The 141065-nt window shown below is 49.3% G+C and overlaps 2 protein-coding genes and 1 long non-coding RNA gene across 3 annotated transcripts; 1 reads left to right on the forward strand and 2 right to left on the reverse strand.

Annotated features, from left to right (window-relative positions):
• Positions 1–19519: 19519 nt before the first annotated feature.
• IGFBP2 (insulin like growth factor binding protein 2) lies at positions 19520–88575 on the forward strand. The gene is made up of 4 exons (XM_064514759.1): positions 19520–20000; positions 79450–79673; positions 81910–82050; positions 87089–88575. Exons 1-4 carry the CDS (start codon positions 19598–19600, stop codon positions 87254–87256), a joined length of 936 nt encoding a protein of 311 aa, XP_064370829.1. The 5' UTR covers positions 19520–19597; the 3' UTR covers positions 87257–88575.
• LOC112980502 (uncharacterized) lies at positions 52493–59470 on the reverse strand. The gene is made up of 2 exons (XR_003258446.2): positions 59344–59470; positions 52493–56811 (listed from the first exon to the last, which is right to left on the reverse strand). It is a non-coding gene; the product is annotated as an uncharacterized LOC112980502 (long non-coding RNA).
• Positions 88576–93923: 5348 nt separating the features above from the next.
• On the reverse strand, positions 93924–120485 carry IGFBP5 (insulin like growth factor binding protein 5). Its single transcript, XM_064514760.1, has 4 exons — positions 119192–120485; positions 99762–99988; positions 99451–99570; positions 93924–99001 (listed from the first exon to the last, which is right to left on the reverse strand). Exons 1-4 carry the CDS (start codon positions 119520–119522, stop codon positions 98870–98872), a joined length of 810 nt encoding a protein of 269 aa, XP_064370830.1. The 5' UTR covers positions 119523–120485; the 3' UTR covers positions 93924–98869.
• Positions 120486–141065: the final 20580 nt, after the last annotated feature.

Below are 141065 nucleotides of genomic sequence, written 5' to 3' on the forward strand. Positions count from 1 at the left end.
TGTCATATCAATTCTCTATGTGCATACTTACTGTCTTAACTGAGTTGCCCTGGACTTGGCTCTTTGACAGGCTGAATAGATCGAGTCATGCTTTCAGATTTGAAGTTACATCTCTGAACCTGGCCCTGCCCTTCCCGCAGCCTTCATCTTTTGTTCTCGATCATTTTCTTTCCCATACACTCCAGCCCCAGTTCCAAGTCTCATCTCCATGGGTAAAGAGCAGACTCCTCCTTCCCCATTCCTGGCTGGACTGAAACTTGTGCTGACTCCTCTAGGCATAAATGGATGAAGTTTCCAGAGCCATCAGTGTGGAAATTTTTGCAATGATCAGACTGCACAAGGACATTTATGGAAAGACAGACAAGCAGATATGGCCATCTTTAAGGCTTGCTAATAGATAAAAGCATGATCAGGTAGTTCATCTGAACCAATTATTGTCTTCCTAATGCTACCTTCAGCCCTTAAACGTGGAGGTAGGCAGCGGACATTCCTGGAAAGCAGTAAGTCACTTCATCTGTGTCAGTAACATCACAGCTTTCCAAGCTCTGGCCTTCTGAAAGCTTTCACTGAGCCCACAGAAGTGGCAATCCCCTTTTCCAGTTTCTCCTTCCTCACTCCCTTACACAAAGGTAAGGATCCTGAAGTCTCCTTGAGCTGAGGAGAGAAGGGACTTTTGGGGGGACCACAGGGGAAGACTTGCCTCAAGGACTTCTCCTTGGATAGGGTGTGTATGCCACAGAGCCAGCTGTGCCAGAGAAGGTGGTTTGGGATCTGGTCTGGAGCAACAGGAAAGTGAGTAAGTGACAAGTTCATATTCATTGCTTTTTCTGAGTAATTTGCACTTCTAAAGTAGATTTGGCAAGGCATCAGCTTCAAACTTGGCATCAAGAGGAACAATCTGAAACAATTTACCTATCCCTGCTTTAAAAACTCTCAGGTCTATCAGTTTATTGTCATCCTGGAAAGTACTGTGACATTTCTCTTATTGCTGAATCCATTGTTCCTATTAAAGAGTGTCACTCATGATGGCTTTTGACATAGATGGATATAAATCAAATGCATTCCTTTCATTGATGCAATTAGTGTGCAGAGGGTGTGGGGAAATTGTTAAGCTGTTGAATACTGCAAATTAAGGCTTTCAAGAACAACAACAAATCCTTGTCTGTAATGAAAAGAGCAAAGACCTGTCATCTTGTTTAGTTACCTAGTTAGAGGATACAGGTTCCTTTTATCATCTGGTCCAAAAAGAGCATGACAGGATGAGAGTACTAGATCCAGTAGCTCCTACTGAATGAAACCAAAATGAACTGTTTCTTTTGATATGCTTCTAAATTTCTCATAGGAATTGTTTATCTATGATGAAAAGTTTTTTCGGGTTTTTCTTTTTTTTGGTGAAACAGCATTTCAACAGGGCATATCTCTCTCTGAGGATTTCTTTCCAGATTTTTTCATGGCAAACTGAAAAAAACCCCTTGAGCTTAGGTTCTTTAGAAAAAAAAATATGGGCCTTTGCTGAAAGCCTTGGAGGTTCGGTTTCTTCATCCGAAACCTGAAAAAAGATAGTAAAATGAGGTCAACAATAATGAGCTTTTTTTAGCAGGGAAAACCAACATTTTAACAATTTTTCTTCCTGACCAGCTTGGCTAATTGTTCATTAAAGCACTGTTAAAAGCCTTGTAGAGGAAGAAACCCTCCATACTTAAGTGGCACTGAAGCCAGCTGTCTGGAAGGTCCCACTCAAATAGCCTGGCCATGGTGCCACAGCCTCACCAGCCCAAGCTGGCCAGCCTGACTTCTTTAATTGCCAGCTGCTATGATGGAGTCTTGGGGTTCTGGCCCTGGTGGAGATAGTCCCACTTGAATGGAGGTGAGGAGCCCATGCACAAGCCCATGCAGAGCCCAGTTTTTTCACACCTCCTAGGGAAAGGAGGTGAAGAGGGTCATCCTGAGAGATGAGCAGAGAAGCTGGTATGTGCATGTGGAGCAGGGACTGGACTCTTGTCTACATCTGCTCTGTACATCTTTCCCCAGAAAGCATCAAAGGTCATCACCATGCCTGCTTCTCAGGCCTTGGTTTCCCCTGGGCACGTGGGCTTGAGTTCACCACTGCTGGCTCTTCTTTCAGGCTCTCCCTGACCTGTGGAGTGAACTATCTCAGTTCATGGTGTGAACTCACTGAGAGGACCCAAACAAATCTCACAAGAAGCACTATAAGCCTTTCCCCCTTTCAGACCTTTAGGACAAAGCTCCATTTGGGCCAACAACCATCTTTAAATAATTAGACTTGTGTCAAAAGCCAGGTTTGTCCCTTTATTGGGCAGAATGGCCTGATCTGTCTGCCTTTAGGGTCTTGCACTAAAGCTTTGCAAGTGTTGGATGTGGCTGGCAGAGCCACTGTTGAGCAAGGCCTCACTGCTGCGATGATGCTTTGGGTTATCAGTGAAGAAGCGAGAAAGTCAGATACCTGCACACAGGTGCATTTGTGTGTAATTCCCCCTTTCTGCAAAGACTACAAGCCAGTTCACCCTGCTGGAGCCAGGTTTTCTCCATTGTGTTCAGACGGATGGAAAGGGTAAAAGGGGTGCCCAGGCTGCAGCAAGCCAGGGATGGAGGCCAGCCATCCCATGCACAGGACTCAAGGGCTTTAATCTCCAGACCACAGTGCTCAGCTCCTTCTCAAAAAGGACAAAGCTGTTCAGTAAAACTGGAACTGGGAGGCTTGCGGGCTGAAATGAGTCCAAAAGACATATTAACAGGCATGAGAGGCCTGTGATGAAATAGCTAAGGTATTAATGCAGCCAGAAGCTGGTAATGAATACAAGAAATGCCCACGTTTACCCAAGAGGTCCCAAAGGTCTCTTGTCCAGAACATTGTGATCCTTAAAGGAAGCTTTAAAAGAAGTTAAACCGCAGGGGTAGGGCTCCAGGAACAAAGTCTGGTCTCTCAGCTGCTCTGACCTTTGGCCAATGAGACTCTATTTGGGAGTTTTGCACTGCTTAAAAAGCACAGATATTATCCTCTGAGGATTAACACCCACGGACCACTCAGAGCGCAACCAGATCTGTGTGCCCTATCGTCCCAATGGATGTCATGAGTCTTCCACTGTGTTGTAAGGCTGATGTGCTGGTACCGAAGCATAATTCCCTTTTTTCAGATGAGGCCATGTTGGCTTATCCAATGGCATGGGAATCCTGAATGCTCAGGTATTACCTGGCTACTTGTCACACAGAAGCAATGTACAAAATGCTTCCCTGTGCTTTCCCATCTCTGCCTATCTCTCAGCTGTTGGAGGAGATTCATGGTGTGCAGGGCACAGGCTAATGCAGGCTAAAATACCATCATCATGATTTGACCTTTGTTTCCTCTCCTCAGTGGCTTGTCCCATTGATTATTTCTTCAGTGCATGCAGGGCCTTGAGATGGTCCATAACTGCTGAGCAGAGCTGGACTGCAAGGAGAAGATGGGAGGTGCAGAGAGAAGAAGAGGGTAAAAGACGGAGTGCTGGAAGCTGGTGAGAGCAGCTGGTTGGGAGGGCTGATCATCCCTGGTGCTGGCTGCCGTATAATATAGTGGCAGTAAGAAAACTAAAGCAGGTTTGATGGCTCTTCCTCTAAAATTAATTCCAAACCAGATCTTTTCTTTTCATCTTCTCCTGTCGTGGTAGTTTTTTGGGACAAGGGATGGGCACCTATTGGCTTCAGGGCCTCTCAGGATCAGCAGTGGGGGCTTTCTGGTCAATGCCCCACACTACCATGGGGCTGTGCTAACATGGTTTCTAACCTAAAGAGTTGCAGTGGGGGAAGGTCCAAAGCTGAGTGTATTTCAGATGGTTGGAGAGACAGCAAAATCCTTAGTCATATTGACTCTGCTCTACAGTACCCATTTAGCCTGTTTGTTTTGGGTAGCAAACACAGCTTTAGGAGTCATTCACTGCAGTCTCATGCCTTTTTCACTCATACTAGGGAGACAGTCCCGCCCATTGGTATGGGCAGGTACTACCTGTCCCCAGGGTGGCACCCCACATTGCATAACTTCTGTCTGTGTCGTCTTTAGCCTCTCCATCCCTGAGAAGTTGTTCTTTTTTTGTAGGTGTTTTTTCACATTCAGGGTGCCCCATTGAGGAAGGCTGTTGAGTAGAGATCTTGTAGTACAGTGCTGGGCCCCTTGGTGTGAAAGCACCACCACACTGTTGTTATTTAGTGCACCTGATGTGATAATCCTTACAGCCATTCTTTGCTTCGATCATTTACAAGCCCTGATTTTAGTCCAAAACAAGCTTCCTTGAAATAAAAGCCTTCCTGTAGAAGCCAAAAGTATTTTAAGTTGGCCTGGATGGGCCCAAACACAAGGTGGGGAGAGGGTTGGTAGGCTGCGGCATTCTAATAATGAAAAGAAAAATGTGAAAGGAAGGATTAAATCTGGTGTTTTATATGTATTTATTGAGTCAGTTTATAAGGTGCCTTTTGCAAAATACCTTGAGTACTGCATGAAAAGCCACAAAGCAAAATATTTTAAAAAATCTGGACATGAAGTCAATGTGTCCCAGTGTACAGCCAGGCAGCGGAGGAGAACCTGGCACCAAGAGAAACTCTCTAAGCGCCAGGCCTGGCACTGGCAGAAGGAGATCCGCGTCTGTAGGGCAAGATGAGCATGAAGGAAGGGATCTTTTCCCTATGGACCAGCAGACACTGGCAAAAGGGATCCGCTCTGTGGGCAGCCCCAAATGGGACCTGTTCCCTCCAGCCCCAAAGTGTGGAAGGAAAGGGGTGGCCACGGCTGAACAGAGGGCAGCTCAGAGCCCCACACAAAGGACAGGAGGGCTGGTTTGGCCATTGGATCACCTCCATGCGAGAGTCCTTGAGTGTGGACCTCACTGGAGCTGGGGTGACTCTGGAGCTGACCTCCCTTCAGCGCGAGGTGCCGACCGTAGGAAAGGGGTGGCTCTAGTCCTGAGGACAGGAGCGTGGTGAGGACAAGGAGCCTGGTGGAGGGGAACTGTCACTGCCATTGCACTGCGCGTGCTGCTGTCTCTGGGCCTGTTTCAGAGAGAGGCCAATTAGCAGCCCATTACAGTAATTTTACCTGGCCAGTAGAGCACAGATGTTTGTGGCAAGGTCTCTGTTACAGGATTTTCTCGCTCACGGTTTAAGGTCAACATGAGTGTTGACTCTGGCATGCCGCAGTGCTGACAGCGTGTTCCTGTTGGATGTGCCGAGCTTCCCCTCCCAGTGCGAGGCAGCTGCGTGGCTTTGCCCAGCCCTGCGAAGGGGCTGCCATCTTCCATTCCTGAGGTGGTTGCATATCAGAAACCTTTGGGAATGCTTGGGACACCTATGGGATGAGAAGCACTATAAAAAAAGTGATTAATAATTGAGAGTACTTTGCAGTCACAGGTAGCTGGGGTAAACCCTTGAATTGCTGACTGCTTTTGGACAGGCACATGACAAAAATACTCTGTTGAGGATTTAACTGAATTAAAGAGCTGATAGAGACCTGAGAACAAACTTGCAGGATCTTTATTACGCATCTTTCTCAACTTTTTAAAGTTCACAAGAGGGATAAAGAACTGAAAATGTGTAGGGAAGAAAAATGACCGTGTGGAGCACTTTAAACAATGCAATATTCATTTCTTTAGCATCTGTAGCATAGTTAATTTCCTGATGCAGCATTTCTCCTGCAGATAGTTTACTATAAGAGAAGGAACACCATGCCCAGGAGGACAGTGGTAAATCTGCTAGACACAAGGACTTTTCTTCAGGGGAGAAAACGTACAAGATGAGGATTTGCTGCAGAAAATACTGCTCACCAAAATGCTGGGCTAAACCTATTTGAAGAGATTACTTATCTTAGAAATCTAATTTCTGCAGTACCTGCTGTGGCTCAACTTGGAGGAGATGAATGGGATCAACAAAACATTTTAAACGGGATGGGCTTCATTGCTTCCTTCCCTATGATCAACCACTCCCCTCTCTTGCAATGAGAACAAAATACTTTAAACAAGAAAACTAGGTTGTAAAACCACAGTTTTTGGCAGTTAGGCCCTAGATAGGACTTCAGTCTGTTTTTTAACTCTTGTTTTTGTCAACCAACTGAAGCTCAAGTCAGCAAGGGAGCCATTTGGTTGGTTAGGACTTTCCTAAAAATAGTAAGGCTCTAGGCAATCTCTGCCTGGGAAAAGGGGATCAGATAGGCCCCCTTGAGAATGGTCAAGGGGCTTTTAGGTTGGCTTCCCAGTGAGACAGAGTTCACAGTGGAGAGTCAGAGATAGTCTAAATATGATCCATTTCGTTGATGTAGGGTGTGTCCATCTACTTGTTAATCTATCTGTCCCAGTCTTGGAAGCAAGGTAACAATGCAAGTCACGAAGCACAGTCCTCCAGTTCAGGTCCTGAACCTGAACTACGGGCCAACATGTGCCCAGTGATCTCACTGTGAAAAATACCAGCATCACCCACCTCTCTGTTGCATGATTTTCACGTATTATTTAGAGACTGTCCTTGCCTTGAGGACTTTACAAGCTAAGAGCAGAGCTGAATTACAGCGTGGCCTTTCAGAGGTATGTGTGCGCGCAAAACAGAGAGATACTTGTGCCAGAGATATTAGAATAGGGGGTGATATTTGGTACTGCTGTATGGCATTGCTGGATGAGCTGGTTTGCGTGCAGGAGGGTTTGGCCTTGAACTTTCTCCTGCAGTTTAAGCTAATACCCCCTACCCCATAGGCCTGAAAACATATTCCTCCCACTTGTTTTAAAAATACATTTGTTGTGTCTAATGTCTCTGGCCAAGGCGATGCTACAGACTTTTGCCCGCAGAGCTATGTGGGTCAGGGGTGGGGGGTGATGTGATTCGTGAGTGGCTTTAGCTGGGCTGACTGAAGTCCCCAGTGGAGTTATGCTAGCAGAGCCGTACTTTTCTTGGGACAGTTTTTTGTGGTCCCAGGGGAAGGTGGCATTACTGTCCCAGTGTGCAGTGCAGCCCTGCTAGACTATCTGGGCTCACACTAGGAAGATTTTGGCAGCTACAGGCTAGTTGTGACATGCACACTGCTAGTTCAAGAATAGGTTTGAAAGCAGGCTGAGCTACACAGAGCTGTGACCTGCTCAGGTGCAAAGGACCTGATCGAGAGCTCAAACTCTGCCCAGGACCAGAGCGGTGTCTCTGATCTACTCGGAGCGTGTGAACCAAGTCTTGGGTCTTGGCTGTCAGGCTCCAGGGTTCATGCTGAGCGTGCGTTTGTGTATCAGTAGTGTGGCTAGCAGGTGAGTCCCGTTTCGGCAACCAGCTCAGGTAGGGTAGATGCAATGATCCCACGGATTAGGTGCAAAACAGGACATGTAGAGAAGCGATGTGCTTGGGGGGTTGTCCCCCCGTTCTCCCTGAGCCAGATGCAGTGGTTACAGCTAGCCTGCCTGGTCCCCAACCTGACCATCTAGCATCTCAGCACCCTTGCCCAGGTGTGCCCTGTGGTTCTCCATCGGGATCACACCCATGCATGCACAAGACCTCTTTCACCCCTACCATCAGGGTTCACAGAGGAGAACTGCAGCCATTACCATGCTGTCAGGTACTGAAGATGAGTCATAGAGCACAACCCAGAGTCAGTCTAGACACAGGGGAAGTCCAGCTGCCTGCAAAACCCCATCTCATCAGATTCCCAGCTAAGGGGCAGTGTCCCAGCGGGCTTGGGTAATCTGGAAGGGCTCCAGCAGAGGATTTGCCAGGTTGATTTCCCAAAGTTCTTCCCAGTTCAGACCAATGTGGTGAACTGGTTTAGCAAACACTTCACGGCCTGCTGTGCTTTTGCCCTTCTTTGAGTAATTACTATGTTTATTGGCAAAATGGCAATATGTATATGATGATTGCCTTTCTACCCCGTGTGAGAGGTGAGTGTTGTGCTAGAACGGGAGCATCTACTTGCTTTTAAGGGAGAAAAGTGTGTATGGGGGACAACTGTGGCAATTCTGCAAGCAGCAGTGGTGTTGGGTTATAGGAGGCCGCATGGTCGGGTCCTATGTGCCACACCAAGATGGGTTTTCCAGTGAATTCCTAGCAGCAGGGAATCTGCAAGGTGTCTTGGGAAATAGAAAGGCTCTACCTGTCTGAACAGGTGAAGCAGAAGAATGGATGTTGCAGCACCATATGGATCATGCCGAGCTTGCCATCAAGCTGCTCCAGGTGCTTACCACCACCACTGGTTTTACTGTGAATAGCGTGACTAGAAAGGCTAATGTTTTCCTACAGGACCATAATTTAAATCTCATGGGAGCTCTTGTGCAGGGTGCTGTTATTTGTAACAGGAATTATTGGTAGCTGTCATGCTGCTCGGTGGTAGGAACGGCTGGGCCCTGCCCTGTTGTGTCCCCTGAAATTAAGAGATGCAGAAGCTGCTTCCTAGGTGATCTGTGTTTTTGCTGTGCTGAGTAGGGCTGGCCCACAGAAAGCTACCGGACTGGGGGTTGTTTTAGCAGTGGCTGAGTGGCTGGAGGAGTTTGAAAGCTGCACATCTTCCCGTAGTGCCAGACGCCTTCACATCTCCTCCATGGGGCCAGGCAGTCCCGCTCAGTAGAAGAACTGCAGCCCCCTCCTGACATGCACCCTCTCTCTCTTGTAGACACGTGCCTAAGGCATCCTCGTGGTTTGCAATCTTATTGGAAAAACTCGTGCAGGGCGTCCGGTGGCCTTCTCCGTTTGCCTCTCCCAGAACAGGCCTGTCTTCAGAGCCCAGTGCAGCACAGGACGGACACCCAGGCAAGGCCAAACACTAGGTGAAGGGCAGATCTTGCCAAGAGTTGCTATCTCTCTGTCTCTCTCTGTCTCTCTCTGTCTCTCTCTGTCTCTCTCTGTCTCTCTCTGTCTCTCTCTGTCTCTCTCTGTCTCTCTCTGTCTCTCTCTGTCTCTCTCTGTCTCTCTCTCTCTATGCGGCGCTGTGCCAAGCCACAGAGATATGCCCTTAGCTCAGCAGCACTGCTCCAGTCAAACCCTCAGTGGCCGGGAACTTGGGTGGCCCTGTGCTGGTGCTGGGCTTCCTATTCTTGCTCATATGGCACCGCTGTTAATCTGGTATGAGCAATCCCCTGCTTGCCAGTTCAGGCCCAGTGCTGGGAGGCTCATTTGTCTTTGCTCCTTTGTGCTGTTTGCATGGAGCCTCTCTCTGCCCAGCTCACGTGCAGCACTAGAAAGCAGTGTTAAACTCCTTCAGGGAGACAGACACCTGAATCTTGAGAACCGGAGCTAGAAAAAGCTTGTTTCATTGAGATGCTGGGCAATTCAGAGAGGTACAAGTGGCAAGAGTAGGATCTTTTTTCTTTTTTTTAACTCTCCCTCCCTATCATTTTGTACAACCATTCCTGTTTCTAGCTCTTCCATACTTACATGTGCAGATTTTTCCCCTGGATCTATTAATTCGTATCTTCATAAAATTCCCCATGTCCTCCCCTTGCAGTTACCAGTGCATGCAGCCCTGTGGAAATGTGGCACCAGACTGTGAAAGAGCCAGCTTAAAACCAGATGCTCTGGGTATTGGACTGGGCTCGCCAAGCTCCTGGCATCCGGCAGAGGGCAAGCGAGCTAAGAGAGGAATCCTGTCCCTGCAATCCCTCTTGCATTGCTTTTATCAGCCCCAGAACAACAAATCCAGCAAACTGCCCAGGAAAGATCCTTTGGGATCATTTTGGGCTCTCATCAGATGAGATCACCTTATCCAGCCTTTTTTCCCCTCTCCACCTGGCTGCATTTTGCCATTTCTCCTGCCCAGTAACACCATCATTTGTTCTAGTGTGGCTAGATAGAAAAAGTATTTTATGGGAGGCTTTCATTTCCTCTGTCTGTCTCCTGCTTTTTCAGAAGACATCTCCCTTTTTCTTGTTTCACTTAAATGGAGCACAGGCTCTTGGAGCTTGGAAGCCAATTCCTTGGAAAAGTTGCTGTTTCCCAAGCCTGCCTGATATAAGCAAGGAGTAGTTCTGCCCAAGGTGTGCATAAACATTGCTGAAATTTTGCCTGCTGCTGTTGTAAAGCTCTAGTGCATCTGCACATTACCCATTACTGTTCTGGCTGACAGGTATACAGTCACATACTGTAGGACAGGTGACTTTTCACAGCCAGGTTCCTTTCTTTCTGGGGATGTACATTGTCCACCTACCTTAGACTGTGAGAAAGGAAACCCATCTCAACTAGTGTTTAGCTAATTTAGGCCCTCATCTGGCTGTGGGAATATATCAGATTTAAGGAGTGAATTAAAAAAGAAAGTTTGAAGTGAAGCAGGTATTTCTGTCTTTTTTGGGGTGCTCTGTATTTGTTCCCAGGACAAATTAATGTGTGCATATCATCAAAGTGCTTCAGCTCTCAAAAGTCACTGTGGAAAAATAGCACAAGTTGTTACACAGTTTGCTTCCTTTAAAGGGTCAGAATTGGGCTGTGCTTGCTGTAGGCTGGAAGAGTCGAAAATGCTGGTGGAAATCATGTAGTCAGTTGCCACCAAATGCCTGTAGGGTTTGAGTTCCTGGTTCTCTCGGGCTCTTCTGAAAAATCCTGGTGTCTGGAATGAAGGTAGGTAGGTTTTACTAGAGCTCACAGCTGTTCTGGTAGGTAAAATAGCGAGTAACTCATTTATTGCCTAGAATAAGGGCTATGTTTACTCTTGACTCCATGGCTGCTGCCCCTACCCCTGTGCAGCCAGCACCAGCAGCGCCTGCAGGGACAGAGAGACCACAGGAGAGGTGGGCGCAGGAGGAGGAGGAGGATGGAGCCAGCGTGAACTGATTAGCAGGTTCTGGCTGGGTGAGTAGCCCAAAAGCCGGGGTCTTGCACAGAGTTTGGGGAGGCAGATTTGGACCCTCTGTTTTTGTGCTGCTGGGTGAAGGGAGAGAACTTGCATTTGTGGATGGCTCATTAGAAAATGACTCTTTTTAGTGGAACGTGTTTCATTTGGAGTCTATGAGAGACAATAAACAGGAAGTCTCGCAATGACATTTTTATAGAGTTGCTTTGCAGAGTGGGGCTGCACTTAACATCCAAATTTAGTTTATTTGAGGGGGAGTGGCCTTCTTTTGAATGTCCACTCACTTTCAAAGCAACGTGACAGAACTTGGCTTATTAGTAGCCCTAATGTCCAGGCAAAATTGCATTCTGGATTGTTTCTGTTATCTCCCTAAAAGCTCTTTGCTCTTTCACTGGGCTGCATCATTGCTCTTCCTTCGAGACCTAAGCTATAGTGTTTTTGTGAAGGGCCAAGTAGCAAGCTGTATTCTGCAGCAGAGGTGACTTCATTTTAGGATTGAATTAGCTTTGTACATTGAGCCAGTAAAACTTCTTCAGGAATAAACACATAGCTGTAAACCTGAAATCACGCTTTACTGCTGAGTGAGACACCAGAATTTTTAATAAAAGGATAAAAACCTTTCTGGTTAATAACTAGCACATGATAGTAAGTGATGAGGAGGGGCTGAAAGCTGGGTTTCTTGAGCCTGGAGAAGAGAAGGCAAGAGCTAATTGCTGCATTTGACTCTATAGGGAGGGTTTTGAGAAGAAGGAGCTGGTCTGCTCAGAGGTGCACCACAAAAGGGCGAGAAACAACAGGCACAAGTTGCTGCAAGAGAAATCCTGACTAGATAAAAAGGAAAAAAGTTTACAGTGAGAGTGGGTAAGCCCAGAGAGGTTTTGGGATCTCCATCCTTAGAGGTATTCAACACTGGCCTGGACAAGGCCCTAAGCAACCTTCTCCAGCTCCACAGAGGACCTCTGGAGGTCTCCAACCCAATCCCCTGCTTTACACAGCATCTGGCTCTGGTGGGAAGCCCCAGGGTGCTGGTGTGCGGGTTCATGCCCCTCTCTTGGCATGAAGGGAGCATACAGCCCTGGGCAGTGGAACTCGTCTTTGTTATTTCTGTGACACATTTGCTTTGGCAGGGGACCATGTCAGCAAGAAAGGGGAGAGCTTGTGAGCCCGATTCCTGGCGTGTGACAGGAATCAGAAAGGTCCAGAGGCGCCTGCTGGAAACAGCAGTGGTGCTTGGCCAGAAGGTCCTGAAAGAGGTCTTGCCTGTGGGCTGCATGTGATCGCGTGTGTGTGCAGGCCAGCGCGTCCAGACACACTAACGAGAGACAGAGCTTGGCTTCATGGGAGCACCCTGCAGGGGAAACCCTCTGGCTGGGCTCCTGGGCGGTCTCAGCAGAGCTGCACCGGTACAGGAGAGATTACCGCATTACCTTCAAGTGAGATCATCCAGATCACCTCCTCCCACACCTGCTGTGACAGGCAGGGTGCTTTAAGGCATATGGTTAAATATTCTGAGTTGAGGCCTTGTGGTTTTCTGGTGTGCTCTTAGTTAAGTACTGTTATCAACTGAGTGGCTGTAATGCTCACCTGAGGATGTTTGACCTGAGCCAGTAACAGAAAAGGACAGTTATATAGAGCTTTGGGACCTTAATCTTTCTTCCGTGCTGCTGCTGAGGAGCGCGAGTGTGTCTGGAGGCCACAAAGCAGAGTTGGTGTCACCCCAAGATGTCCTATAAGTGGTATCTGCCTTTATCGCTGAGCAGGGACGGGACAGGGCTTGCCTGCATCCTGGGGAGCAATGGGATGAGGGCCCGTTTCTGCGGGATGCTGTGTCCCCCCACTCCCAGCTCACCATCCCCCATCCTTTGACCTCACCTCGAGAAATGGCTCAGCCCTGGGGAGCTGCAGCTGGCACAGGACCAGGGAAACGTGGCTAGGGAAATTCTTGTCTGCTGAGTCGGTAGGGGTCAAAGGCAGCATAGCCATGTGCGCTCCCTAGTTCCTATTTCTCTACAGCCAGGAGACTGCGGAGGCCTGGGGTTTTCTTTGTGTTCCTTCCTGTACCTTCCAATACTTCTCCTTCCTTTGGAGAGCTCTGTGCTCTAGGTAAAGGTCTGAACGGTCTGACTTGTGCCCTGCCAATACAGGACTGTTCCCTGTATTTTTTTCCAGTGCTTGTTTTATTTGTCCCGCGAGACAAATAAAGTTACTTCCCCTAGGAGGCTTCAACACAGGCAGCTAGATCCCAGCAGCTGGAGTCTTTTCTTGATACGTAGTCGCACTGTGCTTTCCTTTGCCTTCATCCTGTTCCATCGAAGCACTTTCCATGGGCTCGTGTAAGCAATTCCTTTTCCTCCTGGGGCTGCAGCCCCATTCCACTCTCTTCCTGCATGCAATGTTGTTACTCAAAGCAGTATCACAGCATGGTGCCTAGGAAAGGGCTGCTTTCTCTCCTGAGTAGATTCTCCAAAGTTGTTATTACTTTTCCAACAGCAAATACGAATCAAGTGGAAATGCTGGCTGATGCTGCTAATAAAATTCTTGAGCATCGACTTGTGCTTTGAAATGTTTTCATCCTGTTGCCCTGCTCAAGGGGTACCAGACACCGAGGGAAAGCCTGTCAATGTACATGTTAAAGGGAGCCTTGGGTTCTTGTATTTGTCAAGGGGATCCAGCCTGTTTTCTATTCCTACTGTGTCATGGGGTTGGGAGGCTGTTCCAGCCCTCTTCTAGGAGCTGGATCCTCTAGTGTCTGAGTTTGCTGAAACAGGGATTTCAAATCTAACTTTTACCTGGACAATTCCCATGGAAACCAAGGAGCAGGTGGGAGACTCAATAGGCAGGAGGTGTAAGTGACTTGGTGGCTCTTGCTCCCAGGCCGGTAAGTTTGTGGGAGCACTCATAACACTGAGAGGAAATCAGTGCAGTGTTCAGCTGAGTGGCCTGAAGGTGGAAGGTCTCCAAGGCTAGAAGAGCAGGTCCTCAGATGGGAAGATAGGGCTGTTTGCCACCAAGCCTGGTGAGTATTAATCCCTATTCCCTCTAGGTTAATGTTGGGACTTTGTGATGTCTAGGAAGGTATTAAAGTCTTTGGGTCTTTCCAAAGAAGTCCCCTTCTGCTGATATCCTGAGGACTGCATTTGGTAAACTGTAGAAAAGAAGCTGTGGGTAGGACCAGGTCCTTTAGCCAACCAATGCCCACTTCAAAAAGAGATTTGATTGAAGTAGAATATCCTTGCAGAGATGCACCACAGCCTTAGACTGAGACAAAGGCTCTTCCTTCCCTCCCTCAGCTACATCTCCTCCGTCCTCACCTAGGCTCTCTTCCAACAGGAATAAGTCCTCATACGTGTTGAAATCAAGGCTATTCTTCACACAAATCCTCTTTGTTTTCTTTTTATCCTCCCTATAAACTGAGTCAGTGTGCCCAGCTGGCCCAGGTCAATATTTAAAACCCATTTTGCATCACCTTCTTCTCGCCAGCTGCTTGGTTTCAAGCCACTTTTTACATCTGTGACTCAAGAAGGCATCTCTGAGGCACATGTAGGAGCGAGCAAGAAGTTTGGCTAGGGAGGAGTCCAAATCCACACGCTTCTGCTCTGTATGGCAACACAAGGCCAGACATACTTCCAGCGCTCACCCTGCCTCCTCTGCACCCTCGCTGGAGAGGATGGATGACTGTAGTCTGGCACCACTTGGTAGTTTGCTCCCTCCTGCCCTCCCATGTGCCGCAGTTGAGCAGATGAAGCTTGCAGCAAAGTAACAGCTTACTTCTGGACTATTCTTTTATTTTCTTACAGCCTTAAAACAAGACTGCCTTGGGGAGCTGCTAGCACTATGGTGAAAGTGGCTCAACTGCATCTCGCAATGCTCTTTCTCCTTTCCCTCCCTCCTCCCTGCAATTCCCTGTTCTGCTCACGCCCATGTACTGGATTTGGTGGATGAAGCTGCTGGACTGTGGGTGCTCCCAGTAGATTAAGATTTACATCCTCCTTGCTCGCGGGGCTGCTGTGTGGTCAGAGGGATGGGGCGGCATGGGCTGGAGCAGCAGGGAGCTGAGGGCCTAAGGAGCGCGGGGGGAGACAGGGAACAGTTTCCTGAGCATAAGCGTAGCAAACGGGAGCTGGACTTGTGGGTGAGGTGGGTTTTCCTTCCATGAGCACACAAGGGAGGGATTTGCTCTGGCCCCCTGAGCCCCGGGAGCATGCTTGGTTTCAGACTGTTGCTGAGGGTAAAAACGTGATGCTGGCAATGGCTGGGCATCACCCGAGCCTGCAAACGCGTCCTGCTCCCCGCGTTCGCAGCCTGTGCCTCCTTCCTCCCGTGCACTCTAGCTGCGGATGGAGAGCACTTAGCACACACATGTAGCAGTCACTTTATGTGAATTGGCCCCTTTTTGTGTCTCAGGAGCTCCGCAATTGCATTTCAAGGCTATTCTGTTCCTTTTGGGGGGAAGGCCTGAGAGCTGGGATTGGGGCAGTGCTCCTTCTGCCTCCGCTACTGACTCACTCCTAACCCTGGGCGTGACCCTCCGATGCACCGCAGGGAGAGACCGGGGTGATGGGGAAGTGACCCCTCGCTGTCCTGCGCTGATGCTCCTCACTTCGGGTCAGCAGCAATTGCCAGGTCACAGCCCCTCTGCAAACCTCTCCCCTTTACTCATGGCCATGGTTTGCCAAATCAAACTCACTTTCTCCCTGGAGAAAGGGAGACGTTCACTGTTAAATGCTCACTTTGGGCCCAAATACATCCTTGCAGCCCTCTTTCTTGTAACCTTCCCATCCTCATTACCTGCCACTCACCCTGGTAGCTCTGGAACATGGGAGGTTTTTTGTAGCACTCCCTGTAAAGCACTTTGTGTCTCTTGAACAGGAGGCCCATAAAAATAATAAGAGGAGGGTTTTTTGTTTGTTTTTTACCCACAAAGCTAAAAATGAAGGAAAGAAAAATGCAGGAGGACACATTGTTTTCCTGTCCCCCCTCCCAGACCTGTAAAATATTTCTTTAATCATTGGGAGCAAGAAGATCTCTGTGCTGGGCCTCCACTTTTTGTTTGCGAGTTTATTTTTCTTAATTCATCCTTGACAAAGGACAGAGCCATAAAAGAATCGACCAGCACGTCTGTGGGAAAAAACTGCCCTGAAAAGGGTCTGAGGAATACTGTAGCATTTACAAACAATTCCAAGGGCTAATGCCTCTGTGAGATGCAGCTTCAGTTATAACTTGTCTTTCTAGGAACAAGCCTACATCTGTTTGGCAATGCCATATTTTGTAGGGTAAAATAAACCCTTGAGAACAAACAGGCCAACTTATACAGAAGGGTAAATGCCTGGGAACAGAGCTCACTTGTTAATCCTAAAACTGTCAGCAAAGACCCACTGGAGAAATTATAGCTGGCCACGGGCACTCAAGCTGTTTTCTCTCTGCCTCCCCGCCTCCCCCCATCAGCAGAACAGCTGTAAAATCTTCTTTATTGTTCTTTCAGAGTTGAAGAGTTTTACAAAGAGGTCTCCCAGTTTCGGTCTGCGCGGCTGGGTGAATGCACAGCAGCAGTAGGGGCACAGGGAACATCTGATCTATTGTATTTGCAGACATATTATTATTTCAGTCGGAGACAAAGCGAATGACAGCGATAAAAGAAGGAGAACAGCCCAAGCACCTACTAAAGAGGCATATGAACAGGAAATCCTGGCTCATTCCCACATCTGAGCTGTATACTGTTTCTTTCCCTCCAGAATCATTATGCTTAACGTCCTCCTGCAATTCAGGCAGCTGAGCCGACACAGCCCCTTCCCTCCCCCTCCTCTTCTCCCTTCCCTCCTCTCACCAGACTTAAAGCCCTCTCTGTGGAAAAAATGATTTGTGCACAAGCAACCTAAACAATGGTGCTTATAAGGAATTTGCCCCTGCCAGGAGTTATTAATGGCGCACTAGTAAAAGCCCCCAGCAAAACGGGCTGTTGCAAGCATCAAGTGCGTGTTGAAAAATCAGTTTTAAATCATCCCTTGGGGAATGACCTATTGGCCACCAAAAAAATGCAGGATTGGTTCACTTTATAATTAAGTTCAGGCCATCTCTTATGCTTACACACACAAAAAAACCCAGATGTCAACTTGGTACGAGTCAAAGTGCTAGGCTGTTTCTAAAGTACCAGCAGCGTACAGACCACTAGGGCATAACATTTGCCACTGGAAGAAAACCTGCTTTGAATACTTGGAATATTTAACTGACTGCAACAGATAATTAGCCAAACCCTCTTAGGCCTCCAAATATAGATTCATTAGTCATATGAAAATATCTCATTGGAACCAAATGTGAGTCATTAGTGAAGTCAATGGCAGATCATAAAAAAGGTACCAAGAGCCTCCCCCCGCCGCCCCCCCGCCCCCCCAATGCCTGGGAAGTCGTGAGTGTGCAGTGAAAATAATTTGCTCCATTTTCTATTGAACATCTGCTTGCAAATCTGTGTTAAAGGGAGATTTTGGAGGGGCTGCCTATGTGTTGTGCATCCCATTTTCCCACTCTGTGATGTATAGAAATAACAAATGGAAAGTCTGTGCTGGGCTTTTTTTGTTTTTGTTTTCTTAAAGAGAGTTTCTTGAGTCACTCAGGCTAAAATTTTGGTTCTGCAATGCAAAAGGGGATTTTGTAGTATGAAGTGGAATAAAAATATCTTTGTTGTTTCTAATTTCAGGGGAACATTGTTTTTGGCTTGGAGTTTCGGAGTCCCCTTCACTCTGAAGCAATTCTTCAACCAGATGTAATGGGGACCCCAAAATTAACCGGATTACTCCAGAAATAAAACCGGGAAGGCTAAGAACATTGTCCAGCTTGAGTGAGATGCAAACAAAAGCAAATAAACAGTTGTGCATTTTAAAAAGCAAAACAGATCAGCAGTTCTTTCATGATGAGGTATCAGCAGTGTCATGGGTAGCCAGAAGAAGGGATCTTGCTTGATCAAACTCATGTAAAAAATAATGCACAGAGTTATTATTTGGGGAGCTGGGTAATTAGTCCCTGGTATTACCCCAGGGACCAGGATGGGAATGCTTGCTTGGTCCCAGGACACACCATGTGCATTTTCTAGGGTATGCTGCATGCCGCAGACCGTCATCCCACCCTAGACTCACTGATCCCACAAACAAACATGCTGTTATATAACTCCATGGCCATGAGTAATCCTATGCTGAAAGTTGTTGTGCTGCATAAGAGTCATAAACAGCAGTATTTTGCATTGACTGATTTCTTAATTTGAAAAAGAAGAAAAAAAAAAACCCTACAGCAGAAAGCTGTAACTAAGCACCACAGAGCCAGTGCTCCCGTGGCTGGGGGCGCTCAAACTTTCCCGGTGTCCGACCTGAACCATCTAATCCCACAACAATATTAACAGAGATTTCCAGTTTCATTAGTTCAGTTGCATTTCCCTGGCTTTGTTATTATTATTATTTTACTAATGAAAAAAAAAATCACTTGCCTCAACCTAATATCCTCAGTGCTTAAAAAGCTCTGGGGAAACTGCGACATTCAGGCACTAGGGAGGGTGTGAGGACACGATAGGGTTTAAGATGCAGATTTCACCCCAAATCCCGAACCCGGGAGAGGTCTCCCTCTGCTTCCTCGGCTGCACCTGGTTTATAAATGCCCCAGGAGGCAACGGGGAGTAGGACGTGGCATCAGGGCTGCCGCCATGCCTGGGGTTCACCCCTGTGGGGCTCCCGGCACAGGGGCAGCATCTGTGGGGCCAGCCGCTGCCGTGCTTGGGGTTCGCCCCTGTGGGGTCTGGCTGGGACGGGGGCGGCCCCGCGGGCCCCCAACCCCTTCCCAGCTCTGCCAGGAGCCTCCGTGGGGATGCGGCTCCCCCGAGCCCTCCAGGGCTGGCCCCGACGCTGCTGTGGGGCAGGCCCTGACCCTCTGTGGGCTGGAAACATCTCCCCTGTGGGGCAGACCCCCATCGCCCCTGCTGGGGAGGCCCAGACCCGCTGTGGGGCAGGTCCTGACCCCTATGGGACAACCCCCAATTCCCCCTGTGGGGCAGGCCCCAGCCCCTGTGTGCTGCACCTCCTCCGCCCTGTGGGGCAGGCCCCAATCCCCTCTATGGGGCAGGCCCACACCCTGTCTGGCAGGCACCAATCTCCCTGTGGGGCAGGCCCAGACTCCTGATGGGTCAGGCCCACATGTATGGGGCAGGCCTCAATTGCCCTGTGGGGCAAGCCCAGACCCTCTGTGGGGCAAACTGCAATCACCCAGTGGGTCAGACCCACACCCTGTGGGGCAGGCCCAGATTCCCAACGGGTCAGGCCCACGCGCTGTGGGGCAGGCCCTGATCCCCCACCGGGTCCAGCTCGCACGCTGTGGGGCAGGCCCAATCCCCCAACAGGGCTGGCCCGCACCCGCTGGGGCAGGCTCAGATTCTCAGTGGGTCAGGCCCACGTGCTGTGGGGCAGGCCCCAATCCCCCAGTGGGTCCAGCCTGGAAGCCCCAATCCCCCAGTGGGTCTGGCCCGCATGCTGTGGGGCAGGCCCCAGCCGCTGGGGCAGGCCCAGATTCCCAACGGGTCGGGCCCGCGCGCGGTGGGGCGGGCGCCCCCCCGCCGTGGGGCGGCGCTGCGGGTGCCCCGCGGGGCGGGGGGGCGCGGCGGGCGCGGGGCGGGCGGCTCTAGGACCCGGCGGGCGCTGCGCCGCGCCCGGCCCCGCGCCGCGCCGCGCCGCGCCGCTCCGCGCCGAGCCGCGCCGAGCCGCGCCGAGCCGCGCCGCGCCGCGCCGCCGGGGGGCCGAGCGGCGTGTCCACCTGCCGGCCCCGCCGCCCGTCAGTCCCGCCATGGCGCTCGGCGGGGTCGGTCGCGGCGGCGCGGCGCGGGCCGCCTGGCCGCGGCTGCTGGTGGCGGCGGCGGCGGCGGCGCTGGCGCTGGCGGGGCCGGCGCTGCCCGAGGTGCTGTTCCGCTGCCCGCCCTGCACGGCGGAGCGCCTGGCCGCCTGCCCCCCGGCCGCCCGACCGCCCTGCCCCGAGCTGGTGCGGGAGCCGGGCTGCGGCTGCTGCCCGGTGTGCGCCCGCCTCGAGGCCGAGGCGTGCGGCGTCTACACGCCGCGCTGCGCCGCCGGCTTGCGCTGCTACCCCGACCCCGGCGCCGAGCTGCCGCTGCAAGCGCTGGTGCAGGGGCAGGGCACCTGCGCCCGTCGCCGCGACACGGCCGAGTACGGCGCCAGCGCCGAGCGCCCCGCAGGTGAGCGAGCAGCGCCGAGCACCGCGGCCGGGCAGCGCGCCCCGGCACCTTCCGGGGACGAGGGGTGCCCGAGGGGGTCCTTGCCGGGGCCGGGGGCCGCTCGGGTGCGCTGTGCTGCCGGGGGTCCGCGAGGGCGGGGGGAGAGCGGGTCCGGGGGAGACCCCGTGGGGCAGCAGAGGGGGCTCGCTGGGGAGGGCAGGGGAGCGGGGGCACAACTCTGGGGCAGGGGTGTGGGGCGAAGGGGGTATTTTGGGCGCCGCTATCCCGTAAGCAAGGGAAGGGGGAGAGAAGGGTGTTTAGAGAGTAGAGGTTGGGGGTAAGGGGTGTTTGGGGGTGCAGCTCTGGCTGGGGTAGTGGGGAGGTTTCCTTGGTGGGGGGGCCGGATCCCCAGGAGTGGGGAGTATCGAGGGGGGGGATTCACAGGGGCCAACTTATGGGGAGCGTGTGAGGGCGAGGGGCCCCCGGGGGGGGTGGCGGGGACCACCCAGGGGGCAAGGTGGAGGTTGGGGTCCCCTGGGGAAGCAAACCCCATGGGGGAAGATAAGGGTGAAATTTGGGGGGGATGCTGGCGGGGGGAGTCTCTGGGAGAGCAGAGGGCAGTGGAGGTGCTGGCGTGGGGTTTGGGGGGGTAAGGAGACCTTGAAGGGTGAAGGATGCCCCATGGATACGGGAGAGGGCACCGCGGGAGGACCATTTGCTGCCTGGTGGGAAGGGATGGCTGGGGCCCTGTGGGGGGGGTCCCTTGCCGTGCTTCCCACCTGCGGGCCGTGGGAGCTGGGTGCCGGTCTTGGCTAGCTTGTTTGGGGGTCCCGACCCCGCTCTGCAGCCCTCCCTGGTGGGTGCCGGGCAGAAGGAGCATCCCCCAGCGCACGGCCCCAGGAACGCTCACAGGCTTCTGACCTGTTGCTGTGCTTAACGTGGGAGGAAGCTCTCCGGGGGATGCCGACAGAGCAGAGCTTGGTTTTATTAATACCTCGTCTCCCCTGGGATTGGTCACAAACTGTCTCCCCTTCCGTGGGATGTTTAAAGCCGCCAGATCAGGTCTGGGAGTGGGAACCAGCACTTTCTCCTCTGAAATCGCCCCTCCTTGACTTCTGCCTCGTGGCTGGTTTCGCTCCCCTGGCTCAGTTGGGGGCTCCGACCTTGTTTGCATAACTAGTTCAGCAGCACGGGTTTGAATTCCTGCCTTCCCCCCGTGTTGAGGCTTTATTTAAAAGCGCTCTGAAACGGGCGATTCCTTTTGCCTTGGATCGCGGGAACCATCGGCGCGTTCCCGGCTACCTGGGCGCTGCTCCGGTTGGAGCAGGGAGAGAGGCGAGAAACATCGCCGCACGGAAAGCTTGGCACGCTGCAGCCCGCTGCTTCCATGCGCCCTGGCTGTGACCAGTGCCGTCCCGCTGCTGTGCCCCCTCCTTTGCCCCGCCGCGAAGGGCTGCGGAAAGACGGGCGTCTGGAGAACACGTTGATGTGAAATCTTGCTTGACTACAGAATATGAGCGTTGAGGGAGGGAATTTTACACTCTCCGGGAGAAGCCAAGGGCATTTAGATTTAAGGAATCTGGGGCTGACTTCCAGGCTCGGGCTTTTAGAAGTGCGGTGGTGGGAAACATTGCAGTGATGGGCTAAGATGGGCTTTTTTTTTTACTTACAGCTGCTTTCCTAGTTTTATGGACTTACTTCAGATTTTTCAAGTTACTTCACTGGGTCTTTTGCTTGATTTTTATTATCTTTATTCCTTTACAATGCATATGATTTATTTGAATATATCTCCGTGTAATACACACACATAGACACACATATAAATAATATTTTAAGAACACTTTAATGTATGTGGTGCTCTGTAATGTCCGTAGGGGGTGAATAATAAAAATACTGGCACATCTTAAACCAGCGTGATGTGAAACATGCAGCTGGAATATTCGCAGTTGAGCATGTCTTGGCAAAGCAGCTTGGACATCCAGAGAAGGCTTTGCTCTCTTCGGATTACAAAACTTCTAACAGGTTGTTGCAGCCATTAAAAAAAAACAAAACCAAAACCAAAAACAAACTAAAACCCAAATCTGTCAGCTTCACTTGATGCTCTTCTATTCAGATCACTATCGTAGCTTCCATCTGCAGCATGTCTACAAAATATATATTGAGGGAGAGTTTTCTTTTCATTTAAAGCAGTGACGGGAAAAGCAGTCTGGCACCCAAAGAGCAGGGACTGGAATTCCCTTTCAAATGCTGATGTCAAGCTAGTTTCAAGAGTGCCCTGAGAGCAGGTTTTTGCCTGCAAAAGGCAGGTGTTGAGCCTTTTCTTCTTCTTCTTCTTCTTCTTTTTTTTTTAAAATGTGCTTAAAGGTATTTGCCCTTTTTCCCCTTTCCAGCTTGAAAAGGCTCCTTTGGCTCATTTGGGACTGGAATGCAGAGCTCGTGCTATTCCTAAATTAAGAGGTTGGCAAGTTTTTTTGTCCCTGATGAGAGGCAGAAGGATTGCCCAAATGAAACAAGGAATAAAACTCTGCAAATTCTCCTGCTGTGGCTCCGGCATTGTTTAGTCTTCCACTTAGGTCTGTAAAGCCAATCCTGAAATGGTTGTAGGCGGAAAGTAACATAAACCACCATGCAGCTAGGAAGCAGGGGATGTTGCTCATTGCACAAGAGGCTTTGGGTATTTTGAAGACGTTGGGAATGTTGGAACGAAATAGCAGCAGTCTGTGGAAATCAGGCTGAGAACTTCTCCCCCCCGGGGGAGCTGCATGTCGCAGCGGTCCCGAGTGCAGGAACTCCCACTGATGGTGGGAGTGAGACGGAGGCTCGGCACCTCCAGGGATCAGGGCCTCCGAAATAGTTTCGATGTCACTGGACCACATGGTTTTACAGTTTATTTCAGGTCATCGTGTAAGAAACTTTACGTACTGCTTCCCGAACCTGCCTGAGCTCGGGACAGAGGGCTGTTATTGTGTGCGCCAGGCTCTCGGAGGGTTCGTGCCAGTCTCGAGCGTGTTTATTCTTTCAGCACCTCCGCGAGATCTATGCTTGCTTTTAAAGATAGACTAATTTGATTTGCCCAAGGTCAGCCAGGACACATGGAGCAGAGCAAAGACTCCTGCTGTTAGCAGCTCATGGGAAATGAGCTGGGGGGTCCAGTCTGTTTCCCAGTCCTAAATAGCCTCCTTCCCCCCAAGCGGGTCTGGGGTGGCCCAGGGCTGAAGGAGTCCCAGCAGGGATGACTCGCAGGCAAATGAGAGGCATTTTAGGCACCACTGAGGTCTCCGAGTAGAGGTACAATCTCAGCTGGAGAGTGGGGGTGCTGGCTCCTGCTTTGGCCATCGTGACTTGAAATGGGGGGCTTGCATGGTCTTGTCCGTCTCTCAGCTGCACCTTCCCTCTCCCTTGCTTCTGCTGGATTTGGCTCTCACCGTGTGTCGGAGTGAGCTGGTTCAGGAGCTAGCCCTGCAGAAAAGCAGCACCAGGAAACAAGCCAACCATTTTCTGCCTGATCAGTGACCTGAACTGGCTGAAGGTTCAGCCGAGTGCCAGCACTGCTGCAAGGCAGAAGATGGCAGCTTGTCCCAGGAGGTGGAGCAGGGCATTCCCGGTGGAGACTGCAGTAAATATACTATGGAGTTGCACAGAGCAGGGACCCACATTTTAACCTGACCTGGTAACATATGTGATGTCACAAATTGCCTTGCCTGAGTTATGAAACTAGCTAAAGAAATGTTTTCTCCCTAATGGAGACAGAGTCCTAAGAAACTAGTTCTGCTCTGAAACACCAGTTCTGCTCAAGCAGCTTCCAAAGCTGACCAGTTAAGTTTTTTATTTTCCCTTTGTCAGTGTAGTTCAGTTAGGTTTGCAGCACTGTTGTATTTTGCTGTTGGGTTATCTGTACTTTGTGATGCTAATTGAGTGGAAGCACTCTCTGAGCCCACCAGGGGCTATTGAGTTCTGCTTCAGAATCTCACCTTTATATTGAAACAAATGCCTCTTTTAGTCCAAGCTACTGCAAAGAAATCCGTCCGACTGGAAAGAGAGCTGTGTAGAGACTGTAGCAGCAGGCGAACTTGAAGGGCTGGTGTTGCCTCCTTTACCTGGTCAGGGACTCCGTTTTGAACTCCCACGATACAAAAGCAGTGTCAAAATAGTTAATTGTTAAAAACACAGCTCATTTTAACATCCAACTAAAATCCTTATTTGGGTAGCCCCAAATGCCACACATCCTTCCTTATGGGTCAAATGTCAAAACCTCCAATTCCCCTTGGCGGGCATCTGCTAAAAGACAGTTTAATGTATTGCTCCAAAACACAGAAGACTCTGAGGTTAGAGGTAGCATAATATAAGTGGAATTTTAACAGTGACTTGAAAACCATGCCAGTAATGCTATGGCTGCATTTTTCACATCCACTGAATTACCAGGAAGACCTCTGGTTTTCTCCTGCTTTTATAAAGAAATGAAGCATCCATCATGATCTGCATGTGCATGTGTGGATCTGTCCTTCTGCCCCCACAACTTTGGGCAAACCCTGCCGGTCTGTTTGACTGGACCTAACACAGGAGTGGAGGTCTTGAAGGTGCTGTGCTGCTAAGCAGTGGGTGACGGTAGAGCAGAGCCAGGCTACCAGTGTCGTTCCCCCCTGCCGTGCTAGACACCTTTCGAGGCAGAACCACATGAGATGGAGAGCTTGGATGTCACTAGACACCAGAGAAGCCAACCACAAGAAGCAAATCCACACGAGTGTTGTTATATCTGCTGCCACTAAAGTGTCCGGCTAAACTGCAACTGCTGCAGAGCTTCTTGTCGTGGAAGAATTATGAGTGAAGTGCAATTAATAACAGCTCCAAGGACGATATGTGAATGAAAAGGCATTCAGCTGATCTGTCTTTGCTGCTTCTGGGGCTTTGCCAGAGGTTTCCAAGCTCTTTTGGGGTACCTGTGTCCAGTCAAGAACAGGCCCTGGGCTGGCTGTGATCTTTAAGATAATAAATAACACCTTGTGGAGCAGCTTCTTGAAAAGAATATCAACTTCCCACATCCCGCCAGAGTTTGCTATGGTGCAGGGGTGCAATATATTTTGGAGGGCAGGGGAAGTCTGGGAAAATTTCAAGGCTCTGGCCCAAAGGAGAAATGTTGTGTTTTCATGCTGTCCCTTGGCAAATGACCTGTTTCCTCTTTGCCCTTTGCAGTTGTTTCCTTTCCTCTGGGTTTCAGGCTCATACTCGCTGAGCATGGTATTTGTCAAGGGAACAGCAAGAAGCGCCATCTGTGAGAAAGTCCATGTCGTTTGTTTTATCCACATCCAGGAATTGAGCCGAGATAAACAATTCAGGAGGCAAAACAGTGAAAACTGGAATGTGCGAGGTGTGTTTGCTTATGGCGCTGTGCTAGACCTGGCTGCAGTGTTAGCCCGGGCTCACTTGTCTGACCGACGGGTTGGTGCAGTGTCATCACAAGCACAACTGGATCTGTACAGATGGTGTTTCATCCCCACCATCAGCAGTAGCCCTGTACCTGTTTTTCATAGTCCTGTATTCGTCACTGAGGAGCTAGACAGAAGAGTAGTCTCTCTGGTGGGTTGCATGTGTTTCTGTTTAGATTGGGCAATTACAGCTTTCTGGACTTGGTCACATCTGAATCCCCTGCTGGGGCTCTGATTCTTTCGGGGAAAGTCTTTCGCATTAGGCAGACAGAATAAGCAGGCAGCCAAGGTAAAGCGCAAACATGCTTCAAAGCTTTTCTGTTAAATGAGGAGGGCCAAGCTTGGTGGTATACCTAGTTTCCAGATGTGAAAATTCCTGGTTTATTGCCTTGAATCAAGGGGAAATATGTAACTTTGGTGCAGTGGCTGCTTAGCAAACCCCTTCCTATCACAAAGATGCAAAGCCGTTGTCTGTGTGCACAGTGCTGTTTGCTTCCCCCAGTCTTCATAGCCGGCTTTTCCTTGGGGAGACGCTGCCTGAAACACTGCATGTGTACGGGCTTTTGAGGGTGTCCTTTAACAACCCACATTGAATACATGCTCTGCTTCTCATCATGTCATTGCTGACTGTTAGCATCTGCCAGAAGAGGCATGTTCGTCCTCAGTGGAAGAGTGAGGCTTTACCAGATTGCATGAGTCTTGCAGAGAAAGCTGCGTTAGTGCCTGATGTCTGTCTGGGGCGGGCTGTGTTACGTGTCCCTCTGCTGCGTGCCATGCAATAACACGCTGTTTTGTGTGTGCCAAGTGTGCTGATGTGATCTGGAGGCTAAATGCAGTGTGTGTTCCTGGTATGGACTTGGGAAAGGAGGAGAAATCCTTGCTGTGGGGACCATGCTGCTGTGCAGATTACGCGAGGAATATTTGTGACTCTTGCATCCCTGCTGAGCTGATTTCAGGCTAATTGCTATGAAAAGGGGGTGGCTGTGCCCCTCTCCCTGCCTGGCTTTGTGCCTGTCCTCATGCCCCCTCACGCAGGTGCTGGTCTTTGCCTGGCCCCAAGGTGAGCCATGCCAGCGAGTTAACCTAACAAAATCTTTGCTTTTTTTGGAAGGATGAGTTTTCTGCTGGTTTAGCTCCCTGAATCAGCTCAGCATGGGATCGGCTGAGTATGCGATGCAAGGGATGTGCAGGAGTGCAAGGTCGGGAGCGGGGTGCAGAGAAGGGGGAGCAGGGCCACCCTTGGGTGACATAGCTCAGTGTTGGGGTTGGATGGCTGTGAGCAGGGCCAAGCCAGGCCCTTGCTTCTCTTGTTGAAAAGCCGTGACCATCCTGCTGGAGCTATTCCCTCGGGCGCGAGGCAGCTGCGAGCTCGCCGAGAGCACAGGCGAGGTGGCAGCCTGCCGACAGCTCTTGCTGCAGGGGCAGTGTGCACCTCGTGGTGTCCCCGCCTGGGACACCATGTTGTTTCTCCTGTCAGGCGGGAGGGTTTCGACCCCACCTTTCCTTGCTTTCCCATGGTGAACCTTGGTCCCATGGTGAACCTCAGTCCCTGACCAAGGACTTGCTGGGTTGAGGGATGGAATAACAACGGCAGGTGCTGTTTTGTGGGTCTAGCCCTGCTTTTTTCCTCCAGCCAGAAGAAGAGATTGCAAATCCGGTCCTATTTGTGAGTATTTCCATGGTGACCCAAACTCTCTTCAGCAGACTGAATCTCTCAGAGACGTCTTTGCCCACCTTTAGTTGTCGCTGCCAGCAAGCTGGGAAGTGTTTCCCATTCAAGAACTGGCCAAGTGTGACCTTGTTAAACATGCGAGTTGACATTTAATTACAGGCTGAAGTGATGTGGTGGTTATCCTGGGCAAAGACCTGAGAGGAGGTTAGTTAACAGTTGTTGGAGCTCAGCTGCAGCTCTGTGTTCGACAGCTTGGGCCCCGCTCTTGCAATGGCATTATTCATTGAATTGCATTTAGTGTTTTGCCCCATCCACAGTTTAGCTGGATTCCAGTGGGAAGATCAAATCTCTTTCTACATTAGCTTATGATGGAAATAACTGTTTTAGAAAGGAAAGGGTCAGCAGTCATGTGGCTTTCTTATGGGATTGAATGCTGGGAAACATCAGGTCACCTTTATAAGTCTTAAACTATCTTTTGACATTGCAGCTTTTGTTCTGAAGAAAGCTGCACTGTGCCTCTTGGTTGGTAAGGGAACAAGTTCGTTGCCTGCTGCTCTCTCTAGTCAAAGATCCCATTAATTCTGCCGGCCATGAGGAACACTTTCCTGGTATTTCATTCTGGAGTGTAATTGAGAGTGACACAAAGCACTGGTGGGAATTGGACCATGCTGAAATCTGTGCTTTTTCTTGCAGTTTTCTGCAGATGAAACAGCTCAGGTGGGATGAGGGGATTTCAAGAGCTCTGCCCTCAAAATTAGTAATATCTCCAACACAGGTGATTATTTTCCAGAGGATTTTTTGTGCCTCATTGCAGTTTGTCCATGTAGCCAGGAGATGCAGGATTCCTAGAACAGTGACATGCTGTTGCAGGTGACTTGAGGATAAACCGGCTATCTGTGAATTGCACATCTTCCATGAGAGAGTCCTGTAGTCCTACAATGCAGGGATCAAGATGGGATTTCCCTGTATGATACTGCTTCTCAGACTTCAGCCAGGGCAGTATGATCTCAGCGCTTCTGGCCAGTTTTAAATGACCCGGTCCAGGCTAATGGGTTTCTCTCACCTCTGTGAGGAGGTTTCTGATAGCCTTCCCACCTTTCTTTCTTGCTGTTTTAAAACTGGAAGGGTCAGGCCCCTGATAGTCATGTCCTAGAAATGTTTGCTGTTCAGTCTAGGGGGGCAGGCAATGAGGTGAGCTGCTGAAGTCATTTTTATGGTTTTGGGTGTCCTCCAAGTCCTTTATGGTAGCTCTAAAGATCAAGTGTGAGAGTTCCCCAGTGTGGCCTGTCTCCTCCTTCCCTTCCATCCTGGTGACTTCTGATTTTGCAGCGCAGCCTCCCTCTCCCCAGCGGAGCTGGTGACTGCCACAGGACCCTGCCTCTCCCTCCTCTGCCCCATGGGAGGCCACTGTGGGGCTGAGCCAGGAAAACAGGGATTAGCCTCTGGTGTACTAACCCTCCTTCTGCTCTCCTAGAGGTTACACCGGTGGGATTACACTGCCCTGAATGGGCACACTCCTCCTTTGCTCCAAAGCCTGCAAAGGACTGCCTTGTATTCTAGGAGTCCCCCAAATTGCTTTCAAGCAGAGCAGGACAGATCCTGAGTGGTCCCAGTGAAGCTAGTGGAGTGAAAGCAGTGAAACTGGCCAGAATTTGACCTTTTCTTGCATCTGGAAGGTTGCTTGGGGATTATTTTCTGTTTGAATTCAGGAGGGTTTGTTTGCAGAGCTCGGCGTGAGATGCACAGTTTAACTTTGAGCTGAGCTGGAGGGAGACGTAAGGTTTGCAACCGGAGAAATGGCAGCCCTCCCACACAGCCCATGTGGAAGTGCTCGTCTCTCTTTGCTTTCAGCTAGCGAGCGGCTTGTCTCCATCTGCTGCTGTTTCATCTGGCACTTCAAAAGCAAGTAGAAATGGGGAGAGAAGCTCAGGTTTAGCAAACAGGAATGGTACGAGGAGGAGGAGCGAGGGGGGTGGCCGGGCTGGAGCTCTTGTCCTTTTGTGCTGTTGGACCAAGGGCTCGTGCTGAGGTTTGTCCCTAGCCCGTGGCAGGACTGCCGAGGTTGCCGATAATCTGAATCGCTGGCGGGGGATGAAGTGAGGGAGCAGGGCCTGCTGGAGGGAAGACAGCTGGTGGCCTGCCGGCCCCTCCACCATGGAGGCAGGGCTCCCTGCGGACCTGGGCATGGCCTGTGGGCTCCCCGCGGTGCGTGGTTGGGGTCCTCTGGCTCTCGGCCACAGGAAGAGTTTGGTGTGTGGTTTGTAGGGTCAGGGTGGTTGACCACTGTGGCATTTCTGTGTGCAGGGAGGCTAACCCAAAAGCCCCAGGCCTTTCCCTAACTGTTTTCTGTTCCTCTCGGTCCTTCCCATGCACCTTGCATTGCCTTTGTGAAATACAAATTCCAGTTGCTTTGGAGAATTATGTCTTGTTTCTTGGGGACACTTGTCGGAGACGCTGCAGTTCACCTTCCACACAAGAGCTGCTTTGCTCTTCTAGGTTCGCAGCTGAAACAGCAAGAGGAAAATGCTGAGTGATAACACTATAACGAATCTTAGCCCTGCTCTGCAAAGGTTGGAAGAACTGCTCCAGGGTCCATCCTAGGCTCTTGCAAGATGCCTCTCAGTCTATATTAGTCAAGGACCATGGTCCTGTGGTGGAAAACTTCTCCCTGTCTGCACATTGAGTTCTAAGAGCCTGTTATTTCTAGCATGGTGCCCACCACTAACCCTTGTTTGGCCGTGGGTTTGATACGACCCCTGATGTGTAGAGGGCTCTTTCCCTCTTTTGAACATCATATGAGCAGGATTGATGTAATGGCAGGAAACTCACTACTGCATCATCTTGATCCAGCTGGGGTGTAAATGGACAGGTAAATCATCTGCTGCACTGGGAATGGGATGAGGAGGACTAAAGCAAGGGTTTTTTTTTTTTTTAGATTGTTAGAGGATTGGGAGGATTTTGTTTAGATTGTTAGAAATCCAGGTTGTTACAGCTAGTCAGGACATTTGGGTCAGAAGGTCTGGATTTCTAGGGGAGTTCAGGGAATGTGGCCACTCCTGGGCCAGGGTGGTGGAGCAGCAACAGAGGCCTTATTTTGACGCTAATCCACTAACCCACCACTGAATTTAAAGCGCAGTCCAGAATTGGGGGAAAAAAAGAGACTATGGCAAAATGGTGCCTACTTATCTTACACAGTAGGTCGGCTCCCTATGGGTATTCTGAGTCATTTGTTGTTCTTGTTGATTTTAGTGACTAAAATAAATTTATTCCATACTTTTTTTCCTGCCAGACCCCGCAGACCCTCTCACCCCCAGCTCACAGGGAACGAGACAGATTCCATTAATTCTTGTGCATTATTGAGGGATTTTAGTCGATGAGATTCTTGCCTGGAATTCCTCTGGGGAGGAGCTGACTTCCCACTGACTGCACATGGGACCCAAAGAGATCAGTCTCCCAGACTCACCCAGTTGGGTGGTGGGAATACAACTTCCAGTATTTCCAGGACAAATGTGGTACCTTCTCCCCTTCAGGGCACCTGCCACTGAAAGCATGACCGAGGCTGGGCAAGTGAAAATAAAGCCACTCATTGATCTGCAGAACTTTGAATAATGTAAAACTGACAGATTTGGGTTGATTTTGGAGGTCTGGCAGGTCTAGACCTCTGTGCATGTGGCCTGGGGCATGTTTGGTCTCGGGGCACTGGGAGGAACTTGGCATGGAGCCCTCTAAGGCAACTGTCTTATTTTGTAAAACTTGGGCTGTGGGAGTTGGTGTGAGGAAATAACAACATCCGCTTTGGTTTATGCAGTCTCTGTCCCGGGGGCTGCTCGAGCGTTGCAGGAGGCCACAGGAATTCTGCTCGTGACCACAGCCAGATTAATGGCTATTTTGGCAGCTTTTCAGGAGTGAGGAATTCGGCCACTTTCATAATATTGGCTAGAAATTCCACATGAATTAATTAGTTTTATTACAGGACATGTCCTTCCTGCTCCTCCAGGGCTGCCTGAAACACTGAACTCATTACGTGAAGAAATGAAAATAGTACTAAAAATAAGAACTGGTATCCCAGGCCTTTGTAGGGAGACATGCGGCGTATACCAACATCCTCCACCAGACGTGCTTCTAAAGCTGTGGCTTTTGGCCAGATGAGATCTAAACCCAAATTTTAGATCAATCGCAGTCATTAAAACATCCCAGCCTGCTCCACAAAGGTATCTTCTCTCAGCCTCTTGGCTCCTGCTCAGCTTAAGCCATTCATCTGGGCTCCCTAAGTTATGCCTGCAGTTTTAGTTAGATGCAGTATTTGGATCTGGCCCTTGGTGTTGTGCAGTGAAGGTTGCATAGCTTCAGCCATCTGCCCCCTCTCTCCCCAGATGATGGGTTTTCACAGTGCCATTCCTACCTTGCAAGGGCACTGTTTTCATCTAAGGTAGTAAAGTGCTTGGAAATCCCTGTAGGGAAGGGTGCTCTGCATTTGAGTTTTCTTCAAGGGTATGCAATAAAAATGACAGCATGTGACTTTGGAAAGAGCTTGAGAGTAGACAGAATAACTTTGAGTAAATACTTCGGGAGCCCAGAGCTGATAACTTTCTCTTGCTTTTTCACACTTGCAGGGAGTCTGCCCGTAGAAACATATTGCCTCTCACGTGGCTTTTTAAACAAAGGCTTTCCATGGACTCAGTGTGCTCAATTTTTTTTAATCTCTTTTTAGAAGCACCAATGTTGTCTTTTGAGATTTGTGTGCTGGTAAGGGGCAGGTGTGCAAAATGTGCACAGCTTGTCAGTCATTCCAGTGTTTGCTTTATACTACTTCAGATAGTTGTGTTTAGAGAGGGGGGTTCTGCTTTTGTGTCTAACCCCTCCTTTCTGCTCAACCCCAGCTGTGTGAACCAGGGCTTGACTTCATGGCACAGCTGACTAGGGAGGTGGTAAAGCTCCTGCAGATCCCAGAGCACAGAACGTGACTTGGTTTGTACTCAGCCGTCTTTGGCACCATGACCCTCGTCCTACAAGGACTAAGGGCAGCTAGGCTGGCAAAGGGCTGAATCACAGATTTTCCAGCATTAACAAAAAGTAAAAGAGTGTAAAAGAGTGAAAAATGAAACTGTTGACATAGATTTTGTCTAATCTCAGTCAGTCTGAAAATTTCTGCCCTTCTCATCATGATTGTCTTTGATTTCAGTCAATGCTTTCCTCCATTTTTCTTTTTATTCTGTCCTTTCTTCAGGCTGATTTCAAGGATCTATTACCTTAAGCCACTGGCCTTTAGGCTGGTCCTGCACATGCTGAGACAGACCTTTGGGAATTCAGACCATGCTGAAAATGCTTGTGCAGATATGACCAGGTAGCAGACTGACTTGGCCAAAGATCCACCCAGCCCATAGTCCTGCCTTTGGTGGTGGCTGGTATTGTATAAATTGGGAATATATGAAAAACGTGAGTACAGAGTGAGTCTTGCCTAGAGCTACCCTCCTAACTTCTAGCAGGGGGGGCTTCAAGCGCTGGAGGAGGCAAGCAGACCCTCAGGTTATACATATATCGCTGCTGTGTCTTGAGGCTTTGACATAGGAAGATCAAGACTAGAAGATCAGATGTGGGATTGCTCTTATGAATCCAGTTTGCCACCTGCTCTCATCTCTGGTCGCCTTGTGTGTCTGGGAGCAGCAGCCGTGGTGAGAAGAAGGAAATTCCCATCACTTGGTCTGTGCCCAGAGGAAATATAACCCTGCTCCGGTCTGTAACTCAAGTTTTTTCCGTGAGTTACTGGCTAGGAGAGTTCAGGTTTCACAGCTTCTTGGTGTGTTTGTGGTTGTCACTGGTATCCTGTCCCCTGGAAATGATCTGCTCTAGCAGAGCTGAAATGTTCCAGCTGACCTAAAAACCTGCTTGCAGGTGAAATGCAGAGGCCCTCCTATAAATATTTAACGGAGTCTGCTTTTCTTTTTTTGTCAGTTCTTCTCTTTTATTTTCCCCTGCTTATGTGGGGTAGAAAATCAACTGAATGCATAACCCCTCTGTGGTATCCTGCCATGAAGCTGCATTTTTGGCAGTTAAATTATGCATCTTGCTTGTCTCCCATCATCATTACCCATGTTTCAGACTGATGTTGAGCTAAGTGTTGAGAGTGTAAATGCTCCTGTGGGAGTGTTTACAACGCACTGTGGACTGTCCACTTCCATATAAGTTACACCCTGAGAAGCTATGCAGCATCTGGAATAAGCTTTTTTAGCTCTTCTATTGAAGCAGTCCACTGTGTGCTCCCTCCCCCCCATCAGATTTGGGAAACTGTTTTTTAATGGGAAGGTTTCCAAAATTTTGTTCATGAAAGTATTTTTAATGGATAGGACTTCAGGCTGTGTGGCAAAATACATTTGCGATGCAAGACTGTAATTAGTGCAGTAGCACAGTGCAGAAGGCACTCCTGCGAGCAGCCCACAGACTGTGCTGTGCTGTGGAAATCCCGAAAACGTGGACCGAGTGGTGTCAGCAGCGTGAGCTGAGCTGACTGCCTGACGCCGGTACCTGTCTCCTGTTGTGCGAGGTGCCTCTGTGGGTGGTTTGCCCCATACTGGCATAGCCCTAAGCTGGGTTGCTGCCTTGTCTCTCCAGCCGTGGAAACGTGCATAGTGCCTGGGGGCACACAGCCACCGAGCAGCCCCCAAGGTGGCAGGGCGAAAGAGGGATTTGGGCATCGGGGACTGGATACCCTCCCAGATGTGGGAGTTACCTTCCTCACAACAGCAGTGCCGTGGTAGTGTGTGAGGTAGGGTCATCACCGTCGCGGGATAAAACGAAGCAAAGAAAGATCTTCCTTTCGTGGCAGCAGTGAGAGCCGCACTTTCGAGCAGGAGACGATTCTCAGCTCGCAATCTGGGTCTTGCGCAGCGCGGGAGCTACCGCACTACAGTGCTGCTGTCGTGTCCTGGCTTGTAGTACCGTTGGGGGGGGGGGGGTTTGCTGTTTTCTGCTGGTGAGTCAGTCCCTGAGCAGCCTTAGGCCAGTGTTGCAGGTTTGCCCTTTTTCCAGCTAAACGCATCCACCTGTTTTGAGGTGGCCCATTTTGCCAAAGCACTGAGTGGGGAAGACTGAGCCTCTGCGAAAATCCCACAGCTCCCTGAGGAGCCAGTGCTTGGCCCTCACACACCGGGTGTTTAGACACCAAAATTTGGCCAGACACATTTTGCAATACTGCCTGGAGGACTTCTGTCCAGGGGCTTTCCTGTAGAGAGACATATCCGGGAAGCAGAAATAGCAAGTGACTAAGTGTCATGGTTACATTTGTGCCATCTGAAAAGAACTCCCTATTTTCTTTTGGCTGTGAAAGTTAACTTCCCCTTCCTACTCCATGAGCAGGCGAGCTGGCTCCCCTTGTCCGTGCCTTCACTGTGGACAGACTGGACTGTTCAGGTCATGCTGAAAGGAAAACTCTCCTGCTGGGGGCTTTTCACTGTTGAGCTCCTTTCCAAAGAAAATGTGCAGGTCTCTTTTCCTAGCCTTTATGAAGGCCAAGATGCAGGTATGTTACTGGGATAGGGTAAAACTGGCCTCGTTTTGGTGCTCTTCTAGGTGTCAAGCCTCTCTCTTCCCTTCTACGCTGTCTGTGCTGCAGCATGGTTAAGTGGGCACTGACCCTGCTTTGGGTGGAGGCTGGTGTTTAGCTCTTGGTTGTCTGTGTGTTTAATCTCATCCCTCCCGGATTGTGGATCTGTTGGCCCCAGGCACAGACTGGCCCTGAGCTACCAGTATTTGGCTTCTGCTACACCATCAAAAGCCCCATCTGGAAGTTGAGGACACTGAGGCAGGAACCTCTGGGACGTTTTTCCTGGGGATGCTTATCCTATGGTCCTGGAAGACCCAGTGGTGGGGTTGTACCTCAGGAGAGCAAATTGCTTAGACTAAACAGCCTGCTATGTGCTCAGGTGATGAACCCTATAGAAACCGCAATGGTGCCATGCAGTGTGTCACAGTTTGAAGGTGCCAGGTTGAGGAAACTTCTGAAAAGGGTCTAATGCAAAATTCTATGGGATTTTTTTGAGTTTCTTGTAATACTCTGGTCCTTTCCAACAGCAGAAACCTGGATTTCTGTGTGATGAAGGCCCCATGGGTAAGGAATGATACAGCAGCTGCTGGAGACAGGATAAGTCAAGAACTCAGTTCTTATTTGAAGAAGGCTTCTGGGGGGCCTCTGGGATCTCCCAGTTGCTGAGAAGAAAATACCTACCATTACACCCGTGCTGACATGTGCATTCAGACCAATGTGTTATCATAGCCCCTTTTGCCTTCTTCCTTAGCTGCTTTTTTTCCCCTCCAGCCCTGTACATTTTTCTCATTGCATTTCTTTGGCCAGGCTTATTTTCTTTCTACTTTGAAGTGCTGTGTTCTCTTTCTTCCTTTCATTTTCTCTGACTTCTGCCAGCTTCACCTTCCCTCCCCACACCTGCTCTCGGGTTTACTTTGCATATTTTCACCGAGTTGCTGGCATGCTCATTTTGACCTGTCTGGCTCAGTGAAGACCTGCTCAAACCTGCCGTTGCTCCAGAGAGGGCAGCCCACAGGGGCTATCCCGCCAGGGTGGGAGGGTCAGGCATGATGCTCTGTGCAAGCATGTTTAGGAGCCAGGGAGGTGACACACTCCAGGTTTGGAGTATGATGGAGTCCACATGTTGGTTCCTGCTTGGGGCTAGTGGCTGTGACCGATCATTTTGGTTTGGCTGTCAAACTGAAAAAAAAAAAAAAAAAAAGAAAAGAAAAACAGCAAGCCAAACCCCAGATTTTATTCAGGCAACTTTGAAATGTTGGGGCTTTTCCTTGGGAGCACAAAGGAACCTCAGAACAAGTCTCCAAAGATGTCTCCTGTTGAGGGAGACTAGCAGCAAAAAGGGGTTCCCATTTGAGCATTTTTAAAAAAAGCAATGGAGAAGAGACAGATAGATTCTCCAAAGTGCCCTTGAAGAACATGCCACCAGTTTATCCAGTGATCCAGCATGTGGATAAACTGGCTTCAGCTCTTCATCTGCCAGAGATGTGAATACAGGCTCTCTTAGCTCCTATGCTGTAATATTTGGGTCTTCTCAAATGATGTCATTTCAGTGCGTGTCACGGGCTGTTAGTGTCTGGCAGAGGGACTGGAGGACTGCAGTGATCCCACTTGTCTTGGTGAGCATCCAGAGCTGCAGAAGTCCTTGGGTCTCAGCTCAGGGGATATATAAGTGTTCAGTGCCAAACGGCTGGGCTATAGCAGGAGGGGCCTGGGCTGTCCAGAGCCAGCCAGGCAGGACACACACCTGAGAGGTGCGACCCATCTTCCAGTTTGCTCTACCTTCACCACAATGGGACTCTGAACCCAGGTGTCCAACTGCTTATCTGAATGCTATAGCCACTTTCAGGCTTTTATTTTTATTGATTTTCTGTTTCTTGCTGGAATTGTGCCATAAACTTGCCTCCCGTGCCCCCATGGGACTGCTGGTACTCAGGCTCCCCTCCATCCCACCAGCCCAGTTGCTGAACCTGGTCTTCAGTTTCTTTTGCTTTCCTTCTAAATGCACCAGAAAGAAGCATTGCGTTTGACCATAAGCAAACCTTTTTAGCTTTTGGTTGCTGTTGTCACTGTGATTAAAACCAAACAAGACCAAAACCTGGAACATTTTCTATATGTCCAGTCTTATTTCCTCTTTTCCTTTTTTCCAGATCATCAGCCAAGCCAAAAAAGCCCCAAACAGACCCTAGGTATTTACATAGTCCTAGCTTTCATGCAAATACACAATTGTTTTATAGCAATATATGCAAGAATTTGAGCCACGTTGGGTTTTTCCTTCTCTCTCTCTTTCTCAAGGGCATCTGGAGAAAGCTGCACTTCTTCATTGCAGCTGTACTGAGATATTCTAGTCCTAGCTCTCTCCCTCCAAGGCCAGGGCAAAGAGCAGGGCATTAAGAAGCTGTGGCAGGAACAGCGTGACTATGAACACAGGTGGGCCTTGGAGACAACGGAGCAATGCTATACAGAGAGGTTTTCCTTGGCGTTTCTTTGGTGCTCTGGGTGGGTTAAATGTCTGCATCTCTAGTCACCCCTTTTTTCTCCTCCCACAAACTCAACAGGGCTTTCCCAAATGCCCATCCTGAAGCTAGGGGTTGCCACGTAGACCAGCTGAAGTCCTGCGCCTGGACTGCACTTGGGCTGGCGCCTGTCCAGTTTCGCAGGGGGGCAAACCCTGCAAGGAACGTTTTCCCAGGTTTCAGTTAAGCTGAGTGACCATCAGTGCACAAGGGCTGAGGAGGAAGCAGCCCTTCATCTCTTTGCTCTTTTTTCCTATTACCTGAGGCGCTGTCTGTCTCCTCAGCATGCAAATTACTCTCTGCTTTGCATCTCCGGTAATTCAAACCGTTTCAAATTGCTTTCCTCCACCATTGATCTCAGTTTTCTGACTTAGCATTTCTGCTGTGGTTGAGTTTTGGCCTTCACCCTTTTGGGGCTGGCACCCACCGAACCCAGCTGAGAATGTGGCCCTTTGTGTGGGAGCTGTTTGCAGGAGCGGGGAGTTTTGCCTTCCCTGCTGTGAGCCTTTTTGGCTGGCGAACGCGTGCCCTTTTCTGGTGGGGAGGGATTTCGGGGTGAGGGGGAGGTGAGAGCGCTCCTTGTGCTTGAAGAAAAAATGATGAATGAGTCTCTTGTGCTTCTGAACAAAACCAGGAAATCGGGGAGGGGGGGGAAGCAAAAAAGGAGGAAATGAGAAACAGTAAAGAGGCCTCCCCCGCCTTCATATAAGCAATCACTCCACAGCATCTGGAGCCCAGTAAAAGTGCCGTTCCCAGGAGAACTCGCACTCGCCAGCACACAGATCTCCTTTATTGCAAACTCTCGAGGCTCGCGCAGCCGCCTCCCCTGCGCCTACCTCTGCTGGCTTGGAGGGCGACTCCGCACCCAGAGGCGGCTTCACTAGAGCGGATTGACGCTAGTGTTTCCACGGCCATCGGCACCAGAGATGTGCGTGGCCGGCTCAGCTGGCAGGCGGCACTCGGTCTCGATCCGGCCTGAGGACACTGTTGCATTGCTGTCGAACTAGCCAGAGCATCCGATACGGTGTTTATGCTGGCTCGCTGCCTTACACCGGCAGGACTGACAGTACCTTGCTGGCGTCATGTTACAGTGGCGCAGACGCTATGATACTCTATCCAGCATGAAATCTGCTGGAATGGAGTCAGTCCTCCTGCCCTGCCCCCGAAAATGTTTTGGACACGTTAGGAGTAGCAGGGCTGAGTGTAGAGTGGGTCACTGCCCATCGTGGTTTTGATCTGATTTGAACTGCCCTCAGGTTGGAGTTACCATCTAGAGAAGCCCTGATATAAGCTATTTAGTTAGAATGATGCAGGAATATCCAACTCCGGTGGAGCTGGAGATGAGGGCACTCCAGAACAAGTAGTCCCTGCCACCTTGCATGCCTGCTGAGGGTCTCTGCATGGAGAATGGTCTGGCAAAACTCTGGTTCAGTAGCTTGTTCTGGTGTAACTGCATCTGTCTCCTTCTCTACGAGGCGAGTCCCTGTTCGAAGCACATTGCATTTTGATGACTCAGTCCAAAGAAACATCTTTATTGTTTGTTAAAACACATATCTTGTAGGGACCTTAGTGGATCAAATTATCCATTAGTGTAACTGCACAAATGTCACTACTTTACTCTTTATAGAAAGCGCTTGTTGACAACGAGCATGCTGTTCCTGAGCAGAGTTTGGTGTGGCTTTAAAACAGTAACTCCAATTCCAGAGTAAATGACCCCACAAGAGATGCTATTCTCACCCATCTCCAGCTGGACACAATCTCAGTTTAAACAGCTGAGCATCCTCCTGATCCAGGCATGAACACCAGATACTAATATAATAGTAGCTCCTAACACTTTGTCACCATCTTCATCAAGTCCCACCTGAATTTAAATGATAGATTGAGCTTGGTAAGGAGGCTGGTCCCTGTTTTTTCTGCCCTGCTTCTGTAGTTTATTTGGAGTAACTCTGCTGACATCAGTGGGTGACTCTGCCTTTATGCTGTCAGAAGGAGAATCAGGCTCTAGCCTGCTGTCTTTTGCCTTCAATGTGTTATGGTACTTTTAAATAGTTTGTAACCCTTAACCACCTAGTAGGGGTGTTTCCTTTTCCTGGTGTGAGAGGATGCGGAAGAGCTTTCCTTCTCTCCTTTCTCTGTGGTTTGTGTGTAAATCTGCCAGATGTGCTTTACCAACTGCTGTCCTCCACTCTGAGGATGATGATGAGTATTTCTGACATGGCATTTGGGCCCTGCTTGGGGATTTGTAGTATGTAGAGCTCTGTGGGGGAATTGTTTGTAATAGCAGGAGTACAGATATTGCAAACTCTCTGTGTTCATCAGTGCTTTTATTTCTTATATGTGGAGTTTGTTTTCATTCAGGATATAGCACAGTGCCTGCTGGCCTGCTTGTGTGACCCCATTTTTGCTCTTACAAATCAGAAGAGTACTGCACACGTCTGAGAAGCATACTTTTTTGTCCTGTGTGGACATGAGCAGAGAAAGTTTCCTTTTGCAAGAAGGTCAGTCTAAATCTCATCACCTCAAATGTTCGCAGCTGCTTTCAAAGTCCCTTCTTATCACCTTGTGAGTGAGAGGGATCTCATCCTATTTTATGAATCCAGTGTCCTCAGTGTGTAACTCTGTTTGCCATGTTCCCAAAGGAGCCTCCTTTCAAAGAGCTTAGGTGAGATGGAAAGCTGTGTTAATGGAAGGTGTTTGAGAGTGCTCACATGAAGAAAAGGCAGAAACACCCTAATTGCAGAGGAGTCGCAGGCACCCTGCTATTTTGGTGAAAGACAGCAAACAAAATTAGGTTGATTCCTTGCAAAATGATATCTTCAGGTTTTCCTAACTACTTAATGGTGGGGTTGGAGAAAATGCTAGGAATTTGGGCCACTTGGCTGGTGCAGGCTCAACAAAAGTTGACTGGGCTCAAGGGCAAAAGCAATGTTGCTTTTGAGTGTAAAGCAGCTCATGGGATTGCTCACTGTCTAGAAGGGGGCATTAGGAGGAGCAATACCGTAAAATCCTCAGCTCTTTTGCCTGCAACCCTCAGGGTGGTTCCTCCCTGCTTTTCCTCCTGAACCTGCTCCATTTATCCCCTTGTGCCCTTGGCTCTGTGTGCATTCAAGGAGGGCTGCAGGAGGCAAGGCAGTGCCTCCAGTGTCCCCTCTGCCTGTGGGCTAGTGAACTGCTGGGTCAGCTTGGGAGTGACCCTTACACTGCACAGATTTGGAGACAGTGTTCAGAAAAGCTGCTCCAAGCCCTGTCTGCAAGGCTGGAGCTATCCAGTGGTGGGCTGCTTAGCTGGAGAGTAATGGCTTGTGTGCGGATGGCTAGGCTAACTTTTGGTGAAGGACTTTGAGAGCCAAGTATTTCTTGCAGCAATTCTGTTAAAATGCATGGGGAGGGCACGTCCTTCTCCTTGCGCCAGCGGTGTCGGTAGGCGTCTGGTGGGGGATGAAGGGAACTGGTTCCTAGGAGAGGACAAGTTACACTTCACCCCGTGCCTCCTTTTGGGGTTATACCAGGAGATGCTTTTAAAGCAGGGTCCTTAGGTGACCAGGGAGGGGGAATGTGCGCAATCAGCAGTTGCTGCTGCCACCTCGGACCCGGAGTGGGGCAGCAAGGTCCCCGCACCGCGCCTGGCTGCTGCTACGTGACGGGGACCTTGCACTCTGGCGAATGCTGGCACAAACCAGCACGATTTGAGCCTGGCAAGTCCACTTTCCCTGGAAGCGTCTTAATCGGAAGTGCCAGGTTCATTGTTCTGGGCGACTGCTGGATTTTTGGGATCAAGCCCTTGAAATTCATTGGGCTCGCTTGAAGAGAGAGAAATCTTGGAGCTCATAGTCTTCCTTGGGAAAAGCTCCCGAGGGAAGTCTGACTCCTCTGTGGTTTCCATAACACCAGATTGAGGTGTCTGCGTATCCTGGTGTCTTACTAATTTGCCAGTGATGATTTCTGGAGTTATTTTTAACAGATGCATTGTGCAATTAATAGGCTTTTTATTGGTGGCAAACGAGCTGGGCTGGGCAGGTAGCAGTGCCAAGGCTGGACTGGCGGACTTGCCTCTTGGTGCTGTGGAAATGAGTTGTTCTGTCCTATGAAAAAGTACCTGTGGCTTGGGAACGTGCTGCACGTTAGCTGTGAGCCGTCCCCGGAGGCTTTGCACAGGAGTCGGGTTGTGTGCAAAGGCCGGGGGCTGCTGGTCACCTCTTCGTCTCCTGCGGCCTGAGCTGGTGCGATGTGTGTGCTACCACTGTCCAGGCTAATTTCAACTGAAAAGTATCAAACTTTGGTGGCCAAGAAAAGAGTGCTGACCTATTTTGGACACATTTATATTCAAGTTGCTTCTCTCTCTCTCTCTCTCTCTCTCTCTGGCTGTTGTGACTCCTATATATGTATTTTTTTTAAGTTCTCCCCTCCCATAGCTTTTGTTTTTAACAGGATATCATCCAGGATTAACATCTGTATTTTACAGTGGTCATAATAAATACTTTTTTCTTGATGAAACAGTACTTCTGCAAAGCTAATTCTGTAATACAGCGAACTCTTTGGTTGCATTGTGTCAATTTTACAGGTTCTCTTCTTATTCAGAGTTTTTACTACAGTTTAAAGCTTTCAGACCAAAAAGCTTCCAAAATCAGGAAGAAGTTGAAAATGAGTCACTGTTGACTCTGATCACAAGCAGCACAGAAAAGTCATCTAATGTAGAATCACAAAAAATTATGGAAAGTTTAATTAAAAAAAAAAAGTAAAATTTCCTTATGTCATTTACTGACTCTGTGGCTTGGCTGAAAGATCTAATTGGTAAAAATATTTCTTTTGTCTTGTTTTGACATCTAGCTATTCTTTAGCTTTATATGCTGCAGTTCATAGTTAACTTCTGGTGTCTTTTAAATTGAAACTATTGTGTATACGTCAAAATTACATCAGTGAAATCATGAAATCTGAAAAGCACAATCAGTGCAGCCACGTGCACTAGCCTTAGCTGGATTCTTGTCATCTTGCTTATTTTAGGACTTGCATTTAATACTGTGAACAGTAGGAACATAAGCTAGACATTTAACTAAGAAGAAGGAGTTGAAACAACCCCCCAGCAAATGCTGCAGATATGTCATCAGTATGAATGACTGGCAGTTGCTTTAATTCATTGTATTTCATGATTTTTCCTACTTTAATGTAGGAGCCTTTTGGATGTGTGCAATTTTCTTTTCTTTTCTTTTTTTTTTTCCTCCCTCTTTAAGAGACCTGGAACATCAAGGGTGAAAAAATTGGGAGCTGCTTGATTTATGGAAATTACCAGCCCTTTGGCTTCACTAGTCCAGCTTGCAAGTTCTTTGAATTTATCAGCCTTATGCCTAACTAGCTATGCCCTTGGTGCATCTATGTGAAGATCACATCAACTCCCAGAAAGCTGGATTTGGCCCAAAGTGCATCTGCAAAGGATTAGGAAAATTTGCTATTACACAGTCGCAGTATGTGGCTTTCACATCTACTGTATCTGCATTCACGTTTTCAGAGTGTCTGCGTTGTGAAATTTTAAAAGTGGTGCATGCACAGACAGACACGCAGCCACGTGTGTGCACGGAGGTGTCTCCGTGGCCTCCCAGGACTGGCCTTCGTCCGTGTCTCTCTCTTCCTGAGCCCATTCTGTATGTGGGGCTGTTGTGGGTGGGCTCCCTCAGAGGTGTGGTTTTGCACTGGGCTCTGTGGATGGCTCTGCCTCGAGCTGTCTCTCCTGTGTGGTTGCCTTGAGCACTCCTAGCTCCCACAGTCCTCCGCAGCTGTAGCTCAGGGTCAGATGCTATACTGTCAGAAGCAGCTTTTTCCCAAATATTGCTGCTTGGGTGCCAGGATACTGTGACACGGCGTGAGGGCTCTCAGCCCATGGGCTGTCCTCATGCAAAGTTCCCAGGGAGTGAAAAGCTGGTGGTGTAGTGCATATGATCAGCCAAGGGGGAGACTTTCAGTTTGTTTCAACAGGAATAGCAGTTGAGGTCTCTGGTCCAGGACCTTGCACTGACACAAAACTATCCTGCTGAGGAGCTGAAAATTTCCCTTAGCAGGAGTGAAATATGGCATGGGCAAGTGAAGGCCTGTATGGTGCATGAAATAGCAAATATTCTTAGACTTTCAGTGGTTCCTGGCCACTTAAAGTTGTTTGGGACCCCTATATGTTAAAGAGTTTGTGAAGCTCCTCTGGAAGAAGATGTGTCTTGGAAATAAAGCTAATCCCTACTGCAGCTGGGATCAGAGGTATGTACCAGCTCTATGTCCTGGGTGGGCCGTTGCTTGGCTGGGCTTGGTTGACCACATAGGTCATCACCTGGTTTCTGTGCAATGCAAAAGGGAAATATTTTTGAATACTTTACATGTGTGTAAACCATTTCTTTGCACTCAGAGCAGTTTTAAGTGACCAATCACTGTGACAAAGAACATAGCTTAAAAAATGGTGGGCTCCAGAGGAAATGCACATTTGTCTCCCAAGTGTTCTCCATAGCCTGGTGTAGATGAGCAATACTTATAGCACCACCTGGTCAAAGCTGCTGGGATACTTTGACATCAACAAGGAAGCCAGGAACTTCCAAAATCCATCTAGGATCAGCTGGATGAGGTATGATGGGAAGCTGCTGAATGTGGTTGCCCAGGGGCACTTAGGAATTAATGGTGCGTATTTAGCCTGGATTAATTATGCTGCATTAAACCTGCTATGGATGCATTATTGAGAATTGAAATGCCCCTCATTTGAAGTAAGCGTGCTTCTACTTACAAGTAAGGAAGCCAACTTTGAAGGAAGATGTTCTGTAATCGATGGGCTACATTGGCATGTTTAATGTGGTTTAGCTAATCTACTTTAAAAGTTAATTCAGATTAATCTTCCGCTGTATAAAGAAGCAATGGAGACATTTTACTGTGTACTGAATTGCTGCATTGAAATGATGTTTGTAAAGGACATCTATGTTCACACAAGGAATTCCCCTGGAGCTGGCGTTAACTGCCCTGACTGCCACAGCGGCAGAACCAGGGGCTGAGTGAGCTTTGGGGAGTGCTTTAGACACTCCACTTCAGTGCTCAGTCCTTGTGTATCATATGTATCAGGCCTGAAGCCACAAATTTCTTATGTTTTAAGCTCAAGATTTTTTTTTTAATTTTTTTCCCCCTTCCTCCTCCACTCCCTCTGAGTTCAGTCCCTTGTACTTTTAGTTGTTTTCATGTTGATGGTGTTGCTTATACGTGCTATTGCTCCACACCTTACACACCAGAATGTCACCAGGGTAAGCTTTTGGTGTTCTAGATAATGAATTTCCTATGGAGGCTTGGATCTAGATCTGAGCCTTGGTTGTCAAAGTGATAGTTGGCGTGTAAGGAGTCACGGCATTAAGATAGATGAAAATCTCATTTCATGTGCTTTCTGTTCTTTGTGTCTTGGATTTTCCAAGGATTTTCAGAGGTGAAGTGTTTGCTGCTCTCGCACACATTTCGCAAGGCATGTGGGCATCCTGAAACAACAGTATGTGAGTTTTGGAGCCAGCAGCCATAGTGAGGCTACGTGAGTTTGAAAACTGTCTGGAAATGGGACTTCTTGGAGTTCAGCACTGCTGTTCTTCATTCCCTGTATTGCTGCCATCTTATTTGCTTCTAAGCAGGGCTCTGATTAAGTCACAGTATACCTCCATTAATGTGGATGTATGACAGCTCCCTAAAGTATCATATTAGTTTTTATTTTTCATGTGGCGAATAATTACTCTCGTGCCTCCGGAGGGTTGAGGGAAAGAGCAGTGCACAGAAAGTGCTGGATATGCATTTCAGAATTCCTTGTGGAAGCCTCTCTGGTTAGACTTAATGAGGTGACTGGTGTACACGCACGTATGTGTATGTGCTCTCGCCCCTTCTCTCCAGCTGACAGGATCAGAAGTGTTCATGTGCCTAGGTAAATTGGGTGAGGATCTGGTAGCAATGCTCTTGCACTTGCAGACTGCGGGTTTGGAGCAGACTTTACCTGCATTTGATCTGTCTGTGCTGTAACTAGAGATTCCTATAGAGGAGGTGAAACATTTGGTTCTGCTGGTGGTAAGCTGGCAGTGAGGTTTGCTGTGGTTTCAGCTGCTTGGGTGAGGAGGGATGGGAGCAGAGCGTCTTCGATATTTGATACCTTGTCCTCTGCTGCAGCCTCCGAGCTGTCGGTCACGGAGCGGCAGCAGAGTTACAGTAGGTCACAGGACCTGTGCCACCAACTTCTAGGGCAAGGTTTTAGTTTAACCCAAAATGAAAAGTTGCTAAGACTGGGGTTTCAGTGGAAGAGGCAGATAACAACCGTCATGTTTGCACCTTGTTTTGTCCTGGGTCCACTGCGCTGGCTGCTTTCCTACCCCGCCGTCGCTGGAGACAGCCCTCAGTTGGCTGTGTGTAACTTGGCTTTTTTGCAGGGGTCATGGCCACGGGTCAGCACTCCGTTTCCAGGAAGGACCTGTCTGAGTAGGGAGCCATGCAGAGAGGGTGGCCATTTTAATGAGGGATTTCTCTTTGTGTTTGTGGGGTTTTTTGTTTTGTTTTTGTTTTTTTAATTAACCTTTGTTTTCTGTCAAGAAAGCTGTCCTGAGGCACGACTTAGGGAGGCAAACATGCCCAGACAAAGGGAGCACTAAGCCTGCACAGAGGGAGGGGAGAGGGTTACACCTCTAATTACTTTGTGTGCTTGTGATTTTTTTTTTCCTTTTTTTCCCTCCCTCCTTACCTCCTCTCCCCTCTGGTGACTGATGGGTCTTGAAAAGACTTGCTGGGTTTGGTTTATGATTCACTGGGGCAGAGCATGTTCTCAGTGAGAGCTGCGGGCTGCTGAGGGCAGGCGATGTCCTCGCATGGGTATTGCTCACGCCTGCGTCAGTGCTTCTGCTCTGTGGCTGCTCCCACGCTGCAGGTCAGCCCGCAGGTTTTGGGGGCTACAGACCTGCGGAGGACGGGGAAGAATGGTTTTCCTATTGCGGCCTGGGCCCCTGCTGCTGTGGGAAATGAGTAAGGAAGGGGAGGCTGGTGTTCTGCCATGCTCCCAGTGAGCAGCAGCCCGCAAACCACCCGACTTGCCATCTCGTCTCTCCCACTGATCTTCATACCTGGCCCTGGAGCTCAGGGTGGACATCCAGGGTCTTCTGAGCAAAATGACATCTGGACTTGGCCAGGATGGGAGTTTGGGCTTGTTATGTTCACATGGGAAGCAGGAAAAGGGAGAAAGGGGAGTTGGAGCAGGGGTGGAGGTGGAAACTGGTGAATAAGCAGTTGTGGAGTTGGTAGTCAGGGGAGAGGAGGAGAAAGTGTGGCTGTGCAGAGGAGGGGGACTCGCAGAGTGGCTGCAGGGCTGGCCTTGAGGCCAGCTGGCCAGGAGGGCTTGGCAGGGACTTGAGGATCTGGTTTTAGGCAAACAGGGTAAAATATGTGGAATTCAAAGAGGAGCTCCAAAGTCAGTGAGTTTGGCTCCTAAAAATCCTTCTGAAGAGAATGCACATTTTCAGCCTCATTTCTCGGAAAAAAAAGTTTTCCCCTTCCCAGTACTTTTGGGATCCATTGGCCAACTTCCCACAGCTGGGGTGGTGCAGAAGATTCACTCTCTGAAAGTTTGGTGAACATTAGTGGCCAGGCACTCTGTCCTCCCTTCCTCTCTGAGGAAGGGTCTTTTTGACTGTTAATGAGAGGATGTTATCAGCCCCACCTGTTTGGGGGGCGGTTGGTGCTGCAGGTTGTTGAGGGCATCTCTTCTGCCAAAGCCTGTGTCAGCAGCCTCCTCTCCAAGGAGAGGAGGTTTGGGTGTAGGGTCCTGATGGTGGCCAAGCATGGGTACAGGCATGCCTGGGAGTGGGCATTGGGGAGGGATCATATGTCGCTTGCACTGCTCTGATCCTCTTCCTGAGGAGAGATTCTTCCAGTTGTCACTTGGCTGCTGTATGAGATAGGATGCAGGGTGAAATGGGCCTTTGGTCTGGGAATGTGTTCATTTCGGTATCCCCTAGGCCAACTGGGGCAATGTGACTAGACAAGATTATTGTGAAGTTATTTTTTTGCACAAGGAAAAGGTCTAGTCATCCTAGAGCTGCCAGAAGATGTGGGAGAAGGGGCCTTTCCTCATCCAGAGATGCTTCAGGTTTGTGTCCTGTAGCTGGAGATGTGGCTTCCCCCACTTCTCTGTGAATACCGTTCAATAACTTGAGTAGATATTACTGTCAGGACTCTTTTTTCAGCCTTCCCTCCTTCATTTCACCAATTCCTCTTCCCTGCTGGGACATGATCCCACATTCTAATAAATCTCACTTAGTGTTTTAAAGAAAACACTTGTCAGCAGATTTCCCACTCCCTCCTCCCATCAGGAATATCTCTTACATTGTTTTCATTAGTGAAAAATTGTCTCCAACAAAAGGGAATGAGCATCTTAACCATTTTGAACGAAATCCTCACCCAGCCAGATAGGGAAATCTTTGTCTCCAGCGTTGTCCGTCTGGCAGAGAAGAGCTGCAGGAACCAAACAATGGAAGCTCAGTTGCATCTTGCAGACTGCAACAGGCTTATAAGCAGCTCTTTTTTTAAAAACAAAAAACAAAAAACCAAAAAAACCCCACACATACAACCTGTCTGAGGGTTCTTTTATTAAGTAGAGCTGAGAGACTGTGGTGAACTACCTCTTTTGCAGGAATCCCTTTTGGCTTGAAAGGAATTATTCATGCAGTTATGCAGTCCATGTTGAATTTTCAATTTGTCACAGTTTTCCAATGCCCCCTCCCCCTCTTGTCCACCAGCCCAACTGGGCTTCTACTGAGTCTCTTCACTGAGTGACATGCTTTAGAAACAGTCCTTGTGTGTATCGTCCAGATCCGGTGACCCTCTGCGTACCCGGATCTCTTCCTGGAGCAAGTGGCTGCAGAGCAGATGCAGGTCCAAAGTCTCTCCGAGTTTAAGGTTACCCCCGCTAGGAGGGAGAGCCATCATTTTTCATCACGAATTCTTTTCTGAAAGCCTGCGGTTGCCTGGTGTCTCGGCTTCTCTCTGTGGATCTGTGTGGGAAAGTCACTAGCATTTCTAAGTGATTCGCATTCCTTGCAGGAAGAAATCTCAGAAGCTGAGAACTGCGTGATCCTTTGGAGTAGTAAATCAAACATGATCCAAGAGCAAAGGTATTGGGGAAAAGCTCAGGAGCCTTCGCTTTACTTCGGTAATATTGGCTTGAATGGGTGATGGCTGAACTCTGCATTTTACTTTGCTCAGAGAAATTTAGATGCAGGAAAGAGTTCTCTGCACATGCTGATGTGTGAAAGCCCTCTGCTCCTCAGTCTGCTTGCATTGGGGACCCTACCCACTGCTGACACTTGTCAAATCTCAAATATGAGCCTACCTTTACTAAACAGTTTAAAATTTTAGTCTGGCACTTGTTATTCCTCATTAGTTCTAGGTAAAAATAATCGTCTGCTTCCAGGGGATAGGGAAGCTGTGTGAGGTTTGATAGGCTCAAATGTATGTGTTGTCATCTCACAGTAAAGTGCCATAATTTAAAAAGGTAAGTTACCCTGTCTTTTTTTCAGGAGGTTACCTCCTGTCAGCTGAGGAAGGATCATTGATGACAAGCCTGCCCTTACTCCACTCCAGTCACAGAATAAAGTGGCTTAGCCTAAATCATCCCCCATGCTTGAACTAGTCATAAATTGCTTAAAAGTGAAGCAAGGGGTTGGCTCTGTTGAGGTGGTTTTCATCACTCTCTCATCCCGCAGAGGGCAGAGTCTAAGAGTGCCGCATGGAGATGACTGCTGTGGCTCTGCTGATGAGCAGCAACCCAGGAGGCCACTTGGAATTGCTCGCAGACACCCTGCGCTTTCCAAGCTGCAGCCCCAAAACTTGTGACAGCTGTGCTGCTAGCAGGGGGGACCTTCAGATGTGCAGCGTCATGCTACGTTAGGGAACGCTCATTCCATGACCTTTCTCTTGCTACTGGGCTCTCTGGTTGCAGAGCATCTGGAACGGGCAAACTGAGATAGAGTTGTCCTGAGGAGAGAGGGAAAAAAAAAAAAAAGTTTTGCAGTTTTTTTCCCCCTCTCCTCTCTGCCCCCCTGCCATGTCACACCACCATGGGCTGAGATGAGCGTGTCCCCCCGCATCGCCTTCCTTTCTGCACATGCTCTGGAGGAGCGGGGAGTCTGCGCTGCTGGGCGACCTCACGCTGGAGGAGCCATGCTCAGGGCGATGTCTGCGCGTGGCAGCCGAGCGGAGGCAGCGTCGGCCGCACTGCCGCGCATGTGAGCGCTGATTCACTGTAGTGATGCAAACGTCCACGGGGTGTGGGCTGCCGCTGAGCCACCATGGCGGGGGCGGGGGGGGGGGGTAATGTGGATTTTTCATCCTACTCCTCTCAGTCGATACTTTGCAAAGATCAGTGGAGGAGATGTGTTTTGAGGAAGGAGTAGAGTGGTGAAGAAGGTAGTTGAAGTTTCTTTTGTTTTGTTTTTTTGCTATAATGGATGGCAACAATTGGCTTTGCCATCGAAAACATGTTTCAATTCCTTGAAAGCTCCAGCAGAGAGAATAATAAAAACTTGCTGGCTGTTCTCGTTTCCGGGCGTTTGTGCCTTGGAGATGTGCAAACATGGTGCAATACGGAGATCTGACAGGGGTGTGCATCTCCCAGTATTGTAGTCAGCCTGAAGGACTGTAACTTTCCAGCCAGGTGGAAAGAGCTCAGTGTTGAAATGATCCCAAAGGTCTAAATTTCAGCCTTTGGGCTCAAGGAGCATTGTGCAACTGCAAAGGGAGGGGGAAAAAAAAATCAAAGCAGAGCAAAGCAAATCAACCTTTCCCTAAAGCCCACTTTTGCTGCTCTCCCCTGATGCAGAGCAGGCCTGGCATCTGACACCCCCATCTTTATCCGTGCCGATTTCTGTTACTAATTTCTCTTGCTGCAACAAGTGTTAAAATCCCAGCTGCTTAGCAGCAGGCCTGGGCTGTGTTTCAACCCACCCCCCTTCCCAGGGGCTGTTGACGTGCCTGTGCTTGCGTCCTTTGTGTTTGTCCTCCATCCTGACGCAGCTTTTTCCTTTCTCTCTCTCCTCTCCCCCTCTCCCTCTCCCTCTCTCTCTCTCTCTCTCTCTCCCTTTTTTGAAGGGTTCAGGCTGGGGATGTGACGTGTTTTTGGGCCCGTCAGCCTTGGCAAGGTTCCTTGAAAACTACCCCAACCTGAAGAGAACAGAAAACTTGCAAGAATATTTGGATTGCTGATTTGTTCTATAGCTTCTTGGGTGAAACATCACAGGGGCAGATATTGCTCCTTGCAGGCATGGCTAATTGGAGTCAGGAGGTCCCTTGCATGGAGAAGCTGCCTGAATTGCTCGTTTGCAGTGCGGCCAGCCCAGAGGCTGGCCAGCCAGCGGGGTCCCACTGACCCTCTGCTCTGTGTTTTGTTTGTTTCCTAAAGTTGCTTTTAAGTGAATTCAAACTTAATTTCCCCTGCTTGATCCAGCCCTGTCCCTGGGTCTCCGTCACGTGGGACGTGCTGGAGCCCCGGTGCTGTGGAAATGCCTGGGGTGTGGGGAGCTCGGCTGGCCGGCTGGAAAGGGCATGGGGAAGTGAGGTGGGGGGTTATGACTGCCCCCCTCCGAGCCTGGCTGGTATTCGGGGTGAAATGTCCCGTTTCTGTGATGCCCGTCTGTCGGGCCGCCGCCACGCTGGCACCTGCGTCCGCAGGGACAATGTCGCCTTTCTGCTGGCAGCAGCTGGGGGCAGGTGGTGAGCAAGTCTTGCCGCGGGCTCTGCGTGGCGAGCACCTGGCTTTTCGCTTCGCTGCAGGCTGCTCTCTACTGTGCCAGCCCCTGCTCGCTCTGTCCTCCACCCCAGCCCCGGGGACGGGGAGGGCCAGGCCTGCCCCCGTGCCGCGCCAGGACCCGGCACTGCAGCTCTGGGGGGCTTTGCTTAGTACAGGCAACTGCACGTGTTTTGCAAGGTCGGGTTTCCCTCCTCTCCCCAACCCTTTAAAATCCCTGAATTTTGCATTTTTGATCCCAAGCTGTCTTCACACGTGCACTTTGTGCATCTAGAGTGCTCTAAGCATTTGCTTACAGCTGAAGAGCAGGTCCTCCCCCCTTCACATCTCAGTGGTGGTGACTCCTCTGTGGTTTGCTGCACCGTGTTAACTCTCTAATGAGAGTGTCTGCGGGATAAAGTGCAAACGTGGTCCTTGTTTAGCTCTTGCACTCAGTGAAGACTTCTGTTTCTTGTTTTAAAGCAATCTACTGGCTGCTCCCATTTTGAGCCTGGCTTTCTTCCAAATGAGCCGTGTGTGTGGGCACGTGTGGATTATCTTTGTCTCTATGGCTACCTTTAAAACTTTTCAACCAGCAAATTGCTGGAAGGATCGAGCTCTCAAAGATACTGGTTTTCTACAGGTTTTGTGAAAAGAGTTGCTGCGTGGATGGGATTTTACTTTGTCTCTGATGGGTTATAGCAAAAACTTGTCCAGTATTAGACATCAGAGAACCAATGATCTCAAGCACAGTGTCAGAAAAGAGCTACATTAAAAGAAATTGTGCTGTGTTAGTTCTATCACTCCAGTGTATTAATATTAATTAGGTCATTTTACTAATTATCTGTACATCTACATATGAGGGGTAATTGATAGCTTGCTGATGGGTCCCAGCTGGAAACGTTAGAGCATAAGAAACATAGACTTCATAAGTCAGGTGGAGGCAGGAGGGGTTTGATTATCACCTCCAAGAGCTCTTGTTTGCCAGGGTTTTAAATCATTTCTGAGATCCTCGAGATCCCATGTGGGATGGAGAAGTAAGAGTTCTCTCTGATGAGCATTAAACGTGCTTTTTAAAAGAGAGTTAGTACATGCAAGCTATTTGCTGGTGTGTGATTGTTAAGAGCTTCTGTCAACGTTTCAGGATAAGTAACAGCCGTTACAAATATCATCATCATCATTATTATGATTTGGCTTTATTCAGGTGCCTTCCCAGTTGGGGATTTAAAGATGTTTCTAATTAGTCAGCATTTCTGGATCTGGAAGATGACTTGTTCAGACTCCTGTTGCAGGGATGTCTACCTGCAGTTCTTCTCTGGAGCTTATCCTGGAGAGAGCGCTGTCTCCAGGCCCCTAGTGAAGGTCATATACTCTGCTGTGAGTGCAGGAATGAGCTAGAGAGGGGGCAGAAAAGGAGGGCTCGTGGACCAGCTCGTGTTAACCTTTTATATAGGAGATACGCCTCTTAGAGCGGAGACCTTCATTGGAGATTCACTGACTTGTCTCATGCCATCAGCTGGACGTGCTAAGTCCTGTTTCCTTCTCTGCCTTGTCCAGGCACAGTGGCCCACAGCCACTGGCTGGCACCAGGAGTTTTTTATGGCCCCATTTTAACTCCAGGTGCTTGGCAGTGTGTGTTTTTATGCTGGGTTGAGCTTCAGACATGGGTAATGCACAATGAAGAAATATTTGGTGGTAAGTGAACGTACAGTCTCTTGTCATTCTTTCTAGATTGATCTTAAGAGTCAGGTCCTATAAAAATGAAAAGATTCAGGCTGTTTGTGTGTGTGTGTTTAGCGAATGTAGGTGGTAGTGTGCTCCTTGCTTCTCTTTGTCACTCCACTGCATGCTTGCTACAGTTGAAGCCATTTGAACTACTTACTGTTCATTTTATGAAAATTGGCATAAATGAGAGACTCTTCTAAAACTTTGGCATCAGAGAACCTGGGTGAGAAGCGTTCCTCAGTGCTGGTTCCCTGGACAGCCAGCTTCCTTGGTTCTGCTCTCTGGAGGACACACCAGTTCACTGTCCTTTCTGGCAAAGGAGATACCAGAAAGGCATCATTCTTCTCTTTTTCCCCGTGGGTATTATAGGAGAGACCTAGCCATTTTAATTCAATTGTTCCCTTCTGCCATCTCAAACCTTTCCTTTCGTGTTCTCTGCTTTCTCTTCAGAGCTGCTTCCCCTCCCCTGCTGATGGCAGGCTGACCTCTATTGGACCTTCCTGGTTCCTTCCCCAGTTGCCTGGCTCCAATTCACTTTCTCCAAGCCCTTGATAGAGCAGCACAGTACAGCCCTCAAGTTTGGAGTAAGCTGCTGTGGAAACGAGGCAGCATCTCTGAGGCAGTACCCAGAGGTTCTTTTGGGAGGGAATCTTCATTAGGAGATGGGTTTGGACTGGTGCTTGTTTGGCATCAGAGCAGAAGGAAGAACAGGGCCACAAACTAATAACGTTCCCAGAAAAGAAACAAAGGCCTGGTCAAAGACATGAAAACATAAAGGAGAAACAAAGAGGGAGGAGCGTACTCCCCAGAAATGAGAACTGCCATTGCTTTCAGCAGGGGGTGAAGTAATAGATGTAACTGGTGCTGTGGTGTAAGTGGTGAAGATGCCATGAAACAAAGTGGCAGAAACATGGGAGTAGTTGCCTCTGGACACCTGTACATGAACAAACAGCTGTCTCAAGAAGAAATTCATTTGCGCTGGGAAGAAATTAGCCTGGATGGGGACTGGTTAGGGCATGTTTACTTCAGTGCAAGGGGTTTGCATCATGTGGTTGCAACTTTTTTCCCTTGCTGTAGGATATCTAGGGATTTCGTGGGCAATCCTGTTCATGTTCCTTCCCTTGGGTGCTTGAGATCTCTCCAATAGGTGCTTGTGAACTGCTTTAGTAACGAGCTAGGCCAGGTCTATGCTCTTCTAAGGGCAAATGTGTTCAGAGCAACTAGGGTGATTCGGGAGCATTAATTAGCGCCTTCAGTGGAAGATGAGGGTTGATTTCCAATGTGGCTGCCTTTTGAGGGCATGATGGGCTCTGAGATCTGCTGTCTTCATGGAAGCAATGAGATAAGATGCTTCACTGGAGAGGTACTGTGTGCCTGGCAAGAGTCCTTTGCCCTGCTGCATTGCTTCAGTAAGGGTCTCTTTTCTAGTTGTTAGTCATTCCTTTGTTACTTGGTTTTGTGGAAGAGATTATAACCAGCTGAGGAGACAGGGCAACACAAGAGGCCAGGCTGCCTTCATTTACCAGTGTGTTATTCCTTTGTCTTGTCTTCCTTCCAAACCCCTGGCCATAAAGGCCATACAATGGAGAACAGGCAGGAGCCTTCTTTATGGTGGGAGAAGAAGCCAGGGCTGGATTTATGCAAGTTAAGTTTTCTAATCCTGAAATCATGCTATATCCACTGTGGAAAAAACAAGGGCTGGAGTCTGGAGCCCAGGACTCTGTACCCAGCTCTGCCACTGATGCCTGCATGATCTTGAACAGATGACCCTCAGTTGCTCTGACTTGTTTATCTGCTGTATGTTATGCTGCAATGATGCAGTGCTGATTTCAGAGCACTTAGAACTTCTTGTCAAACAGTTGAAGTAAGAAATGCAAAGCAAGAAGAGCAGAGGCACTGGGGCTGGAGGGCTTCTCCACAGTACAGCCAGTAACTGCAACCTTTGAGTCAGCCAGGCCATGGGAGGCCCAGCTGGAGCACGTGGACTTGATGCAGCTCAGCTTCAGATCCTGAACCTGCAGATCCATATTAGCTAATCCAGTCATGAGGCAGTGAGATAAGGGAAGAGTTGAGTATCCTTGCAGGCCTGAGTGCTTTTCTTCTTTAACCAAGAAGTCTTTGAGAGACAAGATTATCTCTAAATGGGTTCAGAAAATTATATGTTTGGACTCCATCATCCTAAAGGGATCTCAGGTCATTGCATTCTTCTTAAGTGATAACAACAGCATTTGACGTAGTGGTTGAAATGTAGAATTAGATTTCTTCTGTGAGATATTCTTCTAGGAGGCAAAGTTTGACCTTTGCTCCCAGGTTCTTAAGGTTCTTTCAGGGCCAAACTTTGGTCTCTGAAGCTATTCACTAACTGGGAACAACTTTCTCTCAACGAGTGAACAGCTCATTACTGCCTGACTTTTCTTAAAGGCAAGTTGGAGACTACTCTTGCCTCTTGTGTGCCTAGGCTCACATATATTTTGGCACGTAGACCTCTTTGATATGAAAAATGACTGGGTTGAGAAAATGCAAATCACTTTTGCAAAACTGCTGATGCTTATTGCACTGGTGTGGGGGGAGGGGGAGGGAGAAGGCACACCCAAATCTTTCCTGAAAGTCCTGAGCTGAGGAGTGTTTGACCTCTGCCGCACTCAGGTATCACAATGCCTGGTGCCAAGCAGGAGTCAGAGCTGTTTAGCAGGTGATGAGGTGATACAGATGGGTGGATAGCCTTTGGTTTTATAGGAAGCAGCTGTATTTCCCCACCCCACTGGGTGATCTGGGATGGGAGCTTTGTCAAGATAAGAAGGCAGAGGCAGCTGTCTTTCCTGGGGGTTTGTGTGGGGCCAGCTTTGCTTCGTCTGCATAGCCTGAGGCAAAAAGCAAGTCAGACATGTAGCTCAGGGTTAATGCCCAGGGCTGTCTCATTTTGGGTGGCTGCAGTGCATGAGGTTTTTTGTGAAGAGGTGATCTCTGGAGTGAGGCAGGTGAGGTAATTACCACAATCCTGTTCCTCTCAGATTTCACTGAACAGCTCCAGCCTTTGCAAGGGCTGGGAAGAGAAAGAAACCTTCTTTTTTCACTTTAACCTGTCTGTGCAGAGATAATAGCATGCCAAAGTAAAGTAGAATTATTTATGTGGCACTAAAAGTGTGGTCAGTGTCAGAGCAGGGGACTCACACCTAAATATCTGCTCATTACGGCTATATGGCTGTCCTTGCCATGTTACAAGGACTTCCTCATAACTGCTGGCTTTATCCTGACAGTCATTCTCTCAAGGAGGGGAATCTTATGATCCCTGTTCCTTTATAGCTGTGTACTGCTGGATGAAGTGATAAAAAGACTTGCGCAAGGTCTCTGAAGGGGGTGGAAGGAGGGTAGGAAAACTCGAATCCAATTCTCTTGAATCCCAGTTAATGACCTTGGCCCTGAGACTATTTATACGACTTTTCTGGTGTCAGGAATGTCTTTCCTGAAATCAGCAATATTGCATCAGTGTAAACTATCTTAAGCAGATTGCAACCAGGGCCATGTTAGTTGCTTTCAAGGACTGGTATACTGCAACAGAGGGTGCCCAAAGAATGTGAGTGGGAGCAGGACCAAAGGCGGTACTTGAAGCAAAACTCTTTGGCCTGGTAGTCTGTAACAAAAGGGACACTGTTTTTTTTTTTTCTGTCTACCAGGATCTGTCTTTGTCTAATTTACCCACTTTTTCATCTGCATTTCCCCTTTTTGATCACTTTGGCTTTAATGAAGAAATGTGCCAGAGCATATGACTACTACGACAGTCCTGACACTCCTGATTCTTCCTTGAACAGAATAAAGATGATGACACCAGAGGAGAGAAGATGCTTCAGCAAGAAAAACTAAAATGACTTTCAGTGAAGGTTCTTTTTTAAGAAGGTTTTTTTTGTCCCTGTAAAGGAGGCTAGACCAGGTGTCTGTGGTCAGGAGTCGAGTGCTCTAGAGTTGGTGTCCTCAGGAGTGCTGGCATGTAGACCACATGGAGTGGTAGCATTGTTGTAGCCATAGTAGTCTGAAGACACATGCAAGGAAAGGTTTGTGGGAAAGCTTGTGGATGAGCTTTCAGGTACACGAACTCAAGTCTGAAACAGAGGCAGTAATTTTCAAGACTGTATTCAGCTTGAGAGCAAGTACTCTTGAGTTTAATGAAATATGTTCATCAGTTAGGTTGTTGGAGAGAAAGGTAATTCATACCTGCATAAGAGAGAGGTGTTAGCAAAGGAAGTGAAGCTAAGGAATTTACCTCCTGTGGAAAGGAGAGAGAATTTACTATCTGTGGAACACAGAGGGGTTAACTGGGAGGCAGGAGAGAATTACAGTGTGCAATAAAGTCAGTCTCCCTACTGAAATCAGGACTTGTAGTAGAGTTATAAATCCTAGTTTCCAAGCTCACCTTGTGAGGTGTTTTATAGGTCTCCCTTGAGGACCAGATCTGGGAGGTCAAAGGCTGAACAAATAAAGGGAGTTCCCCCCCCGCCACCAAAGTTGCTAGCTGAGCTGAGCTGTGGAGCTCCTTTCCAGAGGATGCTCAAAGCTGCTGTGTGTTCAAGGGGAGACTGGAGAAGTTAATGGAAGAAAAATCTGTTGAGGATTACTAAATACCCGGAAACCACATCTGGCTTAGGAAGTCCTTGAGCTAAGATTGGTTGGAGACTGGGAGAGTGCTGTGGGGAAGCAGCATAAATGGTCCCCCTGCCCTTACGCTCTTTGTTCTGCACCCAGTTTTGGCCACTGTTGGAGACAGGGCTAAGTGGACCTGTGGGTCTGAGCCAGTCCAGCAGCTCCTGTATTGGAGTGGCTGTTTTGTGAGAGACGTCTTCACGGTCGGACCACCCGAAGGCATTTGCAAAAGGTCTGGGAGACTGCAATTCATTTAAGTACCTTGGGAAATAGCCATGGGAGGACAGAGAGGAAAAGCTGCAGATGAAGAAATGAGGGGAGGGGGGCAGAGGTTGTGTGGACAGATCTCTGTAATGTTATTAGAGAGATAAATGTTACCAACATAATATTGCTGTGGGAGCTTAGGAATGTATTTTATATCTAGGAATACATATTGGCAAACACATTGTATTAATAAGGTAATACCCAGATGTTCCTGGATGTGATAGCCCAGATTTCTTCATTAAATAGTGACAGAACCAGCAAATGGAGGTGCTATTTTAGGTTTTGTTTTGGTAACTAGTGTTGATGTTACAGAAGGGCCTGGTTGTACAAGGAATCTTGGACCAAAAGCTCATAAAACAGATTCTGTTTAAATTAAATGGAAGCCTAAACAAAAGTATTAGGATATTTGTCTTTGAAAGGGCAAACTTTGAAAAATGAAAAAAAAACCAAACAAAAAAACCCCCAAAAACCTAGTTGAAGTCATCTGGGCAGAGAAGCATGAGAACTTAAATACAGAGGATGCAGAGCCTACCCCTAATTCAGAGGTGCAAAAACTATCTGGAACACAGATTCCAAGCAAGGGGGAAAAATACTGTAGGAAAAGCTTCCAGACTGAAGTTGGTGAATAACCACCTTAAAAAGAATAGTTGGGACTAAGCAGAGAGACTGCAAGGAAGGGAAAAAAAGACTAATCGGCAAAAAAGCAGTGTCTTAGAGGTCAGGAAGGGTAGGGATAAAATGAGAATTGCCAAAAGTCAAGCTGTGTTAGGCCTGGCAAAGGAAATTAAAACAAATAGCAACAGGTTTCTCAGCTATATAAATAAAAAGAGACTTGAAGCTGCTGTGCAGTGAGGACTGACTGGAGATTAAAGATGATCTAGGTATGGCTCCAGAATTAACCAAATTTTGCTTCAGTTTTCAGGGTGGTTGGAGGGGATAAGGACATGGAAACCTTGAAAATTGAGGGAAAAACAAAAGTTAAAGAACTAAATTAATTGAAATCAGTAGGAGAGCAGAGGCTGGGAACACCAGTCCCTGTTTCTGAAAAGGACCAGCACACAAAATCGCTGCATCATGAATAAAGCTTTTTAGGTGGTAAATAACAGAGGCCCAGTGTTTAAGATTGGCAAAGGGAATGATTCAGACAAATATAGACCCATTAATCCGACTTCAGTAGTAGATGGCATTGTAACAGATAAGGAGGAAAGAGTAATGAAGGACTAGAAGGTAAATGCAAAGCGGGTGAAGTGCGCTGGGAGCGAAGCAAGGGCGAATCCTGCTAGGCTAAGCTGGTACTCTTTTCTGATAACTGATTTTTCAGACAGAGGGAGTGCAGCAGATCTGAGCTGTGTGATCTCCTATGGAGCAGCAGAGACAAAGGCACACAATAAGTTATTCCCTAAAATGGAGAAAACAGGTGTTAGTTTGAGAAGCATCAGGTGGGGGAGTGACAAAGGCTTGTGTGGGGAAGGTGAGTTTTGACTGGAGAGAAGCTGGCTGTAGAGGACCCCAGGCATTAGATGGGGGGGGGACCTGGGTGTGGGTTTGCAGTGACGCCCCAGTGCAGATGGTGGGAATGAAGGTCTGGAGCACTTCTGACTGTGCTGAGTTAGAAGCGTCATTGTGGAGAGAGAAAGCTCAGAAAAACTCATCAGGGTAAGTGATCTGGAGGGGTGAGAGAGGAAGAAGATTAAAAGTAATCATTCAGACCCTTGGGACGGGTGGTGAAAGGCCAAACACGAGATTTTTTTTGAGTGGATGCTTGCTGGCAGGACCCATGAACAGAGAGGTAAGACCTGAATGCTGTGGTCAGTCACAGGGTGACTGTGAGCTGCCACTCACCTTCTGCCGTGGAAAAATCGGAGTCTCTACGAATGTTGGGAGAGAAGTTTCCTGTGGGGAGTGGAAAGCATGAACCCATGGAAAGCATCTGGTGAGCTGCTGTCTGCTCCTGTGGGCCTGGAAAAGCTGAATTGGGACAGGTGCAGGGAAGAGCTCCAGGAGGGAGCGGGGAGCACGTGCCGTGGGAGGGCTTGGCGGAGGGAGGACTTGGCTGCTCCTGCGAAACACAGGAGGGAAACAAAGACCAGGGAGGGGAAGGAGCTCTTTGAGCTAGAGAGAAGTGCTGGCATGAGGACAGCGCGCCATAGCCCAGCCCTAAAAATATCCAGTCTGAAAAACACAATGTCTCCTGCTGGCTGGAGTATGTCCTTCGAGGATGTCTTCTTCGCCAGGTGGAAGGAGGAGGGCAGGCACCACTCTGCTGTTTCCAAGGAGGGCTGTATGGTGTGGCTGATGGCAGGGTGCAGACTCAGTGGCTTGGGATGCCCTGGCACTAATACAAGGGAGAATTTCATTTTTCTTTTTTCCTCCTTAAGCTGAAATTATTTTTTAATTCTGTTCCCAGGCCCAGCAGATTCTCTCAGTGCACAAGGAAGTGTAGCACCAACCAAGCCATCACCTTCACAAAAAGGAAGTGTTGTCATGGGAGAGCAGTGGTTAAAGATCAATATTTATTCAGCAAATTCAAAATAAAATTGTGCCCTCAATTTAGGGACTGGTTCAAAGTACAGTTGGATGTATGCTAAAGCATTACTCCTGTTTCTCAATAACTTACTGTACTCAGTTTTCAATGGAAATGGAGAGGTAGAGATTTTTTTTGCTGCCTTTGTAAAAACTTTTCTAGGTGCAAGGCCCCAGGCTGTCTCTATTTTCTTTATTAAAATTTTTTAAATTTTATTTTTATTGTAGCAAACCAGCATGACACACTCTGACCTAAAGCAAATTTCGATGTATTTATTTACTGAGATTTTATTGCTCAGCATTTCAGGATGACAGAAATGTCCTGCATGTTTATTTTCTATAGGATCTAGAGTTTGCCCTGCAGGCAAGCCAGATTATTCCAGCTTTGGGGGAAGTGGAGATGAGGAAATTTGTACTTTGTGACCTTAAACTTTCAATGAAAGGGGATTTGGGAAATGGAGAAATGGCAAGTGTTCAGAAAGTGAATATTTGCAAAGGCAAAATGGGAGATTTTTAAACAAAGCCCTCGTACACTGCCAATAACTAGTTAATGTGGTAAAGATAGGAAGTCTTTGCTGTCGAATCAGTGGCACAACAGGAGGTATCGGCTACATCCTCTGAGGTTTGCAGCCCCCTGACGGAAACAGGGAAAAGGATACTTGGCATCTCTGAGGCTTTAATTGCAAATGAAACTTTAACTGTCAGGAAAAAAACTGAAAACTGACACGTCTTTAAGTCCTCCAGAAGGCTCCTCCCCAGCTTTTAGCAGTCCTTTGTAGATTGCTTCACAGTGATATATTCCTGTGACTCAGGGAGGGTTGGAATTCAGGCGTTTGCTTCTTCCCACCTCCAAACTCCCCCAGTGAGGTTATGCTGCCTTTGGGGCAAAGGAGCAAGATGCACTTCAGACTATTTATGGCTCATTCTAAAGTTTCATTCTGGGAACATCCCAGGGAGGTGGATGGCTATTTCAGCGCCAAATATTCATCAGCCTTCTGCCGTTTTCCAGTTAATTTGTCTGGATGACTTCTCCGATGACTTCTCACATTTTCCACCACCTGATGCTCTATTAAGAGTTTGTTCCTTTGTCCGTCTCCTGGGCTGTTTCATTGTATCAGCAATGCCTCGTTTCCTGCCTCTGATTTAAAGATTTATGCTAACCTCATCAGTCATGGCAAGCGATCAAGGGCGCTTTTGTAATAAATCAGCACCTTGAGACCTCCATCCCATGTTCACCAGCTCCACAGTAGCAGGTCTGACTTGCGCACTGTCCTTTCTGTGGTAGGTGTAATGAGTTTAGGGATCAGTCTCTGTGATACCAGGCCTTCTCCTGGGTGCATCCAGATCTGGTGCTGTCAGGTCTGTTTTTCACTTTTAAGGCCATGAGTGCTTGCAGTTCTCAAGCCTCACTTCTAGTGTACTCCAGACCCCAGGTCTTTGAGTGAATTCCTGTTTTGACTAGGGTGTTACAAAAACATCACATTTTTGACTTTAAAATTGCCTACAAGGGGAGAGGCTACCACTACCCCTTTATAAACTATGCCAATGGATAATTAGTTGGACTGACCATGTCTCTTCTTGTTATCTCATCCAGTAAATAGTTTTCCAGAGCTGTGTATTTGCAGGAGTCATAAATTCCTTTTTCCTCCTTGTATACTTGACTATAGGTGAAGTCACATTTTCCCTGGTTGCTCTTTCTCTTTTTTTCTTATTTGACCATTTTATCCTGCTTCTTTCTGTGGCACCCCATTACAGCTATATTTCAAGAATGAATAGGAGGCTTGTGGGAATTTCCTCTGCAGGCTTTTAATCACTTCTGCTTTTCATTACTGATTTACAGTTTCCATTCTCCTCTCCTTTTCCATTCCATTAATAATAAATACTTATGTTGCACCATCAATTTATGTAGCCTTTGGTGGAGATCAAAAGAGGCAGAGTCCTGCCCCTGTATAGATCAAGTCTTTCCATGCTTGTTCCATGCTTCTGTGGGACAGTAGGAGCTGAGATGTTAGGGATTTTGTGGGCAAGACCCAAGCATTAGAGGTGCTGGGTGCATTTTGCTGCTTTGGAGCTCATTGGGAATGGACACTCCTCGCTTCCTCTTTAAAGAGAGGTGAGGATATATGCACTGCTGATATTTCATGTGGAAAGAATGAAAGTAACTCTGATAATTTGCTTGATGTGTCCAGGAGAGGTGACCCATGCAGTGCATCATGCAGTCTGATCTCCGTATAATGCATGCATGGAAACAGCAAAGACTTGCATTTAACAACCTGCCAAGCTTTTATTTGCTGCATTAGGCTGTTGCGTGAAGAGAGCCGCCTAGCGAAGTCTTCAGGGCTTGCTCAACCCACAGCCTGGGGGTTGGCCTCCATAGCAGACAGGGTGCAGGACCCAGTCTGTTTCAGATAAAAACTAGACCTGCCCTTCTGCTGTCTTTTGGTTATTGTAACAAATCGCGTCTTTGAATTCTCTCTCTTCTGGCAGAATTTGCATTAGTGTTACTGCAAGATGCTGAATACCACTCATAACTGTTCACTGCTGAGTACACAACCTTCCCTCCAGGGCTACCTGTTTGCTACTGCTCCAGGCGCATTTCCTAAAGGATGTGGGAGGAAGACATAATGAAGCAAGTCTCTTACTCAGCTATTGCAGCGTTAGGGATGTCTCTGGTGTGAAAGCACTTGATGCTGAACAGATCCATGGCTGCCCAGGGACCAGCCCAGTAAAGCCAGTAGAAATGGGATCAACCAGAGGATTTTCTTACTCCGGTATTCAATAGGAAGAGTCCAAAATGTAAACATGATGCTTGCAAGAGCATATGGCTGAGGCTGTCCACCTTGAGGCCTGTTCAGTGAAAACTGGATTTATTTGCTTGCCAAGAGCAACACACATTTTCCCTTTAACCCTCAGCAAGCCTTCCAGCTTCAGCCCAGCAGATATCGTTGTGGTTTATTTGGCAATGCAAAGCATGGCCCAAGCAGAGGAAGTGGTGTGAGAGAGAGGCCAGGACTGTGCTTTGTGAAAGGGGGGGTAGAGAAAGGGTGAGAACAATTAGGAAAAAGCAAGTGTGTTGGTGCTGAGTTTTAGAGTGGAATTTGTAATGTTCACAGTGGTAAATAGCCGGTTAATGCCAGATTGTCTATTGGATGTTCTCTTAATTACTTCAGCCTGTGCCAGACACTGATATCCTTGAAAACCTGAAAAATCCCATTAGAAGGTGCTTTCATTGGGGCCTGGCCAACATACTTTGCAGGCTTTTGAGAAAGAGCAGCGCATGACGGGAGCGAGTGCTGATGGGTTGGGGTTGTCAGGCCAGCGATAGGGGTGGTGCTGGAAGGGGGTCTCTAATCTCATCAGGAGCTTGCAGTGAAACCCTTGAAATTTCTCTGTCTGCGGTGGTGTCCTAGCTCTCAAATTAGACAGGCAGCAGTAAGGGCGGCTGCTGCTGCTGTTTTTCATGTGCTTTGGCTTTGTTCCTGTGCCCTCAGCTTGTGCCAAGGCCTTCTGTATTTGTGAAAAGGCCGGGCATTTTTCTTTGCCTTAAAGAAGAGATGTCCTGGCTCTCAGCCCTTTGTGAGGGTTGCAGTTGATTTCAGAGGCGCGATGGAGACCTGCGTGACATGCAGCAGGTGCAGGTTGCTTTCCGAAGGTCATGTCTCAATTAAAGGGCCTTCATACTCTGTTGAAAGAGGTTTTGAAGACCTACGCTAGACTTACCTGTTTAGGCCTTTCTGCTAACTTGTTTTTGTGAGCTGTGATAGAGAAGTATATAATTGTGAATAACAGGAGGAAAAAAAAGAGAAAGATTAATCACTCTTAGCTTCCCATGAAAAGATTAGGCAGCATATCCAGGAGTGAATGATGCAGAACTAAACTGTGAAACTTGCTGCTGTGGGATGTTGCAAATGCCCTTGGTATAAATAGCTTCCAAAAGGAAGCAGAGAAATTCATAAAGGATGGGCAGCTATGAAATACAAAGATCCATGTGCAGCCTCTGGCTCAGGAACTCCCTAAACCACTGGTTGCCAGAAGCAGTGGTGTATGTGGAGAAGGGATCTGTCCTCACCCTCACCTTGCTGCATGCTGCTGACTGCAGTCGCAGCTTACGGGATGCTCATGCCCTGAGATGGGGACCAGCAGGAGCTGTGGGTCTCCGGCTCCAGGTTTTGCTTTTGATGTGCTATTTGGTATCTAAATGTTTTTCCTTCTCCAACTTTGGAAGACAGGCTTGGAAGGATAACTTGGGTTTGTCTTTCTGCGGGGTAGAGCCCTGCAGGATTCACTGGGAAGACTAAGAGGGAATTTGTAACAGGAGATACGTCCCTGCTTTTTGCAGGTGAGCCTTGCTGGAGGAAGGGAAGAGGACAGGGAGAGGTTTAAAATTTGTTGTTTGTTTACTACTCTTCTGATGAAGAACTCGAAAGAGCTTGTCATGTTTAAAAAGAGAGGACTGTTTTCCTTTCCAGCAAAACAGCAGTGCTGTAGTAACTTTCAGGCCCCCAGTGACACTAACTAACAGTTTGGGATAGGAAGTGCAGGGATTAAGTACATTTTGACACCTTTTTAACTGTGATTCAGGTGTTTTTTCTGCTGTCTTTGAAGTCCATTGGACTGGGGCAACTTGCCCCAGCAAGAACCAAGGGAGTTAGTTTAGCTGCTGCTAATATGCCTTGCTTTTTCTCACTTCGAGGGTGGCTTTTGTGCTTAGACATCTGAGAAAAGATATGAGGCAGCAGGGATAAAAGATAGCTGAACTTGGCACTGCAGCATGAAATCAGACTGGAACATGGCACTGGAAAAGCTGGCAGCATTTTGAATATCTTACTCTTGTCCGAAGGGGAACAGACAGGCCACCTACTTCTGCTTCCACTGGAGGGCTTGCAAGGCAGCTTACGTGGGGAGATCAGAGCGGCGCTAGCTCCACAGGACGCCCTCGTGCGTGTGCGGCATGCTGCGCTGGAGAGCACGTTGCTGACTGCAGATGGTTCGAGAGGCACGTTTGGGGAGATGGCCAGCAGGGGAGAGGAACGTGCCTGAAAAGCATGACAAGCGAGCTGTGTCGCCGAGGAGCTCGCTTCCAAGCGTCGGGAACGGTTTGCAGGGAAACAGCCGTGTTGCAGCCGTGGTGTGTGGTGGTGAGCCATCGCTTTTGTTGAGCCATTGCATTGAAGCTGCGTTAGTCCCAGTTTCAGCAGGGAGTCCTGGTGTTGGCAGGTATAAAGTCACGGGGCTGCATGCGTAGGTTGCTCCCCTGTGTTAACGTCCATGCCACGCATTCGGTGCTGAGCTGAGGCTGGCCTGGGAACGGCCTCTGGGGCTGCCTGCTGAGCAGACCTCACTTTGGTCTGCCGTGGGAGAGAGAAATACTGGCTGGACTAGTGTTTTAGAGCCTGGCTTTGGAGATGCTGCTGATGCCCACCTGTACCAGACACGTAGCCTGGGAGTTGTGGGAGGAGGCGGGCGCAGGCCTGCGGGAGCATGCTGCAGCCTGACCCCTTCCCGCAGGAGGGCCCGGCCAGGTTATTCTCCCTGTGACTGGGAGGCATTTGGGGTGCCTTAATCGGAGAGCAGCGTGCTTTACAGCCAGCCCTCCTCTCCGTCCCTGGCTCTGCATGCCCGGTTCCTCCTTCCCACAGGGAAATGCGAGCATCTTCCACTGTAGGAGCTGACAAGCGGGCTTACAGGTAACCTTTTCTCCAAATGGGGGGCACGAAGGATCTTTATGCTTCCTGGAGAGGGTTTCAAATGCCCTGTGCATTGGATGCAGGCTTCCCGAGCCAGGCGTTTTTGTTGTTCGGGCCACCTGGAAGGATGTGCCAGAGGAGGCTTGCGGTGTGGGTGTTGTGAGCTGTAGCTGGCACGAGCACAGCCTGAGCAGGGTGGGTAGAGGGGGACATGGGGGCTGTGTTTTGATTCTGCTTTTCCTGTTTGTTGTAACTTGGCAGATGCAAACTTTCAGAGACTGCAGAAGCAGCAAGATCTTTTTCTATTCTTTCTTTTCTCCCTGGCATGTGCTGCGATACCTTCCACCAATAACTGATTTTTTTTTCTGGAGGGGGATGGAGAGAGAATGTGTGTGTTGAGGGAGGGGGAGAAAATGCACTTGATGAGTCTTTGTGTCTTTGGAGCACATGCTACCGGAATCCCATTTAGGATGGGGGGGCTTTCCTAATGGCAGACTCAGCATGCGAGCGACTGTGACAGGGGTGTTTGTTCCCATTTCAGGTGGGTTCTTGTGAGGAGTGGGAGGGGGGAAGAGAGAGAGAGAAGAAAGATTCATTCCCCCCCCCCCCCCCCCCGCAACCTTTCCCTATGGTCCATTCAGAAAAATGGAGATAAAGCAGCAATAAAATCAAGCGTTCAATTAAGCCAAATGTGCATGCTTTAAAGCACTAACAGATGTGGCAACAGTGACTCTAACGAAGTGGAGTTTTATGAACTAAGTGTGGTGGAGGTGGGAGTGCGTGTGTGTCTGCGCTTTGTGATGGGGAATGGTGCAGTGTTTGCCTTCTGGGAGCTTACGAAAGCTCTTGGAGTGGGTGCTTGGGGCTGATGGTTCCCGCATCTATCTGGCATGCAGTTGCCTCCTGACCTTTTGCCCTTGGGATGGCTGTGGTTACAGTGCTTTTCAGTTGAGGTAGTCTGTCTGAGAGCAGCAAGGGTGGATTAATTATGGCAATTGAGTTAATGACAGCCTCCCATCTTGCATTCTCTCAGGAGGTTGCTGTGGCCCCCTTGGTGTGCTGTTTCCTGAAGCCCCATGCCTGGGGGGTTACATGCCCTTAAATGACTGCCACACTTTCACAAATCTGGAGAAGAAATAATGTAGCAGGAAGCTGTAAGATGCTCGAGGCTGCAGGATGGTGGATACAGGTCAGGTAAGACCAGGAGTGAGCTGGAAAATGGTTTTCCCCTTCCACAGAAGTGTTGGAGCCCAGCATGTGTTGGAGTTAAACATGGCTTCCTCTGTCTGAACCAGCATGGGGACTTGCACCATGCTGCTCTTTCATTGCGGGCATTGTGGTCGGCATTTGTCTGCCTCTGTAGTCTTCTTACCTAGTATGACTAACAGATAAGAGCTGAGGCTCAGACCTGAGTGTCCTATATATCCTAAAGGAGTGCAGCACTCCAGGCTGCTTGGATTCCCGTTGTTGACATGCTGCGCAACACATCTAACACAGGGGTGTGAGTAGCACCTGCTTCTGAGCAGCCAGCTGGGTTTTTGCTGGGGAGGCTCACCTGGGACAGGTTAGAGGATGTGCAGGGTTGATCTGGAGAGGGGCTTAAACGTTGGTATGCCACAAGCCAGCTGAAGCTGTCCAGCATTTTGAGGTGAACTCCAGAAGAACATCCACCCCTCTTTAAGCAAGGGGACTCCTTGGCATTTTCTGGTGGAAGCTCAGTATTTTAACTATTTGGCTTCTTAACACAGTCATGGATGGTTCAGTCTAACTTGGTGACTACCCCACTACTACATAACACAGTTCACATCTCCAAAGGGCTGTTTGCCTCAGGCCTGGGTACCTTCCAAGCCAACTTTTCCTTTGGATGATACCTGGATCTGCCCAGCATCAGCTCTAGACCTGACGGGAAAACTGATATGAAGCTGAATAAGAAAGCAAGGAAAGGGGTTTTTGTCTAGATCAGGTGCACAGCAAACACACCAGGGCACTTCATGCTGAGCATGCTGACTGGGTGTATGTGAAATAGTTTTTGGAGCTGCTTGAGCGGAAGGCTGACCGTTGCATGTCAGAGCTTCCCTTCTGGTGGTTCATCTGGTTTATCATATTTGTCTCCATCGCGCTGTGTTTTGTGGTGGTCTGGTTTTTTTAATCTTTGCAATGCCTGCCTCCCTCCCTGGGAATGTGGCTGACCGATCCTCCCCTTTCTTTTCTTCCTTCCTCTACCACAGTTTTATGACTCTCTCTTCCTGCCTTTTAATCAGTGGGAGTCTACATACTCCTGAGGTTGGAGCTTGGGCAACTTCATGGGTGGCCCAAAATACAGAGCTGTTTGGAAACAAAGTGAGATCCAGCCCCTTTCTCTACAAAGGAAGAGAACAAAGTAATGACACAGCAGAATGACACAGCAGGCTGCCTTGCACTTACTCCCTCCCACCTGTGTGGAAGGAAATTTCCCCTTTTGAAGGCCAAATGACATTGATCTGTCCATGCTGCGGGATTTGGAGGTTTCACAGCTATGGGGTGAAAGTAGCAGTGTGGCACTGGTGTACTCAGAGACGCTGTGAGCCGAAGCACTTCCCCTGGCAAGATCAGCTTTCTTACAGCATTGGCAGCGTTTCCTCAACAGCTCAAAGCCGAGCAACTCTTGCTACTAATGTGGTGGAGGGCCCCAAAGTCCATCCTTGTGCTTTAAATCATACCATTATAATGCATAGTATGAAATCCACAGGTGAGCTGTGGTTGGTTTAGCTCAAATGGAAATCACTGAAGGACCATAAAGGTAACTAGCTGATATCATTTGGAAGTATGTGGTCCTAGTATACCATAAGCCATTACTATAGATCAGCTGATCTGTAGTAAACTGCTGCCTTGTGGTAGTCTGTCTGTGAGTGTGAACCCTTCATGAAATTATTGCGTGCATGGACATGTCATTCACCAGTGGGACAATCTTGAAGTCTTATTTGGGCAAAACTCGTGTTTATTTCAATACCAGTTTTGTATCATTAAGACCTCACGGCCAGAGATTGGCAGTTATTTCAGTAAATGGTAAATGTGCATGTGAGGCCAGGTTCAGTCCCTCCTCACAGACCGCTTTAATGTGAGGATTAGAACTTAGCTCTCCCTTGACCTGTGAGAAGGCTAAAACAGGGGTTAAAGAAATCCATCAGTGTCTCCAAAACTGAGTGAGGTATTGTCTGAGGAGCTCTGTTTGAGATGAAAAAAAGTGGTTTGACATAACCTGAAACAATTGCAAAGTTATTTAATTTGGTCACCAAATGAGAAAAAGCCACTGTCTGTGAACAGCTCAACTCAGGGCTTAAATGTAGGATATGGCAACTCTATTATAGCCCTCATGAGGAGGGAGGGATGGGGTCTGTGAAAACCTGACATGGTTGGGAGATGCTGGTAGACAGAACAGAGCTCACAACTGAAATACAGCAGTTATTGCCTTTTCCCACCTACAATTTAGCCATGTGATTTTATTCAGAGAGTTGTGCTATGTCTCTAGGGACCGCAGGTTCCAGGGGAAAAAGCAGACACAATGTTGGCTTCAAAAGCTGGTGCCCAGCCAGGGGGCTGCCTGGGGACAGTAGGTCCAGCAGACCTCAAGGTGACACTGGTGGTAATTGCATTTGGGGTCTGGCAGGGTTTCTGAGGAGAAGGTAGAAAGGAATTACCATAATAATAGTGCTTTTTGAAAAGGCAGACTTTGAGGAAATGTGCAATGTGATTTGGGTGGGTGGTGAGGGGAGCCCTGGACTGAGCCGCCGTCTGGAAAAACGACTGTGGAAAAGTGAGACTTTTTTTAAAAACTAGTAATACAAATGGCTGAAGTCCATTCCATTTGCATGCACTAGTCATAATAACAGGAGAAGCCAGTGTGGCTGAGAAGGGAATGGAGCAATGTTGGAGATAGACGAGAGACAGCTCTCGCAGGCAGGGTGGGGCACTGCTCTGACCTTTTGGGGTTTTTATTTCTTTTTCACTTTACTTGTAGTATTTTTTCCTCCCAGCTTTCAAGTTTTTCTACCTTTCTGTGGAGCAGAAGGTCAGACTGTTGGCAGCTCTGGCCACAACCTTCCCAGAAGGCATGCAGAAACACCGCGTCATACATTTCCTCTGGTTGTGTTCTGTCCCGAGACACTTCTTCACCAGCTGATGATCTCAGTGGGAGTTGTGATTGAGCACCAAAGGGGACAACTGGGTTTCCAGGAGCTAGAGCCAGGGGGGCCTTTCTGGTGAGCTAAGCTGTCGTCAAGGAGGCAGAACAGGCTGAGGGCATTGCTTTGCAGATGGACAACTTTTATGGCCAGAAATGGCCACTAAACTATGTTGCCTAATTTCTCATATGATAAAGACCATAAAATTTCCTTCAGCCACTTCTGCTTGGAACAAGATACTTTGTATTTGGCTAAAAGATGCAGTCCAAGAGACATGTTTCACATCTTTCCTTGGTGCAGATTTGATTTGATTTCAACAGTCTTTCTCCAGCTAACTGTTGGTGTTGCCTGTCACTGCCTCAGCCTTGAGGCAATCATCTAAAAATAGAAGAGTCTAAATAGGTCCTATATATTATACTTTCCCCCCAAATGAGTATGGAAGACAGAAAAGTTTAGTTTGAATTTTGAGAGTAATTTCTTATTCATGATTGTATGTCCAATGGATCATTACTCCTTCATCAGCTCTTGTCAAGACTTACCGTTCTCCAGAGCATCTTCTCTTCTTTCTGGATGGGCTGCAGAGTACTGTAGCCTGATGTGCCTGAAAATCATCCTCATGTGGGTTCACAGCTCCCTTGACTCTGCCGGCCTCTGGCTCTCCAACAGGAAAGAGAGGGTCAACATCCCAATGCCAAACAGAGATCACTTAAATAATAATTAACTTGGGGCGCTGTCATGGTGGCTACAGTATGTAAAGCTCTTCTGTGCTCACATTGTCAAGGCCGTGGGATGGAAAAGCCTCGACAGGCTTGGGCTCAGAGATGAGCCTGTATTTTCTAATGCACGCTGGAGAAATTAAGGAAGTTCTAACACAGCAGTAAAGCCTGTAGGAAATGAAGGAGGTGGTTTTGTTGTCCAGGTTCATAGGAACTGAGGACTTAGGAACTGAACTTAATATTATTAGAAATCAGTGCAGGATTTTGGGGTGGCTGGAGCACTGAAGACAACGTGTGTGAGAGCGACAGAGGAAGCAGGGCCTGAGACTTGCCCTGGAAAAGCTAACGGCTCGTTTCATTCGGGCAGAAGCCCCTAATGACTGAAAAGTAGCTACTGCACTGGGGATTTTACAGATGGGGTCAAGGTCAAAAAGGGAAGCTGCAGTGCAATTAGTACAAGCTTGGAAGTGTTTTCAAGTTAGTTCATTTGGTTTGGCTGGAAAGATTGCAGCTTTGTGGAGGACTAATCAGAGAAGTGTGTTGAGAAGAGCTGAGATATGGTTCAGTAACAAGGGGGAATGCTTTGATTGTGGCAGGGAGCTCGGAGGGCCTCGTTTGGCGCAGTCCTTCAAACACGTTAACTTCTTTTCCCTGAGCAAGCTGCTTTCACACATGCTTAAAGTTACGCACATGCTTACATGCATTGCTGAGCAGGAGCCTACAAAAGCATCTAAATGTAGTGTTTACAATCCACTTTTCAGGGCGCTGCTAAGAAACTGGTCTGGAAAATAAGGAGGTGAGTTATCACCCCTGGTGCAGAAGGCAAGTGGAGGCAGAGTGGGGCTTGCCCAGGGTCACTCACTGCACAGCGAGGTGGGAACAAAACCGCTGTCACCAGCCATGAGCTGAGACCCGCCGACTCCTCAGCCTTGCTTTTTAGCTGCCTGGAGCGTGTCTGCTGTAGACTCGCTTTGGGATGATTATTGCAGCTCTGCACTTCCCCAGTTGAGTGAAACAAGCTAGTGTGGCTCAGGTAAGCGGGGAAAAGAAAGAAGAGCGATTGCAGGTGGGAGCTGGGTAAGTGAAGGGACTTGAGAATCATTGCCTTGTTTCTGAGGGACCCAAACAGCACTTTGCCTTATCATTCTTGGCACAAAGTAAACGGCTGGCACAGGAGGGAACAGGATGTTGCAAACAACGTTTCCAGGCTTGTTGGCTGGAGGAGGACTGGAGCAGACCTTCCCCAGCAGTGGTTTGTGCTCTGCTGGGCCCACACAGGGTGGCTGGTGATGTGCTACATGGCCTGTCAGTCAAATCGTTTGGACAGAAAGCTAACAAAACAAACCCTGCTATTTTATCTCTCTGCAGCCTTGGCCGCACATTTCCATGAAATGGTGGAAACTTACTATTTTTGAAAATTCTGTTCTTATTTGAAATTTTGTTGGCATTTGCTGACGTGTTTGTAGATATATTGGGCGGTGGAGGGGGAGGAGGACTAAAGGACTAATAGGCAGTCATGCAAACACATGCACATGCAGAAACACATATAGGCGGGCAGTGTTATTGCACAAGTGCTGTATCCTTGGGAAACCAGTCTACAAACATGATTTAAAAACAGAACAAAAAAAAGGGCACTTTGAAGCAAAGCCCAGGAGAAGGGGCATTTTAGTCCCTCTTCTTCCCTTCACTGCCATCAGATCCATTTCAGTGTCATTTGTGTGCTTGCTCCAGGTTGCCAGGGGAGTTTGGGTGCTATGAGGGCACAGGTGCGCTAACAGGACACTGTGTTGTTCTGTGAGGGCTGTGAGTTTTTCTCAGTTCTGGGTCTAGGTGGCTGGAGGAGGGAAAGCTGCCCTCTTCCAGCCATTGGGAATGGGCAGAGGGACCATGCAGCCCAGGCAGAGAAAAGAAAGCGAAGCAGGCCGCAGAGAGCTGCGCTGCCCCATGCCGCGCCACGACTGTCGACTCAGAACATCCCCTGCGCTTTGGAGGAGCATAAAGCATTTCCTGAGAGACGCCCGAGCCAAAGGAAGGCACTGGGTGCCCCTTGGATCACCCCTCGGTGCCGGCGGCTCAGGGCAAGGAGAGGAGCTTGCTAAGCAACTGCAGGCCAGAACATGCCGTTCCCAGCCGAGTCCTGCCCTCCTCGCTCGTAGAGATGGGCTGAAAAGATCGGACAGCAAAAATAAAGGGTGTTTGTAGAAAGGCCAGTCGGCCCAAGGAGAGATTGGAGCACTTTGTGGGCAACTTCTTGTGGAGGTAAAACAAGGGCTTGGAGACCGAAGTGGGGATTTTCTGCCTGCAGAGACCGTGGTATGTGATCACATCCTTACAGCAGAGTACATTGACTTGGAGAAATAGCCCCGGGGGTGTGTGGGCAGAGAGAGGGCAGTGGGGACCTGCCCCAAGGCCCTCCTTGGCAGATGGAGGGATGCTTTGAACTGCCCCGAGCTCACCCAGATCCCAAAGCTGTGTCTCGTGTATGACTACCCTTGTCCAGCATCACTGGGGACTCCAGCCTTTCCTGCCAGCCTGGCCCCCTCTCCCCCGTCCCCTCCCCCCCCCCCCCCCCAAAAAAAAAAAAAGCCTGGTGGCATGAGCACCTCTGGTGTGCCCAGGGAAATTGGCTCTGCAGAAGGATAGAGTGCACTGGGTGAGCTTCCTCGCCAGCCGTGTGTCCTGTGTGAGACACGTGACGTGCAGAAATGGCCCCATCTCCGCTAAGCAGCACAGGCTGGGCAAGAAGAGCACTAGCTGTAGGTTTAAGAGGAGGCCTCTGGGGCCAAAACCAGGCAGGCATCACTTGTGATTCCTCCCCATTATGCACCCCTTTTCCCTAGTGAAATGGCCATGTGGCATGTCTCAGCGGAAGGAAAGGAAGGGCCTTTTCACCTGACACAAGCTTTTAGTGGGGAACTTCTTGCTGTGGCCTGTTGTGGAAGCCAGAAGTACAAACAAGGTCCAGAAAAGATTAGCTGCATCTGATAGGCCTGTAGGTGACTATCAAACACAGCCTAGATGCAGCCTTTGGCCCAGGAAGCTCTTGTGTGCCCAGAAGCAGGGAGGAAAGCTGGGGCTGGACTGATGTGTAATTGTGCTGTTTCTTCTTCCCTGAGCATCTGTCATTGGCCTCTGAGAGAGATGTTGCCCTGGGGTAAAGGTTTTTTTCTCTGCTCCTGCATCCCTTCTTCCTGTGCTCCAGTCTTCTATGTAGCCCATCACTTGCGCTCCCTTTCCTGCTTACTGTGGCATTTCCCAGTTGCTTTTTTTTTTGTGTGTGTGTGTGTGTGTGTGTGTGTGTGAAGCAGAGAGTGAAACTTGAGCAGCTGCTTTGGTTTGTTCTCCCTCTGGAGAGACATATCCCAGCCCAGCTGGATCATGCACAGGGTCATACCGCGTCCCAGTGCCCCCGCGTTTCCCCTCCGCAGCCGACCGAGCGCTGAAAGACGCCATGCACCAGCCCGGCTCTTTGCAGTTTGGCAGTGGTCATCGGCAAACCTTCGGTCCTTTTTGGGGTAGGATGGGCCAGAGGGCCTGGGGGGGACTTTGTACTTGGCAGCTCCTGCTGCAAGGAAATTGGAACGCTAATACAATCCCTGCTGGCAAACGTTCTCGGAGGTATCCAAGCTCTAGGTCAACAACACCCACACCAGACTATTGCACAGGAACCTTTGCCCAGGGCACTCCTAGAAATACTTTGCAGACTAATCAGACAGAGGTCATGAGGGGCTGCAGCCCGTGTCTGTGCTTTCCCCACCTCTCTGCAAGTAAGTCTGGGACCGTTGCTGGTGTGCGTGTCAGGTTTAAGGGCCCTGGCTGCTCTCAGGCTGCAAAGGATGGGTACTGGGAGTACAAGCAGGAGGGGAAGTCCTGCTCCTCGAAACAAAAAAATGGCAAGCAAAACACAGAATGAGCACTCAAATCATCCTGAAATTGGTAAAGTTGCTGCCACAGCAGGCTGAAAGGACAGATAGGGTTGGAAAAAGGGCCAGACAAGACCAAAAGTTCTGCTTGGGGTGAAAAAAGGCCCTTTGGGTGTCACGTTGCCTGCAGCCCTGGCCATACCCGTTCCTTTGTGTGCTCTGCTTGACAGGGACAGCGGCAGGAGCGCAGGTTCCTGACTCCCAGGTTCATGCATGAATTTGCTGTGTGGCCTTGGGCAACACTCTCGAATTTTTCCCTGCCTTCCTTTACCATCTGCAACTCAGGAAGAACACCTCTCTCTCCAGGGTAATTAATGAGCTGTAAAAGGCTTTGATGTTTCCAGCGGGAAAACGCTGGTGTGAGGAGGCTGCGATGGCTGCAGGAGCGAGCCATAAGCTGGCTGTGGCGGTCCCTGCCAGCCCGCCATGCCACGTAACCAGAGCCAGCAGATAGGGACGCTCGGGACAGCGTGTCGAAGGCCACTTGGGTGTAACTTTCTGCAGGTCTGGGACCTTAATCAGCACTTAGACACTATGTAAACACCTCGGACAGATAAGCAAATGAATCTGACACTGGCCAAACTGTTGTCAAAGGAAAACAAGTGCAGGGAGTGTGCGGCACTGGGGAGAGCGGCTGCTGTCGCTGGTGTGGCGCGTGCACCCCCGTGATACGGGCTAGCCCGCTTGTGCTAAGTGAGTGCTACTGGCCAGGGCCTGTCCTGCAGCCCAGATACACTTTGGGACTCTTTAAAGGGATAAAGATGTATTTTTAACTACAGGCAGCTGCCTTTTTTTGCATGGCACTTTTTATTGTTGCTGTGGAAGTGGCAGGTCATTTTTAAAGCTCTGTTTCTCAGCCATCTTGTCAGAGGTGCATAGAGGTCTCAAATCAGATTCCCCCAAATTTTGATGCTGGAAATTGATAGCCACTTTTGAAAATGTTGGCGAGACTGTGCAGCTCACTACAGACATTAGGCGATGGCCATTTGAATATGCTTTCAACTTAGCCAAGTCCTAGGCCCATTGAAGCCAATGGGAATTTTCCTTGAAAAAGGTCATAAAGAAATCATTTTCTTGGCATTGAGAGAGGTGTTTCATGGGCTCCACATCAGTGCTCAGGAGAACTTCGGCTATCTGCTTTGATTCCTGCCATGGTTGTTCCGCCCTGCACAAAGTGCTCTACCTTTTAATCCAGAATAGCACAGGAGATGTTTTCCACATGCCATAGGAAAATGGAAGAACTATAAAACATAATTGTTTTGGAGTTTGGCATCACTCCGTTCACAGATATATTTAGCATGAAAGCATGAATTGAAATTGGTCAGCAAAAGGGCGTTTGCCAGGATGACAAATGGTTTAGAGTTGTATATATAAGGCAATCGCGTACCTGCCCATCCCATGCCGGTGGGGTTAGTGAGTGGCATAATTGGTTCATGGATAGAGTCATAAGCAAGCAAGTACAGCTCGCTTCTCTTGGGCAGCGTTAAAGAGTTTTTTGGCCGTAAAAGGCATTATTTGGCTCTCAGCATGCTCCCCCTGCTTTGAGGCTCGCTCTCTCTCCTCTTGCTGTTGCTGCCTGGCCCCTGCTCACTCTTCGAAATGGGGTCTGTCAGACCTGATGCTCAGCCTCCTCCCTTGCACGCAGCCTCGACGTTACAGAAATGTCAGCGCTTTCCACATCGGGCCAACTTCTTCTGTCCTGTCTCCCTTCCCTGCTTGCTGGAGCATCCTGTTTGCTGCCTTGAATGAAAGCGAGCAAGAGGAGAGAGCAAACTGGCAGCCCCTAGCTCCTGCCCATGCAATAGCTGTGACTATACCATGTCCTGAGCACCTTCTCCTAAGGAGTAGCATAGGGTTTGGAAGAGGAAAAACTCCTCCTGGGCCTCTGGAGTCAGCCCCAGGTGGAGCAGTTGGGCTCAGCAGCAAGGCAAGGGCTCAGATCGCCATGGCTAGCTCTGCATCAGGGAGGAGAGCTCATAGTTGATAGCAGCAAGCTCCTTCTGGCCTTCGTTCCAGGTTTGCTCTTGTGATGGTGCCCAAGGAGCCAAGACCAATCCCTGGGTGTGTTTGTACACATGGGCTTGCACGCTCAGCTCCCATCAGTGGTTTTCTTTGGGCTGATCTTTGTTAGCATTGGAAAGCAGGAAAAATGAGTGAAAATATTATCAGAAGCAGGTTTTGTGAATGAATCAGCTGACAAGAGGCTTACCAGCTCGCCTTGATTTACTAGAGCAATGCTTATGTGGGCAAATGTCTCCATATTTTAGTTGGAGGCAGGAAGGAACAAGAATTGATCAAGAAATGCCTTGCTTTCAGTATGTTGCCCTTCCATCACTTTATACGATTGGTTTTCTGAATGAAGCAGGGGCCAGTCTGTGAGAAACTGGGCCAAGTAATGTTGCTGCAGTGTGTCTGAAGTGCTGCCCTGCCATCATAAGGGGCAGGCACACAATGCTCTTTTTCTCCTGTCGTTGAGGAGGGACCACCAAGAAGAGGAGGACAAAAACCATCAAGAGGCTAAAACCCTCAGAAGTGGCTTGCCAGAAGTTGGAGTTGGGTGGGCCTTGCCCATCTTTTATGCAGTTTTTGTTTGATCCTGTGTGAAGGGCAGTCTCATGGCCTTCTCTCTCCTCACTATGTGTTTCTAATTAGCAAGGAGACTGATGAATAAACAGAAGGTTTCTGCTCAAAATATTCCTTGCCCAGCCTTAGGGTGATGGCTAGACAGCAATCGCCAGGCAGCAGCCCAGACTTCAAGCCATCTGGCTGTCAAGCCTGACCATCCAAATTCTTACCTGGAACCAGTGTTTGAGGAAAGTCCTAGACTTCGCCACATTGATTTTGCCCTATGTTTGCTTTTCAGTTGCTGCCTAAGCAGCTAAAAACCCACAAACCAAACACATTTAGTATTGCTGGGAAGTGGGAAGATCCCAATATTGAGAGATATGGGGCCAAAAACATGAGGAAATGCAAAAGAAGACAGGACAAATCCCTGGAGGATGAGTCCATTGGTGGCCTTTAAATGTTGGTCAGATAGAGTCTTCAGCTGTGAAAGTGCTTTTGCGGCTGGTCTGTGGAAGTGATGGGAATGATCCCCCAACATGTGTCCCTAAGCACCTGCTCCTGGTTGCAGCTGTGGACAGGACGCTGAGCTGGAGTGATGCTTTGGTCAGGCCCACTTGGACCAGTCTGTGATCTGTTTGCAGGCAGCTAGGCATTTACTAAGTGATTTTAGACAAGACTCTTCTTGTGTTTTCCCCATGTGTAAGCCTGGGGTCGTAACACCTGAAAAGAGCTTGGAAAGCTGTGGCAGAAATAAAACGCTTGCTATCAGGGTTTTCGTTCTGTGTCATGACAGTACAGTTATGCCCTGACAGAACATCATGATGCAGCTTTTAACAGAAAGGAAATGTTAAAAACTTTAAGGGTTCTGCATGCTTAGTCTTCCAAGAAGCAAGACAAGCCCATAAATAAAGCCTTGTTATGTGAGCTAAAGCATTGCTTGCACCCCATCATGCACAGTCTAATGTGATTTCTTTATTTTTATACAAGTGTCTAAGGTCTGAAGTGCTGGACAGCTGAAATCAAAGTTGCCAGAGCGAATCTTGGTTGTGTTGATGATGTTGGGAGGCTGGAGTGCCAGTTTCTCCTTTATATGTTGAAAAAGACTTTGTTTGTCAGCACTATAGGACCAGAATGGCCCGGTCTGTCATTTATGTGGTGCCTGTCATGCTGCTGAAGAAGTCCTATATTCAGAGGTGTACTTTGCAGGACCTGGGTTATTGTAGTGAGAGGTGATGTATGCATGCAAGTGCAGAATGACAGTTAGAGTTGCTAAGGACCTATGGAGGTCTTTGTCCAACCCCCTGCTCAAAGCAGGGTCAGCTTCACTGTTAGCTCCAACGTCAGTGTTTGATGTGGTTATGCAGCTTTCTCTGCAAATCGGCCAGATCAGAGCAGGAGCCCTGTACTGCTAGGCACCGAGGAGGCTCAGCCTTGTCACCTGCTGGGCTTCTGGTGCAAGTGGGAGGATTTGAGATCTCTCTTTGCTCTCACCACAAAGTCCAAAAGGTCTGGTGTTTGCAGCAGTGACCACCATGTCGTAATTTGGCAAGGATTTCTTACAGAAACAGCAGCCAGTGAACTGGGAAAATGCACAAAGGAGAAGGTGGAGGAGTTTGAAAAAGCTTGGTGTTTATGCTGAGTTTTTTGCTAACTTGTTTTGAAACAGCCGAATTACCTGGGGGGTCTTGTGGCTTGCAGCAGTGGCAGAGTTGACCCCAGGACACGTGGAGTTGTCTTGCAGTCAAAAGTAGTAGCCAAATGCAAAACTAGGTAGATCATGCAGTAGAAGCTAAATGAGTAATGCACCATATGACAAATGATGTGAAAGAAGATATTGCAGAGAGGACCACTGAAATGGCAAGATTTTTGAGGGAAATTAGGGCGGCCATAAAACAGAGGCTGGTATTTCTGAAAGCAGCCCTGAGAATTTATTTTAGCACATTAATGTTGAGTAAGTATTCCTGGAGATACTCTGGGGGATGATAGATGGATTCAAGGTATTGGTACTAATCACTGTGGTTTTAAGTTTTGGAGCTGAAATACACTTGGCATTGCTAAGCCAACTGGACTTCTGATGGGAAAATTACATTCTTTGGGAAGTAATTTAGAAGGTCAAAGAAAAACCAGAAAGAACTTCTCCAGCAGCGATTTCCCCTGCTCTCTAAACTGTCTTTTAGTGTGGTAATAACTCCAGAATGAAAGGATCTATTCTCACCTTCCAGATGAAAGGGCTAATGCAATTTAAAATTTTTGCATGCAAAGATTTTATGGCTTGGTAACCAGCCATGCTTGAAAGCGATCCAGGATGGGATAAACACGTGAGAGAGCACTTGGCTGAGTTTGACCCTTTCCTTCTCTCCCCTCTCTCTTGCAGATGGTGGTGATGACCGATCAGAAGCGATCCTTGCCGAGAACCATGTGGATGGCACCACGGGGATCCTGAGTGGAGCAGGAGGGAGGAAGCCCATGAAAACAGGCATGAAGGAGCTGGCGGTTATGAGGGAGAAAGTGAACGAGCAGCAGCGGCAAATGGGCAAAGTCAGCAAGCCCCACCACAACCATGAAGATTCGAAGAAGTCACGGATGTCGACAGGCAGGGTCAGTGGGCAGAGTGTGTGCAAGAGGGAGACAAGGGCAGAGGGAGTTAATGGAGGCAGCTGTGGCTCGCCTGGGAAATGCTGAATGCAAAAGCCTTAGTGTCATTTGCAACAAACTGTCTTAGAAAAAAGGAAAAAAAAAAGAAAAGAAAAGAAAAGAAAACGTTTGTTTTGGCCTGAAGCTGGGGCTGAACGCACCATCTGATGAACTTTAATCTCCTAGCAAGGAGACATTATTTTCATTGCAGCTACACCTCAGCAAAAGAGCAGGAGGAGAGGGGTCCTGCTGGCTCAACACTACCTCTGCAGCAAGAGCGAGCATGCCCTCTGCCCACGGCCTGGCTTTCTCACACCCTTTTTCCCTAAGCGACCGCCAGGGACAACCCAAGGGGATTTATGAGGGGCTTCTGCCCGTTGCATACAGCCCCAGTCCAAGTTCAGGGGGAGCCAGAGCCCTCTAGGAAGGGCTGTAATTTGGCATGCAGCAGGGAGAGTGTCCAGTGTCTTCCTTGTCCCCTTCCCTGTCCCATCTCTGTGCCCTTCAGTCTGTGGCTATGGTTTCCCTCTAGTGGGCAGCTTGGTCAAGGCAACTGGATGGCACAGGGATGGAAAGCCATGCCAAACTGCCCATAATATGTGTCTCTACAAATGAGAGGGCAGTCTGTAGTGGAGGGGGAGAGCAGGGGGACAGAGAGGAGCTTTGAGGGAGAGCCCTCACCTCCTCCAAGGGAAACAGGCAAAGCAGAGGTTCACTGCCCCGTCCCCCCAACACTCACTTTCTGTGTCACCCCAGATGCCCTTGCTTCTGCAGCGCTTAGGTCAAATCCAGTCTAACTGGCTGATCTGTGTGTGGGGAGACCCGGCTCCATGGTGTGGCACAGGCACTGCCAGCTCGGAGAGCCTCTGTGCTGCTGCTGCTGCTCCCCTGGAAGAAAGGCCAGCGATGCACAAGCACAGAGGGGCAGGCTCGTGCCAGCTAACGTTAGGCTGCGTTCAGCTGGGCTGCTTCTTCTGGGAGCCCTGGCTTGAGGCTGCTGTGGGAGTTGGAGGAGCAAGAGCGATGCCTCGCTTCTCTGGTCCCCGCGTTCCCCTCCACTCCTGCGAGATCTCAGGCATTTCAAGGCGCACTTCTGGGCCAAAATCACATCACGAGTCTGGGAGCAGGGCTGTGCCCACTGGGACCCTTCTGGTCAGTCTGAGTTAGGGAGGAGCGAAGCCTGCTTCACATCACCCCGCATCACCCTATCACTTAGCCAGTGAGACCCATGGGAGCATCTCTCAGGCTTCCCCTCTGCAGTGTCTCCAGGGCCTGCGATCTGGTGTTGTGTCGGCTCTTGGCAGCATGACGATTTGGGTGTATGGCAGAGAGGAGGGGGAAATCCTGCTATGCGCTGGGGCTGCGGGTGGCTGTGATCTGGAGATGTGGGGGCACACAGGAGCCCCAGCTGTTTGGGACTGCTTCTCCACTGCGGTGCAGGAGGCTCAGGATGGGCAAACCCCCTCGCAGCTGGCCTGTTGTCCCTTCCCTCTTCACATTTCTCAGGAAAAGCAACGGTGCCACAGCCTGGTGCTTGGCAGTGCAGGAGAATAGTGAGCAAATTGTAAGCAAAATTGGACAAAAGAGGAAAGTAGCTGATAAGCAGAGGCAATGCTGCCCTGTGCTCCATGAAGCTTCCCTGGCACTGTCCCTTGTCATGGCCCCTTCATGTCCAGGCTATGCCTTGTTTGTATTGTGTGTGAGAGGTGTGTTTGTGGGTGTGAGATACTTGTGTGTGTAACAGATGGGATTTGTGTGTGTACCAGTGCATGGAGTATGTGCGTGGTATGAAGGTGCTGAACGTGTGTGTACATGCATGGAGATGGTGTAAGCAATGTGTGTGGAGGCAGGGGGTCCATGTGCAAGTATGCTCAGTGGTGTGCATGTGCACAGAGATGTGTAACTCTTCATGCATACATCTGTGTGTCCATCTGCATGTAAGGACTTTGGGCACAGGGACAGGCCCGGCAGTGGGATTCTCATCTCATGAGCACTGGCATAACTGCAGGTGCCAGCAGCGAGGCTAATGGCAAACCTGTGTCCTGAGGACTGGGCTCAGCCTCCGCAACAGGGAAGTGCGCAGGGTGTCCCGTGTTCATCTTTACTGGCATTCCCATTGTCTGAGGAGTTGACACTGTCTGTGTTCCCATTGCCCTGATTTTTTTTGTTGTTGTTTTCTGCTTTCTTGGCTTTTTTTCAGACTCCTTGTCAGCAGGAGTTGGATCAGGTCTTGGAGCGCATCTCCACTATGCGGCTGCCAGATGAGCGAGGTCCCCTGGAACACCTCTACTCCCTTCACATCCCCAACTGTGACAAGCATGGCTTGTACAATCTCAAACAGGCAAGTGGGGGAGCCCCCCCGGGCCAGCTGCGCTCCCACCAGCAGCCCTGAGCTCAGCAAACATCCCCTCACACGCAGCCTCAGGACACACGCAAAGTTCAGGGCTGGGCTTATGTCGCACACTCAGTGTGAGGCATGAGGGAAACAGCAAATCTCACAAGTGGCACAGCCAGTGATGGCTAGATGCATCTGGAGCCATGGGCTTGCAAGCAGGCATGTGTGCAGGCAGCCCACCCCCACAAACACAATGGTGCATTGGCCGTGTCCAGTGGCACGCTAGGTTTTGTGCATGCATGGAGAGCTCCAAGGCAAGCACACGCATGCTCACAGCAGCAGGAGACCTTCACAGCCATGCGCACAGCTTCAGGTGGTGTGCACAGCCCACTTGGCGGAGCGGCAGCCTCCCCAGGAGCTGAGTGGGGAGAGGACCACAGCTTCACAATGTTCAGAAGCTCTACCCTGGGTGTTGCCAAGTCCCAGCTGGCCCACGAAGCTGGGCTGAGGCAGCTCTGCAAGGTGCAGTGGTGCCACGAACCCCCCGGAAGATGGTGAACCATTTAGTTTGCAGCTCACTCTTCCTCTAGAGAGCTGTTTACCAGTCCAGATCCATTTGCTTGAGCTTTGAGCCAAGTCTTGTCCTGGCTGGGTCCCACCACAGTGGAAAAGTAGAGAGGGGCTGAATGCTGGCCAGTCTTGCAGACAAAGCAGAAAGAGGAGCTTCTGGGGTCAGAACAGTTTCTAGCACACTTTACTCATTTTCCTCCACAAATCGCGGCCAGTCCCCAGGTTTCTGGTAGGGATTCCTTGCACACAAGATGGGGTTGGGATGCAGCACCCTTCTGAAGATGATTATGGGCCCCAAAACCACTCAAATGACTCTCTACTTAATGTGTGTCTGAATTCTGACTTGGCTTTGTTCATGTGAAAACAGCAGGTGTCAGTGACTGAGGCATAGGGAAAAAATGCCTTATGTCTGCTTTAATGTTTAGCATCTTTGACAAACCACTCACGTAAAGCCAGATAAGGGCCAGGGAGGGATTTTGTCTGCCAGGCTATTGCGCAGTCTTCCCCTGCAGGGCCAAGGGATGTCAGAGCAACCTCCGACTCTTACAAAACCATGATGCTTTGCAAGCCTTCTGCTCAGACACTGCTGCACCTCTCACAGCGCAGGGTGCGAGGACTCGGCTGCGGGGATGCGCAGAGCTGAGTGCACCACCTCTCTCATCTAAGGGTCTGCTTCATCTGCTAGCCCTGTGCCACTGGTGGCTGGAGATGTTGGGCGCACTGCTTTGCTGAGGCAGCGGCACATGCCCATGTGATGGTTGTGAGTGCCTGGGTTAGTCTGGGCTGCCTGGGAACTGGGGAGCCCTGCTGATTTCTCCTCTATGAATGAATGCTGTTCATGGAGGCAGGCTGCTAGGCACAGGTTCGGCTACAGGTGTGCTTTTTCTGAACCTGTTTTGGAAGTTTTCCAGCCCTCAGCCCTCATTCAGGGCTTGCTGCTGGGCGCTCTTGGTGCCCAGGTCCAGTGTATCACCTCTGTCCTGAGGCACTTGCGAGTGGCTGCTTAGCAGCCCGAGCCCTGGCCTGTCCATCAGTACAGGCTGTACGTCACACTCGTGGCTGTGGAGGTCCCTTCCGCAGAGGACGTCACAGCACTCCTGGGGAGACACCTCCTCCAGATGTGTGCTTCATGGCCTCTTCTTCACGTGCTGCATCCAGCATGCCCTGAGCCATCGGCTTTCCTGTGCCGAAATACTCATCTCCCCTGTGCAAGCTGTAACCCTTCCAGTCAGTCATCGTGAATCCAGTTTAGCTATGGGTCAGCACTGTTACTTAGAAAGTGAAGCTTTCTAAAGAGCACTCTGTGTGTCCCAAGGGCCCCTTGCCAGCCATCCTCCCAGCTTCCAGGCCTAACCCAAGGAGAATGTCCCTACCTTGGACCAGGGCATCAGCATCTCCAGGGAGGCTGGAAAGGACATAAGGGATAAGGGAAGGGCTGGGAGTCAAAGTGGCAGGAGGCTGACCAAGGCTCTGATGGCACAGGCCATCAGAAGGACATTAGCCAGACTTGCGGGTAGGTTGAGGGGAGAAGAAACTATATAAGAGATGAGGGAAGATGCAGAGGAGAGAAGGTAGGTATCACCCAGTACCATCATCCACTGAGCAAAATTGCTTTGGCCAGGTTTACCCATCTAGCTCAAGGCCTTTTACGGAAGTGCTTAAGATAGCAAATCACTCTGACTGTCATCACTGGAGAGTCACCCCTGGGTGCAGCTTTTCCCACCTAGGGTCTCACTCAGGCTCTGGAGCTGCCTGTCTGCCTGACCCAGAGCACGGGGCAGTTGCATTTCTTGCCTTCGTTACCTGGGCCTCCACCTACCCCCAGTGCTTGTGCAGTGTAATGCACATTTGGGTGGGTTCACTGCAAATTAAACCATTGCATAATGATGGTTTCATAAGGAGGAGAGTTAGGAGTATTACTGCATAATTGTCCACTCATTTCAGTCGACTCTTGTCCTGGGTTTAAATGTCTGCTGCTTTGCAGATGAACTCCTTGGCTTCAGGTCCACCGTTCATGAGCTGGTGGGAGACCAGGGTGAACTCTGTATCGCCACTGTGCTCCCGCCAGCCCCCCTGGGCTTTTGCAGGCCAGCTGTAAGCTAGCGGGTCAGCCAGGAGGTGTGCAGAGGGGGACTGGGGAGAGCTGGGGGCATGGGACAGGCCTCGGGAGAGATGTGGCATTAGAGACGGGAGAGGTGAACCTCCTGCTCTGGTTTAAAATTGGAGCATGCTCAGGTTTTCCTGGCACAGGACAGAGGCTCTTAATTGAGTAGCTCCTGCAGACTGCCTGCCTCCTCTCCTCTCCTCTCCAGTTCATCCCAGTGCCTGGGCGCATCTTCCCTGGGGTGTTTTGCCCAACAAAACTTTGCAGCTAGACAAAACTGGCTTCTCTCTCCTTGCCATGGAAAGCTCCTCCATCTGTTGCTTTTCTCTCAGTTCTCCTCCCTAAGCACAACAACCAAAAATGCTCTAGCAATCTCTCTTCCCAGCCTACAAAAACCTGGGAGTCAGGGGAAGCACATGACATCCTTCCTTCTGCAGCAGTGCATCCAAGGTGCTGAGGGCAGAGCGCAGGGGAGCCTGTGACACAGCCAAATGCTACCCCTGACATATGAGTAGTCACGGGGTCTCAGAAAGTACCAGGTGCCACAAAAGAGCCTGCGTCCAAGAGAAAGCTCACAGGCAGCCAAACACCAGCTCGTCCAGGGCTGCCCTGTAGCCATGAGTGAATGATACCTGGATGCAAGCACCCCCTCCGGCCACATATAACTGATCCCATGGAGGGCACCCAAGAATTCCTGTAGTTTTCATGGCTGAGCCTTTTCTTTTTTCAGAGCTACTCCCACCTCTTGTTCAGGAGCACTAAAAAAAAGCATTAAAAAGCACATGCTGTTCTGAGATAATTTTCCTCCCTCCTGGGGTCCCACCTGGACGCTTACCCCCCGCCTCACCCTGCAGTGCTCGAGTGCACCTGGAAGGGCTGCACAATTGCACATTGGCCATAGCTGCAGAGAGGGAGAAGAGGCCAAAAAATTATTTCTCCCTCTTCCCTGCCTTGCCCTGGCCAAGGCCAAACAAGGCAAATGCAACACGATACAGGCCTGCTTATCCCTGTCTGCCTCCAGAGAGCTGCAGCACAGGAGCTGCATGGGCCAATGGGCTTTTTTAGATCAGGTTTATCTACGTGTTTGCCTGATTGAGGGTTTCAGCCTGGACACAGTTTCGTCTTCCACAAAACCCCCACGGTGCAGGGAGCCCGGCCCAGCCTCCTAGGGCTGATTTGGGGCTCAGTGCTGCCTGGTGGCTTGGGCAGGTCTCCCCTGCCTCAGTTTCCCTGTCAGCATGGGAACTCCCTGACGTAGGTCTTCAAGGCTCCTCCATCCGTGTTTGCGCGACACTTTGCCGAAGGCTGCTGGGGAAGCCAGGAGCCTTGCATTGCCTTGGCTGGAGCCCTCCTTGCTCGTGGCCTCCCCCTCCAAACCCGACTGCATGTGGCCTGACAGACTAAGGCCACCTTGAAACCCACTTTACCTCCGTTGGGGTTTCCTGAGCCAAGTGTCAGCTCGTTTTCGTTTGCTGCCCTGAGGTCGGGTGCCAACAAAAGCATCCCCACTTGCCTCCACCTCCCGTGGGCCAGCGCTGGGGTGGATGGAGGGTGCCTGGATGCAGTCTCGTGCTGGGGAGTTTTTTCTTCCCCTCTTTTCCTGCTTTTTATCCCCCCGAACAAGCCTGCATTTTGACCTTAGTCTAGCTGCAGGAAATGGCTCGAGTTCAGCTTTAGCGAGCGCACGCAGAGCCCGGTGCACTGGCGCAGCTTCTGCCACGGGGGCTGGCTCCTGCTGTGCCCTATTCAGGGCTGAAGCTCCGGGGGATGGAGGTGTGAGCACGTGGAGCAAAGTGCCCGCAGCTCTGCCGGGGTAAGAGGTGGGCAGTAGCCCTTCGGTCAAGAAACTCCTCGCAAACCAGGCCAGGCTTTGGGGGGGATTTTGGGGTCCAGGTCCCGACACGCCGTGGTCCCTAGCTCTGTGCTGGGATACACTGAGACCCTGTTTCAGCCACGTTTGGATCTCTTGGGCCCTGCTTTCATGTTTATTCTGTTTAGCCCAATTTGAAGATGAAATGAAGCTTACACAAGCCCTGTGTCAGTGTGTGTCTCACCCCTCTCTCCCCAGGGATTTTTGACTCTGTGGATTGCTTTCAACCATGGCTGAAAGAGGGCAGTGAGTCTCAGAGATGATCATTTATGTGGTTTGTTAAAATCAGCTGCTTGGTCCCAGCACAGTACCGGGGGAAGAGGTCCTCAATCTTGCCTGAATCTAAACTTGAGCCCTGCTGAATCCCCAAATGAAGCCCAGCCCTGCTCAGGCTTTTTTTTTGGCGGGCGGGGAGGGGGGGGGGGGAGTTGAGGAGGGTGTTGTTTTCTTCTCTCGTTTCCTCGGCCGCCGGCTGACTTGTGCCCTGTCCCTCGCTGCAGTGCAAGATGTCAGTGAACGGGCAGCGCGGCGAGTGCTGGTGCGTGGACCCCATCCACGGGAAGGTGATCCAAGGCGCGCCCACCATCCGCGGGGACCCCGAGTGCCACCTCTTCTACACAGCCCACGAGCAGGAGGACCGGGGAGCACACGCCCTGCGGAGCCAGTAGCCGGACGTGACCCTGCTGGTGGGAGGCAGCTCGCCATGGCCCCGGTGCCGGATTTTACATGGGTTTCAGCGCGGCTCTTCAGGCTCTGCACGAGACTGGGGCTGGGTCCCGCGAGCTGCCCTCCTTCCTCTGCTGCCGGGCTCCCGGGGGGGGGGGGACGGGGCGACAGGAGGGGAAGGGCGGTGGGGGATTGCCGGGAGAAGGGACTGCTTTCCTATAGTCTTTCACCCAACGTAAACCAGAGCACCGGTCTTTTCTTCGCCCCTTCCCCTTGCGCTGCCCTCCCCGCCGGCTTGCGGCACGTCCCAGCTCCGTCCCCCGCCGCGGTGGCTGGCGGGGACGAGGCTGCCGCTGCCCCGGCGCCTCCAAAGAGGCGAAACCGCTCCTGACGGGCGGCGGGGGGGAGGGGGGGACAAAAAACCGCCCTTTCCCCCTCCCTCCCTGCCTTCCCCAAGACCAAAGACTGTAAATACTGTGTTGCCTGCCCCTCGCATCCCGCGGCCCTGCCGCGTCGGCCCAGCCGCCGGTGGCCTTCATCCTGGCGCGGGATGCACTGCGGGAGGGAGGGAAGGAGGAAAAAGCCCCTCGGGTTTCCCGGCCGGACCCCGCTGGCGCGACAGCGCTCGTGCAAGGGAAGGGGGCCGGGCCGGGACCAGCCGGCCCTCACCTCCCTGCAACGCCGTGAGGCTGCAGCCAGCACCGGCACCGAGGGCAGCTGGCCCTGCCGGAGGTGGCTCCCGCCGCTGGGCCGCGAGGACGGGCCTGGGGCGACGGTGCAGTTAAAGGCTGGGTTTGAGGGGTTTGGAGGGCTAGTGCCCAGTATTTGTTAGGATCGGCTTTGGCTGAGGGAGCTGTGGTGAGCTTGCGGCGGCCGGGTGGAAGGATGCCTGCATAGGTTTAGGATAACAAGCCAGGGAGTGTCTCTCTCTCTCTCTTTCATTCTTTCTTTGTTTCTAAATAGGATTAAACCCATCTAAAACCTGCACTCCCAAGCAGCTGCCCTTGTCCCTCGGTTCTCGCCTGGGACTCGAGTAAGCATCTGCTATTCAGCACACACATTTCTTTCTTTTCTTTTTTTTTTTGTAAGTACAGTACAGTATATATCGTGCTTTGTAAAGGCCTTGACACACACGCACCCCTCTGCCCACACACACAAGTTTGTACAGGTTTAATCTGAGCAATTCCAGGCGCGCCAAGAGGTTTTGCAGTGGACGTGCTGCTCCAAGGACAGATGTGTCTCCGCCGTTAATTTCACCTGTTGGTTTGTTTCTGTACAGAACACACCGAGGCTGAGAATAAATAACTTCCCTGTCGCCTAAGCAAGGAGATTTTATTATTTTCTTCCCTCCTTTTTTTTCTTTTCTTTTTTTAATATGGATATCATTTACAGAGCAATTGCAAAACTCCTTCTTACAGTAAGACCCTTGGATGGGTTTTCCCTAGATGAAACCAAAGGCAAAAATGAAGCATCTCCCACTTTTTGGCAAATGAATAACGACCACGGCCTCCAAGCTTGGCTGCTCCAGAGGCTCAGGGCGAATTCCCCACGTGGGGAGGTGCAGGGGAAGGCGGGAGGGCTCCTGCCTGCGGCATTGCCCTGGGCAGGGCTGCACTCGCCAGCGCCTGCTCACGGGGCTGTGCACAGGGCCATGACCCACAGCCCACAGGGATGCTTTGGGAAGCCACTGCCCAGCTCGACGAGGTCACCTGGAGCAGGGCCAACCCCGGAGGCAGCAGGGAGAGTGCCGGGGCCTGCAGCAGCAAGATGGGAGAGACCCAGGGCCGCCTGCGGGCCAGCACTCGCCTGCGGTAACGTTGGGGCAGGGAGGATGCAGCTGCCCCTGACGTGTTGGCACATGAGCTCCTTTGCAGGGCATGGGCACATGGGGCACTTCTGCTTGTGCGAGGGGAGAGCTCGCCAACCTCGAACCGTTCCCATGGTGGGAACGGCCGCTGGTAGCTGCAGGCACACAGAAACTCACACCGAACCGTGCGGGAGGAGAGGCACAGCAGGAGCCCCATGCTATACACCTCATTTGGGGCCTTCGATCCAAACAAGGGAAAACAAAAAGCCCGAGAGGTTTTGGAGGAGAGGAGTGCTGGCTTTTGCTTTTTTTTTTTTTTTTTTTTTTTTTTTTTTTCCCCCCATTCCCCTTCTTGGCTTCTCATTTCAGATCCAAACGCCACAGGCAGTCTCTGCAGACGAAGCCCTTTCTCACGTCTGTGCGGGAGTTTGGAAGTGGCAGCAGAGGGAAAAGGGATGGGACCTCCTTTGGGTCGGGGTAGGGAGGGATGGGGTGTGCGCATGTGTGTGCGAGAGGGAAAGCATGAAAGAGAAGGAAAATGCACATGCATGCAAACCCAAGTAAAAAAACGATGCTACCTGTTTTCTGTTAACATCCAGGGTTATTCTGCTTTTTTCATGTAAACCTTGCACATGCTGGTTCTCATCTGCAGTTTGTACTTTTTGTTTGGTTTAGGAATCAGGAGGTTTTCTTTTGTGTTTTTCTTTTCTCTTTTGGAAAAGCTGAGCTGCATAAAGTTGGAATAAATTAAATGGGATGCCAGAAAACTGTCATCTTCCCCCCTTCCCACTCCCCTCTATTAATAGAACATGTTTTCTTGCCTGATGCATCACACACATTTGGCCTGTTCAGCTTTTGTCCTAGGGGTGTTGTAAACACTGGGCCCAACAAGTGGCAATGGGAGTTAGTCCTTTTATTGTTATTGGTCCCAGTTGTATGAGCAGAGAAGAAGTGGTATCACTCACCCCACTGGCTCGCTGTATTTCTGCTCCGCACATGGTACACTGTGATTCTCCAAAATGCTACTGGTGTCTTCGAATCCTCTCGAGTCAGTGTCTGGATGGCACATGTGCTCAGACCATCTCCCCGCCTGACAGCAAACACATTTTGTGGAAAAGGATGGTGTCTTTGTGCTTCGCTTGGTGGGGAGGACGGCAGTGTGAACGCCCTGTCCACTGCGATGCTCATGGAGGTGGGAGCTGCATAAGCCACCAAGAGGCCCCTGTGAGCGGTTTGCTGCCCTTTGTTTTTTTAGGTGAATGGGAGAGCAGCTTTGCTAAGACACAAAAGGGTCTGCCCTGCCCAGAGCTGGGCCTGCTGGCAGATGCTTAGGGAATGGACAAGGGAGCTTGGCTTCTCCCAGTTTCCAGGGCTTTCTGACTCAGTGGTTGCATCTGATCATACTCCTTAGTAGCCAGCAGATGGGCCTGTTCTCCGTGATTTCATCTAGGTTCTTCTAGGAGTCTTGCTGCACTTTTGCTCTCTTCCACACCCTGTGCAAAGAGTGCCTTGGCTGAACAGCGTGCTGCATGGAGAAACCCAGCTGGCCCTCCCTTTTGCTTGCGGAAAGCAAGCAAAATTTGAGCTGGCTGAAAATCCAGCCATGTCTTCACCCAGCACAGGCTGTAGCGCTGGCTGGAGGGAGGCCTGGGCTGCGGCGCAGGACAGGGATGCTCGTGGCGCCAGTGGCTGAGCTGCCAGGTCCTTGAAGGTCCCGCATCTTCTCCCAGAGTGAAGGACAGTGCCAAAGGGAGCATGACAGCACAACTCAGGGCTTGGGACACAATGAGGAGGCAGAGAAAAAAAAGAAAAGCACGCTGCATTCAATTAAAATTGCAGCATTGAGGGAGAGGCCCCATGTGGCTTGGGGTTAACCAGCACCCTTGTGAGGAATGTGCCATGGATGAGACTGAGCCCTGCATTTGCTCAGCGATGCCAGTGCCAGCACCAGGGCTGGGATGACGTCCCCAGGGATGCTGAGCCTGGGAAGCTGCAGCATCCGGCATGGCAGTGGCAGCGAGGGCTTCTGGGGGGGTTGTGTATGCCTCCAACCTTTCTTGCACAGCCTGTCTTCCAGCCAGGCAGTGGGCTGTGCGTGCAGGCTGTGGTGAGGCACCATGGATGCAAGCAGTGCTGTGCAGGCACCACCGGCCTGGAGCCCTTGGACTGGTGGAGCTACGTGTGCTCCTTCCCATGTGCTCCTTCCCATGTTCCTGCGCAGGGAAACCCTGGGAGTGAGCAGCCTCGAGCCTGAGAGCATGGTGGGTGAAGAAGATGAATGATGGGTGGCAGAGGCTGAAGCCTAGTGTTGACCCTGACATGCATGATACAAGGTGTGTGATGTCTAGGCACCAGAGGTATTTTGGCAGCCAAATCCCATGCTGATGCCAATGGTGTCCAATGTTATCAGTTGAACCTTCTGGCTGTTCAGTGCCTGTGCATCTCTGGTCCCTGCAATGTCTCGATGGCTGCTATTTTCCTTTGGCCTTCACAAAGAAGGCAGAAAGAGCAGGCTGCTTCGCCATCTGGTTTCTCTACCTCATGCCAGGATGTCTCATGGGGCAGGGGCCAGAGTACCCAAGAAAAATGGTCATTGTGTGAGGGCTGGAAATAGGACAGGCACAGGTAGCAAGGCAGGGAGTGAGCCTGGGGGTGAGGATGAGGCCAAAAGGCAGTGGGAAAATGTATCAGGGAAGGAGGCAGTGAGAGTGCTGGGCTGGAAGGGAGGGAGGTAGGACAGAGATGGTGGGAGTGTGGGGAGGATGGGAGAGGGAGAAGGTGGGCAGAGGAGCAAAATCAACACTTAAGAACACCTTGTTACTGTGCTTCTGGAAGGAGCTGATGGCAGCTCCATGACAGGGTTGTCCTGCTTGGGGGGGAAGGGGGGGGAGGGGGCTGCAGAGGTGCCCAAGCCCAGAGCCTGGCTGTGCCTGGTGTTGCCCCCCATGCGAGGAAGGGCAGAAGCAGAGCTGGCTGGAGGAGCCTTTGCACTTGGGCCAAGTGCTGGGGGGGTCAGGAGCCCTTGGTCCAGCCAAGAGGAAGCACAGCAAGCCAGGCTCCCTGCAGAGGGATTTTGAGAGGGGACGCAAAGAGCTTCTGGTTATGTTTCACCAGGGTTGTGGCATGGCCTCGGTGTCTGTATGTGAGGGTGTCACAGCTTGGCTCCTGGGCGCTGGGTTTTCTTCTGAGTTGGCTTTATGCACGTTGTGCTCTAGGTAACCAGGTGTGTGATTGGGCCATCAGGTACCAGTCATCAGCAGGAACCCCAGTGGCTTTGATGTACATGTGCACAGCTATAGACACTGGCAGATGACAGTTTTAGTAAAATTAGCATAAAAAATACATACTAGTATAAAATATACTCTATAATATGAAACTCTGTCCATATCTATGTATAGCTATATCTATTTATATGCAGGTATATAGCTATAGCTTGTGGCTAGGAGTATGATTTATTGGCCCAATAGCTGGGGGAGAATGACTTCTCGGGCTGATAAGCCTGTGTTCGATGCCTGTGTGGCAGAAAGCTGCAGCAGTCTTGACTCCTTGTCTTGTGGCGGTGCAGGCAGGGAAGGCAGTGCAGCCTGACTTCGCACGCCTCCTGGTGCCGGCTGCAGCACCGTGCGGCTCCCAGGCCTGCCCGGGGGATGCCGGGGGAGCGGTGGCACCAAGCAGGCCCGGCCTTTGAGGGGTTGCGTGTTGGGGGGGGACAGGCAGTGCTGGTGGGGTGCAAGCCCCTTGCCTCCCTCTCCTGAACTCAGCCCCAGCTGTGCTATGGGGTGAGAGGAGGCCAAGCTGTCCCAGTGCAGTGCAAATGGGATGGGGAATGCATGTTTGCATGCCCTGGCAACCCACAGTCCCCAGTGGGGGCCAAAGGGGCCAGTTTTGCTCCCTCCTTACCTCTGGGCACATGGGGCAATGCTGACAGCTAGAGTGTGGACGGAGGGGATGAGATGGTACAGGGGAAGAGGGGAGACAAAGGGATGAGGCTGTAATGTGGGAGGACAGTGGTTTTTGGGAGCCTGAAGGGTGATGGCTGTGTGGTAGGAAGGGAGATTGGACCCGATGTCGGTGGGAAGGTCCCCAAGGGCTGAGACAAGCTCTTTGCTGACAACTGCCCTGCTGGGCTGGGCTCCTGGCAGGCACGCAGCAGGGATGCTTCTGCACAGCCAGCTATTTGGGCAAGTCTTCCTGCTGCCCGGAGATTTTTGAGACTCAGATGTCAAGTCTGAGCCCAAATCATGGGCTCAATTTGTGGTTACAGCTGGGGGCTCAACTTCCTCTGTAGCCACTCCTCTTCGCCTCCTCCCTCTCCCCACCATAAGCTGGCCGAAAGCAGGTGCTGCACCCTCAGGGTGCCCTGCTGTGGGTCCTGCCACAGCAAGCGCATCTCTATGGGGAGGCACTGGCCATGTGCTCTGCCATCCCTGCCATGCCTGCAGCAAGGGCGCTGGACTTCTGCATGTCACCTGCCTCCAAGGACCAGGATGACCCAAACCCAGGCTGAGCTAAGCCAGTGCCACATCCTTGAGACGAAAGTACTAATGAAAATGGGACTGCTCTCCACTTTTAGGAGGTTGTACTCTCCAGCTTGCACTTTTATCATTGCATGGCTGCCTTAGCAGATTGCTCCAGCGTAGTAAGCTCTCCTAAACCATCACCACCATGTTACATCTCCGCCTGTACCTCCCTCCATCACTCCTATAATCCTGCCTCTGGCTGGCCGGGCATCTGAAGGGCACATATGTGCTGATGGCTGGAAATCATGCGGGCTGACTGGCCGGCTGGGACACGTTCGTTACCTGGCGCTCCTCACCGCTGGCCCCTGGCATGCAGACACTCCACGAGGGTCAAGCACAAGCTAACTGAATGCATAACTTTATTAAATAAATGCTTTGTCATGAGAAAAGACAAAGATCAAAGAGTAACATAAATTATAAGTTGAATAAATAGTATACAGCAATCTTCACTTTTTAATAAAATGTGAGATTTTTTTTAAGTACAAAATGCTAAACAGAGCATTAAGCTCTTCTTCCATTGTCAGTTTTTCACAAACTGCTTTTTTTTTCCCACCAGTAAGATTATGAGTATTTCTTGTTTACTGGAAAAAAAAACAACAAAAACAAAACAAAACAAATCAACAGAGCTACCGTATGTATGTAAAGCTATAAAAAGCTACCGTAAAATGTGTAGTGAGTATTGCTTAAAGATAAAAACCAGGCAGGAAACTCGGAATCTGGTGTGTTAAGAACTGTGTTATAATGGTAGGTTACTTGCATGGTGATGTCTGTCCCAGTGGCAGTGATGGGGTTGTTGGCTGGGCTAGGGAAGGGAGCACAGTACATAAGGTTCCTAGCCAGGGCCAGGACAGCGGTCTGGAAGCGAGGTGAATTGTTGATTGTTAAATATACAATGCTCCGTTCGGGAAAAAAAATCAACAACAAAAAAACAACAAAAAAAAGAGAAAGTTTTCAAAGGGAAGGGGAGAAAAGAAGGGGGGGGGGGGAGAGAGAGCGGAGAAATAGTGCAAAATGCTCTTGTACTAGTGGTTTTCAGAGTCCACTGCAGTACAGACGAGGAATAACCAGCTGCTTAATGCCACTCCCGGGGAGGTCTGGTTGAAAGGCTGTCCTGACCCTCCTTGATCCTTTTCCTCTCCTTCCCAGCCCAGGTCTCAAACCTGACTTGGTGCAAAGCCTGAGGTGAGGCAGCCGTGGCCAAAGACCCCCGAGCCCTGCGCCTTCCTATGTGGCCACTGACTCAGGAGTCACTGGCGCCTCCCCATTCACCTTGGCACCCCTGAGCCCGGGCTCCCAAATCTTTCTCCTTGTGTTTTCCTCACCGCAAACGTAGAACAGCCCCTCCACCCACCGCAAATTGCTGAGAATGGTGCATCTCATCGCTGCTGGCCCAGGGAGCTGGTGAACCATTTCTGAAGCCAGTCTCTCCCTCAGCCCAACCCCTGTCCCAAATATTAGTGCAGCCTTCAAACAGCCTTACCCTTCTGGGGAACCTCTTTAGAGCGGGTGGCCAGGAAGCTCCTGCCACGGTTGCTCAGTGCCACGGCCCGGGAACAGAGGTGGCTCTGGCAGAGGTGAGGGCAGCGATGCCCCCTCCTTGTTTCCTCTTCCTCCTCCTCAGGAGGCCTCGTCACAGCCATGTTGGTGGGGATGGGAGCAGCAGTGCTGTCTCAGCCCTGGATTTGCAGGGTGGAGGCTGTCTATAGGGAGATGTCAGTGCTTTGGGCTCGCGGAGGCCAGTGGCTGAGACCTGCTTTACAGGCAAAGCAGTGGGAAGCTTGCCTGGGGGAGCGGTGAGGATGACTTTGGAGGCAGCTGTGTCAGGGTGGGGTGACAGACAGGGTCCCTAGTCCTCCCATGCTCAGAGTAGCCCTGCTACAGTCAGGGAGTCATCCTCTGTCCCCCTCCTTTTGGCTCCCTGTGTTGCCATAGGTGTTGCAGTGGTCCACGTCAGGAGACCACTGCCAGGCCCACGGCTAGGCTATACGACCACTGGTGATGGCCTGCATCATGAGCTGAAATCCTCCCCTCCAAGCTTTGGCCCCAAAATACAAGGCCCAAGGGAACCTGCTGTGCCTTCCCCTCCCTCCACTCCCATCCCACAAGCCCACGGCCACCGGGCAGTACGTCTCCTTTCTCTGCAGCCAAAGGCTTTCAAGTTTTGGGAAATCAAACAACAAAACAAACAAACAAAAAAAAGCAAGAAAGAGAGAGAATGAGAGGGAGAAAGAAAGAAGAGAAGAGTATTGGAGGAAGGTGGTACTGGCCTATTACAGTCAGGAGGTTATGCATGGGATCAGCAAGCAGAGGAGACAGGAAGTGTTTGTGATGGTAGCTCTGCGGCCCACAGCTCCCTTGGGGTTCTCAGGGCTCCTCCTCCTCCACCTGCCTTCTTCACCCCCATTCTTCCTCCCACCTTCACCAAATCATTACCCCCCCCCCCCCGCCCCAGTCAAATAGACCCAGCTCCATCAGCCCTATAAAGCCTGGCAGGGTCCTTCCCCTCGCCCAAACGCACTGGTGATGCTCCCCTCTAGCAAAGTGTGTGTGTGGGGCTGCCCTGCTCCTACATTTTGGGGGAAGCCAGATCTGTATTTGGTGGCACCATCCTTCTTTTTAGCAAGGGAGGAGACCTTCAGCTCAGCTCTAAATGCCCCCTGCTGCGTTGCGGCCAGGGGCTGTGTGGAAGTCTCTCGGCTAAACTCAATGCCTACTGTGACTCTGGAAAAAGCAACTGGGGACCCGCAAGGGCAGACGTATGCGGCCAGCTGCAGTCGCCCATGGTCCCGTTGCTCCATGCCAAGGAAGTGAAGATATCAGCACGAGAAATCAGAAGTTTTCCTTAACTTCTGGTCCTGCCCTTCCTTGGACAGGACCCACCTGGAGAAAGGTCTTGCTGGGGCCACGCTCCCACAGAAAGGTGCTGGCGGTCCATGGCCCACCCGAACCGGGGCCTGGTGAGCAGGAGGCAGGAGGGCTGCTCAGTGTGCCCCACTCAAGGGAGCCAAAACTGTCCCCTGGGAAGCTGCTGAGGGCGCCCAGCCAAGCAACGGAGGTGAGCCTTCACCAGAGCTCCTCGGCGCCCCAGTCCCCTTGTCCTGGCTCGGCTGGTGAAGACTCAGCTAACTAGGGAAACTCCTGCCTTTTTGCCCAGCTCCAAGAGGCTAAAAAGGGCTTTGGAAGGAGCAGAAACCCTTCCTCCGATCCAGAGCAAAGGCAGACGATGCCATGCTCTGCGCCAGCACCCTGTGGCCTCCCCAATGCCTCGGGGGACACTGGCTCTGGCCCTGTGGCAACTGCCCACCGCCTCGCCTGCCCCTTCCAGTGGGCAGCACGCAGCGCGGCCTCCTGCAGCAGCTGCGTGAGGCAGACGGAGGAAAATCAACTTGCACTTTGCATCCTTCAGTGACATGGTCTTCAGGAGATGTCCTGCCCATCTCTTCTGGCGTTGCTCTCAAGCCTCGTCAGGTCAGCAACAGTTCCTGGTGTGTGTGAGTTTGTGTCCCGAGACGGCAATGCACAGATCCCACACATCTCCAAAGCAGGGCATTGCTCTCTCCTTTTTTCCTTTTTTTTTGCTGCAGGATCTCCTCCAAACACAAACTTAGCAGAGACCCTTGTCATGGGGAAATGAGAGAAAACAGTCCCAAAATTGAACATAAAAAATAAAAACAATGAAAAGCAGGAAGGCAACTAACGGCTGTCTAAGCAGGCCTGCGTCAGTGGGTCTCTGCGTTGCGGTTGCTGCTGTCACTAAACAAGGATCTGGATCCTGGATTAAACTTAAGGGCTCTGTTGCAAGGATATGATTACAGGGTGGGGAGATGGGGCCGAGGGGAATCAGCTGTGGCAAACGTGTAAGCAGTATCTCAATACAAAAGGATGGAGACTGACATTTTCCAACCCATGGGAAAGGCTATAAACCAGCCTTTAAAAAAAAATCTAAGACAAAACAGTATGTTTTTTTTTCCCTTGGAGCAAATGATTTTTTTGGCTATGAAAAAAATAAAAAAGTGTTCCATAGCTGGTTTTCCTTGTGGTGGCAAAGGGTGGTGAAGATTTCTGGCCCCGATCCCCCTGTCCCACATACACATGCTTAAGTACGGATATTGATGACTATCTGTGGAATCGGCTCAGATGCACACCTCGAAGTTTGCAGGGCCCTGATCCCACAGACACTGATGCACCTCCTAAGTCTGCTCCTGCGCTTAGTCCAGCAGGTTTCTTTTTTGGGGCTGCTCTTCCCCTGTTTACAGTTAAGCCCTCAAAATTGCAGGTTTTGAGGCAAGTTTTGCAAGGAGGCAAAGACACATCTGTGCACACACACGCTCACACACACACATAAACACATGCACGCAACAAATGCTTCCACACCTGGATGGATAACTTTCAGAGTCCAACTTGTCCACAAATAAGGTTTCTGACCTCCCATTCAAGAGGAACTGGATTGAGAAGTATATGTTTCCTTTTCAGATTGTTTCTTTTTAAAGTCCACGAATATTTTGTGTCAGGTATTCGTGCTGTTGCAGGAGCTGTTTTTCCCTCCCTGGCTCATCTCCAGACACAAAACGAACCGTTTGATTCCTCCTCCCATTACAATGCTGCCTGGTCTGTGACACAGTCAGAATCTGCCTGGATCTGGGGCAATTGTTTGAGATGGAAATCACATCGACTTGAGTGAGTCCCAGTGATGTGGGCAGGAAACTCCAGCGGACTGGAGTTAGGAGGGGAAATGTTGTTTGCCGCAAAATTTCCTCTTGAGACCATTTAGAAAATGACTACCTAATAAAAAAAAAAAATTAATCCGCCCACAACCTATACTAGAAAATCACCAACTCAGAGAGCTTCCTACGTCAGCGTAGCCTCTGCTCTGCAGCAGAGGGGTGCAGGTGGCATTGGGGAGAGGCGCAGGCAGTCGCGGGATGGCGGAGTGGCCAAAGCTGGTTTGTCTCTGGCTCTGTCCTTTCCTTGCTAAGTCCTTGTTGTCAAGACGCTGCTGTAGATTCCGAGTCCTCAGTTTCTTCAGGGTTTGTTTTTCTCTTTTCTCTTTTCTTTTCTTTTCTTTTCTTTTCTTTTCTTTTCTTTTCTTTTCTTTTCTTTTCTTTTCTTTTCTTTTCTTTTCTTTTCTTTTCTTTTCTTTTCTTTTCTTTTCTTTTCTTTTCTTTTCTTTTCTTTTTTTCTTCTTACATGAGATGAAAGGAATCGGAGTCCTGGGGCGCAGGGAGGTGTGGAGGGGAGGGTGGAAGGGAGCCTGGGGTAGTGATGGGGCAGAAGGAGAGGGTGCAAGTTCACTCCACGTTGCTGCTGTCGAATGCGTGACACTGCAGGTCTCCGCTCAGGTAATCAGTCCCCGGCAGCTTCATGCCGTATTTGTCCACACACCAACACAAGCCACGCTTCCGGCCTCGGGACGGCTTGCACTGAGGAGATACCCAAGGGGAGAGATCAAGAACTTGCCACAACCTCTGTGTAACTCTCCTGCTGGGTAAGGAGCAGCCCTGTGGTTTGCCTCTTTTACCCTAGCAGTGCAATCCCCTGGGGAAGGGCCTTGCTCTCACTCTCTCCTTTTACCATATCTCCACCCCTGCTCCTTCCCAAGCCTGAGGCTCTCTTAGTTTTCCTTCTCCCCACCACCACATCCTTCAGGATGCTCTTTTTAGGCAGGACTGGGCTTGGAGCTATTAGCAGGGCCACTCAAAACCAACCATGCCCTGTCAGGCTTGCAGCAACCTCCCCATGAGCCCGGCAAAGGAAAACCTCCATCCTTTCCATCTTGGGCAGCAGCAGTGAAAAACCTCTGTGCCTGGGGAGCGTCCATCCCCTGCCCTTCTCTGTCCTGCTTTTGGGGAGGGATCCGCAGGACTCTTACCTGCTTCCGCTTGTAGAAACCTTTTCTGTCACAGTTGGGGAGGTGAACAGCCCGAGGGACCATCCGCTGGCTGCTTTTGAGCTCCTGCAGTGATGCCTCCATGTGCCTGCGGCAAGGGCCCTGCCAAGCAAGGAGAGTGAGGCACAGTGAGCCAGGAGGTGCCCAGCCAGCCCTGAACAAGCACCAAGCTGCGAATGCCCATGGCTCCCCCCGGCACCCACTCTTCAAGGCGGCAAAGCCCTCCTGCAGCCTGCTTTTCCATGAGAGCCCCTTGGCCCACCGCAAAGGAGTAGAGAGAGATGGCTGCTCACCAGCTCAAATTCTTGCCGGAGTTCGGGGATGACCACACGGGGGTGTGCTGTGTTCTCTGCCATGCCCACAAACTTGGCCAAGGTCAGCTTCTTCCGACGGTCCTTCTTCAGGGCCTCAGCTTTGAGCTCAGAGAGGCGCCCAGGCTTAGGCCGGTAGGTCTTGGGTGGGTAGGTCTCTTCTGTCATCTCTGATGTGGTTGGCTCCTCGTGCTCTCGGGATTCCCTTTCTGGGGGGGAAGAGATGCCAAACGATCAGTTCTCTAAGTGCTGATCAGCCTTCCTTTTGCACAGAGACACTCTTGCCCGATCTGAGAAAACATTTTTGCACTAGATAGGAAGGGAATGAATGCTCAAATGAGACCCACAGAAATTTAACTCAGCCTGTTATCCTACAGCTCCCTTCTCAGAAAGCCGAGGATGACACTCATGATACAACCCAGCAGGAAGAAAATGATCCAACTGAGCTACAGCCCATCTATCAGCTGGCAGGGAGACTATGGCAGCTAGCAGGTGCACCACACACAGCCCTCATGCCCAAAGATGCCTTCCTTGAAAACACTTTTCCCAGCTGCTGCAAAAGGTCCTGGCTTTTATCACACTCTGTGGGATGTGGTGTGGCTTTCATATGACCTCAAACATAGAAGAAGGCCTCTGGGAGCACAGAGGAGTCAGGAGTCTAGGATGGGCTCCTACTTAAAAGCCACTACCATTTACAATGTGTCAACGGAGAAGGACTGGTAGGAGCATTATCCTACACCCAGAAAGGACCAGAGGACATACAAAATGTAGTGGAAAAGCCCCTGTTCAGCAGTGGCAGGAGGATTAAGTGGCAAATTCACATCCTACACCCACTTGCAGGTGCAGAAGCAAAAGCCAGGGACACTCAAAGATGAGGTGAGTCCATATTCAAGGTCAGTCACCAACATAGCAAAGCATCTGCCACGTGGTCAGGCAGATACTTTGACAGTGATGCCAAAGACACAACTGAGAAATGTTGCAGTCTGCAGGGCCCTCAGTTTGCAGCCCCTGTGCTACAGTGACCCATGCCTGTGGGACTAAACCAGCCCAGGTCCCTCAGCAGCCGGCAAAGCCCAGGGTAACACTGCAGAGCGGTGCTGTCTCACTGTGACTGTGACCATCGGTGCCAAAAGGAAGGGAGGAGTGTGTTTAAGCTGTACCCACTGCAGTTGCCTTTTCATACACCCTCTCTGATCAGCCCAGCGTAACCTGTCCCGACAGGATGCAGTCAGGAGCTCTGCACGGTTATATATAGGAGAGAGCTGGTGACAGTCTAAACTTAGCTGACTTGTGACCTTTAATACAGCCACTGGAGTGAAAGAGGGTTATTTCTGGACTGAATTTGAATACAGTTTTAAGCTCTCACAGAATCACAGAGTGGTTGAGGTTGGAAGGGGCCTCTGGAGATCGTCTAGTCCAACTCCCCTGCTCAAGCAGGGTCACCTAGAGCATGTTGCACAGAATCGCATCCAGGCGGGTTTTTGAATATCTCTCTGGGCAACCTGTTCCAGTGCTCTGGCACCCTCACAGTAAAGAAGCTTTTCCTCATATTCAGATGGAACTTGCTGTGTTTCAGTTTGTGCCCATTGCCTCTTGTCCTGTCACTGGGCAGCACTGAAAATAGTCTGGCTCCATCCTCTTGATACCCTCCCTTTAGATATTTGTATACGTAGATGAAATCCGCTCTCAGTCTTCTCTTTTCCAGGCTAAACAGGCCCAGCTCTCTCAGCCTTTCCTCATAAGACAGATGCTCCATTCCCCTAATCATCTTTGTAGCCCTACGCTGGACTCTCTCCAGTAGTTCTGTCTCTCTTGTACTGGGGACCCCAGAATTGGGCACAGCACTCCAGATGTGGCCTCACCAGGGCTGAGTAGAGGGGGTGGATCACCTCCCTTGACCTGCTGGCAACACTTCCTAATGCACCCCAAGATACCACTGGCCTTCTTGGCCACAAGGGCACATTGCTGGCTCATGTTAACTTGTCCACCAGGACTCCCAGGTCCTTCTCTGCAGAGCTGCTTTCCAGCAGGTCAACCCCCAACCTGTACTGGTGCATAGGGTTATTCCTCCCTAGAAAGTTTCCCACAGGTCCATTTGGGAAGCAGCCCTTTATTACTCCTTCCACCAGCATCCTAGACTCAGCACCCTCCAAACTGCCCAGAGCAATATAAATGACCCCATCTATCAAATCAGGGACCTGCACATCTCCCTAGTATGGGATTCTCTTGCAATTTTGCTTCATGATGCTCATGTGCCTGTTTTTTCTTGCTAGAGGACTCAAAAATCACTCAAGCCACCAGGAGGAAAGTACCTTATGTCACCAGAGAAGATACTTGCCCAGGGTCCCCCCGCTCCAAATTAGCACCATGTAATGAATGAGCCTAGGCTTGTACTGGAGAACACAGCACAAAGCAGGTGAGGCTCACGGAGCACAGCCCACCACATGGGCAGGCAAACTAGGTCCAGAAAGGAGCAACAGAAGAGAAAAGGTGCTCTCAGCTGGGAGCTTCACTATTATAAGGGGATGATGGACAAGGGATAGGGAAGGGAATCAGGAATGATCTTGTCCCCCAGGAAATTGCACTGCAATGTGCAGTAGAAGTGCACCCTTTGCTGCAAGGTGTTGCAGCAATCCAAGGTCCAAAAGGAGACTGGAGACATCCTCAGTATAATTGCCACCTTCTGCAGCAGTGAAACTCACTGCAATTTCTGTCCCAGAAATTCCCTTTGGCATCGACTGCTGGGGCCTGATAAGGCAGAGCCAGGAAGATTTCCCTGGGCTGCCTCACAATAACAAGGAGCAGGGAAATCTCACACTGGGGCAGACAACCCTACAATAACAAATGAGAGGGGTGCACCTCATTACCTGTGCGATAACAGATGAGAGAGGCACAGTTACTTGGGCAAGCCTACAATAAGAAACAGATGGGGCAAGGTGGCAAAGATTCAGTCAGAAAAACAGCACAGTGTCTCCAGTCCCCTGGACTCACGGTGTAAGTGGCGTTTGCAGAGGCTCAGTCTGCTTATATGGTTGGCAACTTGACCCTCTGCAAATACCTAATTTCTCTGCTTCCTGCAGGCTGCCAGCAAACTAGAGCAAGCTGTGAAGCAGGGACTAACGTGGAGCCCTTTTGACAAGGGGAGATGGGAGACAGAGGAGCCCAGCGCTCTGCAGAGGGACCAGAGGGCTGGTATGCGTCGAAGGCTGCTCAAGCTCCAGCCTGACTCCAGCTCTTCCTGCAGAGCCAGAAAGCATCTGGGACTGATCCTCTCCCTTTCCTCTTCTCAGCATGCCCAGGTCCCTGCTCAAGTAGCAATATGATAAGAGACAATTCTGGTGGGACATCTGTATTTGGGTGAACTGAGGGACAGGCTGGTGAAGAGAGGAAGAAGGGCTGGCTCTTCAGCATCATTGTCCCAGGTGCTGTTATATTGAGATGCCACTGCTGACAGGGGCAATACACATCTGGAAACCCAGGGAGGCAGCAGTAGGGTCTAGTTTAGATCTTTATTTTCCAGTGAGAACTTCATAGTCCCCTTGAGCTCTTTCGTCCACCCTCTGACAACTTTCAGCTTAATTTCCTCCAGCAACAAAGCTGAAGCAGTCCCTGCCTATGAACCTGCCTATCTGTTCCCTAACAGGATAATAACCTGTCAATTTTGACAAACAGATGTCTCCGAGACACAAAGTCCTGACAAGCTCTGGACAGCTGGTGAGAGACCTTCCTGGTGATACCAGAGCACAGAGAAAGGCAGGGCGCAACCTCTCCGAGTCTGGGTACGCAGCACCAGTGCAGCTTACACTGTCCCCAGTGCTCTCTTTGCCTCCTGGCCTGCTTATTGATATGAACCTACAACCACTCAATGCAACTAGGATCAGACACTCTTGTCAGCAGCACATCAGCACCTCTAAAACCCTGGACTCCCCTGCCCCTCCTTCTCCTCCAGCTCGTTCGTTAACCTCCATCTGTCACCCCAGGCTGGCTCATGGCAGGCAGAATTGGCACCACTGTGTGTCTGCTCCCGAGGAGACGCCTGTGGGAGGAAGGCCCAGTTTCCCTTAATGAGCCCTAATAGTCCCTGTCTGAGACTCAGGAAGGAGACTGGAGTTCCTCCTCCCTCGCTGTCAGGATCTGGCCTGCTTCATAGCCCCTTCCTGCTTGTATCCAGGGCTAACTCCCATTGGCATTGCCAGCCCTAGCGAGTCGGTTACAGGCAGACAGCTGTTTGCAGAGGCAGGGCATGCTAAATCTTCTCCATATTTTAGCTCCAGGTACAAGGTATGGGGCAGGAAAACATTACGCATGGTAGAGGCTGCCCTATGCATCCCCAGCGAGGGAAACTGTGGGCAGCAGGAGATGGGTGGATCTCACCTATCCCTTTTCCCCACTCCTTGGGAGGAGATGACCTCTCAGTGGAGGTCCCAGGCCTGCTGGCCACAGGGAGGAGTAACTTTGCGTTGGCCAAGTCAAGGCTGACCAGTAAGCCTAGGGCTCTAGGGCTGCAGTCATCCCAAGGGGGTGTTAATCCTATAGCCAAGGCACGGGACTGAGCTCAACTCAGAGCCACCCCATGGCCTCGTGTCTGATCCTGGTGCTGCAGTACCTGGGGAAAGGGTGGAGAGTGCTCCCAAGAAGGGCTGTTAATGATGTCCTAATTCATACAGACTCCCACAGGACCTGAGAGGCAAAAAATACCCTTAGCATAGTGTGCCCTGTCCTGACCTGAGCGCTGAGAGCATAGTGCCCTTTCTCAGCTCAGGGCTGGCCAGAAGTAGGTCCCTAGCAGGGCCTCTTTTCCAGAAGCCATTTCCACCCCACTTACCCTGCCAGTATAAAAGGGATAGTTTCTGGAAAGCTCCTGTAAGGGTGCCTACTGTCCTTGACAAATACTGCCCAGAACAGCCTGGGCACTTTTCCTGCACCTAGGTCAAAACATGGCCTGAGTGCTTTCGTGCTCCAGACTTTTTGGAAATGTGTGCGGCCCACACACTGTGTGTGTGTGTCTGTGTCTGTGTGCGCGCGCGTGTGCATTTGGGTGTAGGGTGTGTGGGAACCTGTTTAGATTACAGAACAGAGCAGGAAGCTTTTCCAACTGACCAGGAGGCTTGAATTTTTGTTACGGCTTTTCATTGGTTTCTGGCAGGAAGGTAGGAAAAGTACCTATTGACTGCTGCTACTAATGATCCATGCCTGTTACATCCACATGCTGCTAAAGGACTTGCTGTCCCATTCAACAACCTGAAAAAAAGCCATGTGCACCTAAGGAGGACAAGCAAAACCACTACATATGATCTTGATAAACAGCCTTCTTGATTATTGCCATTATTATTTATAGTGTGAGCACTAACATAACACACCTTTTGAGCAGAAAGGTGTTGGAGAAAGATGTAATGGGGATCTCAGTGAAACTTCTAGCATAGAAATGACAGTAAATGTCACCAGTGGGGACCTTGAGAAATTGCCCAGTCCTTCCTCTGCCCTCAAATTGGACCATCTCTGTTCTGAGATGTTCATTGCAAGATGGAAATTAAGGCTTATATTACCTAGGGCTGAAACACAGCCACTTCTAGAGCAGAAAGTATCACCTGTTAAACAGTGCAATGTAACAGTGCACAAAGTCTCTGCACTCCGGTGGAGGATGATTTACCCCTTGGAAAAAGTGACACCTCCCAGTATCCCCATAAAGGGAATATTCCCAAGTGCAGGACTTTGTGAGTGACCCCCACCCTGCTTTTGCAATGGACTCCTTGCGATTTTGGGCTCTGGCAGCAGCTATCTTAGGAGGTTACCAGTTTCTGTCCCATCACTGCTTACAACAATGCTGCATTTTCCAAACCTGTTTGGGTGATCTTTGACACCGTGGCTTTCTTTTTGGGGGAAAGGACAACACTTCAGGATCAGAGACATATCAGAGACAACGTTGCGCCCAACACTGGCGCAAGGGAAGGAAAAGGATTTATGGGAAAGGCTGGGAGAGAGAGGGAGGAATTTTTCCACATGGACTGAAAGAAAGACTTCCCATTGAAATTGGGACCCCAAAGTGCTAATCAAAACCAGATCTGGGTGCTCCCTCCTAGTTTCACCACAACAACAACTCCCTGGCACAAACAGCTGCAGAATCCTATCTATGGCAGCTCTGTTATCTGCCCAGCCTCACGCTGACTTCGTACATCTTCCTGATGGACTGAACACGCATGTGCAGGCAGTGGGAATAATTACTGAAAAGCGATGTTTGTTTTCTCTTGCCCTGTACCTGTCTGAGGGACAGATTCCTCCCATTTCTCCTTCCTCACCCATCCTTAAAGATACTGGTTCTTGCTGGGCACTGGAAAACAACTTCCTTGGGTTCCCCATGGCTGGGAGAGGAGGAACATTAGTGCTGTCCCCCAAAACAGTCTTTCCCTTGCAAATTGTCTTAGAGATGTCCCTACTTTTCTTAAGACAGGTCTTCTCCAGGAAGTCTGTTCTCAGGCCACTGGTTAGTAAGAGCCTACTTTGTACATCACCTCTAGCTCCTATCTCCTCTCCCCACTTGCCCCACTCAGGCAGAGGGGACATGCCTGACTGATGCTGAAACTTCCTAGGATGGGCAGGCAAGTTTCTCCCCAGCCTGGACTTGAACCTGTGACCACGAGGGCAAAATAAAAATCTCCCTCATACTCAGTCCCCTCCAGCCTCGTCAGCACACAGGGGCAGGTGCTGTGTTCGCATTCCTGAAATGCAGGTGGGGAAGAGATAATGCAGGCAGGGGAGGGATGCAGAGTGAGGAGGGTCATCTCATCTCGCGCCCTTTGGCAGCTGGAGCGCACAACTGAGCAAAAACATTCCTGGACTCCCCAGGGGTCACGGGGATTAGCCCAGACAGAAAGGAGCTTTTACTGCCCTAATGAAGAAAAGCTCGTTTACATTTCCATAGCAGGCAGGCACGACCCCCCCCAGCACAGTGGCAAACTTCCCCTCAGTGTCCTGGCCATGGTGATGGAGAAACGAGGCTGTTGGGGGTGGGCTGCTGAGCTGGCTCAGGCGTGATGCCTGCGGCTGGGGGGGTCACTGCTCCGCACCACCGCCCTGGTGATATCAGGCAGTGATGTCAGGCGGCTGCGGCGACTGTCCAGTTTGAGGCTGTTTGGCACAGGCCGAAGAAGGAGCAGCCAGGGCCTGGGATGCAGGCTGTGGCCGGTTCCTCTGCTAACCCAGGGCGTTGGCTCTGAGAGAGCCAGCTGCAATGTGCCTTGGACTTTCAACGAACTTTTGTGCTTTGGTGGGGATTCAGCGGTAGGCCAGAGCGGTCAGTCTGGTGGGGACTGGCAGGAGAGCATGCTGGTGATGCTCACAGGCGATGAAAGACTGGGAGGAGACACTGCACACCAAGAAGGACAGAAAAACAGCAGCCCTGCTTGGAAGGGACAACCTCTGCTGACTGCAACCCCACCTCCCCTAAGTCCCAGTAATACGCAACAGGCATTTATGAGAGATCAATGTCAAATAACACCCATCTGCTAAAATAGAGGCTTTTGGGCTTCACGAGATGACTAAACTACATTTCTAAGTTATTTGGAGGGATAACTGTGCCCTCCAGATTGTGATCTACCCCATCATTCGGCTCAGGCACTGATTTTACAGTGAAATGACATATCTCTGGAGGTCCCAGTTTCTCCTCCTGTGACTCTAGTGGTCTCACTTAGACCTTTGAAGGGCTGATGTTAAGAAAGATAAATCCCACCATCTCTTTTCCATACTGGTCTCCTTACGGTAGCAGGAGCAGTGATAAGAAAACCACTGGGAATATTTCCTCCACTGGCAATTAGGTACCTCATTTGCTGGCAAAGGCTGAAACTTTTGTAATTTGTGAGCAGCCCCAAGGAAGTCTTTAGCAGACAAAGGATCACGAAGCATCCACAGAATGCCCACTCTGCCCCACCATGCACAGTCCCCTACGAAGGCTGTAAGAGCAGAATTCAAATAGTCCATAGACCATAGCCCAAAACTCACTCAAGCTCTTATGAGTCCCCAAAAAAGAGCTCGGGGTATCACCAATACCTTAAATTCCTGCAAGACAAGGGTGAAAGTTACTGAGACCTCACTCTCTTGTCCCACGGGGATGCGCTTTAAGAGAAAGCTATGGATCAGTGGGACCAGGCTCAGAGAAGAGATGGAAAAGCAGCCAAAGGACGGGCAGGACTGAACCTTTGGTTAAGACTTAGCTCTGTTTTATAAAGTGGAGACCCAGCAGGACACTTGGAAAGAGCTCAGAAATGCCTCACAAGGCTTGGAAAGTGGGGACGGGTGGCAGAGGGATGTGCTATGCTGTGGCCTTTGTCTCTCAAGTTACTGTCTGAGCTTTGTTGAACTAGCCCAGTAGACCAACTTTCTCAGGAGATTAATGTCTCCTCAGCAGAGGAGATGAATGCAGATCCTGCCACATCAACTAGGACTCACTTGTAGAACGTGAATATCAGGCATTTGGGCTGCCCCCAGATTCATGTAGGATTCATGGGAAAGGCAGATCATTGTCCTGATGACCTTCATGTCCTCACACTGAGCCAGATGGGGGAGAAATGCAGCCCAGCATATGGGAAAGGAGCTCTCAGGGGAAGAAGCTCACTTAGCACCATTTGGTCTGCCCTGGAAGCACAGGGCCTATCTGTAGGAACAGATCTCTGGGTCAGTGCCACTTCTTCACAGTGCCAGCAAATGCTACAGAGGTGAGAGAGGTAGGGCTATGGGAGCTGGAAGCATAAGAAAGGACTTACACTGCTGCACGCCAAATGATACTTTCCTGAGCTGCCTTTCCTCTCTGCAGCTGCAGAATAAACCCCCTGGAAGTGACCCTCCAGCGCAAAGAGAAAAGCAGGTTTAGATATGGGGAGCTCCTTCACACAGGTTCTTCCTCTACACATTGCTAGTTGTTTGCTCCACAGGCTCCAGGCGTCCACACCGGGCTTGGAAGAGCCAGGCATGAGTATCAGCTGGTGGGCTGGGCTGCTCCTGATGATCTGGGGTGTACAAACAAGAACTAGGGCTCACACAGAGGTGTTGTCTTTGAGCTGGCTCCTTCTCTCCAGAGAGCTCCCAGATCTGGCTGAGGTCAGCTCTTAACACAGACTGGAGGGTTTGCAATACATTTGCAGGGACATGCAGTCCTAGGAGAGGGACTGGGGCTGTGGTCAACCTGCAGTGTAGACTGAGACTTGGGATTCCCAATGATAACCATTTCTGAGCAAGAGAGAACTCAAAACATCCAACCATTAAAACAGTTAGGACACTTTCCAGAGTCTCTCCCTCCTGTAAGCAGATTTCCATTTCAATGAACTGATGCTGATGCGCACCATCTTGCAATATTGCAGGTACTCTATCTCTGGATAGCTGCTTGTATCAGCCTGACATTTCCTGAACAAAATTATCTTCCAGGGAACTGAACTAGCAAGTGGATAGGAACGACGTATCTAGAGATCAGATTTACATCAAGAAGCTCCTGTTGCTGATTCACTGATGATAAGAAGATAAAACATATTTCCTTCACGTCATCTGGGAACTACAGATGTTCCTCATTCCATATGCTTAAACTGCAGAAGAAGGTGAGAGCTGAATTGAAAAATGACCTGGAGAAATCTAAATAAATCATCTTGCAATATGGTAGTGACCAAAACATATTTTTCCTTCCTGGAAAGAACGAAATCATTCAGTCTTTCTTAGCCTTGCACCTTTTCCAACAAATCCACCCTAGTGACTTCTATCAGTTGTAATAAAGAAGGCAAAAAACCCACCACACTGTGACGAAACTAAGACTCACGGAAAAAGATTGTGCGACAGTCTCTGCCTAACTGAAAGCAAAGGTGAGTAAAATTTGGAGTAGCTGGCAGAAACTGGCAGTGTCTCTGCAGGGCTTATCTGTGGCAAAAAGAGAGGAAAAGCCTTCATGGAAAAGAAACATGCCTTCAGGTCCTCTGAATGAAAACAAAAGGGTCTGAACTGCCCAACTGGCCACTAGGTGGGAAGAGATCATGTGAAAAAAGTGCTGCCGTATCCTTAGGAAGGAGGTGTGATGGGCTGGAAGAGAACCCTAAAACATCTAACAAGTTTCATTATTATACGGAAAAGAAGGGGACAAGGAGGACTCTTCAGGATGCAGGTTGTTCAACAGCAGTGATGGAGGAAACGTCACCAGGGAAGACGAGCAGATAGTTTTGCATTCTTTCTGTGGAGTCTTTCTCTAAAACTCAGCTGAATGTAGGCTTCATTAAACATGAGATTTCAAGAAATCTCATGTATATATATGCTTGAAAAGCAGGATGCTGCCAGAAAACTGCCAGTATTTTAATCACTGAAATCCAAACACAACAAATCATAATAGAACCAGGTGCTAAGACCTTAAAAATACAACCATAACCAGTAAGAGTGTTCCCGAAGGCCATCAAAGGCCATCACTGTGGATGCTGTAGCATTTTACCCTGAGAACAACATGTTACTAAGGGGAAATCTCTGTGTTAAAGGAGATGATCCTGAGGAGAAGGTGTCCTACCAAAGAGATAGCTACTAAAGTTTACACTAAGCTTTCTGGACTGCTTATGGGATAGGGTGGTCTTGCCTTTTGGTACAGATTTTGAATCCAAACAGCAGAAGCTCTTTACAACAGGCCTACTAGAACTGAATCTAAGACTTTGCTCCCACTGGAGGTTGGAAGTTTCCATCACAAGATACATCCCCACTTATGTTACTGTCATCATCCTCAACAGAGAAGCCAACAATTGAGACAGCCAAGAAAGCTGAGCCCCTTGTCCCCCTGCAAGAGATGAAAGCACACCAGGTAGAGTCTGGAGATGCACCTGTGTCAGGTGCTGGAGAAGAACTGGTCAAACACTGCAAATATTTCACGTGTGCAACTGTGATTGCAACTCCCAGCATAGCCTGGATTAATTTCTATGCCTTCAGCCCAACTTTCAAAGCTCTGCCTTAAACCAGATGGAAAAGATCTGTTAGATCATCCATTGCTCATCTCTTTGTCAGCACCAGATGACGCATCGTCACATGTACTATCCAACCTGACTTTTAAGAGCTCTGAGTGATGAGATTTCAACCTCTGCCCTCGGGATTCCCTTCAACTTTCTCAATGAGTCCTTCGGTCAGCAAGCAAGTAGAAGTCCATATACCACAAACAAGTACAAGTCTGATGTTCACATTCTGACAATATTGTTAGGCAGAAACTTGCCCAAGCTGGATCTCAACCTCTGATCCTTGTCTCTCCTAGACATTTCCCCTTCCTGCACAGAACCACAGCATACATCATCTGATTCCCTTTGTTCCAACATGATGGTAAGTTGCTTTCTCAATGTTAAAAAAAAAAAAAATCAAGAATCTCTTGATGGACCAAAGCGTGCAGACCTCCACTTTGTGCTCTGAAGTTCCAAGAAATAACTGACCACCCTTTGTAGTAAGTCCTGGGCCTTTCTGGAATTATAAATTCCCTGTTGTGCTTCACTGTTTTTCCTGCAACCTCAGGCCACCCCTGTTGGTAAAAAAAACAAAGAGCAAATGCTGAAATGGCCAGAAAATGAAGGAGTAAATTTTCACTCATTTCTATTGTTTCTTCAGGAAAGCAGGAGTCACATATGAAAGCAAAGGGATTGCCTCAGCCACACGTATGTCTATCATGACTGTTAGACAGGTAAGACATACAATTTGTCCCTAATAAAACTCTTATTTTTTTCCCGCACCTCCTGTAACTTAGAAAATGAAAGACAGCTACCCACGGTCCATGCATTTCTGCTTATTCACTGGCCTATTTAATTACTAGTTCCTCATCATTAGCCCAATGCATAACTTGCAGTTTCTTAAGCATGAACAATAAAATGGTTTGTTGATTTAATTGTCTTCAGAGGATGAATCCCACCTAAACCTGGAAACAGAAAATATTTCTACTGGTTTTATAAAAAAGAACTGTGACTTCTAGCCAACTTTGCCCTCAAAGTTACCTTTAAGATGCCTTCACTCTGTTGTTTAGCTGGGGGATCATTTCCTTAAATACCTGTCAGGATTACCTTCTTGCCCTTAAATAGCAACTAGACCAGTTATCTCTATCAACATAACAATTATCTCCATCAGTGGACTAGCTGTGTCCATCCAATAAGAAAACAAACCAAACTCTGCAAAAACAGTCCTCAAGGCAGGCAGGTGCTAAGAGCTTTCAAATCCTACTGAAGTCAACAGCATCTTTGGGCTTTTGACCTCACGGTCTTTAGAGTACCTGGCTCCCATTGAGGGAATTAGGTGTTCAAAGGCCTATGATGCTCTGGGCCTCAAGGCCTACAAAAAAGGTGTTCAGCATTTTGCAGGATCAAGTCCTACCAGGCTAATAGGAATTAGGAAATGACCTGTCAGTTCACTGAGGTGGGTGTTGAACAGGCATTTTCATATTCTGCGTGAAAGAGGCACTCTCACAGGGAGTGTGGGCATGAGGAAAAGTGCTGTGAAGATGACAGGGGTCTGGACAACGAAAGCAATAGAAAAAGCAAGGCTTTATGCAAAGACACTCAAGACATGCCCACTGACTCCACAAACATAAATTTAAGATGCCTCTTCAAGTTTAGCCTGCTCACCAGAGTCTTTCTGCACCCGCGGGAGGCTTGAACCTTTCTTCAGGTTTAGCTTTAGGCAAGCGTGGTCCCCCAGCCAGAAGCTGCTAGTTGTAGGACAAGGACTGATGGATAGTTAGTACACTTGTTGTGGAAACATCATAAACAGACAGGAGATCCACCAAAACATGCTGAGAAATGGCTTCCCTGAGAGTAAATTTGCCCACATCAACCCATCAAGAGTCCCAAATTTCTGCAAACACATTATGCCTGCTCCTGCTGGGATTAACTGTGAGCCAGTGGATTGACATAAATACTAAGCGGTCCCCTTAGATCACTAGCATCAAAGAACCATTTCAAAAACAACATCTTGCTGAGAGTTCCCTTGGCTACACAGCTGAAGGAATAAAGAGAGTCTCTTGTGGGGGGAAAGTGGGGAGAGGGTGGGGGGCACTTCACTCCTTCACCACCAGATGCAGTGCAACCCTTCCTGGATTGGTTGATGCATCAGACATGACCCATGTCCAGCTATCTCAAGCACTCACACTGAGCAGGCCCAGGGCTCAGGACTGGCCAGCTTGGTCTGCACACTGCTGCCAGCTCTGCATGCAACCCCACTGGAGACCCTGGCATGAAGGTTTTCATTAAGTGGGCCTGGTGGGTCTCAGTCTTAGGAGACCCCAGTGCAAGGGAGGCAGTTTATCCTCTCTCCTCCTCACTGGCAGAGCTGCCTCATGCATTTTGCCACACTTGTCCTGAGGATAAAGAAATAATACATGTCTTTCTACCTGCGAAAAATCTCCTTACAAATGACTATATGGTCATTATTCAGGCTGCCAGTAAGTTCACGCAGGCCAAACTCTTTGGATCATCTTTGACTTCTACACGCAGCACGTGTCCAGATCCTGATGAGTCTTCCTCCTCAACGCCAGAGGTTGTTTCTCCTGTCCTCAGCTTGCTATGTCTCAAGTTGTCATCCTTTCCCATCTCAGCTCTTGTCCCCGGCTTTTCCAAATGCTGACTGTGACTGGCTGAGCAAAGAGCAGTTGCCAGGCTCCCCGCTCACCTCTGTACCCTGGCATCTTCTCCTCCACCGATGCCGGCAGGCGCCATGGCCCCCTGCCTGCATCCTCCAGTCCTGCTGTGTGCTATTGCCTCATTTGAGGTGGATTGACTGCTCTCAGCAAGCTGTAACCTGTCTAAACCTTCACTGGGATATCCTTAGCTACTAAGGCCAACAGGGTATTTAACTGCTACTGGCTTAGACTATCCAGAAAAAACAACCCATCTCCAAACACTGTGTGAGTTCAGATCCATGCAGCTGGCTGGGGTGTCAAGAGTATCTTGCCTCTATCTCCTTTCTTCCCTCCTGTTGTTTGATATGCTCAGCTGCTGCATCTTATTTCTCAGCCCTCAGCAGGAGAGGATAGGTCAGGTTGGTCTTTACAACATTATCTGATCTTTATGTCAAAATACCTACGTGCCAGTTGTAAGCAGAACTACTGAATGGAAAGAGTGATTTTTATGTGCTGCCTGGAAACCATTCTGCCCCCAGACACAAAAATGCTCCATGTGTGTGTCTGTACACATGAAACGTTTGTGTGGGTGTGCGTGGGTGTGTGAACATAGGTACCTGTGTGCATATGTTCATATGCATATCTTTCCTATGCATAAAAATCTTGCTGCTCTGCAGCCCACACTGAGGGACAGGTGTGTTCCAGCCAAATTCTACTTTTATTTATGTCTGACCTTGAATTTGCACTACTAAGTGCTTGGTAGAAAACAGATCAGATTTTCCTTGCCATGGGCTGTTATCTGCTCTGTGACATAGCACAGGTGAAACAAGCTGCAACTATTCTTAGAGGCTCGCCCCACTGAGCAGAGGAGGAACAAGCCCAGAGGAGGTTGAGCCTTCTTCCTCCCCTTCCCAGACTGCTCCCAGCCCTTCCAGTTTGGATGAAGAGCACTGGAACCACCACCGCTATAACGATTCCTGCAGCTGCTCCTAGGTTTTGGATGCAGTCGGGCGCGCTCATAACTGAAAAGCATGAGAAACCTTTTGATCCAGTGTGAGTAAAACTTCCAGCGGACGTTAGGAGGAAGCAGAGCACTGTGCTATGTGTGCAGGCTGCCAGGAATAGGGATGCAGCCTGTTCGCCGCCTCTCCTCTCTCTCTTCCTTGGCTGTACTGACATACACGTGCCAAACTAGGCAACGGAAAGAAACCGAGGGGTGTCCTGAAGCTGGCTTGCACAGAACCTACCCAACCTCTCCTACCCCTTTCTTCTGAGTCTGATGGGATGGGACAACTCACACCGCAGACATGCAAATGCTTCCAGTCACACATGACTGTATTCATGTCATTGACATGCCAAAGCCACAATAGTCATCTGAGCACAGGATGCTTGTGCTTAAATATTGACATGAGCAGGCACAGTCTTCCTCTAGCTTCCCTCAGATTTGCTGGGGCTCCCATTTAAGGTCAGCCTCCATTCTCAGTTACAGTGGTACAAACTCTGGAAGGGCTCCCTTGATTTACCTGGAGTCAGTCCAGATTTACAGCAGTGCTCATGCGGTCAGGATCTGGTCTATCACACACGCACACAGGCACAGAGCCACGTCTTTTCTCCGGTGAACTCTGCTAGCACCAGGCAAGAATTTCATTTGGATCAACTACTTAATATTCTTGCTCCTTCCTTAGAAACCAGGCTGCCGAAAAATCTTTCCAGCCAAGGCCCCTCCTTTCCTGTTTGAACCACTCCATCCCTCCCTCCCCCACAGACACACACACCACAAAAAACCCAACTTTCTTGCTGGCACCTGATGGATTTCACCGTCTTTTTTTTTATTGTTATTGTTGTTGAAACTTCAGATCAAAAAAAAAAAAAAGGAGTTTTTCCTGTTTCGGATCCGAGGCTTTGCAGGCCTGTTGCTACTAGCTTTCACCTGGACAGCTGGAGAGCTGTAAGTGGCTCTGCTTCGCACAAAGGACTTGCCACTCGTCACTAGATGGGTTTTTCCCTGAACAACATGTGTTTGTAGCCTGATGTGTACAAAGTGCCCTGGTCCCATGACCCCTGCCCTAACCCTCACCCTCGGCTCTCACCCCATGCACCCCAGCCTTGGCATGGAGCTGCCCACCTGCCCCACCATGTCGCAGCCGCTCTCCCACAGCTGCTGTGTGCCGGCAAAACCCAGCCCTGTGTCACATGCACTGAAACACGGAGGGAAAGAGTGCAATAAGGAGGAGAGGGGGGGAAAATATGTCAGGCAATGATAAAGGACTACATCGAACATGAGAAGCAGGAAACTTGGGCTCCCTCAGCACTTCTCCTCCGCCTACTTCCAGCTGACGCAGCAAAGACTATTTTCTTAGTGCTAATTCTGCGCCCCCCTCCTTCCCTTCTGGTTATCATTGGCTCATGGTTTCACGAGGAAACTTGCCAAGTCTTGCTTGCTTTCTAGAAAGAGAGAAGGAATGAGAGGGAAGAAGGAAATATTTGACAACCTTTGTTTTTCCATGAGCCTTTTTAGGGCAGCAGGCTCCAGTTTGTGCCCTCCTCTCCTCACAGAGCTCAGCCTGACCTTGCTGTCTCAGCAGGAGGAAGTCTGGTGGAGCATGGGGAAGAAAGATGGAATGATGTGGTGTATTTCAAACAAAACCTAAACAAAATAGGAAAAAAACACAGAATCCTGAAGCCTGTGCCATAAATGAAGCTCATTCATGGTTTTTACCAGGAATGTCAACTACAGCAGTGATGTTTGGCTTTTGGTAAAGGACAGTGTGTCTATTGTGTCCTTTAGGAATACAGGGACCACCTTGTCAATACCTACACATCAGTCTACCTAAGATGAGTATTACCAAAGCCTTGTAAATCCTGAATTTGCTTTCATTTCTGACCTCTTCACAAACCAGGAGCACATCCTGCACAGCAGCTCCAGCATTTCTCAATACCACTATGCCCAATTTACAGACGGTGAAACTGAGGCACAGTGCCTGGAACCATCTTGCTACAACATAAAACAGCTGGTCTATGGAAAAGCCAAGTCTGGCCTCCCAGCCTTGGGCTCTCTTGCAATACTGCTTACTGCGTCTCCACCATGACTATAAGGAGGAAAGCATCTCTGATTTAAATTGAGCCAGTGCAAGAGCAGAAATAGATAGAAACGCAGTTTGATCTTGTCCTTGCCACTGTCACATAGTTTATTCTGCAGAGTGCTGATTCTTTCTCAGCGGTTCCCAGCTTAGGGCCAATTTTGGTCATTGATAGATTGTACAGCCAGGCCAGCTTCCCCAGCACACAGTCCCTGCGCTGCTGGCCAAACTGGCAGAGGCCAGAAAGTTCAAGTCAAACTTCATTTCTTTCCTTGCCTCGTTGCTTAGTAACTTGCCTATGAAAATATACTTTGTTCTCACATGCTACCAGTTGAATGCCAAGAGAATTTTTCCCTCTCCCATCCTCAAGAATTACTAATTTATTTTTTATTTCTTTTTGCAATCTCACTAATCTCCAGAGAAGCCTGCTGGTCTCCCATGGCTTCCTGCAAAAGCCTTTCCAGTCGAGAGTCAGTTCCCGGCTGCAGACAAACCCGTTCAAAAGAGCCCCCTGCGGCACTTGAGGAGTCCAAACTGGAAGTGCAGGTGGTGCTGGGGGTTTGCATTTGCCACAAATCTGCAATTGTTTTCCTACTCCTCTCCTTAGTCATCCAAAGGATGCTCGTGGTCCCAAGGCAAACAAAAGCCAACCATGCTACGAGGGGACCAGCCAAAGGATTCACCCAAAGCACCTGACAAAAGACCAGATTCCTTGGGAAGAGCGAGGCAGGTGGAACGAAAGGAGATTCACACTGGGAGCCAAGATCGAAGCTTCTCTGTCTGCAAGGGGCACCCTTGCTACATGCCTGAGGAACAGCGGTGCTCTCCCAGTGGCCACTGCATTTTAGCTGAATAACTTGCTTTCCTGACCACACTGCCAGCCTCCCAAACACACACACACATGCAGAGTAAATAAACACTGCAGATGACGCGCTCAGGGATACTTTGCATAGTTCTGCTGGGGGCGGGTTATTGCAGTTTCCTGGGCTCCAAGATACGAAATCAGCTCCTATCTTACCCTCTGCACCCCATGGTACCCTGCACAGGTTTCCCTCCTAACCCTTAGCCCTTCCCACTATCTTCCAGAAGATCAAGATCAGCTTTGTTGTTTCTGGCCAATTTTAAAAAAGGCTGGACAGTTATATGTATACATATATATGCAGACACAGAATCTGGGTTTGGTCTACGGGATGAAATGTAACAACATGACCACTGCCTGCAAGCAGCAAAGGGGAAAAATAATAAAAGCAGCAAGATTTATTAGGTGCTAGAAAGGAGAAACGGATTCCCATTGCACCAGTATAAGCAGAAGCTTGCTAACAAGCAAAAATGACTTTTTCCTTGAGAAAAAAAAGGGGGGAGCTTATTTCTGGGTTTCTTTTGCAAATTAGTTCCCCTGCTCCCCCGGATACAGAGACATCCTCCCTGCCTCCCCTTCATGGGGTGACAGAAACACAGAAGTATTTGAAGAAGTAGAGTGAACATGTCCTTGCAAAACCTATGGGATCCAGAAATGGGAGTTAAGCAAGTGCCAAAGTGAAGGAGCACTTTCTTTCATGCTTTTGTCATGTGAAAGGTGCAATGATTTCAGAAGCTTTGCTTTGCCCTGGCGCTACCACACCAGCCTTCAAGCTTACTTTTAATATACTCTTTCGGATTATCATCCTCTTCATTATTTTTGCATTCATGGCTTCCCCATCCCCAGTGCACCTGCTCTCTTCCACTCCCAGGGTTAAAATCCATTGCCCAGCAAAGACCTCCAGCAGCAGCCAGCCGGGAAGAGCAGGCTGCAACAACCACAGGGAGAAAGCGGGAGGCTGAATTTGCCAGCAATAAATCCCGGGGCTGGCTGAGGTCTTGGGGACAGGGTAGAAGGCTGCAAAGAGGGAGCCCTGCACAGAAAGCTCCCTTTTATCTCATGCTGCAGAGTCCAGCTCGGTCCCCAGAGCAAGGTGGAGGGTATGGGCAGAGAAAGGGGGTCAGGGACAGCGTGGGGACTGGGATAGAGGAGAGACAAAAAGGATGCAATTGAAGGGGGGAATGCAGCTGGGACTAAAAGGATGCAACTAGGGGGGTTGGGACTGGGATGCAGCTGAGACTAAAAGGGTTCATCTGGGGAGCAGGAGAGAAAACCTTTCCGGGTGGGATGGGGCAACCCAGACATCAGAAGGGAGGTGATGGAAAGGGGCTGTAAACTGATGCAACAGGAGGTATGACCGCGGCATGGATGGAGGGATGGATTGGAGGAACAGCCAGGGGCATGGAAGAGCACCAGGAAAGATGGAAAATCAGCCGGGGGTGGTGGTGGAAGAGCACCCGGAAGATGGAAAATGGGAATGTGGAAGATAACCCGGAAAGATAGAAAAGCAGCCCGGGGTATGGAAGAGCGGTTGGGGCGCTGGGGGGTGGAAAAGCAGCCGGAAAGACGGGAAGGTGGCCGGAAAGATGGAAAAACAACCGGAGGCACCGAAGAGCAGCCGGGCGGGGGGGAAGGGAAGAGATGGAGAAGCAGCTGGAAAGATGGAAAAGCAACGGCGGCGCGTGTGTGAAAAATCAGAAGGAAGATGGAAAAGCAGACGGAAAGAGGGAAAAGCAACGGCGGCCATGGAAGAGCGCCTGGAGGGTCGAGAAAGCAGCGGGGGGGGGGGGGCATGGAAGAGCCGCCGGGCAGCCGGCAGGGCAGCCGGGGAGGTGGTAGCGGCGGGGGCGATGCGAAGGCCGGGGCGGGGGGCACCACTCACCCGTCTTGGCTTGCTCGCGGTAGCTCTTCTCGCTGAGGCAGACGGCGGTGCCGTGGAGCAGGGCGTGCAGCGGCTTCTCCTCGCCCTGGCGCGGCAGGCAGCGCAGCCCGCGGGCGCAGCGCTCCGTGTAGACGCCGCAGGGCTGCCCGGCGGGCAGGGCGCAGGTGAGGCAGCAGCCGCAGCCCGGCTCCTTCACCAGCTCGCAGCCCAGCGGCGGCGGCGGGCAGAGCGACAGCGCTTTGCCGTCGCACGGCTCGCACTGCACGAAGGAGCCGAGGCACCGCGAGAGCCCCGGGCAGGCGCCCAGCAGCACCAGGAGCCGCAGCAGCATCGCGGCGGGGATGCTGCGGGACGGGCGCGGGCGGTGGCGGCCGGGGCGGGCGGCTCGCTCTTTTGCGCTCTCTCCTTCAAAAAATTTCAAAAAAGCGAAAAAAAAAAAGGGGGGGGCGGAAACCGGAGCCCCTGCTGGCGAGGACCCCCCGCTCGGGTTTATTCTTGGTGTGCGAGACCCTCCTGCTTTTCTTTCGGCTTTGGGCGGGGGGGTTGTCTAGGTTTGCTTTTGTCTTTTCTTTTCCTTCTTTCAGTTTTTTTTTTTTTTTGGCCTCAAAAGGGGGGAAATCCCACCGCGATCCGCGGGAGCGCAAAAAGAGAGGGGGAGGAAAAGGGTGGGGGGGAGAGGGAGAAAAGCCTGCAACAGGTTGCAGGGGGAGGCGTGAGGTTTGGGGGGGAGGGATGGCAATTTCACACACTGTCACACACACACACACACACACACATACACACACTTCCCAAAGGGCTGGGAGGAGGCAGGCTGAGGAGGGAGCAAAGTTCCTTGAAAACCAGTGTCCGGCTCTTAATGCATCAAAGCGGTCGGGGGGGGGGGGGGGCGGGGAACGCAGGAGAAGGAAGAGGGGATGCAGAGCTCCCCTTCCCGCCCCCTTCTTCTGCAGGAGGAGAAAAAGCCTCTCCCGACGCAGCGAGCTGCTGGGAAGCTTGGTATGAAGCAAAGTTGTGTTTCGATCGGCTCTGTTCAACCCTCCCGCTTTCCTCTTCCAAGATTTGCAAAGGCAAAAAAAAAAAAAAAAAAAAAAAAAGGCGAAAAGCAAAAAAAAACAAAAAAAAAGTTTTCTGCTAAGTTGGAGTATTTTGTTGCAAAGTCTGCAGAGGAGCGGTAAAAACAGGGAGAAGAGAAAAAAAAGGAAAAGAGAGGAAAAAAAAATCCACTTTGTAGATCTCCCAACACTTTTCCCCTGGAGAAGTTTCTAAAGAGACTGAATACTGCAGAACAGGCTGTCTTTTAAATAGACTGCCTCTGGCTGCCTGCCAGCCCCTAGCTGCAATTTGAGATCCCAATGACACCTCAGCTTGACTAGGTGCCAGCAACTAGGGCCCTATCAGTGCACACTCGAGCCGATGGGGGTGGGGTGCGCAGCTTCTGACTTCTGGGCTTCAAACCCCGGGCAGTGATCAAGGATAATATTATGAGGAGAGACAAGGGGAGGAGAGGGGGAAGGGGAAGCCGAGGATGGGGAGGGGAAAGAGAGAAAAAAGTTCAGATCTTCAGGGTTAAAAAAAAAAAAAGTGGTTGCAAGTGGGTTGCAAGGCAGCTTGGGCTGCAGGGAGTCTAGGAGGGAGAGGTCAGGGCTCTGAGTCTGGGGGCGGGATTGCGTTAGCAGGGCCTGATCCTGCAAGCTGTACCGTGTACTCAGTCCCCCTGGTGATGCGGGGACCCTCATGCCCTCCCCGGGCAGCTGGCAGGCTGGGGACCTTCACAGAGAAGGGAGAGCTGGTTCGTGCACCTACCCAGCGGCGCTGAAGGTGAGCTCAGCCGGGCGATGGCTGGAAGTGGGCCAGGTGAGCCACTCTCGCCTGCCCTGCACCCAGAAGGATCCTCTGCCTGTGCAGCACCGTGCCCAGCTCTCCCCTCCTGCCCCTCTGCAGCTGGGCTAGGGGGAAAACTGCACTGGGGCTTTTACCAGTGCCAGGCTGTGCCCTTGCCACCCCCAAACAGCAAGGGTTAATGCAGCCGGACAGTGCACAGGAGGCAGGGCTGGGCTGCTTGTAAGAACTGTGTTAGATTCCTGTTTGGGAAAGTTCACTGTTGCTTAGGGCATGCCAGAAAACAAGGGGAATTTTGCCATGTGAAGTCCAATTTGCACGTTTTAGCTCATTCTTTCTCTGCCTCTTGCCCTGCACAAAGTGGGGGAGGAAAAAAACGCACAAACTTTGCAGCATTCATCCTCTGTCCTGGACAGTTTGGGGTTTGTTGTCTTTTGTTTCACTGCTGCATTCCTAAGTGTTACAGATCTCCAGGACATGGTCCTTCACACTTGCCTCCCTCAGTGCTCATTCATTGCTAGGAATGGGGAAGCTGGAAGCGTGGAGAAGGGAATCTCCAAAATTGCACTGTGCAGCCCTGTGGCCTGCCCAGGCAGCCGTGCCCAGGGATGTTACACCTGGAGCAGAAAGGATGAGCAACCAGGCTGGGAGGAATGGCTAAACGAAGGGGTGGGAGTTTGCTCACAAATGCGGCAAAGCCTTGTCTACGAGGGGAGTGGGAAATTAAAAGTGATCAGACAGTTCTGGGTGAGGTTTACATGCAATTCAAGTCACCACCCCCCCCCCCTTCCACACAAGCACACACTCCTCCAAAGCCATATATTCCTCAGATTTCTTGTTAGATCAGTCATCTATGCAGCTGCATTGCATGGATTTTGCCACTAGAATGCACCCTTATCTATGGTAAGAGGACGTGTGGTTGCTTAAAAGCATTAACTCCTTCTTTGCCAACATTTCCTCTCTTAAGGCTTTTTTGCGCATTTCAAATGTTCCTTGTTTTACTGCCTTTCTGCCCCCTGTGGATTCTGTAGTAGAGCTCAGCTCCCTCCTGTCTTTTTTTTTCTTCTTCTTTTTACAAAAAAGAAAGCCACATTTCAAAGTTGTTGGGTTTTGTTTTCTCTACCAGGATTTTCCAGAGGTTTTATTTGATACTACCTAAATATCTGCTTAGATCATAGTGAACTGCCAAAAATTAGGCACCTTAAGCTAAGAAAAGCAACCCTCTAGGATTTTATCTAGAAGTGTTTTTAAATGGTTTCTCCAGTCGATGCTTGCAACTTTTACAGCATGTTAATTGCATCCTGCGTCTGGTTGTTATGAGAATCTGCCACTGGTCTGAATGGGTGCTCTGCATAAAGTAGCACTGAGCACTTTTCATCTGGAGATCTGGAAGCACTTCCTCAGAGGGAGAAGGCAAGAAGTTAAGAAATAGCATGTCCCATAAAATTTTGATAACTGGTACAAACACAGCAAGAGTATCTAGAGCGGTGGAGGGGAGGTTTCACTCCCACTCCAACATGTCTCTGAGACACAAAATGGTGAGGCATGTAGAGAACTGCCTCCATAGGGCCCAGCTGCAAGCCCTGGCACAGGAGACTTGGGCATGGCTGGATTGCCCCAGGGCAGAGATCCTGTGAGGGATCCCTCTGGAAGCTGCTCTAACTTAGGTCTGTCCGGGAACTTTTCCCAGGACTTTCAGAGCAGGCAAAGATCGAGATGGTGGGAGAGTGTTGCAGCCATCCTCACTTCCCTGTTGCGCTGTGCCGCGAGGCTGTGTTGCGCTTTTCATCCATAAAACCGTGCCTGGAAACTGGTTGAAATCTTCAGCCAGGAGATGTGCAAGTTTTACCCATGAGCTGCTTCTGTGTAGCTCCCACATTTTTCCCCCAAATTTGGTTTTCTCCCAAATTATGAAAGTAGCCTCTGCCATGAGGATCTTGGAGCTACTGCAGGTACTGAATTGCTTCCCTGGCAGTTGGGATGGAGTTGCAAATGAATGCCTGGCATATGCTGTCCATGCTCCTCACAGGGGCTGCCTTGGTGGCATCTTTTGCCAGCGCTCCAGAAAAACATTACCCTGGGAAAGAGAAACAGCAACAGGGTAGTGTGTAGCATATGGCTGCTCATGAGCTGTAGGAGAACCTGCACCTAATGAAGATCGTATTTCTCTTGGCTTGTGCTCTTCCAGGGGAGATCACAATAATGTTTTATGTTTATAAGACATGCTTTCTTATTTTGGGGGAGTGAATAGAGAGCATTCAGATGAAACCAAGGTTTCTATTAGCATCTTCTAATACAATTCAATTCTGTAGACTCCTTGTGTTACATATGGTTCTTTGCTGCAAAAAGAAAAGTAATTATTTGGAAAGCAGTTACTGTTCTTTGCATTTCAGATACGTCACACTTCATTATGATACTCTCTGTAATGTGCAAAAACACTGACTTTCCTGGGCATGATAAAGAGGATGGAACATACGCTTTAATCAGTTTGGGCTAATCTGTGTGTTTTGGAGGCACTTAGAACATCAAACAAGTTCAGGCAATCTAGAAAGATTAAGAGCTGAATCACAGATACATGGGTGAGAATTTTTTCTTCACTCTCCAAAACCACTGTCCAGTTTGTGTAGATCTGAAACTTGTTAGGAAGATAATGCTTAGACAGAATACATAGACACACACACACACACACGCACACACACACATATATATATTTTTGTGTGCAAGTATTAAAAAACACCAACAGGTGGTGAAATCAGGTGCCTAGGACTGAAACATCATTATGAAAAACACCAGTATTTCATTCTTGGAGTAAAAATCCCAGAGGGAAAAATGACACATAACAGAAGTGGAACTGACTGGGCAAATCCGAGAGGTCACTTGGACAGAAGTGCATAAAGGGAAGACAGAGAACAGCAGGTATTGACACTTAGTGTTGGGGTAAAATGTGATTTCTTCACAAGGTATTTGTCGTTTCTCTGGACAGTGGCCATTGAAAGCAGCCACCTTTGCGATGGTGAAAGCAACTTTCAAGCAGCCATGTACAGCTAGCCAGAGCAGCAGAGCAGCAGAACAGCGTTGCAAGTGGTGAGTGCAGTAGAGCTAGCGAGGGCTAGGTGGCATACTGGATACACTGGATAGTCACCTCCAAGGACTCTCTTCCACATCCAGCAAAGGCTAGGCTGAATGAAATTATCTCTTTGCAGGCAGCTTTCTGTGTCATTACAAAAACAAAGCAACCGATGCTTCCAGTGAAGACAGCATCAATGTTTTGCTTTCTAACATGCCTCCTGAGGGTATCAATTTTAAACCGCATGTAGAAATGGAGTCTCCCCTCACCAGATCAGTGTCTGGGTGTTCTGCATGGCTGGGTTGGCTCTGTTTCACATTACCAGGGCTCGGTGGCCAAGATTTCCAGCAACAACTGGTGACTGGAGTGCTTCCATGTTTGCGTGGCCCACCTGAGTCACCTTAAGAGGTGGGGGCATTCAGTAAGTGAGAAACATCAGCTCCTGAGCATCATGAGGCACTCTGACTCTTTCAGAAGTACCAAGGCATAAAGTCCATGTCAGAGTCTAATGTGGATGTTTAAATGATAATGGCAGAAATTGCTTTCGGGACAAATTCCTCTTGCCTGAGCACAGAAGATATTATTTTCTTCTGCTAACAGGAAAACAGATGCTTCATCATGAAAGGACAATAGAGGTTCCCCTTTGCTCCTCCACGGATGGTGCTGAGAGCAGAGGTCCTTGTGTTGCTTGCACTTCTCCAACTGCCTGAATGCAGTCCCTGAACGCAGGCTGAGCAGCTTGGTGTCTCTCCCAGCACACGTACACAGCCCGGCACTGAGTGCCACACAGCGACCCGCTCCCTGTCCAAGCAATGGGTTTGAGTATGGGGATGTGCTTCCCTGGGACACCAGGGAAATGCATTTTGGCTCCAGGGAGGAGGCTGGCACACTTTCAGAGACTCTGGGCAACTGGGGACAAGTTGCAAAAGTCACTTCAGTTTCCCTATCTGTGCAACAAATGAAGCTTCTGTATCTCCAAGGTGACTGGGTAGATTTAAATGGCTGTCTTGGAAAGTGGTTGGAGATTTTCATGTCAGTGCTCTGCAAGCTTGAAATATCCTTGTGATTCTCTCACACCTTCCACCTCCACCTTCCCCCACTCCTTGCTACCCACATTCTTTTTTTGTTATTAATTGTTTTAGATTCAGACAATGCCTCTCCTTTGGCCTCAGGCAGACACACTGGCTGAATCACTAAAACACTTTAACACACATCTGCTGAGGCAGCAAAAATCAGTATCTCTTGCTCTCTTTTTTTTTTCTCTCTCTCTCTGCCTCTCCAGTATCACAGTCAAAAGGTGACTGAGACACTAAGTAGAACTGGAACGGGCTGAAAAGGGAAAGTGCTCCCAGCTGAAGTGCAGAAAACACCTGCATCTAATAAAAACAAATGAGAAACATCATCAATAACCAGAAGAAAAAATAGTATAAATAAAAGGAAGAGTATAAATTCAGGCAGTCTCTGGGAAACTTGAACAGATGCCCTAGCCTCCTGTCTTCTGGAGGTATTGTATAATTATTTACCTTGTAGTGCATTAAAATACAGGGGATTGCTATGTCTCTCTGGCATACAGAAAAGAGCTTTAGGAAATTTGCTGTGCAGCTGGATACCATGGTGATGGGTGACCCAGAAATACATTAGATAGTTACGGTTGTGGGAGGGAGGGCACCTCCTGGAACAAGCAGGTGTCCTCAGAAAGATGTTCCTTTCTGTCCCTTTAAGTTTTTGCAGGCTTTGCATCTGACATGAATATTTAGGTGAGAAAATATACTTGGATTTGACCGAGAAACCAGAGGTCCCTTACAGGGTGTGCTGACTGTAATGCAGGGATGCACTTTGTGGGCTGCCTCTGTGATCACGTGTATGTACTGCCTGGCCCTGTGAACTGGCAGGGAGCAGCGGTTTGCCTGGAGGAGATGCTCAGGCTGACTGTGATTACCAGCTCCCTCTAAGAGCTTGCTGTCAAGCCTGCTGTGCATGTTCATTCCTTAACCTTTGCATAGCACCCGAGGAGCTGGCGTGAAAACAACCTCTTGGGCCCTGTTGAAATTTTTCTTTTTTTGTCTTTGTATCACTCTGGATTCCCTCCTGAATCAATAGCTGTGCATAAGCTGAGATGGATTTGTGGTTTTCATTTCCTTTTGCATTGCCACTTGTCTGGAAATATTCATGTCAGATCAATATCAGCATCAAGAACACACCAAAAAACTTCTTCCAGGACAGCTGTAGCCCATTGAGAGCCCTGCAGGGTGGGTGTCTGACTGCACTGTTGACAGGAGTGGGTATGGGTGGTTTGGAGGCTTTCTAGAGATGAGGGGGCATTACCTCTACAGCCTGACACAGAAGAGAGCTCGCAAACCAGGTGGTCTCTTCTGCAGAGTTGTTGCAGAGGTTTGCAGGGACACCCAAATTACTCTGAGACTTCGGGACGGGAACAACTGGCCTCTCCCTTTGATAGCCCTCTTGGCTAGGGAAAGCTCCTTCCTTTCTCCTCCCTTTGACTATTAGATCTCTGTGTCTTGCAGAGCTTTCTGTTGTGTGGTAGGATGTCTGTGTATACCCTCCTTTAATAAGTATCTGCGATGAGTAGAGCAGTTGTTTGGCTCAAAGGAGGACTAAGAGCTTCACCAGCTGAATTCAGATTGCAACTTAGACTTTCAGCTTCCCTCCTGCAAAAGGAAAAAATCTTGTCTCCATCTCATCCCAGACACACACACAAGGAACTTCATCCATGAAGGTCTGCAGAGTCCTCTAAGGCCAGGAACACGTGTAGCATTTTGAGGCTCCTATTGAGATGGTGGAGACAAGAGCTTCTGTGATGGGGACACAGGCTCATGCAAGACTAGATGGAGACAAACACAAATCAGAGGGGCCCACAAATACTGCTTGGATACCTTCTCTTCTTAGCTGCCAATAACTGGCCTGGATGTGGGCTTATGATTATATCCCTTAAGTAATTCCCTGGACTTCCCCTTACCCTTACTCTGTAATTATTCATAGTTATTTTCTAATGGCTGTCCTGCCACTTGTTTTCTTTCTGGCTTTCTTCTTCTTCCGAGTAATGAAAACACATCAATGGCCTTTTTCCAAGAACAGTTATTAAAGCAGTCACCCCCGCCTATCTCCCCTCCCCTCATTTAAAACCTATCAAGCTCCATTGGATTTGTGGCCAAAATTTGCATTGAATTACTATTTTGGGGCTGCCAAAAAAAGCAAAACCAGAAAGTTTGGGAAGGAAAAAAAGAAGACAGAGAAAGTTATAATCTTTCCTGATCACTATTAATTATATTTACAATAATTACAGTGTTCCAGACGGCTACACTGCTGACAAGCAGGAAGATCAGCTCTTGCAAGGGAACCTGTGCATGTGTTTTGGCCTTTGCTTTACCTTGAGAACAAGCCCTTCATGATGCACAGCTGATGCTGGGACACCTCCATCCCCGGTGAGCTGGAGAGAAGAACATATATAAGCAGAGAGCATTGCCACATGCAATGGCAGAGCTCGCTCCCCTGAATGGGTCCTAGCTTGACTTACCAATCTGCCTCCTTCTCTGAGGCCAAATTTCAGTGCCGTATTTTGTTAACCCATTCCTGTGACAAGGGGCAACAAGTCCAGAGCATGGCAGAGGCTGAAGACAGGATGCAGAACTGGGGGTGACTGTGTACAACAGTTAGGAAAGGCAAAGAAGAATTAAGAGACACCTTCTCCCACTTGTGGGCTGAACTGTGTCTAATTCAGATCTTCTGGGAATGTGTCCTTGCATCGATGGGTCTAACAGATAAACACAGCAACTCTGAGCAGCCCCTTCAAGTTGGAGCATTACTAATTTGTCCAGAGGGGGGTAATAATTAGCGAAGAGAGCAGAAACATCAAAAAGCGCATGGCTCTCACCTGACCAGACCTCTTTCAGAGGCCCCCATCCTCCCCACAGAGACTCCTATGATTTGCCAGTGTGCTCAGTTCCCTGACAAGTCTCTCCCTTGCACTACAGCTCAAATTATTATCTCTTCTCATCGCTTGTGCTTGACATACCCTACTTGAAAACCCCTTCTCCTATGCCCAGCCAGAGGTGTGGGGACCTAAATACTCACCAGAAGCAAAACCTCAAAGGCATTAAAATAGCATGTTTTGTCAGTGACCCAGTTATCTGCATTTTCAGAGCTGTCCCACCTCAGACCATCAAAAGTCTTGGATTCCACATACTTACACCTGGAATGTGATATATTTTATCCTTACACTAAATGTCTTCCCAGAAACTGCATATCATGCAGACCACTCAGTGAAGAGCAGAAACACCCACTTACCAGTGGGGGAACATTTTTATACAACATCCGCTTCATCTCTAGCCTGTGAATTCTGATCCTCAAAAGTAAGCTAAAACAATACTGACTCTTGAACTAAAATTCATAACTCTCCTGGCTGTGACAAATCATGACCTCAACAAGAGATATTCATTTTATGGCATATTACAGCTTCCCCTACAATTTACCCGTCCCCCAGGATCCTAAAGGCAATAATTATCTGTATGTCTGTCTATCCAGGACCAATAGCTGTCCCACCTCCCCCTTTTTAGCTTCCTGCTCCACTCTACTGTTGCCAGCTCCCTTAGCAGACAACCTCAGAAATCAAAACGGAGAGCCGTATGTGGTACTTGTAAGCCAAATACAGTTCTTTCTTGCATTCCTGACAAACTGCTTGTAGCAGTGGCCCTCCGTGTTGCCCCGATCACACAGTAGTAGCCATGCTGCACGTAGGCCAAGAGATGTGTAGGGCCCCACTAGCAGGTGCTAACCTAACTCAGTGGGTAGCTATAGTATGGCCAACGTGAGATTCAGATACCTGTCACTGCAGCCACACTTGTGGGGCTTGCTCTTGGGGTCACACCGTGGGTTTGTAGGGCACATATTCAGCAAGCAGCCAGATGCCTGTCATGTCAACTTGCAGAAGTATTTACAGCCACTGTTTTTCTTCCCTGTAAAGATGCCATGAGACCTGGGAAATCTGGCAGAGATAGTCACTGCTTCCAGAGTGGATGGGCCATCTCTGGGCTTTCTTGGAAGTGATGGTGTACACCGCATGGTCTCAGCCTCAGAAGGCTTGTCCCTGATGTGGCAGAATGCATAAGTAAGGGGGGACAGCTGGAAAAGTGAGCAAAGCTCTTTCGAAGGCTGAATATTCAGGAAAGTTTTATGTAGGGGAGTCAGTAACAGGGGTGAAAGAAAATATGGCCCACTCAGACCTTGCAGGACCAAGGGACTTTGGTGTCTGTGTGTGAGTTCTATGTCAGAGCTGGCCTGACCAAATCTGGCCCATTCTCCAAGTGCATAAGGTTATGGTTGGTGAGGGGAGACCTGTTCAGCCCATGAACGGAACATTCTTTCCCTTGCACTTTGTTTTACTAGGACACATCCTAACTCCTCTTTACATCCTGCTGGCCTTCACAGTGGAGCAGAGCATCACTAATGGTTGACCCAGCAAGAGTCCTTGCCACCCTTCCAGCCTCTTGACACTCTCTGACAAACAGCCTCTTTGATACACCGACCCAAAGAGTTGAAACTGGCCCATAAAATCTGTCATTGTTTCACTCAATATTAAAAGAAATAATAAAAAAGAAGTACTAATATATATATAAAAAGACAGTAGATGAAATAAGATCAGATGCAATCCAGGAGGCAGTGAAAGAAAATGGAGTGTGTCCCCAGCATTGAAACAGTGGGGCATTAAACATACAACTGTGTCTTGGGTATCCCAGACTCAGAGCACACACCAAAGGCCTGAACTTAGTCCAAGCCATCATTTCTTTTTTTCTTTCTTCCTCTTTTTTTTTTTGTGATTCTCCACATACCCATACAAAATAAGTTTCACAACCTGGAGCAGGCACATAGCTTTCTCTGCACTATTCTTATTTTCCTTTTACAGCCATGCTCTGGTAGACCCCAAGAGAGAGAAAGAGGGAGAAAGGGTGACATATTTGTGCCTAGTGTTGGTGCTGACTCCTTGGAAAAGCTAGCGGGAGGGTGAGCGGAAAACACAAGTGTCTCAGCTGCAGCCAGCACCCTCATGAGTTTGTGCTGGGAAACAGTTACAGTTCTTGCACTTTCGCAGCCTTGGGAAATGTAGTGACTCAACACGCTCATGCTACTGGGTGACATCTTCATGTTATGATGCATCTAACTGCATCAGGAATTAATTCAGTATTCCCCCCAGGTGTCAGGCTGACAGGAACTCAGTCAGACCAGAGGCATGCTCCGGTACACGTGACGTCGCGTCTTTGAAGGCACTATTCGCCATGGTCTGTTGCTTCTGCTGTATCTCAAGAAAACACCAGCTAGCTGCTTGGTGAGAGGAAGGTAACGGGAACAGGGCTAGGAAAGTTAGCCCTCATAGGAAAAGGAATTCCAAAGAGCTTTTCTATAGCAGTGGGTCTCACGTCCCTCTGGGACCCATGGACACTTGGCTGCTATCCCTCTGTTTGGAGCAAAGTCTGGTATAAACAGTGCCCTAAGACATTGGTCTTCCTCTAGGGCAGCTGGTTTTTGCACTTCAGATGGGAGCCTGGGAATGAACTAGTATGTGCAAAAAGGACAACAGAAGGTTCAGGGCTCAAGCAAAACGTGGATCAGCTTGACAGGGTAGACTTAGAAATAGTATCATGAAGAGCAAGCAGTTTCCAAGTGAGTTAGGAAGAAGAGCATGGATCTTTTCCCTGCCTGCAGAATGAAAGATCTAGAGAGCCCTTTCTTGGTGTTGAAATGCCACATTAGGAAACCGCACAGTAAACAAGCATCCTGGCAACGGTACTAACTCTGCTGACATTCATATACCAGAGAATGATGGATTCTTTCTCAGGAGAACAAGAACTTCATATCTGAGCAAAAGCTTGTGGATGAATTTAGGCCAAAGGAATAAATTCATGCCTCCTACTTGCCTTCATTTTTATGGCCCATTTGCACTCTTCTTCCTGAGTTTTCAGCAGCCTCTTCAATCTTCCTGCAGAAATCTCTCAGAATAGCCTGATCCAACGTAAACTCTACTGTAGCAGCTTTTCCAGGTGACTGGCTCCTGTAGCTATTCCCTCTGCTCTAACTCTGCTTCAAGCCACTACTTGCTGTCAGATCCTTGAGCTTTTTTGAGGTCCCCAAGTTTATGAATGGCACACGTTGCATAATTTCCCCATCTCTTCCTTTAAGACCTCTTTGTCTGTCTCTTGAAGTCTCATCTTTTCAAACAGTGGGTGAAATTTTCAGATCTTGTATTGTATATCTCTCTTGTTGTCCACTGAAACCTTCCTAAACCTGAACGTATGTCAACTGGAGTGGTAAAGGATGTTGGAGAGGTCACAGTGAAGGTCGTGTAGGACCTTCATCTCCATCCTTCCACCATCTCATCCTTCCAAATCAATGTGGTAGCCTGTACACCTTAATTATCTATGCATGCGGACTCCATCCCGTCTCTCTTTACACATCTACAAGTTGCTTGTTTTGTTGAAGGTAGCTGCTGAGCTTTTTCATGGTTAAAATTAGGTGGGGGGGTTCTGAGATGTCCCCAGGCCTGAGAGTTTTGGCAGATGTTCAGAAATCGCACTCTTGCCTTTTCCAGGGTTATTGGACTGAGTAGAGACTGCTCCAGTTCTCACAAGGCAAGTGCCTTCAGTTCTTCCTCTGAAACTGCCTAGCTTTTGTGCCTTGGACTCCCGCTGGTTTTCCAGCAAGCTTTGGAGCCCTTTGATTGACAGCTGCTTGGCTTCCAGGATCAGGTTGGGCCAGATGGCTGCGGTCACCCTGGTATGGCTGTAGCCTGCACGGGATGGCTTAGGCTTGCTCATGTCTGCATCTGTTCCAGCTGGTGGAAGAGCCAGACAGGCTGCTCTTTTAGTTGAAAGGGTAGCTGGAAAGTGGCCTTAGACAAAGTTTGGACTCAGGACTTCTGTTTCTGGAGCTGCCTGGAGATGGTTGTAACTGAGCATGATATATGTGGCTGCAGAGTTACCATCCCTAATCTTTTTCCCCTCTACCATAGGCAGTTTCCATAAGCATCATGAGGCCAACTCACAAAAAAAAAAAAAAAAAAAAAAAAAAAAAAAGCCCTCTGTTGAGGGAACAGATTAGTTAAGCGACTACATTTCCTGTACATCAAATGGCTGAAGACACACAGGTTTCCTGGTTTCCAAGGCACCGTAAAATGAAATACAATAGGAAGGGGGGATGAGATTAATGGGAAAAACGTCATACTCTGCTCTCAGCCAGAGCAGCCGCACCAAAAGTGATGGGACTGTGCCAGTGGAGCTATGTGCAGGATTTGGGCTTGGATCTGTTAAATGAGAACATTACCAGAGTACCAGATTACACAGCCGAGGTCTCTGAAACAAATCCTGCTAAAGTAGAAAGGATTTGTTAGAAGGCTGCAAGGTCAGGAAAGCAAGATTATTGGTTTAGCAGCCTTCTGCCGCACTGGGGACCCCAGGCAATGGCAAGTGCAGCACTGCCCATAGTTTCGCATCTTTCGCTTTGTCATTTAAAAGCTTGTAAAAGCAGAAAGAGACATTCTCATTTCTTTCTTTTCAATATTTGCACAGTTGGAGTCATTCTTGCTCCGTGTCCCCCCCCCCCCCCCCGAAAGCAAGTGCTTCAATGCCTTTATTTTCTAAATAAACTGAACATGCCCACGCAAATGTGCCCACGAATATTAGCAGCCCAGCGCGCATGACCACAACAAAGAACCATTTTGTAGTGCAGTGTTCATGAATATCCTGTTCATAGCTGCAGAACCCCCTCTTCATAAACAGTTCTATAGTTTCTGTTAACAAGCAGCCCTCCAATAATAATCTATTCTGTTCAGCCCTGTACCTTTGAGCAACCTCCTAATCAAAGACCCCACTATCTCTGTGCACCTCGGCCACAATTAATCAATGTGCCTCAGGGCTCACAAATTGCTTTCCCCCTTGCCAGCTGTTGCTTTTGAGTGACCCTGCAATAACAAACCAAGATCCACTGCTGGCAAAATCACCAGATCTTTTTCTTTTTTTTTTCTTCTGGATACCTCAAAAGAGCTTTATAAATAATTTTTTCCCCAATCATTTCAGCAGTTAAAATTTGTGGCTGGCACTTTGATTAATATGAGCACAAAGACATTTTACTTTGGGAACACTTCAGAGATCGCTTTGAGCAAACGAAGTGCCGATCAGGCAACAGATGGGACATCCAATAGCACCGCTCTCACCCTGTAAGGGCCTGTGCATCCGACCAATCCCACGTTGCCACCTGTCTCCACTGCTGACCAATCCCGCATTACCACCTGTCTCTGCTGCTGACCAATCCTGTGTTGCCACCTGTCTCCACTGCTGACCAATCCCGTGTTGCCACCCGTCTCTGCTGCTGACCAATCCTGTTTGGTCACACTCACGCTGCAAGGCCTCTGTAGCCTCCTGGGGTGGGGCAGCCCTGCAGGCCCTGCTGGGGGTGATCACCAGCACTTTCTCGGTGGCTGTTGAACCGTGTGCCCTGCTGAAAGTTCCCAGGAACCTGCATAACCTGGCCTGGACAAAGCCCAGATGACATCCATAGCACTTAATTGTGTCCCCCTGTCCAAAACCAGGGTGATGTCCTCCCTGTTACTCCCAGGAGCAGGCGCTCGCCTGTGCGACCTGGCCCAGGGCTGGAAGACGTTGCCATGGCTTTGAAAAGGAGGGTGCCAGCAATATAGTGCAGTTACCTGCTCTCAAATAGCGTAGTCACCTGCTAGTTCTTGAGCCCGTGTCTTGTTTAATTTATGTGTATGAGTATAGCCTAAATGTCTGGTTTGCTGCACCCAATTTTGTATGGATTTGCTGGTGCCTTACTCAGTGGCTCAGCTCACGCTTTCCTACAGCAGGTACTTAATTTCAGTTTCTCTTCTCTGTCTGCCAATTTTCATGAAAACTGTAGGAATATTACATCTTCAAGGACCCTGCAATGCTGACGGATTTGGTTGGACCAATGGGTTGAAAAATTGGTGCAAAATCATGGGCCAACACACACACAAATGCCCCTATAAATAAATACCAGCTAAACACCCTTCACTCCATGGTGTCTGGTGTCAGAGCATTCTGGTGGCATTGTGACTGCGTCCTTCATAAGCCTCCACCAAAGTTTGCAGCCTGGAATTGGTCCTGTTTCACCTTGTTTTAGCACCTGGTGTTGAAATGCCTTTTAAAACCAGAGGGAAGCACAAAGAGCTGGCACACAGTGGGGTCTGGGCTCTGAGCTCTCCAGAGCCACTGACTCATTCTGTGATCTTCGGCAAGGCTGTTGACCTGCCTGTGCTTTGTGCTACACAGCTGGAAAGTGGAGTTAAAAAAAAATGCAGTGGGAACTTTGCTGAAAAGAGCAGATGCTGAGATTTCCTAGATAAACAAATCACCCAAGCCCTGCCCCCCCCCCCCAATCCTTCTTTCCTTTTTGCACCTTATAGTTCAAGGAAGAAGCAGTTTAAAGTGGAAAGTCTGGGACTGTGTTTTCTTACATGTCCTGGATCTTCCTTTAACTGTGAAAATGTTCAAAGTGAAAATTTGACCTGGCAACAGTTTCTAAATGACCTCGCTTTGGCTGTGAAATCCACTTGAGCTTTGCAGGAGCAGATTTTTATAGTCTTTTCTGGTAGAGGAACAAAAAGATTTTTTATTATTATTATTATTTTTCTTCAAGAGGAAACTTTATACAGACTGTGTGTTACGCTTTCTCCCAGTGCTCAAGGTCAAATCAGCAGTTCTTTTCTCACTGTTCCCCACTCACTTCATATCACCCAAAAAAATAAATCCTGTTCCCTCTCCCTCACTGTGGATACTGCACAGCAGCAAAGAAAAATGACAGAAGCGCAAGCAGTCAGTGTTAGAAATCTGCCATTGCAGCCGTACACAGCATAGCCTCACATCTAGGCAAGGCAGTGGCAGTAATTAGAAGCACAGTATTTGCAAAAGGGGCTTGACTGTCTGCAGAGTTCAAGTTTATGCTTAACTGGCTCATTTTCTAGAGGACAATGCAATTGCTAATTCCGATGTGATGGTTTAGTCTTGCCCAGGATGGAAAATGGGTACGTCCATTGACAATATTACTTCTCTGCCACAGGAAGCCTGTTATTATCTATGAGAGCTACAGGCCTTTCAGGAGCTGTCACCCCACAGCTGATGTAATCTTGTAGCTTAAAGTTGCTAGTTATAACTACTTAAAGGAGGTGTGACAAACACATCCTAACTCGAAGGAGTAGTGATTCATGGGTGCTGCCTGCTATCCAGGACTACCAGATCCAGAGTCCCTATAATGCAAGCCATGGCACTGGAGATAAACACCTCCAGTGGCTTAACTTCCAGCCATGGTCTGAATGTGGGCAAAGATACAGTTGAAGTGAAGAATTGGTATTAATGCTCTCCAGTTCAGTAGTTTGTGCAGAATCAGAAGCTGTGATTGAACATCTGGGGCTCAGCTGGAGCTGACTTGATCCTCCTAAAGCACACTATGCCCAAAGGCCTCTGCTGAACACTGCAATAACTTGTTGCAGGCCGTTTTTGCTCGGGCTCTGTATGCAGCACGAACCACATACTGGTAGAAAAAGGGCACTGATGTCTACTGCAAAGACTTCACTGTGCATGGCAGTGGTCGTTTGCATATACAGCCAGCATTCATCGCAGCTTGGCAGACACCCACGAGGGCATGCACCTCTGGAAGTTAGGATTTAGGTGCCTAGACCCTGTTATGAAATTGAGCCTTAGGTGATAACTAATACTGAATGGTATGTTAAGAAGCAAGAAGCATCCAGAATGGGCCAATCCTAACCTGAAAAATGCTTGTCTTTCCCTCTTTGTCTGACCCTTGAAAGGGACAGTCATGTTTCTGACACAGATTCTTCCTGTGGTCATGGGCAAGTCATCTTAACTTCTTAGCCTTGTGCAGTGGGGATAATAAATACTTCCTTTTAGTTTGCCAGCTAGCACCTATGTTTCATAGACTGGGACTGGGGAACAGCGTGTGCCAGGGGCCATTCCCCATAAGCATTAGGGAGGTGGTTACCACAGTTTGGAGGAGGGAAGAGAAGAGAATTTAGTTATGAGTAGCTGCTCTGGGTTGCACTTGTTGGACCCCATATTATGGTCCCTGATCTCTTAGTTACAAGAATATATATGGCCTCTATTTCCAGTGTTGTGAATGAGACATCACATCATCAGGGTCAAGAGAGTAACACACAGAGGAAAGGGAGACAGGCCAGGCCAAGGACATATTACAACATTATCTTTTATTTCAATCAGTCTGTGTTACCCGTCTAGTGTTTTGCACATGATTATGGGCTCCTTGGGGGCAGAGACCATCTTTTAGCTGTGTTTTTACAGGCTCTGAAACAATGAGGTCATGTTCTTGATGAGGACTTCCTCATACTAGTGATGCTAATGATGCCTGGCTCTGGAGGAAAGGCAAAGGAGTGCTTTGTTGCTAAGATATTACTAGACAGAAGAGTCGAAGGGCTATTTGCTTACCTCATTCATTCCAGATTGGTGTGAGTTTGGTCACGGCCATCTAAGGAATGCCTGCATGATATTTTGCAACCGGACAGTTCATTTCTGTCAAAGAGGTTCCTGTGTTAGGAAATGCACACCAATAGCCTCACCTGCATAAGAATTGCCCCTGACACCAGAAAGTTTTGTTTCTGTGTGTTACTGAAATGTGAGGTCCTAGGGAAGATTGTCAGAAGCCTCTTTAAGGGAATCTTTTATTAGGTGTTGGATAGCCTAGCTGAGGGTTACTTTCCCTCTTAAGGGCTGACATGGAAAGGAATCACACAGTCAGCTCAGCCTTCCCTTGAACCTGCCAACAGACTACATCCATGAGGGGGAATGGAGCTGGCGTGATGAGCCGTGATGGATTAAAGAATGTGGCCAGGTGTGCTGAGGAGTCTGTGAAGCCTGTTCCTTACTGAAGGCTCAACATGAGTGAGGTGGCTGCAACAACTGCTTATCCTGCAGAACCAGAGCTCCTGGTCATTGTTTGAAATCTTCCTCTTTTCTCCCTGCTCCCTTGGTGTGGGATGCACTGCTTCATCACTGGGCTTGTGAAATTGCTGCCTTTTTAGGGACTCTTCCCCCTCTCTTCGTTCTCCCTACACTTCCAAGCAAGGTCTTCTGTAATGTCTCCAGGGTCCACACTTGCCTTTTTGGCTGTCTGGCTTGTGTGCTAAATGAGATAAAATGGTTGAGGGAGGGAGGGAAAGAAAGTAGGGAGAGAGGAGTTGTAGTGGCCTGCAAAGGCCATTCGAAGGCCCCCATAAGGGGTCACTTCTCTGCGTGCAATATACTGACCCATGCGTTACAGCCATATGTAGGCAATGGTTGAGAAGCACATATGGGGAGCCATAACCTCCTGTGAGCAGCTTTCCTGTGTATCACCCTCAGCAGGGCAGAGTGGTGCAAGGATGTTACATAGCTCTAAGAAGTGGGTGATAAAAGGTGCTTATAGCACATGCTGGGCTTGTTCACTTCCAGGTCCCTTTCTATCATCTCAGCGCTCAGGGACTTGACAGAAAGGGTGACCTGGTAGTAGGAACATAGCCTCTCTTACTTTAAATCCATTTTCTTCATTGTTTTGGGGATAGGAGACTCATTGGGTCACGTTTTTGTACATCCTGCGTAACCCTGCTGCCCAGTGGAAATAGGATAATATCCTTGAAAAGCTACAGCCATGTTTGACTGCGCAGCTACAGACTGCCTTGCAGGTCATGCAATTCGGTGCATTCATAAGGGGCTCATCAACCAGCCATTTAGTTCTGCCAGCTAACTTCATACAAAAACTCTGAAATTGTAGAGGAAGAAATTAGGCAGCCCTTGCCATAGACAAGCCCCAGTGACGAGATAAAAAGGAACAATCCCCAATTAGCGCATGGTACAGAGCCATCTGTGCTTATATATAATCCACTGGATGTGGACCATTTGAGGAAAGGAGAGGCTGGTGTCAGCTTATTTTGAAATCTACTGTGATGGCAGGACAGCAGGAAAAATGTGTGGGCCATGCATAGCAGAACAAAGATGGCCAGTCTCATGTGTTCTCTACTGCAGCATTTCCTACTGGCTAGCTAAAGCATGTCTGGCATTTCAAACTGATCTGGTGGCAGGCAGGATTAGGCAAAGCAGGAAGGGTTGTAGGAAAGGAGTTGGTGGGGATTTTTAGGAGGTATATTGATATGGTCATGATTGAGGCCAGGACATTTGCTCAGCTGAGAACTGGAAAAGCTGTCATATTTGTCACAAAGCAGGCAAACAGCACAGGAGAGTGGGGAACAGAAAGTCTGTTGAAACTATGGAAGACAGTAACTGTTAGGGTAACATCCTGGAAGGCGCAGGTGGGGGTATTCTCCATTGTGGGCATTATTCCTGCAGTTTTGTGTTCCTCTTTTCCTACCTGTTGGATTTATCTCAGGGGAAAACCTGACCAGAGGGGGTTTGGCTTCTGTTTTGGATAGGGGTGGGTGTTACACCTGCTTTATCTAAACTGGTCCATGTTTTGCAGGGTTTCTTGTAGCAGCTTTTCGACATTGCTAATCACAGGGGTTTTTTGTTGTTGTTCTTACTGTTGCATGTATCTGAACTTTTTTTGCTTTTCCCAGAGGGAGAAATAAATGCATACTATTATATTGACGAAGAGGTGAGGTTTACACTGCATCCAGATGTGCCTGGTAGAGAGTTGTTTCATGTATTACGTTTCTGTCTTGCATTATCTGTCAGGTTTTGACCCTAGTGCTGCAGAGCAGAGCTCCTCAACAAGCGGCACCCTTAGACAGAGGGACTGAGAAAGAGTAGCAACCTTGGGAAACAGTGGTTTCCTGCATCAAGTGCTGGGTAATTGCATGGGATGGCCCACATGTTTTGATGCTTTTTATTTACAGCAGTACCTGGAGTTTAGGCCCATTCCAGCCATCTTTGCACATACTGACCTCACGGTGCTGGCTTTGAAATCTTCCTTCTAGTGATCAGATCTCTTCATGCCAGAGGTCACACTCAGGCCTGGGCTAAAATACCATGATCTCATGTTTTTCAGAGGCTAGATCTAACTGTGGAGGTAGCTGAATATTAATAGTTCTGGGGACAGTATGTGTCCAGTTGTGCATAGAAACACTGTTCTGCTGATTTGATAATCCCATTTTATGCAACTGAGCTGCTGGCAGGCAGTTCATGTTTAGCTGCATGTGGTGCAACGGGGTGCTTTATGGGACTGCAGCACAGAGTGTGCAAAGCTGGGGGAGGTTCGATTCTCTTACTGAGTGCTTTGCCTGGGATTAAGGCCCATAAAGTGGCTAAAGGATGTCACCTCTCTTTAGCATGAGACACTCAGCTAGGCAGGAAAAGGTAGAAACTGCCAACTTTGCCATTTTACTAGGCTGCTTGTAGTCTTCCAGCTGGCTGTTAGCTCTCACAGTCATGTTACTCTCCGAACTTAGCTGTATTAATTTTCTCAGGAGACCCAGCATCAGCTGCTTTGTTGTAACCCAAACTTGCTGCGAATAATTCATTTTGTCTTGCTGTAATCACTAATAAAAAACAATACTTCTGTCCATCAGAAGGTCTCGATGCAAGAGGCGGGCACTCCTCAGTGCAGTTGCAGTAGCCTAATGATGGAGAACTTGGTGCCTGAGGACATGTATCAAACCATGAGACTTGAAGCGCTCCTGGATTTTGGTGGTGCCAGAGCCCAGGGTGCCAGCAGCAACATGTGAATGTAGAAAGTGAGGAGCTGATAGCTCTCTACCAAAGTATTGAAAGGAAATGGTCCAGGGCTTCTGCCTGATACAATTTCAGATGGAGATTTCTAGCTGTACGGGGGCTGACTACGCCTAGATTGTCAGTCCTTTTTTGATATCCCACTCTGATGTCCGTTTTCTGCTGGGTTTCTGTACTGTGTTTAGGCTTGATGGATTCTTCCAAACATGCGAAGCTGAGTGATTCAGCAGCATATGCATGTAGTTCATAGTTTTTAACTGATGAGATTTGTAAGCTATTATAAACAGAATAGCCTAGTCAAATCTGGCTGCCTGAATGAGCTATTAGCATCTCTAGATGTGTAGGAGAGGCCATCCTTCCCGCATGTTTATATATAACACGAAGGAAAAGAGGGAAGCACAATAAAGCTCAGTACCACATAAGTTACCAGAGAGTGACAGCTGATTTGCATTTTAGCTAGCACACATCCAGCAGCAAAACACAATTGCTTTTACACACACTCTAGGATTCCTACTGCATGATCTTGGACATATGCATTTGATGGACAATGAGTTTTGCTGAAGCTCATTACAAATAAAGTAGAAATGTGATGAGCCTCAAAGGAGGGATTTGAGTGCCTTGAGTGCTTGTGAGAGGAGGTCTGCTTTACAAAAGACTTGTGCAAAAAGGAATCTTGATCCCAGCTCAGGATCCCTCCGTGAAAGGGGCATCTGTGCCCCTCCTGAGAGGTGGCTGGTTGAACAGGTCCATAAAGGAGGATGCTGAGAGATGGACAGGAGGGAACTGACTGAGGAGGAGACTCCTGAAAAAGGGACTGATTCTGGGATGAAGAATCAGGGAGTCAGAACAAGGACTGTGCTCATTTTACTCTGGTGGCCTCACTTAGAAATACTCCTCTCATTGGTCATTTTAAATCTTGCTAGTCAAAAGTAAGGTTTCTTTAATTCATCTTTTCATCAAGTCTAGAGAAGCTGGCAAAGCACTGTCTGCTGCTTTTATGAGGACAGAAAATCTATCCCAACACTGAGACATATTTCTGGAATGCCACCAGCCAAGTGTGGCAGTGGAAATCTCTGTTTTGTTACCTACTTTTCTCCCCTCTACAAAGAGCAGTCTGATCTGAGCATGCTACATCCAAACCAAGGGATCCAGTGCCTCTGGTCACTGATAGCCAGTGTGATATCTAGCTGTTACACTGTCCCCATGGGTATAACCACTCCTGCTTATGACAAAT

Source organism: Dromaius novaehollandiae, chromosome 7 (assembly GCF_036370855.1).
Source record: "Dromaius novaehollandiae isolate bDroNov1 chromosome 7, bDroNov1.hap1, whole genome shotgun sequence".
Classification (NCBI taxonomy): domain Eukaryota; kingdom Metazoa; phylum Chordata; class Aves; order Casuariiformes; family Dromaiidae; genus Dromaius; species Dromaius novaehollandiae.

What these genes read in the sequence shown, in the direction of transcription:
- IGFBP2 (XM_064514759.1), top strand. Translation starts at nt 19,598, where the DNA reads ATGGCGCTCGGCGGGGTCGGTCGCGGCGGCGCGGCGCGGGCCGCCTGG. An exon ending in CACGGATGTCGACAGGCAGG is followed by an intron (nt 79,674 to 81,909) that starts GTCAGTGGGCAG and finishes GCTTTTTTTCAG; the next exon opens with ACTCCTTGTCAGCAGGAGTT. An exon ending in GCTTGTACAATCTCAAACAG is followed by an intron (nt 82,051 to 87,088) that starts GCAAGTGGGGGA and finishes CCCTCGCTGCAG; the next exon opens with TGCAAGATGTCAGTGAACGG.
- IGFBP5 (XM_064514760.1), bottom strand. Translation starts at nt 119,522, where the DNA reads ATGCTGCTGCGGCTCCTGGTGCTGCTGGGCGCCTGCCCGGGGCTCTCG. An exon ending in TCCGGCAAGAATTTGAGCTG is followed by an intron (nt 99,571 to 99,761) that starts GTGAGCAGCCAT and finishes CTTGCTTGGCAG; the next exon opens with GGCCCTTGCCGCAGGCACAT. An exon ending in GTTTCTACAAGCGGAAGCAG is followed by an intron (nt 99,002 to 99,450) that starts GTAAGAGTCCTG and finishes GTATCTCCTCAG; the next exon opens with TGCAAGCCGTCCCGAGGCCG.